This window comes from Dipodomys merriami, unplaced genomic scaffold, assembly GCF_024711535.1.
Source record: "Dipodomys merriami isolate MVZ:Mamm:240054 unplaced genomic scaffold, mDipMer1.0.p SCAF_56, whole genome shotgun sequence".
In the NCBI taxonomy this organism is placed as follows: Eukaryota; Metazoa; Chordata; class Mammalia; order Rodentia; family Heteromyidae; genus Dipodomys; species Dipodomys merriami.
The window spans coordinates 6,812,033-6,922,021 of record NW_027206135.1 but is presented as its reverse complement, the minus strand read 5'-3'; the positions used below and the strand labels follow the sequence as shown (position 1 = coordinate 6,922,021).

At 42.9% G+C, this 109,989-nt stretch overlaps 3 protein-coding genes and 1 non-coding gene across 7 annotated transcripts; 2 read left to right on the top strand and 2 right to left on the bottom strand.

Annotated features, from left to right (window-relative positions):
• Window positions 1-10,247: 10,247 nt before the first annotated feature.
• On the bottom strand, window positions 10,248-20,593 carry Pex19 (peroxisomal biogenesis factor 19). Of its 2 annotated transcripts, XM_070000283.1 has the most exons (8): window positions 20,502-20,593; window positions 18,840-18,949; window positions 18,275-18,440; window positions 17,609-17,694; window positions 17,243-17,404; window positions 15,125-15,301; window positions 14,627-14,671; window positions 10,248-14,457 (listed from the first exon to the last, which is right to left on the bottom strand). In XM_070000283.1, the coding sequence occupies exons 1-8, from the start codon at window positions 20,569-20,571 to the stop codon at window positions 14,374-14,376; spliced, it is 900 nt and encodes a 299-aa protein (XP_069856384.1). In that variant the 5' UTR covers window positions 20,572-20,593; the 3' UTR covers window positions 10,248-14,373. The 2 variants fall into 2 exon arrangements, with proteins under 2 accessions (XP_069856384.1, XP_069856385.1); XM_070000284.1 differs by lacking the exon at window positions 18,840-18,949 and having other exon boundaries at window positions 20,462-20,539.
• An 8,240-nt stretch (window positions 20,594-28,833) lies between these two features.
• Window positions 28,834-83,712, bottom strand: Copa (COPI coat complex subunit alpha). Of its 2 annotated transcripts, none has more exons than XM_070000279.1 (33): window positions 83,558-83,712; window positions 81,130-81,243; window positions 80,855-80,928; window positions 79,119-79,199; window positions 77,219-77,295; window positions 75,816-75,925; window positions 69,540-69,649; window positions 66,410-66,509; window positions 64,918-65,053; window positions 64,199-64,281; window positions 58,980-59,130; window positions 58,005-58,071; window positions 54,759-54,834; window positions 52,699-52,781; window positions 51,169-51,308; window positions 49,211-49,296; window positions 48,957-49,122; window positions 43,058-43,220; window positions 42,808-42,954; window positions 41,253-41,442; window positions 41,034-41,129; window positions 37,471-37,559; window positions 35,683-35,806; window positions 34,471-34,560; window positions 33,947-34,056; window positions 33,251-33,328; window positions 33,029-33,097; window positions 31,855-31,991; window positions 31,201-31,387; window positions 31,011-31,121; window positions 30,583-30,744; window positions 29,612-29,806; window positions 28,834-29,359 (listed from the first exon to the last, which is right to left on the bottom strand). In XM_070000279.1, exons 1-33 carry the CDS (start codon window positions 83,595-83,597, stop codon window positions 29,300-29,302), a joined length of 3,702 nt encoding a protein of 1,233 aa, XP_069856380.1. In that variant the 5' UTR covers window positions 83,598-83,712; the 3' UTR covers window positions 28,834-29,299. The 2 variants fall into 2 exon arrangements, with proteins under 2 accessions (XP_069856380.1, XP_069856381.1); XM_070000280.1 differs by having other exon boundaries at window positions 48,957-49,095.
• LOC138812261 (small nucleolar SNORD12/SNORD106) lies at window positions 51,344-51,434 on the top strand. Its single transcript, XR_011367579.1, has one exon. It is a non-coding gene; the product is annotated as a small nucleolar SNORD12/SNORD106 (small nucleolar RNA).
• Window positions 83,713-83,762: 50 nt separating the features above from the next.
• Ncstn (nicastrin) lies at window positions 83,763-102,313 on the top strand. Of its 2 annotated transcripts, XM_070000281.1 has the most exons (17): window positions 83,763-83,914; window positions 85,696-85,800; window positions 90,042-90,165; window positions 90,572-90,693; window positions 91,323-91,468; window positions 94,135-94,285; window positions 94,587-94,696; window positions 94,994-95,146; window positions 95,931-96,035; window positions 96,411-96,488; window positions 97,225-97,397; window positions 99,395-99,497; window positions 99,612-99,707; window positions 99,999-100,086; window positions 100,345-100,499; window positions 100,791-101,003; window positions 101,573-102,313. In XM_070000281.1, the coding sequence occupies exons 1-17, from the start codon at window positions 83,830-83,832 to the stop codon at window positions 101,693-101,695; spliced, it is 2,130 nt and encodes a 709-aa protein (XP_069856382.1). In that variant the 5' UTR covers window positions 83,763-83,829; the 3' UTR covers window positions 101,696-102,313. The 2 variants fall into 2 exon arrangements, with proteins under 2 accessions (XP_069856382.1, XP_069856383.1); XM_070000282.1 differs by lacking the exons at window positions 83,763-83,914; window positions 90,572-90,693 and having other exon boundaries at window positions 85,712-85,800.
• Window positions 102,314-109,989: the final 7,676 nt, after the last annotated feature.

The window sequence follows — 109,989 nt, the reverse complement described above, 5'->3', positions numbered from 1 at the left end:
CAACCGGACCAAAAAAAAAGAAAAAATATATAACCTCACTGGCTAAAGTGCTGTAGGAAGAGATAAAAGGACTTGTTCCATTTTCTTGGAATGTCCATCTGCTAGACCTTTATTAGACTAGGTCTCTTCATTTAAATCAAGTTCCTATTCAAATAGTAACTCCTAAGAGAAGTAGCTCTTCACTATTCAGAACTGCATACCCATCATTCACCTCTGTCTCTTTATTCATTTTTTTATTTTTTAATATAGTCTCACACAGATTGGCCTCTCACTTCTGACCTCAGGTGATCCTTTCTCATCCTCTCCCTTCTTAGCCTCTCCCATAACTGGGATTATTACAGTGTACTCAACCACATTCAGATTACATCACTTTTTTTTGGTAACATGATTTACCTATAACAACTTATAAGATTATATTAGGGCTAGGAATGTGGCTTAGAGGTAGAGTGCTTGCCTAGCATCCATGGAGCCCTTGGTTCAATTCGTCATCACCACATAAACTGAAAAAGCCAGAAGTGGTGCTGTGGCTCAAGTGGTAGAGTGCTAGCCTTGAGCAAAAGAAGCTCAGAAAGTGCCCAGACCCTGAGTTCAAGCCCCAGGACTGGCAAATAAAAAGAAAAGATATTTAATCTAGCTATACTAAATATAAGATCTTGAGAGCAGAAAATGTCTTGTTCATCTTTGTAACCTTAACACCTAGAAAAAGGCTAGAGATGGGTGTGCCAGTAACTCATTACTATAATCCTAGCTACTCAGAAGGCTGAGATTTGAGGATCATAGTTTGAAGCCAGCCCAAAAAAAAGTCTGCAGTCCTCTTTTTTTGTTTAGTTATATTTTGGTTTTTTTGTTTGTGTGTATGTGTGTGTGTGTGTGTGTGTGTGTGTGTGTGTGTGTGTGTGTGTAGGTTGTTGTTTTGCCAATCCTGGGGCTTAAACTCAGGGCCTTGGTGCTGTCCCTGAGCTTCTTTTGCTCAAGGCAATCACTCTACCATTAAGTCACATTCTCAGCCTCTGCAGTACTGTTTTTTTTTTTTTTTTTTGGGGGGGGGTCCAGTTGTGGGGCCTGAACTCTGGGCCTGGGCGCTGTCCCTCAGCTCTTCAGTTCAAGGCTAGCGCTTACCACTTGAGCTACAGCGCCACTTCCGGCTTTTTTCATTTTTGCTTATGTGGTGCTGAGGAATCGAACCCAAGGCCTCATGCATGCAAGGCAAGCGCTCTACCACTGAGCCACCTTCCCAGCCCGAGCCTCTGCAGTACTCTTAACCAGCAAAAAAGCTTAAACAATGTACTAGCCCAGCAAGTAAGCTCAAATTCCAAGTACTAGAATTTTAAAAAATAGGGCTGGGAAGGTGTCTCAGTGGTAGAGTGTTTGCCTTACATGTATGAGGCCCTGGGTTTGATTCCTCAGCTCCACATAAGCAGAAAAGGCCAGAAGTGGTGCTGTGGCTCAAGTGGTAGAGCACTAGCCTTGAGCTGAAGAGCTCAGGGATGGCACCCAGGCCCAGTATTCAGGTCCCTTGCCTGACAAAAAGGACTAGAGAGCAAAGTAGCTATTTAGTGTCTCACCATCCTAATTTATCACTTTCCAGGAATGTGGCTGAAGTGGTTAAAAAAAAAAAACCACTTGCCTAGCATGTGCAAGGCTCTGGATTCAACCCTCAGTACTTCCAAAATCTTTGAAAGTGATATTACTACAATTTGTTTAGTCAACTACTTACTGAATTCCTACTTCATGGGAACAATCTATCTTGCTCTAGGGACTGGAGCTACAACAGTGAATACAACAAAGACTCTTGTATTATTAATGCATAGGTTGACGTTATGGGGGCAGGAGAGAACAAACAGAAAAAGTTATGGAGAGTAAAAGAAAAACAGTAAAAGTGGATTACCAAAGTGAATGTGTTCTTTTACTCTGAGGTTTGGAGAAGGCCCCTAGCTGGGGTGACAATGAACAAAAACCTAAAGTGGGAGAGTGAACCATAAACACATGGGGAATAAACATTCCAGTCATAGAGAATAGCAAGGTAGACATTAAAGCCTATGTGTTCAAAGAACAGGTAGGAAATTAGTTTGGAGAATGAGAGTCAGATTGCTTACAGATTCATGGATCAGGGAAGACTGGATTTTAATCTAAGAGTATGCTAGGAAGTTGTAGGGTATTCTCAAGTGACATGATCTGATAAAGAGCTTCACTCTGGGTCATGCATTAACTGCCTAAGGGTGGCAAAAAAAAAAAAAAGCTGAAAGACCAGTTAGGAAGTTATTGCAGAAGAGCTGCTGAAGCAAGTTGGATGAGGAAACAGGGAAATTAATATTAAAAAGGACCAATTCAGACATTAAAACCAAAAGTCAGGGCTGGGAAGGTGGCTCAGTGGTAGAGCGCTTGCCTTGCATGCCAGAGGCCCTGGGTTCGATTCCTCAGCACCACATAAGCAAAAAGAAAAAAGCCTGAAGTGGCGCTGTGGCTCAAGTGGTAGAGCACTAGCCTTGAGCTGAAGAGCTGAGGGACAGTGCCCAGGCCCAGAGTTCAGGCCCATGACCAGACCCCCAAAAAAAAAACCCAAAACAAAAGTCAGCTGGGCACCGGTGGCTCATGCCTGCAATCCTATCTACTCACAAAGCTGAGATCTGAGGATCATGGTTCAAAGCCAGTCCAGGCAGGAAAGTCCGTGAGACTCTTATCTCCAATAAACCACCATATAAACCACCATAGCCTTGAACTGAAGAGCTCAGGGACAGCGCCCGTGCCCAGACATAGTTCAAGCCCCACCACCAGCCAAAACAACACACACACACACACACACACACACACACACACACACACACACACACACACACACACACACACACACACACACACACACACACACACACACACACACACACACACACACAAAACTGGAGGAAAATAAAAGCCAGACACCAGATTCATGCCTGTAATTTTAGCTAATTGGGAGTCTTAAGTGTGGAAGAAGGATCAAGGTATGAGGCCAGCCTGAGCAGAAAAGTTTGGCAGTCCCCCTTCTGAACTGGACTTGATGGCATGAGCTTGTTATTTTAGCTAGATGGGAAGCCTAACATAGATCACATCAAGTCCCACCTCCAGGCAGGTAATGAGATCCTCTCTCCAAAAATAACCAACAAAGTCAGGACTGATGAGGTAACTCTGTAGTCAGAGTGCCTTACGCCTGAGCATAAAGCCCCGAGTTCAAACTCTAATACTGCCTCCCCCCGCCACCCCCCAAAAAGAGAGAGAGAGAGAAAGAGAGAGAGAAGCAAAGACCTTCCAACCATATTAACTTTTAGATACCAAGCTACAAGAACTAGAGGCATAATGGGGCCAACACCTGTCTTCTCATTTGAGATGTTAACACTGTAAACTCCTTACAACTGGTAAAAAGACAAATGGAAGACATAGCTGGCAAAGGAGAAGCCTTAAAATCAATTGTCTCTGTTTTAGGCAATCCTATCTCACATCTGTTTTAGAATAATAAATAGCACCCATCTTTACCATCTAAAACCACTGTCTAATGTTTAAGGGTGAATTCTTTCAGCTCAAAAAGTACAGAAATAACATAAGAGCCAATGTTTTGAGTCAAGGGGAGCTGAAAATGTTTCTCCCTTCTTTCTCCATTTCTCCCTACTTTATCCTATTATACTAAAATAAATCCTTGCTAAAACTCCCCTTGTAAGGCTCCCTGAAATGCTTTTCACGTGTGGATCTGAAGTTCCTGTGATTTTGTATAGAAATTGGGAAGGTAAAGGAGCCCCAGTGACACTGCAAGACTCTGAAAATGTCGTAGAGACAGTTGAATACAGGGCTCAAGATGAAGAATCAAGGATGTCTCAGGTTGTCTTGAGTAACTGAATAAATAATAATGCTATTTGCTGAAATAGAACATTTCAAGAATAAGAGCAATTTCTGGGAAAAGTTAGAGAAGGCCTATAAGAGTTCCAAAGTGAAGATACTGAATTATCTATTAGAAATGTAGGGTGGAAAGCTGGGTACTGGTAGCACATACCTATCATTCTAGATACTCAGGAGGCTTAAATCTGAGGATTGTGGTTCAAAGCCAGCCTAGGCAGAAGTCTGTGAGACTCTTACTCCAATTAGCTAACAAAAAGCCAGGAGTGGAGCTGTGGCTTAAGCAACAGAGAGAGGAGAAAGAGGAGTGAGGAAAGAGGTGGGTCGGGGGGTGGATAGGGAGAAAGTAAAAAGAAAGAAAAGAAGGGTTAGAGCTGCTGAACACTCTCCCTTGGGCCATTTGCACAGGTTCTGTTGGACATGTGCCACCACAGCCAGTGGTACCTGTCAAGGTGCCCACCAACTTGGAGCTGCCCATGCTGAACACGAAGTGGCCCTTCCTGAGCTGAGAGTCATTAAGTGGCCAGGCCTCAGGCCGGCCTTTGGTTACCTCCATTGGGTTCAATGTCCTGGCTTCTTTTTTATTTTATTTTTATTGCGAAAATACCATACAGAGGGGTTACAATTACATGGGCAAGATAATGAGTACATTTCTTATCAAGCACTGTTGCCTCCTCCTTTGTTTCCCCTTCCCATCCCTTCCCATCTCCCCCCCCCACTACACCCACCCCCCCAAGTCCTGGCTTCTTTTGATTACTCCCATGTAGATGTCAAAGTACCTGACATCTCAGAGGATCACTGCGTTATACTGCACTATATGTTCCAAAGAAAGCAGCCAGGCAAGAAAATCTTTTTCGTATTTGGTAACTGTAAAACTTTGTATTTTTCAGTTATGAGTTTCCAATATGAATACTTCTGCTAATGTGTTAGCCACATGGAAAAATGAAATGCAGTTATTGGATATTGAAGAGGCAAGAACCTAGCTTTCAAATAGAGAGGCAAACCCCTGCTAATGTGACATAGAACCAAGAAGGAACTAGACTAGAAAGCTGAGAAAGTTCCAGTTGAGGTACCCATAGCATTTAGAATGAGTAAATAAATGTGAATAGGTCATTCTGATAAGGGTCTGCACTGATCTTGGCTGTGTACTCATTTCGCATACAGATTTGGGTGGTTTTACTACCCTTGCCATGGGTCCTACTGGCCAGATTAGGAAGTGGCTTGTGCCTCCTCTTTTCTTTTCTTTCTTTCTTCCATCCTTTCTTTTTTTTCTGGTTGGTCATGGGGCTTGAACTCTGGGCCTGGGTGCTGTCCCTCAGCTCTTCAGCTCAAGGCGAGCACTCTACCTACCGCTTGAGCCATAGCGCCACTTCCTCTCTCTTTTCTTTTTCTTTCTTTCTTTCCTTCCTTTCTTTCTCTTTCTTTCTTTTCTTTCATTCTTTCCTCCCTCTTTCCTTCTTTCTTCCTTTCTTTCTCTTTCCTTTCTTTCTTCCTGTGCCTCTTATTCTTAAAGCTTCCTCATAGAAGTTCATAAGTAATAATGTAATGATTGTTGGTTAGAGAACTGAATATAAACAAGACACAGGACTCTCAGTTTTCATGTTAGCTCAGAAGAGTTAAAAGCAAGCCAGGTATTGGTGGCTCACACGTATAATTCTAGCTACTCAGAAGGTTTGACATCTGAGGATCTCGGTTCAAAGCTAGCCTGGGCAGGAAAGTCCATGAGACTCTTATCTCCAATTAACCACCAGAAAACCTGAAGTGGCATTGTGGCTCAAGTGGTAGAGCACTAGCCTAGAGCTGAAGAGCTCAGAGACAGGGCCTGGGCCCAGAATTCAAGCCCAGCATCCAAAAAAAAGCAAGCCTGGCGTACTTCCAAGTTAATTGACTAAAGACTAAAGATTATTGATGTTTGCAAACATTACTGTGAAAAACTGAATTTACTATTTTTTTTGGTTGGTTATGGGGCTTGAACTCTGGGCCTGGGCACTGTCCCTCAGCTCTTCAGCTCAAGACTAGCACTCTACCACTTGAGCCACAGCACCACTTCCAGCTTTTTCTGTTTATGTGGTGCTGAGGAATCGAACCCAGGGCCTCATGCATGCAAGGCAAGCACTCTACCACTGAGCCACCTTCCCAGCCCCTGAATTTACTATTAAGTACTTTTTGAAGTAGTCACTTTTTAGACACTGTTAAGCTCACAGACTCAATAGGTACAGATGTTTGATAGGTAATGCAAATTAAAAAAAATTACAGAGTATACTGGGTGCAGGTGGCTCAGGCGTATAATCACAAGGTTCGAAGCCTGCCAGGGCAGAAAAGACCCTGTGAGACTCTCAGCCCCAATTAACCACTCAAAAACTGGAAGTGGCTCTGTGGCTCAAAGTGATAGAACGCTAGCCTTGAGCAAAACAGCTCAGGGACAGCCACACGCCCAATACCAAAAAAATGAAAACAATAAAAATTACAGAGTAGCTGGGTGATGATGACTCACACCTGTAATCCTAGCTATTCAGGAGGCTAAGATCTGAGGATTTCGGTTCAAAGCCAGCCCAGACAAGAAAGTCAGTGAGATTCTTGTCTCCAATAAACCACCAGAAGATCGGAAGTGGTACTGTTGCTCGAGTGGTAGGACGCTTGCCTTGAGCTGAAAAGCTGAGGGACAGTGCCCAGGCTCAGAGTTCAAGCTCCACAAAGGACCAAAAAACAAAAGATTGTGTTATTTACACATGGGCCATCTTTTTCTCTCAACCCCAGTGAATCAGACAGAATAAATGTCAGGGAGTTGCCATCATTTCTATCTTAAATGGAATAGATCCTATACGTCTCTGAATCCCAGTTGCATGAGCCCACAAAAGCATGTTCTGTTACACAGCCTCATAAAACATACTTCACTGAGGGAAAAAGCTGGACTTCTTAGCTTCAATTGGATTCAACAGCAGAATTCAGCTTTGATGAATCCAGCTTCTCGTGGTAGGCAGAAAACTATTACAATGGAAAAAAATTTGAAACATCTTTTACGTTTTAATAATTGACTGAGGTCAAATCAAATGATCCCAGCATAAATTTTCCTAGGATTCATTTCTGTTCCTACATGGGTTTTTTCTTTTGGGTCCGGTCGTGGGGCCTGAACTCTGGGCCTGGGCGCTGTCCCTCAGCTTTTCAGCTCAAGGCTAGCGCTCTACCACTTGAGCCATAGCGCCACTTCCGGCTTTTTTCTTTTTGCTTATGTCGTGCTGAGGAATCGAACCCAGGGCCTCATGCATGCAAGGCAAGCGCTCTACCACTGAGCCACCTTCCCAGTCCTCCGACATGTTTTTGTATGAGTATGACTGTACTAGGGCTTGAGCTTAAGCTCGTTTTGGCTTTTACGAGAGAGGAGTTTTATAGACTTTCCTGCCTAGGCTGGTTTCAAACCATTATGCTCAGATCTCCGCTTCCTGAGTAGCTAGGATATATATATTTGTTGTTTTGTTCTGTGGAGCTGAGACCAAAGTGAGGCCCTTGGGTGTGCTAGGCAAGTGCTTTTCCATGAGCTCTACCATATCCTCAGTCAAGCTGTTTTTCTTCTCTCTCTCTTTTTCCGGTCGTGGAGCTTGAACTCTGGGCTTGGGCGCTGTCCCTGTGCTCTTCAGCTCAAGGCAAGCACTCTACCACTTGAGCCACAGCACCACTTCCAGTTCTCTGGTGGTTTATTGGAGATAAGAGTCTTATAGACTTTCATGCCCGGGCTGGCTTTGAACCTCGATCCTCAAATCTCAGCCTCCTGAGTAGCTAGAATTATAGGCGTGAGCCACTGGCACCCAGCTCACGCTGTTTTTCTTTTTTTTCACGCTGTTTTTCATAATACACTTTTTTGTATTGAGGATGATATCCACCAAATTGGGTTTATATTCTGTCAAATTCAAATACTGTAATTTTTTCTTTTTTTGGTGCTGGTCCTTGTGAGAGGCTGAAAAGCTGAGCTGTGAGAACCAAAAGGATTGGGAGTTTGGAAGCCCTTCTTCCAGTATACACTCAGAATGCTGAGTTTCCTGGAAAGGTCAATCAGTTCTACCTTAACAGGAATTCCAGTTTTTTTCCCCCAGTGCTGAGGCTTGAACTCAGGGCCTGGGGGCTGTGCCTAAGCTTTTCTTGTTCAAGGCTAGCACTCTACCACTTGAGCCACAGCACCACTTCAGGCTTCATGTGGTGCTCAAGTATCGTTAGGGCTTTGTGGATATTAGGCAAGCACTTTACAACTAAACCACAATCCCATCCCAGGAATTCAGATTTCTATCCTGGGTGTGGTCTAATTCAAACCTAAACTGCCTAGGAGCCTTAGGGTTTATGCAAATTGTAAACTGTTTACTGTTTAGACTTAGTGGCCAAGAGAAGAAGTCACTTGTATACAAAATATTGACAAGTTGATGTTTTCACTTTACTCTTTGCTCATACTTTGATTAATGGAACCTTGGGATCTGCAGCTGGCAGGTTTCAGGTCCCCTAGTACCCCAAACCTCAATTCCAGTCTGGTCTCCATTACTGCCTTGTCCCAGGTTGCAGTGGTCTGCAGGTATGTGGCAGGTTGTGAGAGGTCCTATGGCTTGCTTTTCAAGGCCAGGGCTCACTTCAGGCTTTTGGGGGGTAGTTTATTGGAGATAAGAGTGTCACAGGGCTGGGACTGTGGCTTAGTGGTAAAGTGTGTGCCTAGCATGCATGAAGCTCTGGATTCAATTCCTTAGCACAATATAATCAGAAAAAGCCAGAGTAGTGCTGTGGCTCTAGAGGTAGAGTGCTAACCTTGAGCAAAAGAAGCTCAAGGACAGTGCCCAGACCCTGAGTTCAAGCTCCAGGACTGGCAAAAAAAAAAAAAAAAAAAGTGTCACACATTTTCCTCTCTGGTCTGGCTTCAAATCATGATTCTCAAATCTCAGCTTCTTGTGTAATTATAATAGGCCTGAGCCACCGAAGCCCTGCTAGTTTTTATCTTAATCAGCACCATTATTCACCAGTTTTAGGTTGGGATTGGGAAAGAGATTTATTTCAGGTGGTTTGTTGAGGGAGTGTTCTCCAGTAAAACCTCTGAGGAAGTGAAGGATAAAGATATGGAAGAGAGAAAGGCAAAGACAGTGATTGGTAAATCTACCCTGGGAACAGTGGAAGATAAATGGTACAAGTGTCCCACCTAGAGGAAAGGTGGGAATTTTGCATGATGTTATTGTTTGATTGCACATAACCACTGATAATGCAACCTCTACCACAATCCAACTGCCTTCCTTATAAAAATGGACACCATACTCCTCTCTCTGGCAGAGTATACCCCCAAGAATGTCCAGACTTCACTGTTATTGGCACAGGATAATTCTCAATAAAGCAGCTATGAGCTATTAGCAGCTTACACACTGGTCTAAGTGGCTTACTTGGTGGGGTGACCTAGACTCTCATCCCTGAGCCCTGGAGGTCACACTCTTAGCAGGCTATAATTGTTATTTACCTACTGCTAAAACTAAGCATGAAAAGCCTAGAGATACACCAGGGATCACATATACCTAACCTGCTTGCCTCTCTGCTTCCATTATGTTATAGTCTTATTATCCCAGACTGTACATTGCCTTTTCTTTGCCTGGTAAATCAGCTGACATTAGAAGCCCAAAGTGATAAGATGGTAACCATTATTAGTTTACTGAGATTCTTAGGTTGGAAACCAGGGCCTCCAGACCTGTAGAACGTCCCAATACAGCCAAGAGGGTTCACACGGAATTGTGAAATATGCTACCCTATACTTGATGGAACTGCTCCTTCAAAAAGTCATTTCACACTGGAGACATGGCTAAAGAAGTACAAGTGGGCTGGGTGCTGGTGGCTCATGCCATAATCCTACCTACTCAGGAGGCTGAGATCTGAGGATCACGGTTCAAAGCCAGCCTGGGAAGGAAAGTCCTTAAGACTCTTATCTCCAGTTAACCACTAGAAAACCCAAAGTGGCTCTGTGGCTAAAGTGGGAGAGCACTTGCTTTGAGCTTAATTGCTGAAGGACAGTGCCCAGGCCCAGAGTTTAAGCCCCATGACCAAAAAAGAAAAAAAAGTGCAATTGGTGAGGACCTGAGTTGAAACCCTAGTAGTGTGTACACCCACACCCACACCCAGCTTTCTCACTTCTACAAGGTCGCAACTTCTCCCTGGGAAGTATTTGGTAGGATTATTAAATCCAACTGATATATACATAGTCATATGTCTACTGCTACACATTGTGTCATTAAGTGGGTCTTTTGTTCCATGGCATAATTATGTAGAATCAGCAATAACCACAACTTCTTGAATAGTAGTATGATCTGAGGTACTGTAGGCAGAGCAGGAAGAGCAGGGTATGTATTAATCCTGGTCAGGATAAACATTTACCATTTCCCAAATAGAAAAATGTTTATTATAATCAACTTTACCAAGTAGCTGGTTGTTCTCCTTGAGTAGTACTGAACCAGGGGCTGTGTATTAAGTTTCTGTTGCTGACAGAATGGACAATGTAAACTATTTATTTATTTATGCTAATACTGAGGTTTGAATTTAGGGCTTCAAGATGGCTAAGCAGGTATTCTGTCACTTGTAGCACTCCAGCTTTTTTTGCATTGGTTCTTTTTTCTTTTTCTTTTTGTTGGTCATGGGGCTTGAACTCAGGGTCTTGGCACTAACCCTGAGCCTTTTAAGGATAGTGCTCTACTACTTTGAGCTACAACTCCACTTTTGGTTTTCTGGTGGTTAATTGGAGATAAGAGTGTCATAGACTTTTCTGTTTGGACTGATTTCAAACAGTTATCCTCAGATCTCAGCCTCCAATAGCTAGGATTACAGGCATGAGCCACCAGCACCTGGCTGTGTTGGTTATCTTCAGGATGAGGTCTTGGGCTGGGAATGTGGCTTAGTGGTAGAGTGCTTGCCTAGCACTTTCATAAAGCCCTGGGTTCAATTCCTTAGTACCACATAAACAGAAAAAGCTAGCAGTGGCACTGTGGCTCAAGTGATAGAGTGCTAGCCTTGAGCAAAAGAAGCTCAAGGACAGTGCCCAGGACCTGAGTCCAAGCTCCAAGACTAGCAAAAAAAAAAAAGAAAAGAAAAGAAAAGATAGGGTCTTGGTGTTATGCTCTAGACTAGCCTAGAAGTTCAAGCCCCACAGTGGCAAATAAGAATAAAGCCAGGTGCCGGTGGCTCACGCTTGTAATACTAGCTACTCAGGAGGCTGAGATCTGAGGATAGTGGTTCAAAGCCAAGCCCGGGCAGGAAAGTCCGTGAAACTCTTTTCTCCAATAAACACTCAGAAAACCAGAAGTGGCGCTGTAGCTCAAGTGGTAGAGTGCTCTCCTTGAGCTGAAGAGCTGAGGCCCAGAGTTCAAGCCCCATAACTGACAAAAAATAAATAAATAAAAATAAAATAAAAATTCAGTGTTGATATACTTTTTAGAATTTGACACTACATTGCTATATATCCAATTACATGACCAGTGGACAAAACCTATTACACATGGAATAGTTTGGGGCAAAAAAGCAAACAAAAAATTGGGACTGGAGGTGTGGCTCCATACCAAGTTCAAGTTCTGGTTTCAGACCAAAAAAAAAAATATTTTGGGCATTCTTGGTTGGCTTATGTTCAATCAAATTAAAAATAACAAGGGGCTGGGAAGTTGGCACAGTGGTAGAGTGCTTGCCTCCCATGCATGAGGCCCTGAGTTAGATTTCTATCACCACATAAACAGAAAAAACCAGAAGTAGTGCTGTGGCTCAAGTGGTAGAGCGCTAGCCTTGAGCTGAAGAGCGCAGGGAGAGTGCCCACGTTGAGTTCAAGCCCCACCACCGACAAAAAACCCCAAAGAAACAATTACAGTTACATAGGAAAAATAATTACAGTTACACAGGAGGCTGAGATCTGAGGACTGCAGTTTGAAGCCAGTCAAGGCAGAGAAGTCTATGAGACTATTATTTTCGGTTAACTACCAAAAAGCCATGGTAGAGTTATGGCTCAAGTGCCAGTCTTGGGCAGAAAAAGCTAAGAGTGCCATGGCCCTGAGTTCAACACACGTACCTTAGGAATAAAGCTAAAATGGACTCAAGTGTCCTTTACATTCCTCAAATATGCCAATATTAGACCACTAAAAATAAGAATCTATAAAAGAAAACTGGTAGGACAGTTCAAAGGGGGAGGCCATTTCTGTTCTATCTTTATTGAGTTTTTGGTTGGTGTTTTAAGGAATCTGATATTTAGGCCCCACAATTATTATCACAAGTATTATGCTTCATCCCTCAAAGAATTGAGGACTCTCTCATTCAGACCTGGTTCTTCCACGCTCTAATAATGTGATACCCGGAGTTGCCCAAATAGCCTAAAGCCCCAAGAACGTTTCAATGCCACTGAAGGTGTGGCATATGTAAAGGTAAAAAGTTGTAATTCAGGGGGAAAGAAAATATCAGGAGCTCAAAGTAACTCAGATAATGAGTATAAATTAGGACAGTGAATCAGGACAGCCATCTGGGCTGACCAAATATGTAACAGCAAGGTCCTTAAAGTCAATGAAAAGAGCAAAGTCAGTTCAAAGACAGCTAATTTAGAAACATATTAACAACATATTTCTAACAGTTACAATGCATAAAATTAACATATAGGGCCAGGTGCCAGTGGCTCTAGCTTGTAATCCTAGCTGCTCAGGAGGCTGAGATTTGAGGATTGTGGTTCAAAGCCAGCCCTGGCAGGACAGTCCATGGAACTCTATTTATTTATTGATTGATTGATTGGTCGTGGGGCCTGAACTCTGGGCCTGCGTGCTGTTCCTCAGCTCGTCAGCTGAAGGCTAATCCTACCACTTGAGCCACAGAGCTACTTCTGGCTTATGTGGTGCTGAGGAATTGAACCCAAGGCCTCATGCATGCAAGACAAGCACTCTACCACTGAGCTATCTTCCCAGCCCCTCCATGGAACTCTTATAACTCCAATTAACCACAAAAAGCCAGAAGTGGAGTTGACATATGAAAGATTAGGTAGAGTGGTAGCCCTGAGCTCAGGGATAGAGCCCAGGCCCCAAGTTCAAGCCCCAGGACTGGCATAAAAAAATAAAATAAGGGCTGGGATGGTGGCTCAGTGGTAGAGCGCTTGCCTTGCATGCATGAGGCCCTGGGTTCGATTCTCAGCACCACATAAGCAAAAAGAAAAAAGCCGGAAGTGGCGCTGTGGCTCATGTGGTAGAGCGCTAGCCTTGAGCTGAAGAGCTGAGGGACAGCGCCCAGGCCCAGAGTTCAGGCCCCACGACCCGACCCAAAAAAAAAATAAATAAAATAAAATAAAATTAACGACTATTCAAGAGCTTCCCAGACTGAAATACTCAGGAAATGAGAACAAACAGCTGTCCAGTCTCCCTTGCCAAGTGAGCTAAAGACTGAACTGGGGGACCAAGGAAGCACAGCATGTACCATATACAGAACTATCTCCTAACATCCACATTCTGCAGCTTACAGAAGTTGGGAAAGTCCGGAAAAAGACCTACATGAAAAATAGGCCACATTCCTCACTCAGAGTATTTATTAGAACTGCCCCAAACTGCACCCCTTTCCTAAGCACTTTCCTAAACCAAGTATTCTAAGGGAATCAGTTGTCTCAAATAAGCCACAATGTATCTGTGTAGAAAGGCCATTCATTTGTCAGACTTAACAGGACAATTATGTCTTTGCCTGAGTAGGAGGGAAGGAACTAGTGAGACTGGTGGTTATATTGGATGAGGGGGAACAGGATGGGTCTTCTTTTGTTACAGCTTGGGCACAGGTTTAGAATAAACAAGAATTTTAAAAGAGATAAGGACAGACACAGGACAAAGGAAGGTCAGAGGCTGGATTCATCCTGCTCACATGGCATTGTAGAAAGAACAAGGGTAGCAACTTGAATTCCTAGGCTGGAATAGGGAGTTGAGGGCTCAGCACCTAGAGAAAGAAAAAGCCTAAGGCTTCTCTTCCAATCCCATTGTGATTACATATTAAAGTTCTTTTCTTTTGGTGAATTAGGAAAGTTCTTTCTGAAGGCAAGAGAATACAGTGACAGAGCCAAAGCCTTAGCTCAGGCCAGTGTTTCCTAACTCCTTGAGGACCTGCCCAAGGGAAGTACATAAATGTACTGCCCCTGCTCCCCAATTCCAAGGAAAGGAGTAGAAACAAGGCACAAAGACCCCAGGAGAAAAGGTGAACATGAGTGTGGCCATATTTAACATTATTTTGGGAAAGGGAAGAAGGTACATGCCCCAAGAAGGATACCTTCTTTAGCTAGGCCTTTTCTAGCAGCAGAAACCACAATAGGGCTCACAAAATGGCCTATGGTACAGATCCCATTTCTAGAAAAACAGAGGGAAAGGCTCAGCTGATATGGCACAGTCTTGAATAGGACGATGGGGCAGTGAGCAGACCATTCCCACAGATGACACTCCTGCCTCAGTTCTCATGGTTCTGCTGACTCCAGATGTTCCCCATGGCTGGAACTCAGGGAAGAAAGCACGCTGTGTTTCACATGATCAGACACTGCTCACCACTGGCACCTGGTGGGCCCGATAGATTGAGGGCATCCAGGTCAAAGTTGAGACCAGGAGGCTGGAGAAAAGACAAAGGGACTCAGATAATTGCTCATACTTCATTCAGGTCAGAGCTTCTGACAACCCATCCCCTGAATCCACAATTACCACCCTAGATAGAAACACTAGAGTTTACAGAATTATGGAAGCTGGGGGCCAAATTAAAATCCAGGAGGATACATACTCACCATTTCCCCAGCCAGCTCTTTTGGAGGATGGCCCAAATCCTGTAGCTGAAAATTAAGAGAATATGAAATCTTAAATCATAAACAGGGGCTCGGAATGTGTTTTAGCAGTAGGGTACTTGCCTAGCATGCATGAAGCCCTGGGTTCCATTCATCAGTACTACATAAACAGAAAAAGCTGGAAGTGGTACTATGGCTCAAGTGGTAGAGTGCTAGCCTTGAGCACAGAGATACTTAAGGATAGTGCCCAGGCCCCAAGTTCAAGCTCCAGGACTAGCAAAAAAAAAAAAAAAAAAAAAAAAAAAAAAAATCACAAATCACAGAAAACAGAAGAGGTCAGAAAATGCATTTGATTAGCTCTCTGACTTCTTCTGACCATGCTATGTGGTTTCTCTTGTGCTCCCTTCTCTACCCAAGTTTGGTATAGCATCATTCCCCAATACCTTCTTCACTTAACACTCAAGTAGACAGTTCCAGGGAAGACAGCAAGAGGAAGCCTACCTGCTGCATAAGATCGAGCACCGTCTCAAAACGTGCCTTCTGTGTTGCCTCACTGTCTGTGGGTGTCTCTGCCTCAAACTGCTCACAGATTTTGCACATGACATTGTGCTGCTCTTTATATTTTTCAAACTGTTCTGGAGGTAGAGATTCCCGATGATCTTGCAACCATTCTGGATACTAAGGAAAAAGAAAATGGATGAGGAAGAATTAAGTGAACAATGGGGATGGGGGGGGGAAGAATAATACATGAATTGTCAAGAAAAAAGGGACATAGGAAAAAGAAAACAAGCAAGTTCAACACGACAAATAGCACTGATTCCAACACATTGCCTGATTGTAAATTATGATCAGTAGAGATTGACAAACTCTTTCTTTCTTTCTTTCTTTCTTTCTTTCTTTCTTTCTTTCTTTCTTTCTTTCTTTCTTTCTTTCTTTCTTTTTTGTCGGTTGTGGGGCTTGAAATTCTGAGCCTGGTGCTGTCCCTTAGCTCTTCAGCTCAAGGCTAGTGCTCTACCACTGAGCCACCTCCCCAGCCCCTTACTATTGTTTTTAAATCCTTAAAAATTGGGCTGGGAAGCCGGGCACTCCTGGCTCATGCCTGTAATCATAGCTACTCAGGAGGCTAAGCTCTGAGGATTGCGGTTCAAAGCCAGCCCAGGCAGGAAAGTCCATGAGACTCTTGACTCCAATAATTACCACTCAGAAAACTGGAAGTGGCACTGTTGCTCAAGTGGCAGAGTGCTAGCCTTGAGCTGAAGAGCTGAGAGCCAGTGTCCAGAGCCAGAGTTCAAGCCCTATGACCAACCAAAAAAAAAAAAAAAAATCAGGCTGGGAATGTGGCTTACAGTGCATGCCTAGCACGAATGAAGTCCTAGGTTTGATACCTCAGCCAGAAGTGGTGCTGTGGCTCAAGTGGGAGAGTGCTAGACTTGTACAAAAGAAGCTCAGGGACAGCACCCAAGCCCTGAGTTCAAGCCCCAGGCAAAACAAAACAAAACAAAAAAACCCAAAAAACAAAAAAACAAAAACCTTTAAAAATGTAAAAACGATGGACTAGGAATATTAACTCAAGTGGTAGAGTACCTGTCTAACAAGTAGAAGAATTTAGACCCCAGTAGGGGGAGGGAGGCGGTGAGGAATGGGGGAGTAATAAAGTATAATCTAATTTAAAAAAAGTGAAAAACACTCTTTGAAAGTTGGCCTTAGGCCCCACATACCTTGGCCTGTTGCCTCTTTGTTTGTACTATTAATTTCACACTTTGCCACATGTTGACTTGTGTCACTGAAAAGCTTCTTCTTTTTTTTCTTGTCAGTCATGGGGTCTGAACTCTGGGCCTGGGCACTGTCCCTCAGCTCTTCAGCTCAAGGCTAGCACTCTATCACTTGAGCCACAGTGCCACTTCCAGCTTTTTCTGCTTATGTGGTGCTGAGGAATCAAACCCAGGGCCTTATGCATGCAAGGCAAGCATTCTACTACTGAGCCACCTTCCCAGCCCTGAAAAGCTTCTATTCTTTTTTTTTTTTTTTTGGGGGGGGGTCCGGTCATGGGGCCTGAACTCTGGGCCTGGGCGCTGTCCCTCAGCTCTTCAGCTCAAGGCTAGCGCTCTACCACTTGAGCCACAGCACCACTTCCGGCTTTTTTCTTTTTGCTTATGTGGTGCTGAGGAATTGAACCCAGAGCCTCAGGCATGCAAAGCAAGTGCTCTACCACTGAGCCACCTTCCCAGCCCAAAGCTTCTATTCTTATATTTTATCTCTCCTGTAAAAGTGCACTGGTGGCAGGAATCAGGTAAACTACTCTTTAATTGACTAACGTACAGGTGGTAAATCCCAGTGAATCCTTATTGGAGAAATGAAATACATGGGGCTGAGAAGACAACCCTAGAGTTTTGACCCAGTTTACAGAAAACTAGAACTGAACCATTTCCCCTTCTACCCCACACTTTCTCAATTGTGGTACCTTTCTTCTTTCCAAGATACAATTGCCCCCACTCCCAACCAATAAAGAAAGGAGGAGACTTGTACACTCAAGGTACTCTGACACTCTGAGCAAAGTAGCTCATTTAGGTTAGTATACTGGAGCGTGAAGAGAAAAGGCAACAGTACAAATTCACAGACCTTCTCTGTGATCTCCTTCAGTGATGGATATAGCACATCCCTGGAGAGTAGGTTTTGCATGATGCTCTGCATGATGGGGAGGATATTCCCATCTCCATCCCCTTCATCCATGCCCAGCCCCTCCATGGCTTTGGTCAGCTCTTCTTCTGACATGCCTGAGTTCTAGATAACACAAGAGATATGTGATCAGGCATAAAAACTTCCTGGGATGCTTGCTACCCTGTGAGATGAGAAAGAAGAACCATCTAAACTTGCCTGTAACAAAATACTGAGGCAGAAACATATGTGAGAAGCATCTGTCTTTTGAAACTGTTGATGAAGTATGTGGGAGTGGGCTGCTTATTGTGCCCTACCCCTACTCCTTACCTGAAGGTCAGTGGCATTTTTGGCTAGTCCACTTAATGTCTCCTTTAGGCAAGAAGTGAATTCTTGTTGGGAGGTTGCATCACTACCTAGAAGAGATCAAAAGAACTAAGATTATGGGCTGGGAAGGTGGCTTAGTGGTAGAGTGCTTTCCTACCATGCATAAGGCCCTGGGTTCAATTTCTCAGTACAGAGAAAGCTGGAAGTAGCTCTGTGGCTCAAGTAGTTAGAATGCTAGCCTTGAGCAAAAGAAGCTCAAGGACAGTGCTCAGGTCCAGTTCAAGCACCAGGACTGGCAAAAAAAAAGAAAGAAAAGAAAAGAAAAAGAACTAGAATTATTTAGGTCTTGAATTGTGTTCGTTTGTCTAAATTAATCTGGTTATAGGCTTGGACATAAAGTGTTCACCGGTAAATTGTGATCACTTCAGATCTTTGAATTATCTAGGGTGATTTCACATCACAGTCATATCATAAATCTACATGGATTGTGTTAGTTCTTATCTTCCCCCTTTCATTAAGCAAAGTTCCCAGACCTTCTCCCATTACCTTGCCCCATCCCATGTTTATGACTACAGGACTGCTACCAACTTTACAGAGAATACTAATTTTCAAGCAACAAACCCTTAAGAAGCCTGTCTAGATATTTCCCTTTATTTGGGATCTCCTCACCCACTCTCCCAGCAGCCTCTGAGAGCTTCTGGAATTGTTCCACCAGGTGGGGCTCTTCCTCAGCCAACTCCTTCATTGCCTTCTCAAACTCTGCAGTGGCTTGGGAAGCCAGCTCACTGTCGAATAATTCCTGGAAAAACTTCTCTTGGGAGGCAAAGAGGGCATCCTGCAGAGAAGGAGTGGCCAAAATGCAACTCTTACAGCATTGTGCTATACTTGGTCTCTATAGAAGCCCAAGCAGTATCTTTGGGAAATGCAGCATCTCCCTCCTACCCTCCCTCCATGGAACATACTATTTACTCATGAGGACAGCAAGAAGAGCATTTGGCCATTGAAGAAAGAATATAAGGTGGCATATTAACCCAACATTTAAGTTTTCTGTTTTCTCAAGGAACTTCCTTGAGATCCCTCCACACAACCTTAAGTCCTTGTTTCATGAGGACTGAAGTCTATAATAGCACTCAGCAATGTGAGGCCAAGGCACCCTCCCTGCCCTCCCTCCGGCCCACAGGGGCCTGGATCACACCCATCCCCTCCCTCACCCTTCAGGGGTTGGGATTTATACTTTGGCAGTGTCTCCTGGCGATCTCTTCTGGGGCCCTGAAGCATCGGGGGCCGTGGTGGTAGGAGGGGGTGCTGGGGAGGGTTTGGCTTTATCGAAATCATCAAGAGCACCTTCAGAGACAAGAGATAATGGTATGTGTGTTGGGGATGGATGAGGATGCAAGGCTGGGTGATTTCTGGAGAAAATATTAGGAAAAATATTTTTTCAAAGTGCAAACTTCCTTCAATTTCCTCCTTTTTTTTGGTGACTCTTCCTCCCAGCCTACTGATCAGTAAGTCTCCTATCTTCCTTAGGATTACAAAATTTATTGTGATCAAATGGTAATAAGTCACTTAAGGTAGAACACATTTTCATCTTAGAGTTGGGAGAAGAGGCAAAAGAAGTTCTGCAGAGGCTGGCCATGGGTGGCTAGTGGCTTATGCCCATAATCTTAGCTACTCAGGAAGCTGTGAGGATCTCAGGAGCTAGCCGAGTGGACAAATCCAAAAAACTCTTACCTCTAATAACCAGCAAAAAGCCAGAAGTGAAGCTGTGGCCAACCTTGAGTGGAAAAAAGGCTAAGGAAGAGTGAGAGACCCTGAGTTCAAGCCCTAGTCTAGGCACATACACATACACCTACTAGTTCCCTACAAATTTTGTACAAACATCCAAAAAGAAGAGTGAACATAGATGTCCTTAACCCCCAGAACTCACTCAGAAGCCTTAACAGGAATAAATCTTGGAAAGAAAACACAAGCTATCCCACCAAGCTGGTGGTACCCACTGGTCGGTACTAGTGGAAACTGAGGCACTCCATAATACATTCCATGGAATTTAACTATCTTATACTAAAATCTCTTTCTCCTTCAGCAAGCTCCTAAAATGCCAACTGGCCTAATCTCTGCAGAAAACTCACTGCTAATTCAGAGTCATTTGGCACTCCTCACAATTTCTGCTTTTTTTTTTTTTTTTGGCCTGCCCACATCTCTGTGACTGTGCAAGAGATTAAAAAACTTTCACCTCTGTCCTGAAAGCCTGTGTTGTCACCACCACATTCTGTCTGCCAAGCCTAGGGAAAGGACATGGGCCCCATTCTGGTCAGGAAAGAGTGGAGGAGTAGGCTAAGAATGAAAAGAACATCCACCATCTTTCAGGAGGATGAACTGTCCTCACTAGGACGGCTCCACCCTTAGTTTCTCAAAATAGTGGGAAAGAAGGCTGTTTAAGCTATTGACATGACAGAACTGTAATGGCCCGGGAGGAAAAAAAAAAAAGAAAGAAAGAAATGTTAAGGAAGACCCGTGTGAAGGAAGATTTGACAAGGCACAGGGCATCCCGTGATGGGGGCTATGTGGGTCGCAGCCATCCGATGTTGCTAAGTAGCCCAAGAAAAGTTAGATTTCAATAATTTACTAATCTAAAGCAAGGGAAGTTTGGGGCAGGATCGTAAGACACCTCGGTACGAGTTACCGTTTCCCTTTCTGCAGGGAGAACAGGGGTCAGGACTGGCCAAAGGTCCAGGTGCACTCTCCAGCTCCCGCTGCGGAGGGCCAGGGTGACCCCGAGCTGTTCCTGGGGTCCTAGCCCTCCCGCCCCGCCCCCAAATATTTCAGGTTCACTTTACCACCTGAATGAGTCCTCACCCTCGTTCTCTTCGGACCTTTTCCCATTACCAGCTCTTACTTTCCAGAAGCTCTTCCAGTTCCCGGTCCGCTTCAACCCCGACACCAAGGCCTTCTTCAGCAGCCGCCATCTTGCCGCCTCCCACTTGCCGTAGGAGGCATGACTACCGGCGACGCCGCGTGCCCGCCCCCCCCGCCCCCGACCCGTGCAGCCAATGGGATCGCTGGTCCTTGCTGAGCCGCCATTTTTAAAGGGACCGGAACCTGTGGGGATTTTTGTGACTGTTGTTTATTTACCACTGAGGCTGGAATCTTCCAATTGGTGAAATATAGCCAGATTAGGCGTGATTCACGCCTGTAATCGCAGTTCTCCCGAGGCTGAGATAGGAGAACTGTTCCAAGTGTTTAACTTGAGATACATAGAGATCTTCTACCTCAGAACACAAATCAAAACATTGAGCTAAAACTGTACGCCACTTGTGGCTCACTACCTGTAATCCTAAACTACTCAGGAGGCTGAGATCTGAGCTTCACAGTTTAAAGCCAACCGCGGGCAGGAAAGTCCATGAGACCCTTATGTCTAATTAACCACCAGAAAACTGGAAATGGAGCAATGGCTCAAAGCGGTAAGAGTGCAAGTCTTGAGCAAAAAGAGATTAGGGACAGTGCCCAGGCCCTGAGTTCAAGCCCTGTGACCTCAAAAAAAAAAAATAAATAAATCAAAACATTGAGCCAGGTGCTAGTGGCTCACACCTGTAATCCTTACTACTCAGGAGGTTGAGATCTGAGGATCGCAGCTCAAAGCCAGCCGGTTCAGGAAAGTCCATGGTACTCTTCAATTAACCAGCAAAAACTGGAAATGGAGCTGTGGCTCAAGTGGTACAACACTAGCTTTGAGCAAAAGAGCTCAGAGACAGTGCCCAGGACCTTCGTTCAAACAACACAGGAAAATTTAAAAACAACAAAAACAGAGAGGTTATTGCTATCTTCTGCCTGGTTTCCTATTGGCCTGAACTCTTTCCACATTACCTAAAGAAGTTCTTCATTATTATGCTGTGTTCCAGTTATGCCAAATTGGGACAGTCTACCAACAAATAACTAGAATCCGGGATTACAAAACACAGAAGGTAATTATGGTCTACATCATTGTTTTTCCTCTTATATGTCATCTTCTCTGAAACGCTTATTTTGGCCTCGCTAAATAAAATAAGAGGGGCTGGGAAGGTGGCTCAGTGGTAGAGTGCTTGCCTTGCATGCATGAGGCCCTCGGTTCGATTCCTCAGCACCACATAAGCAGAAAAACTGGAAGTGGAAGTGGCTCAAGTGGTAGAGTGCGAGCCTTGAGCTGAAGAGCTGAGGGACAGTGCCCAGGCCCAGAGTTCAGGCCCCACGACAGGCAAAAAACAAAAACAAGGGACTGGGAAGGTGTCTCAGTAGTAGAGTGCTTGCCTTGCATGCATGAGGCCCTGGATTCGATTCCTCAGCACCACATAAGCAGAAAAAGATGGAAGTGGGGCTGACACTCAAGTGGTAGAGTGCTAGCCTTCAGCTGAAGAGCTGAGGGACAGCACCCAGGCCCAGAGTTCAGGCCCCACGACCGACCAAAATAAAAAACAAAAACAAATGAAACAGAGGGCTGGGAAGGTGGCTCAGTGGTAGAGCGCTTGTCTTGCATGCATGAGGCCCTGGGTTCGATTCCTCAGCACCACATAAGCAAAAAGAAAAAAGCCGGAAGTGGTGCTGTGGCTCAAGTGGTAGAGCACTAGCCTTGAGCTGAAGAGCTGAGGGACCACGCCCAGGCCCAGAGTTCAGGCCCCTCGACCCGATCCAAAAAAACAAACAAACAAACAAAAACAAATGAAACAGAAATCCTTATCTGTCCCTTCAGTGTTTCTTTTTCTAATATTGAACATTACCTGATACACCGTATCAGGTTTATCTTGTTTATTGTCTGACTTCACCTCCACCCCTGCAAACATTTGGCGTTGTGAAGAATTTGTTGTCTTTATTGTTGTATCTCAACTTTCAAAGTGAGTGCTTAAAACTTAAGAATTTGGCTGGGTGTTTCTGGCTCATGTTTGTAATTGTAACTACTTAGGAGGCTGTCATAGGAGGATCACAGTTCAAAGCAAGCCAGCTCCTGCAAGAAAGTCTTAGAGACTCATCTTGAATTAAGCAAAAACAGTAAGTGGAGCTATGGCTCAAGTGATAGAATGCTAGCTTTCATCAAAATAGCTCAAGAGTTCAAGCCACAGGACCAGTTTTTTTTTTTTAATTTTTTTTTAAAAAAGCATTCATTGGCTACTCCTTTCTCTCCCAGACCCTAATCTGATACATTTCTCTGCAAATATAGTGGAAAACTGCTATTCCTATTTTCCATCAGATCTTCCTGTTAAAGGTTTGGGAACTTAGAATTTAAACAGGAAACATGACTTTGGGACTTTGAACTGAGCAAAGAGCAATTCAAATGCAATCATCTGCCTTCCAGATTTTTTTTTCATTTGTTTTTGTTTGTTTGTTTGTTTTTTGGGTCGGATTGTGGGGCCTGAACTCTGGGCCTGGGCACTGTCCTTCAGCTCTTCAGCTCAAGGCTAGTGCTCTACCACTTGAGCCACAGTGCCACTTCCGGCTTTTTTTCTTTTTGCTTATGTGGTGCTGAGGAATTGAACCCAGGGCCTCAGGCATGCAAGGCTAGCGCTCTACCAGTGAGCCAACTTCCCAGCCCCATGCCTTCCAGATTTTTCTCCACACAGAACCTGAACTCTGATGAAGTTGAGGAAGGCTCAGGTAAACAATTCTTCTCTCCTTTGGAACTGGTCTGTAAGATAATCAGAATGTGGCAACTGTTTCAGATACAAATCTGTTTTAGCACTTAGCACCTACTTATTTAAAATCTTGTACACAGTAGAGCATAGAAATAAATCAGGACTAGACCCTGTAGAGGTGCTAAGAGGTTGACTAGAGGTAGAATATATATACAGTAAGAACATAAAATACTTAAAAGAAGTGAAGATAAAGTTCTATAAAGTTTAAAGGGAACAAATTACATCTACATGGGGAAAAAAATCATGTTTTAAGTCACTTCACTTTTCCCCTCCTCCTAAACACATTTGAGTACTATATCAAGTACCAGATCAGGTTCTTTCCTTCTCATGGCACAGACTTGTAACTTTGTGCAGAATCTACTGTTTTCCATTTTGATAGGGTTTCACTATGTACTAAGAGTGGTCTGAAGCTGGCAATCTTCGTGCCTCAGCCTCCTGAGTGCTGGGATCATAGGTGTGTGGCACCATGGCATCATGCCTGGGCAATCCACTGTTGTTTTTTCCCAAGCACAAGTAGTTTGGGGAGAATGCATTCAGAACTGTGCAAGTTATAAATGTAAGTTTCAGCCCCAAGTCAGTCACCAGATTACTTTCTAAGGCCTTTCTTAATGTTGACCTTCTATAATCTATATCCTTCTTTGACTAACCTCTTTTTTTTTTGGTCTGTGATGGGGCTTGAACTCTGGGCCTGGGCGCTGTCCTTCAGCTCAAGGCAAGCACTCTTAACACTGGAGCCACACAGCCACTTCCGGTTTTCTGAGTGGTTTATTGGAGATAAGAGTCTCACGGCCTTTCCTGCAGAGGCTGACTTTGAACCACAATCCTCAGATCTCAGCATCCTGAGTAGCTAGGATTATAGGCAGGAGCCACCAGCACCCAGCTACCTTTCTAACTCCTGTAGAATAGTTTATTTCAGGCTTAATTGCAAACAACTCCAAACTGCTTACAGGTATATCTCTAATAGGGCTGTGTGTGTGTGTGTGTGTGTGTGTGTGTGTGTGTGTGTGTGTGTGTGTGTGTGTGTGTGTGTGTGTGTGTGTGTGTGTGTGTGTGTGTGTGTGTGTGTGTGTGTGTGTGTGTGTGTGTGTGTGTAAAATTTAAAGATTATATACCAATGGGTACTTTTATTAGTTTTAATGTAGCTAAAGCATATCAGTAGGGAAAATACTAGATGGCAATTAAGATGATTAAGGTGGGTTCAGAAACAACTCTCTGCCTCCCTCCTCTTTCCCTCCCTCCACTACTCTTTCCTTCCTCTACTCTTCCTATCAGGGTTTGAACTCAGGCAATGCCCTGCCACTTGAGCCAAGCCTCCAGATTTACTTTGAAATCTCTTAAAATTGATTAAAAAAAAAAACTGATTCTCCTAACATCACATCATTTTATTCTTTCTGCCCTTCTAATGAAGAATGAACAGTGTTGTGGGAAAAATTTACAGCATTTTCCATATCATTCTTAAGGACTTGTATTTCCAGTTTGTTGAGCAACTTGACTCTTGCCTGGTATTCACAATTAAATCATATATATCTAACTTGTTTTCCAAGTCTCAAGAGGCAGAGCTTGCCATTCTTTTTAATACCCTGAGTTCAGGATGTATGCAAACTTAATTTTGAAAAGTAAACTTATAAGCTTATAATTTTGTTTCTTCAAAACTAACTTGCCTGTGTTTATAGGAAGAACATTTATAACTTGAGAATGTTATCAATGTTGTATGCAAAGTTTTAAGAATGCAGGTTTATCTTGGGGATGGTGTTTAAGAAAGCAGATCCTGATAAAAATATTTCATGTGCATTTTTTAAAAACAATAATGAAGCCCATTAAAACTTGTTCAATAGGGCTGGGAAGGTAGCTCAGTGGTAGAGCACTTGCCTTGCATGCCTGAGGCCCTGGGTTCGATTCCTCAGCACCACATAAGCAAAAAGAAAAAAGCCAGAAGCGGCGCTGTGGCTCAAGTGGTAGAGTGCTAGCCTTGAGCTGAAGAGCTGAGGGACAGCGCCCAGGCCCAGAGTTCAGGCCCCACGACCGGACCCAAAAAAAAAAAAAAAACTTGTTCAATAAAAGAGGAAGGGAATAAGAAACAGAGGGGATGATTTTTATCAGAGCATGTTATATGCAGCATTTAAAGAAGTAACACAATGAATCCAGTGTACAATTACTATACACTAACTTTTAAAAAGGGGGCAAAAAACAACTCTTAAATCTATGTATTCTGTAAAGACCTTTGCTCTTTGAAACAAGCATTGCACTTTTAGTTTATCCACAGACATACTGCTCCAACCTATACAATGTAATGCTCAAGTTATTTATGGAAGCAATGTTAACAATTACAAAAGACTGAAAATACCTATGCATCAGGAGGCAATTTCATAACTCAAAATAAGCCATAAAATATGGAGGTGAAAAGTGAAGCTGCTTAATATACTAAGATGGGCTTGAACTCAGGAAATCTTGCTAGATTTTTGCTCAAGGTTGGCTATCATTTTTTTTTCCCCCTTAGTCTTGGGGCTTGAACTCAGCCTGGACACTGTCCTTGAGCTTCTTTTGCTCAAGGCTAGCACTCTACCACTTGAGCCACAGTGCCACTTCTGGCTTCTTCTGTGTATGTGGTACTAAGGAATCAAACCCAGGGCTTCATGCATGCTAGACTAGCACTCTACCACTAAGCCTAAGCCACATTCCCAGCCCATACTTTTTTTTTTGTCTGTCGTGGGAGCTGAATTCTGGGCCTGGATGCTGTCCCTCAGCTCTTCAGCTCAAGGCTAACACTCTACCACTTGAGCCACAGCGCCACTTCCGGCTTTTTTCTGCTTATGTGGGGCTGAAGAATTGAATCCAGGGCCTCATGCATGTGAGGCAAGCACTCTACCACTGAGCCAACCTCCCAGGTTCCCCCCCACCCCGTCCTTTTTTTTTTTTTTTTTTTTTTTTTTTAAAGAAGACTATATAAGGAAGGGGCTTGGAATGTGGCTTAGTGGTAGAGTGCTTGCCTAGCATGTATGAAGCCCTGGGTTCCATTCCTAAGTACCACATATGCAGAAAAAGGCGGAAGTGGAGCTGTAGCTCAAGTGGTAGAGTGCTAACGCTGAGCAAAAGAAGCTCAGGGACAGTGCTTAGGCCTTAGTTAAAGCTCCATTTGTCTTGCAGCTTGTAAGAAAAAAAAAAAGACGACGACTATAAGGAAGCTACTGTCAGTGGTTTTTGGGGCAGGTGATAGGAAATGGGTGACTCACAAAGGAATGAAGACTTGTCATGGGATAACTTTTATCATTTACTAATTTTTAACTGTATGAATATATTATTAAAACATGAATTTATTTTTTTAAGTAAGTTATTTATTGTTTTTTGTTTTGTTTTGTTTTTTTTGTCGGTCATGGGGCTTGAACTCCGGGCCTGGGCGCTGTCCCTCAGCTCTTCAGCTCAAGGCGAGCGCTCTACCACTTGAGCTACAGCGCCACTTCCAGTTTTCTGGTGGTTTATTGGAGATAGGAGTCTCATGGTCTCTCCTGCCCGGGCTGGCTTTGATCCCCGATCCTCAGATCTCAGCCTCCTGAGTAGCTAGGATTACAGGCGTGAGCCACCAGCGCCCGGCTAGTAAGTTATTTATTGTGAAAATACTGTACAGAGGGGTTACAGTTACATGAGCAAGGTAATGAGTACATTTCTTATCAAGCATTGTTGCCTCCTCCTTTGAAAAACATGAATTTAAGCTGTAAAAATTGAACATATTTTAAATCAGACTCAGTATATCACCCTACCCAGTCTAAGCAAACTATATGCCTTATTGCCAACATGATCAAGTGGATAATGCACTGTATACTAATCTTTTTTTTTTTTTTTAATCAGTTGTGGGGCTTGAACTCAGCCTGGTTGCTATCCTCAGCCTGTCAGCTCAAGGCTAGCGTTCTACCACTTGAAACACAGAGCCACTTCTGGTTTTCTGGTGATTTATTGGAGATAAGAGTCTCACAGACTTTCCTGCCCAGGCTGGCTTTGAACTGTGAGCCTCAGATCTCAGCCTCCTGAGTAGCTAGGATTATAGGCATGAGCCACTGGTGTCCGGCTGTATACTAATCTTATACAAATGTATTAGATGTAAAATATACAGATACATGATAGGTGCTCAATAAATATTGGCTGTAATCAGCAACAGAAGGCAGGCTGCAGTAAAAAATGGAATGGGGAGATGTTTTCTAACATTCTCACAGCAGCTTAGATCTGTCCCTCTCAAGAGCGGGTATTACCTTTAGTCTTTTTGTTTTGTTTTTGTCCTGAGTTTTTGAACTCAGGACCATATGCTTGCTAGGCAGGCATTCTACTGATAAACACAACTCCCTTTTTTGCCCTTGTTTTTGAGAAAGGGCCTCGATTCCTACCCAGGTACTCATCTAGAAGGCAATTTATCTATTTCAGGCTTCCCATTATAGTTGGGAAGACCACTATCTAGGTGGTATAGTATATATCACCAGCCTAACTTCCTCATTCTTGCAATGGAGTCTTTTAGACTTATCTGGCTACGGATGACATTGAGCCAATCTTCCTTAACTCAGCTTCCCACAATACCAGGACAGGCATGTAGTACTGGGACCAGCTATGTGAGTTGAAAAGTTAATGAGAAGGGGTCTCATTAACTTTTCTGCTCTGGCTGGCCTCAAATTATGAGCCTCGGGGGCTCGGAAGGTGGCTCAGTGGTAGAGCGCTTGCCTTGCATGCCTGAGGCCCTGGGTTCGATTCCTCAGCACCACATAAGCAAAAAGAAAAAAGACAGAAGTGGAGCTTGGCTCAAGTGGTAGAGCGCTAGCCTTAAGCTGAAGAGCTGAGGGACAGCGCCCAGGCTCAGAGTTCAGGCCCCACGACCGGATCTAAAAATAATTACAGAAGGAAATACACCTATTTTGGTGGGGTAGCTATATAGGGTGAACATAAACATAAAGGTGTTCAGGAAATAAATGGCAAGCCAAGCAGTTCTTACAGAAATTTATTATGAGCAACAAAATATAAGAACAGTAGTTTTAAATGGCAGGCCAAGCAGCTCTTTTTATTATGAGCAACAAAATATTAAGAACAGTGCTTTTAACGAACGAATTAAGGAAAAGTGGAATGCATTAAAAAAAAAAAAAGGTAAGCCAGGCGCCGGTGGCTCAAGCCTGTAATCCTAGCTACTCAGGAGGTTGAAACTGAGGCTCATGGTTTGAAGCCACCCCAGCAGGAAACTTTTTGAGACTCTTACCTCCAATTAACCACCAGAAAACCGGAAGTGGCGCTGTGGCTCAAGTGGTAGAGCGCTCGCCTTGAACTCAACAGCTCAGGGCCAGTGCCCAGGCCCAGAGTTCAAGCCCCATGATTGACAAAAACAAAAACAAATGATTTCTTCTTAGACTTCAAGAAATGTTTTGGTACATAGAGACAACCTTCAGGGAATTTAAATGCCTAAGGAAAATGGGAGATTGCTAAGAACTTAATGTGGCTGAATAAAAAATGGTATTTATTACATTCTTTTTTCTAGTAGAAAGAAAAAAAGTGGTGAGAAGCAAAGAGGAAGAATAAATATTGGAGAAATTTACTAAACAATTTTCCACAACAAAGTTTTTATTAGTTGAAAGATCCAACAAAGCTAGAAAGGCAAGGCCAACTGTGACCACAATTTTAGTGACTTTGAGAGGATAAGAGAGGTCTTTGGGAGTAAAGACAAGTTTTTTAGACATTTTGATTTGTGAAAAAGGACATTAACTTTGTGTTTTTGTTTTTTTTTTTGGTCCGGTCGTGGGGCCTGAACTCTGGGACTGGGCACTGTCCCTCAGCTCTTCAGCTCAAGGCTAGAGCTCTACCACTTGAGCCACAGCACCACTTCCGGTTTTTTTTCTTTTTTTGCTTATGTGGTGCTGAGGAATCTAACCCAGGGCCTCGTGCATGCAAGGCAAGCACTCTACCACTGAGCCACCTTCCCAGCCCAGGACATTAACTTTAGAGAGAACATAATATCAATCAGAAGGGAAGATCAGGTTAGGAGGATAGAGACATGCACACAAAGGGGTTCTTAGCGAAACTGAAGAGGACTGATTCTCAGACCAATCACATCTTTACCAATCTCTGTCACCTGTAGAAGAGGAAACAAAGGATCAACTTAGAGACTTGTGAGGCTAAGAACCCTAGAAAGCTTATTCCCTATACCCCTCAATAAACACAATAGATGGATGTATGTTACTGAGAAATGGAAAAGGTTCGAGCTCTTTTTAATGTCAATGTTCGAAGAAGCTGGTGCCAATACTAGGGAAGAAAATAACCACCATGCTTCTTTTTCTTTCCCTTTCCTTCAATAACCTAGTTGCGTTTTTCATATAGTACTTACTGTAGTGACCCTGCAGATTTGACCCTTGAACTCAGGGAAATAGCAAGCCCCACTGAGTGGACATTTCTCCACTGGTTTTCCACGGTAGATGGGCCGATAGGATGCAGCACAAATGTCAAAGGGGTTGTGCATGTCATAATTGAGCTGGTAAGCATCTGTAGGGTTCTTCTCACAGGCAGACAGGATTTTTCGGGTCTGAGAGAGAAAAGGAATGTTTTATTTAAGAGGACAGAAAGTGGCATACAACAACTCCTGTGATTCAAGAGCAACTGTACTATGTGAAATAGGCCCCAGCCTCTACACTGGATGTATGCGAAGAATCAAACACTGCCATTCCTATATTATCAAGATTTTATCTTCTCCTGGTAGGCATGGTGGTACAAGTATAACCCCAATACCCAGGAGGGTTGAGGCTAGAGGATTATGAATTTAAGACAGAGTAAAATTATGTCTCAAAACAAAAAACAAAAACAACCTAAATAAATAAAATAAGAAAAAAGAAGCAAAGATTTCCTGCTAATGTGGCTCTATAGAGCTAGACCCTATAATGCTGTACCAAATCTAGAGATTATCAGGCTCAGGTCATAGGATTAAAACAGGTTTCCACTGCCCAAGAAGGATATTTTTGGAAAGCACAAATAATGGACTATTCATATAAAGTAGAATTGGTCAAGATAGGACATCTGGAGTTTAAAAACAAGATTTGGATTATCTTCAGATGCAGTGAAGCTGTTCTAAATTATAGGTCATGCTCACACTAATGACATATCTGAATAAATTATTACTTTGGTACAAAAATAATAGGAGCAAAAAAAGCACCTATATGTAATTAGATAAAGGATGGCATTCTGTTTGACTGAATATTGTTATACATTGTTTTATTTCAGAGGCAACGATCGTGGTCTTCTGATACTTGTACATAAGACCAGATCTGGTTAACCTATGTGGTCACTGAAGGAGTTCTCATCTACCTGTTGAGCCACTTCAGGCTTGGGCCCAAGTTCCAGGAGGCGTCGAGCAAAAGTGGCTGCTGTCTTGAAGTTCTTGAGCTTAAAAAAGAGGTTGAGGGCTGTTCGCAGCACCAGGATCATGTGAACAGGCTGCAGGTTTGAGTGTGTGAAATAGGCTGCCATCTGGTGGATAGAAAGAGAACATAAGCCAGGCTGACAACTGGTTTACATATACAAAACAAAAAGCCAACAGGACTGGCTTTAAAACACAGAGGACTGACAAAATGATGAAGAAAGGGTAGAGAAATGTAGCCTCACTTCACAGACCTGAACCCAAATGTCTCTTCCTCCCCAAAGCTAGATCTGAGTTTGGAACCAAAGAATACAGACCTAATGGAAGGTGAAGGGGAGAATGCCTCTGTAGTGCTCAAGAGCTTGACAGATCTTACCTCACATATGCGCTTCTGCTGTTCTAAAGTCTCTTTGGGCAGCTTCTTCCTTTCTATCTCCATTGACAAACCCACAATATATTCACGGCAAATGGTGATGAGCTGCTGGGCCTGGAGAGGTGGAAGAAGAAAGCCATTGTAAGAATGTAGGGATGACTAGGATTGGGACAAGTGGCTAAACCTCTCCTACCTCTGCAATCTCCTGTTTATTGTCAACAACAAGAAGTGGCACACTGAGTAGGATAGAACGGAACTTTTCTACAGCCTCCTCAAACTTGCCAACTGTGGTGAGCTGATAGCACAGCTGCAACCGTTGGATGAGGTCATTAAGCTTCAGGCCCACAGCTGGCACACTGTTCTTCAGCCCTGCATCCTTCCTGGAAATGAAAAAATAGGAAGAAAACAGGACAGTCAGTAGACAACCAGGACTTACCATTTTTTTTCTGGAAGACATAATCAACAACACCCTATTGTGAAAGTACCTGGGGAATAGAAAGTAGACTGTAGTTCTAAGACAATTCTTTTTTTTTTTGGTCGGTTGTGGGGCTTGAACTCTGGGCTTGGGCGCTGTCCCTGTGCTCTTCAGCTCAAGGCCAGCGCTCTACCACAGCGCCACTTCCGGTTTTTCGAGTGGCTTATGGGAAATAAGAGTCTCACAGACTTTCCTGCCTGCGCTGGCTTTGAACCACGATCTTCAGCTCTCAGCCTCCTGAGTAGCTAGGATTACAGGTGTGAGCCACTGGCGCCTGGCTCTAGGACAATTCTGATTGTGACAATGAGATGTCTATTTGAAATATCTAGCCCAACTTGGAGATAATAGAAGCAAAGGAGCAAGAGAACTTACCAATTTCGATTAGGGTAGTTATACATGGAGGGCAAGCAGGGCAGAGCCTGATAGGTAGTACGGCCTCGAGCATATGTCTGCAGGAACAGTTGCTTGTAGGGGCCAAACTGTACTACTCCTACCTGGTCATGAAGGAGCTGGAACACAGGTAAAAAGAAATATAAGGAACCTAACCCTTCCAATTAAAACTAACTGACCTTGGTAAGGTATTTTTCTCTGTAGTGTTTCATCATTAATAAAATATATTTAATCGTAGGACCTATTTCATTTACCAATATATTTTAGGATAGTGTCTGGCACACAGTGACACTAAATAAAGGTCAGTGATTGTTTTAGTTATTAAAATACATGTCTTGGGGCTGGGAAGGTGGCTCAGTGGTAGAGCCTTTGCCTTGCATGCATTAGGCCCTGGGTTCGATTTCTCAGCACCACATAAGCAGAAAAAAAAAGCCGGAAGTGGCACTGTGGCTCAAGTGGTAGAGTGCTAGCCTTGAGCTGAAGAGCTGAGGGACAGCACCTAGGCCCAGAGTTCAGGCCCCACGACCGGACCCCAAAAAAAAAATTAAAAAAAAAAAACAAAAAAACATGTCTTGGCCTGGGTGTTGGTGGCTCACGCCTGTAATCCTAGCTACTCAGGAGGCTGAGATCTGAGGATCGCAGTTCAAAGCCAGCCCAGGCAGGAAAGTCCGTGTGACTCTTATCTCCAATAAACCACTAGAAATCCAAAGTAGCACTGTGGTTTAAGCAGCAGTGTGCTTGCCTTGAGCTGAAGAGCGCAGGAACAGTGCCCATGCCCAGAGTTCAAGCCCCACGACCAACAACAAAAAACAAACAAACAAACAGACATGTCTTGGTGTTTAAAACATACATCTATACATCTGCTTCAGAAAGAAGTGCTAATTTCACTATTGTGAACCATAAATAAGGCTAGCAATAAGTGGAAATGCCTAAAAGGATCTGTTTTAAAAGATTACTAGGCTAAGAGTACAGGTAAGAGGAAGGCCTTATGAAGCAAGTCCCTTAAACAAGAACAACAGCTTCCATATAAATCATAATCTCCCTTGTGGGTTAGATCATTTCCACTTGGCTAAAAAGATGAGTCAACCATCTCCCTGGAGCCTTGGGGCTAGGCATACTCAAGAAGAAGCACCAAGATTACTTTAAGAAGACTTACCCGCATGGCTGTTTCAAAAGAGCCTGCCAGGATGTGATCAACTGGAAGTTGTGAGTTATTGCACCAGATCTAATGACAAACAGAAAACCCAAGCCAAGTGAACTTTTGTCTTTCTCTTTGCAGATTATCCTCCTTCAGATCTATTAGCAGAAATGTATCCAATACATTTTATACACTAATTAATCAAATATTAGCCAGCTCAGAAACACTGATTCTGCTTACTTGAGTTGGACTTGTCCCTTTGGTTGGGGGCACAAAGAACCCATCTTCAGCCCCACCAGCTGCTCCTGGAGATACATCCTACAGGGAAGAAGACTATTAAGTCATTTTTAAAAGCCATTTAAGGCTAGGTGCTGGTGACTCATGCCTGTTATCCTAGCTACCCAGGAGGCTGAGATCTGAGGATTTCAGTTCAAAGAAGCTTGAGCAACAAAGTCCATGAGACTCTTATCGCCAATTAACAACAACAACAACAAAACAAACAAACCCTAAATAGAGATGTAGCTCAAGTGGCAGAGTGCCAGCCTTAAGTTCAAGCCCCATATTGCACCCTCCCCCCAAAAAAAGGTATTCAATTACAATTACTTTATTCTAACAAATTCTACTTCTACTAGGGATAAAGGTGATGAGAAAAGACTTCCATAAGTGAAGCTGCCCCGCCAGTGACTAAGTAACATACTAAAAGCTCCATTGTCGGTTTTAAAAGCCGCTGCTTTTTCATAAGCTTCTGAGGGTACAATCCTAATTATTTCACTCCTTTCTTCAAGTGGGAGATAAACATCAGATTAGGAAAAGGGTCTAGATCCCTTTCTTTTGGAGACTCATGATAGGTGTGTGTAGGGGGAAATGAAGTTACTGGTTTCTGGTTTCTACAGAAACATTAGAAGACAACAGTCCAAGGGTAGGAATTTCACATACCAGTTCAGGCGGAAGCTCCAGATCTTCTTCTACATCCCAGCCACCTCCTTCTTCCTGCCCCTTGCCAAGAGAATCATCCCCCAAACCTTCTGGAGCCTCCACAAATCCATCTGTAAAGGAAAATCCAGGCTCAAAATAGATTTGTACGGTGGCATACTCTTTATTTTATTTTTTCTTTTTTTGGGTCCGGTCGTAGGGCCTGAACTCTGGGCCTGGGCACTGTCCCTCAGCTCTTCAGCTCAAGGCTAGCGCTCTACTACTTGAGCCACAGTGCCACTTCCGGCTTTTTTCTTCTTTTTGCTTATGTGGTGCTGAGGAATCGAACCCACGGCCTCAGGCATGCAAGGCAAGCGCTCTACCACTGAGCCACCTTCCCAGCCCCGGTGGCATACTCTTAGCTAAGGAAAGCAAAATGTTGGGAACTTAGCTGGTTCCACAGTTTGGAAGTCCACAGACTACTTTATAACTAGTCTCAATCCACAAAGTCCATTTTCCCCACAACAGTTTTAAAACTGTCCTTTTACCTTCATCCAGCTGTAGTTCTGCATCCTCTCCCCAGCCCTCAGTACCAACGGTGTCAATGTCAATGTCGGCAGCCAGTGCTCCTCCCTTTCCTACAGAGGGAAGAACAGGTAGAATTACTTATATTCTGGCAAGTTTGAGATACAGTGTTCTTTGCAAGCAAGCTGAAACCTTTCAAAAACAATTGCCCATGGGCTGGGAAGGTGGCTCATAGGTAGAGCGCTTGCCTTGCATGCATGAGGCCCTGGGTTCGATTCCTCAGCACCACAGAAGCAAAAAGAAAAAAGCCGGAAGTGGTGCTGTGGCTCAAGTGGTAGAGTGCCAGCCCTGAGCTGAAGAGCTGAGGGACAGCACCTAGAGTTCAGGCCCCACGACCGGACCCCCCAAAAAAAAAACAAACAAAAAAAGAACAATTGCCCGGGTTCTGCCCACTTGCTATTTTTATGTGTTCTCTATTGTTGTGGATTATGTTATACTAATTTGCAACATTTTCATAAAAATTCGAATAGGAGAGGATAAACAGTGCTTGTCTGGTCTATCCTTAGCACTCTATACACTTTACAAGGGTGGGGGAACAGCTGGAGAGAGTTAGATAACTGGATTTCCTACTACCAAAAAGAAGCTCTTAAATAATTTTTGACTTACCCCACTTTGGTTTTCCATTCTTGAAATTTTTTCCTGAGATCTTTCCTATGTTACTACCATTACAGTATGTGCATGAGGACAGGGAATAGACAGAAAAGAGAGGAAAGAGCAGTGTTGGACACAAATGCCCAGTCTGTCTAATTTTCTTACTTAGATGGAGTGAACAAAGAGGCATCCCAGAGAAACAGAAGGGCAAGGGTAGCACTGAGAGTGGTAGTACATATGTGTGCACATGTGCACTGCAGAATTAAGACTGTCATGAGTGACAAAATATTGAACAGAGGATATGACCACATATTTGGCAAATCCTACAGAAATACACCAAAATGTTGACAAATGTTTTTAGTGGAAATAGAAGTGTTCCTCTTTTTCCCCATTTTCTAAATTTTCTTTATTGACCTCAAAAAGCCATTGTTTTTTAAGGCTGCACCCTAACTATGACTGGCATTGCAGAGCTATACCTGCTCTGGCATTGCAGAATAGGATAGATGAAACTAATAAATAGAACTTTCTGAAACTGTTCTTCACAAAACAAATAACAAAATGCCATGGGAGAAATGGGCACTTACCCTTGCTGGCAATAGAACCTTCAAAGAATCCTTTGGACACAGTTAATAAGGGCCAATTGGTATCTAATGGCATAATCGGTGCAGGTGGTTGGAGCAGCTTGGCATTAGGGTCAATGTCTGGGATCTAAGAGGTGAAAGAAAAGACAAACGGGCTTTGAAGGTGGCTCAGTGGTAGAGTGCTTGCCTTGCATGTATGAGGCCCTGGGTTCGATTCTTAGCACCAGATAAGCAGAAAAAGCTGGAAGTGGTGCTGTGGCTCAAGTGGTAGAGTACTACTAGCTTTGAGCTGAAGAGCTGAGGGACAGCACCCAGACCCAGAGTTCAGGTCCCATGACTGACAAAAAAATAAAAATAAAAAAAATGCAAGCAACTCTTGGATTCATGTAGGAAAGGTTATGAAACCTCCTTTGAACTCATTTGTGTGTGTGTGCGCCCATCTTGGGGCTTGAACTCAGGTTGCATGGACTTGCCTGAGCTGGCTTCAAACTGTGATCCTCAGATCTCAGCCTCATGAGTAGCTAGTAGTACAGGCATGAGCCACCGGCGCCTGGTTTGTTTTCTTTTGGTGATACTGGAGTCTGAATTCAGAGGCTTGTACTTCAAGTACTCTACTGCCTGGTGTATTTTTGGTTTTTGGTTATTTTAAAAATAGGGTCTTCAGCTGGGAATGTGGCTTAGTGGTAGAGTGCTTGCCTAGCATGCATGAATCCTTGGGTTGGATTCTTCAGTAACACATAAATAGAAAAAGCTGGAAGTGGCGCTGTGGTAGAGTGCTAGCCTTGAGGCTCAGGGACAGTGCCTAGGTCCTGAGTTCAAGCCCCAGGAATGGCAAAAAAATAATAAAATAAAAAAAAAATAGGGTTTTGTGTTTTTGCCTGGGGCAGGCCTGGACCTGGACCTACCAACTTATAGCCTCCTGTATAGCTGGGACCATAGGTGCACACAACCATGCCTGGCATTTTAGTTGAAATGGGGTCATGTTACCTATGTTTGACAACTGTAATTCTCCTGATCTCTACTTCCTGGGTAGTTGTGATTACAGTAGTGAGCCACTGTACCTGAACTGTGCTCATTTATTTCTCAGCCTCATTCTTTTTTTTCTTTTGGTTGTGGGGCTTGAATTCAGGGCTGGGTGCTGTCCTTGAGCTTTTCTGCTTGAGGCTAGCGCTCTACCAATTTGAGCTATAACACCACTTTCAGTTTCCTGGTGGTTAATTGGAGATAAGAGTCTCACAGACTTTCCCAGGCTGGCTTCAAACTGTGATCCTTAGATCTCAGCCTCCTGAGCAGCTAGGACTACAGGCATTGAGCCACCAGCACCCAGCTTCAACCTCACTCTTATAACCAGTGGGAGAGTAAACTCTGTCCTGTTTTTTTGTTTTTTTTGGTCATGGGCTTGAACTCTGGGCTTGGGCGCTGTCCTTGTGCTCTTCAGCTCAAGGCGAGTGCTCTACCGCTTGAGCACAGCACCACTTCTGGTTTTCTAGTGGTTTATTGGAGATAAGAGTCTCACGGACTTTCCTGCCTGGGCTGGCTTTGAACCGCGATTCTCAGATCTCAGCCTCCTGAATAGCTAGGGTTACCGGCGTGAACCACTGGCGCCCGGCTTGTCCTGTTTTTTGTAAAGACTTCTTTATGGGCTACATTTGTTGTACAAGGGATATTCCATTGTGATAATTCTATAAATACAAACTGCTCCATCAACCTTATCTACTCTACCATGTAATTTCTAATTTTACATTGTTCCAAGACCTGTAATAAGAGATACTAATATATATAAATACTCACTGTCTCCTTCTCTGGATCAAATGTCTCCTTCAGGCTTTCAGCTTCTTCATCTAAGCCATGGGTAGCAGCTGTGAGATAGGCCAGGGATTCTGCAGAGAAAAGAGATTTTGGTATAGGAACATATCAAGTGAATGCTGTTGTGAGAGATTCTTCTAGGAGGTAAACATAGCCATCCTGCCTCCTAGTATCCATAGTATCTTCCCTCAAGTGTGAGCTAGACGTGTTAACTAGCTTCTCATAGAACACAGCAAGAATGATGGAGTATCACGTACAAGACTAGCTTACGACTGTGACTTCTATCTTAGGTGCCCTTTAGGCTTTCTCTGAGGGAAACCAGCTGCTGTGTTGTAAACTGCAAAAGGAAGAAATCATTATAGCAAGACAATTCAGTCTCCCAAACAACAGACAGCAAAGTCCTGAGGAATGCTGACACCATAAGAGTGAATATGGAAGCAGATTCTTTTTTTTCCCTCTTTGTTTTGGTTGGTCATGGGGCTTGAACTCAGGGCCTGGGCACTGTTCCCTGAGCAATTTTGTTCAAGACTAGTGCTTTACCACTTTGGCTACAGAGCCACTTCTGGTTTTCTGATGGTTAACTGGAGATAAGAGTTTCACACTTTCCTTCCCAGGCTGTCTTTGAACTGTGATCCTCTGATCTTAGCCTCCTGAGTAGCTAGGATTATAGGCATGAGCCACTAGTGCCTGGCTGGAAGCAGATTCTTGATATGTCAGCAGCCCAGGCCAATACCTCCGTCACCCTTATGACAGACACCAAGCCAGAGCTAAGTAAGCCATATCCCAAATGGGAGGTAATAAATATTGGTTATAAGCCGAGTGCCAGTGTCTCACTCCTGTAATCCTAGCTACTCAGGAGGCTGAGATCTGAGAATCATGGTTCAAAGCTAGCCTGGGCAGAAAAGTCCATGAAACTCATATCTCCAATTATCCACCAGAAAACAGGAAGTGGCACTGTGGCTTAAGTGGTAGAGCACTTACCTTGAGCTGAAGAGCTCTGGTACAGTGCCCAGGCCCATAGTTCAATCCCATGACAGAAAAAAAAAATGTTGGTTATAGTTTTAACTAAAAGTTGAAGAGTCAATCTGAAATGGGACCAGAATTGTTTCAGATTTTGGAGGGTTTTTTGGGGGGAAAGGGGTTGTGAAACATTTACATTGACTTTCCTGGTTGAATATCTCTTATGTGAATTTTTTTTTTTTTTTGGGTCCAGTCGTGGGGCCTGAACTCTGGGCATGGACACTGTCCCTCAGCTCTTCAGCTCAAGGCTAGCACTCTACCACTTGAGCCACAGCGCCACTTCTGGCTTGTTTTCTTTTTGCTTATGTGGCGCTGGGGAATCGAACCTAGGGCCTCATGCATGCAAGGCAAGCGCTCTACCACTGAGCCACCTTCCCAGCCCCTTATCTGAAAAATTTGAAACCCAAAATTAGAAATGTTTCTGACTTTTGAGGTTGACATTCAAGAAGTCTTAGGCCAGGCATTATTGGTTCATGCTTGTGAAAGTGTGGCTCCATTGGTAGAGTGCTAGCCTTGAGTGAAAAAGTTCAGGGACATTGCTTAAGCCTTGAGTTCAGACCCCAGGATGAGAAAAAAAAAAAAAATCAGATTTTGGAGCATTTCAGACTTTTGAACTAGGAATGCTCAAATTGTATTAAGTTCTGGGGTATTTGTTATAAAGCAATTAACTCATAACTAATATAGTTTCCTTAAGATCCTTAGAATCATTTCTGACTCTTTTATGTTTCATCCTGTATCTACCTACCACTTTAGTAAGACATATTGGTTGGTACAAGGTGAGATGGCTAAAGCCTGTAATCCTAGCTATTTGAGAGGCATAGATAAGAGGCTTGAGGAACAAGATCAGTCTGAGCAAGTTCATGAGATTTTTTTTTTTTTTGTTAGTTGTGGGGCCTGAACTTTGGGAATGGGTGCTTGTCCATCAGCTTTTCAGCTCAAGTCTAGCACTCTACCACTTGAGCCAGAGTGCCACTTCTGGCTTTTTCTGCTTATGTGGTGCTGAGGAATTGAACTCAGGGCCTCATGCATGCAAGGCAAGTACTCTACCACTGAGCCACCTTCCCGGGCTAAGAGCCTAAGTTCATGAGATCCTATTTTAACCAATGCCTGGGTACTATAGTGCATGCCTATTAGTAACAAAGTTCCTGGAAGCACAGAAAGGGATACTATAGTCTAGGCTGCTATGATTAAGACCCTATTTCGAACATAACCAATGCAAAAGGGCTGGGAAGGTGGCTTAAGTGGTAGAGCACCTGCTTAGCAAAAGCTTAAGGCTCTGAGTTTAAACCCCATTTAACACCTAAAAAAAAGCCATTTTGGGTCTAACCTTCAAATCAATCTGACCACTGTTCACCCCTCTACTGTTATTTCTTAATGCTTTTTTTTTTTTTGGTGCTAGTCCTGGGATTTGAACTCAGGGCTTAGGTGCTGTCTGTGAGCTTTGTTGCTCAAAGCTAGAGCTCTACCACTTGAGCCACAGCTCCATTTCTGGTTTTTTTGGGTACTTAATTGGGGAGATAAGTCTCATGAACTTTCTTGCCCAAGCTGGCTTCGAATTGTGATCCTCAGATCTCAGCCTCCTAAACAGCTAGGATTATAGATGTGAGCCACTGGCACTTGGCCACTAATGCATCATACATATTTAAAGGATATATATATATATATAATATGTATGTATGTATATACTCATATGTTTGTATGTATGTATCTATCCAGAGAAAGTTCTCAAAACAAACAGTCAAAGTCATCCTTAAGTGAACACATGAATAAATAAAGAATAAAATCTCCAGGGCTGGGAAGGTGGCTCAGTGGTAGAGTGCTTGCCTTGCATGCATGAGGCCCTGGGTTCGATTCCTCAGCACCACATAAGCAAAAGGAAAAAAGCCAGAAGTGGCGCTGTGGCTCAAGTGGTAGAGTGCTAGCCTTGAGCTGAAGAGCTGAGGGACAACGCCCAGGCCCAGAGTTCAGGCCCCACGACCGCACCCAAAAAATAAATAAATAAATAAATAAATGAATAAAATCTCCAAACTGGGGGCTGGGAAGGTGGCTCAGTGGTAGGTAGAGTGCTTGCCTTGCATGCATGAAGCTCTGGGTTGGATTCCTCAGCACCACATAAGCAAAAAAGCCAGAAGTAGCACTGTGGCTCAAGTGGTAGAGTGCTAGCCTTGAGCTGATGGACAGCGCCCAGGCCCAGAGTTCAGGCCCCATGACCAACCAAAAAATAAAAAACAAAAAAATCCAAAAAACTCCAAAGTGGAAGTAAAGGAATAAAACTGTAATACAGCTGACTAATCGCATTACTAGAGTATCTGTTCCAGAACTTTAACTACCCTGCAATTTTCCTAAAGGTGTTGGTTAGACTAAACAGTCTGGCTATGTACACTTCCATTTGGCTTTGATAAAAATCTCAATGTGGTATGAATGTGTCATTTTCCCGGAAAGCATGTATAATTAAGGACAACCCCTTAGCACTATATATGAATAATTCAGCATGAAGAAAAAGTACTTCCTAAGGCCCCAATACTTACTCTGCCCACAGTTCTTCAGGATTCGCACTCGCTCTGACACATCACCCAAGTAGAGTGCATTCTGATAATGGCCACTCATGTCCTTTCGGATCTCAGCTGCACACAAGCCAATGAAATACTAAGTTAGATCTTCTCTGTTAAATTCTGTCACTTCTATTTGCCTTCCTGCTTTCCCATAAAGCCCTCCCTTCCACTTCCAATTAGTTTTATGTAGCTCACCAATCTTCATCATCTTGCGAAGTTTCTCCAGGTTGCCAGTAATAAGGTATAGGAAGGAAAGTTTGTCAAAGTTTTTGGTGCGCTGATAGCACATTTCCACAATCTGATGGTTCCCCTGTAGCAGGGCCACTTCTCCCAGTTTCTCCCAACAGTTCTTGTCATCCAGTGCTTTGGCTGCTTCCAGAGCAATCTAAAGAATTCCCAGGGTCAGAATTAATGAGATACTGTGGGGATAATATGACTCAAAACTAGGGACTGTACAGTCAGTGTTAAAGTGTCTGTCTCCTAAGAAATAAATTTTTCAAAGAACTTCCTATACTACACCAAGCACTCCTAGCTTTTGTTCTATTTCTACATCACATTATTTTCACTCTCAGTTTAGTTGATAATAAAACCACCTAGTAGTTGCTGATTTCACAGTTTTGCCTAGCTACCATTCTTCCTATCTTTCAGATTTGAAGATCCATAGAAGCTTTCTGAAAGTCAGAAGAATAAACAAAGGATTTAAGTCTAGAACTGGAAAAACAATCTTAAGCCTTTTCTTTCCCCAGAAAAAAGCCCAAGTCTCAACATTTGATACATTTTCCTTCATCTAAAAGAGATCAAATGCTGCCAGATACTTATGGCTCACACTTATAATCTAACTATGTAGAAGGATCGAAGTTTGAAGCGGGCCCAGGCAGAAAAGTCCCCATGAGACTCTTATCTCCAATTAATCACTCAAAAACCAGAAGGGTACTGTGGCAAGTGGGAGAGTGCTAGCCTTGAGCACAAAGAGACTCAGGGACAGCACCCAGGCCCTGAGTTCAAGCCCCACAACTAACAAAAAAATAAAATAAAATAAAAATAAGGAGTTGGGAAGGTGGTTCAGTGGTAGAGTGCTTGCCTTGCCTGCATGAGGCCCTGGGTTCGATTCCTCAGCACAACATAAGCAGAGAAAGCCAGAAATGGCGCTGTGGCTCAAGTGGCAGAGTGTTCACCTTGAGGTGAAGAGCTAAGGGACAGCACCCAGGCCCAGAGTTCAGGCCCCAAGACTGACCAAAAAAAAAAAAAAAAAAGCCAAGGAAATAATGAGATTTTTAAAAATTTCTTTTTTTTTTTTTTTTTTTTGGGTCCGGTCGTGGGGACTGATCTCTGGGCCTGGGCACTGTCCCTCAGCTCTTCAGCTCAAGGCTAGCGCTCTACCTCTTGAGCCACAGCGACACTTCCAGCTTTTTTCTTTTTGCTTATGTGGTGCTGAATAATCGAACCCAGGGCCTCAGGCATGGAAGGCAAGCGCTCTACCACTGAGCCACCTTCCCAGCCCTTAAAAAATTTCATACTATGTTTATCCTAAAAGTTACTGACTTCAGTCTGAGAATGTCAATAATGGTGGAAATGGATGTAGAAATAGGCAAATAGGAACACTAATAGATGGTTCAATCTAACAACTGAAAAAGATCCCAAATTCCACTTTTCTAGCTAAAGGATCAAGCCCAGGATAATGGTGCCAATGCCACTCTAACCCTCTCATCGTCTTTAATGGATCTGGGGCTGCTAAGCATAATTCTCTTACCTCAATGTTTCCACACTCCAGGGCCAGACTAAAGCGTGTTTTTTCATCTTTAACAAAATGCAATGCTACTTCAGGATAGCCCTTCTTCTGGAGATAAGCAATGATAGACTGGCCTACTAGTTTGGCATTCCTCACCATGTGCAGTACCTGGACAGTTGAGTTGGGTAGAAAGGGAGTAAACATTACTTACAGGGGAAAAAAAAAAGCACTGCCTCTCTTAATGCTCCTACTATGCTTTCTCACTTCATACCTCATCATATTTTCTGTTGATCAGAGCCAGCTTGAACTTGAACTCAGTAGGATCAATGGTGAGTACCCGAGGACGGCACTCCCTGTCTAGGCAGTACACATTGTTGCCCTTCACTCGTGTGACATAGATGGGTAAATCCAGAGTCCGGATGATCCCATGGTCTCTAAGAGAAGAGGATAGAGACGTAACTTTCAATAAGTAGGGTGGAATTTAGTCTGTGAAAAATGAACACGCCAAGGCCACAGACATTTTTTTTATTTAGTTGTGGGGCTTGAACTCTGGGTGTGGCCATTGTCCCTCAACTCTTCAGCTCAAGGCTAGCACTCTATCACTTGAGTCACAGAACCACTTCAGATTTTCTGGTGTTTAATTGGAGATAAAAGAGTCTCATGGACTTTCCTGCCCAGGCTGGCTTTGAAACATGATCCTTAGATCTCAGCCTCCTGAATAGCTAGGATTACAGGAATGAACCACCAGTGCCCGGCTGGCCAGACTTTTATCTTCTCATAACTCTCTGTAAAATGCCAAACAAACAACAGTGCAGAAGGACATATTCATATTGAGTTTGTTTTTTTATACAATTGGTTAGATGATTTGATCTATCTTTATAAAGCTACTACTCTAGGAACTGAACACCATATGTGACTATAAGAATCAGACATCAAAGATAAATTCTATATTTAGATATACAATTGGTAGATCATTATGGACAGATAACTGCTTCTTTATAAGCTACAAGTAAAAGTAAGAGATAAGTAGATATGAAGAGTTCTGGCACATAAAGAAATGATAAAAAGCAGAAGATATTTTTAACTGAAAGATAATAAGAAGATCACAGAGTAAAACTTGTTGGTATATAATTCATCTAGTAGTTGATAATTTATAGCTGTAAATGGATGAGCTGTATTAGAAGAAATATTGAAAACTATTGTATCTACCTGCATATATTTAAAAAACTATACTTTAAGTTAAATCAAAGAGAGTAAGAAGAAGGAAATAATAAAGCCAATAGATTAAGATACAGAAGAAGAAAAAAATTACAAAGGAGTCAATAGTTGCCAAAAGCTGGATAAAACTGTAGGCCTTTTGGGAAGGTATTAAGAAAAAGAGAGAGGACTGGAGATATAGCTCATGTGGTAGAACATTTAGCCATAAGCATGAAAGCATCTCAAGAGTGGGAAGCCCAAGTTTAAGCCTTGGTACGAGCAAACACACACACCACACACACACACTCTCTCTCTCTCTCTCTCTCTCTCTCTCTCTCTCTCTCATTAAGACTGAAGTGGTAGGTAATAACTGTAAGTGAAAAAGCCAAGTGAGTTTATGCCCCACTACTGGCACCAAGCAGAGAGAGAGACAGAGAGAGGGGGCGGAGAGCGAGAGAGAGGCTAATAATAGTATTTTTAAAAAGGAGATATCACTATGGGTCTTCAGAAGAAACAGGTAACTTTAAAGAATGGTCTAACTTGCACCCAAAAAACCCCAAAGCAAAAAGAAACCCAAAAAACAAAACTTGGACCCAAATAAAATTTGCCAATGTTGATTAAAAAAATTTTTTTTCAGTTGTGGGGTTTGAACTCAGGGCCTAGGCACTGTCCCTGATCCTCTTTGTGCTCAAGGCTAGCACTCTACTACTGGAGCCACAGCACCACTTCTAGTTTTTTGCATGGTTAATTGGAGATAATAGTCTCACAAAAACTTTTCTGCCTAGGCTGGCTGTGAGCCTCAATCCCCAGATCTCAGTGTGAGCTACTGGCACCTGGCTCTTTGGTTCATGCCTATAATCCCAGCTACTCAGGAGGCTGAGGTTTGGAGGATCAAGGCTAGAAGCCAGCTCAGGCAGAAGTCTTTCTCAGGCACAAATCTTTGATACTCCATCTCCAATTAGCCAGCAAAATGGCAAACTGGAGGCCTGGCTCAAGTGAGCCATGAGCCATTAAGCATCTTGAGAACATGAGGTACTCAGTTCAAGCCTGGTGTTCCCCTGCCCTCTGTACCCTCACACAAAAAAAGAAAGTCAGGCTTACATGTAGTGATACAAGCTTGTAATTCCAGGTATCATTCCAGTAAACAAGAAGCATAAATAGGAAGACTGAAATTCAGGTTGGCCTAGTCAAAAGCAAAACCCTATTTCAAAAATGGCAGAGCAAAAAGAACTATTGGCGGGGCTGGGAAGGTGGCTCAGTGGTAGAGCGCTTGCCTTGCATGCCTGAGGCCCTGGGTTCGATTCCTCAGCACCACATAAGCAAAAAGAAAAAAAGCCAGAAGTGGCGCTGTGGCTCAAGTGGTAGAGCGCTAGCTTTGAGCTGAAGAGCTGAGGGACAGCGCCCAGGCCCAGAGTTCAGGCCCCACGACTGGACCAAAAAAAAAAAAAAAAAAAAAGAACTATTGGCATGGCTCAAGTGGTAGAGCACCAGCTAAGTGAGCTCAAAGTTCCTGAGTTCAAATCTCAGTACCACCACCAAAACAAAGAAAGAAAAAAGAATATCTATAAGCTATAGCCAACTTAGATAATGTCAGTATGTTAAGTTTACCCTAGAAAAACATATACATTTACGAGTAAGTAAAAGGTGAAATGAGACTGTCACTGCCCACAGATTATTATTTATATAAAATAGATTAAATTAGATAAAATATTTAAATTACCAGAACAAAAATAGAGCAACGTGTCTAAAAATGGAAACAAAAACCTAATTGTCCTTCTAAAATATCAAGGAAAATTGGAAAATTAGTGGATTTTACCCATTTACAAATAATATTTTAAAAAACTATCAAGGGGCTGGGAAGGTGGCTTAATGGTACAGTGCTTGCCTAGCATGCATGAAGCCCTGGGTTCGATTCCTCAGAAAAAGTCTGAAGTGGTGCTGTGGCTCAAGAAGTAGAGCACTAGCCCTGAGCACAGGCTCAGGGCCAGTGTCCAGGCCCTGAATTCAGGGCTGGCCAAAAACAAAACAACCCACAAAAAACACCGCCATGCTGGGAAGATGGCTCAGTGGTAGAGCGCTTGCCTTGCATGCATGAGGCCCTGGGTTCTATTCCTTAGCATCACATAAGCAAAAAGAAAAAAGCCGGAAGTGGTGCTGTGGTTCAAGTGGTAGAGCGCTAGCCTTGAGCTGAAGAGCTGAGGGACAGCGCCCAGGCCCAGAGTTCAGGCCCCACGAATGGACCCCCCCCCCAAAAAAAAAAAACAAAAAAAACCCCCACCAACAACAAAAAACAACTATCAAGAGCTTAATAAATCTAATCAAAGAAATGCAGCATCTCTATAGAGAAAATTGTAAAACTTCATTGAAAGACACTTCAGAAAACATAAATGAACGAGGAGATAGTAAATCTTTACAAATTAGAATTAAAAATAACTACTCACAAACTGACATAGATTTAATGCAACCCTAACCAAAATTACAGTAAGTTTTATGACTTGTTTTATATTGTATGGCATTTCACAATATTGCTTAAGAAAACATATGAGAAGGCAAGATTTGAAAATAGCCTAAAAACTTCAAGAAGTAAACAAAATGGGAAAGGTTAGAGGATCTATTTTATTAGATGTGAAGATTTATCATGAAGCTACAATAGTAGTTAAGACAGTATAGAATAAAGCTGGTAGTGGTGCAGTGGCTCAAATGGTACAGCGCTAGCCTTGAGCTGAAGAGCTGAGGGACAGTGCCCAGGCCCAGAGTTCAGGCCCCGAGACTGACAAAAAAACAAAACAAAACAAAACACACACATACACATGCATATATAATTAATGCATGACAAAAATACAAACAATGGGGAAAGGTTGGATTTTTGAATAAATGATGCTGGCCAACTGTGTTAATTGTGCAAAATGCCAAATTGATCTTTGATACCTCATATAATACACAAAAATCAACTTCAGATAGAAATTAGTCCTATATAAAAGGCAAAACTATCGTTTTTATAAGAGAAGGTAATAGAATATCTCTGATTTTGGAGGCTAAGAAAAATATTTTAAACAGGACACAGCATCTGATTTGTTTAGTAAGTTTAGCTACATTAAAATTGAGAGCTTCTGTTGCAAAAAGGTTAACCACACAAAAAAAAGAATCAGAAGATATTCTATAAAACAAAAGATTGTATTATTTGAAATCGTTCTGATACAGGATTATTACCTATACATATGTAGGAATCAAATAAATAAACTCAATTAAAAAAAAAGTAAAGATTTAAAACCACCAGATGGACAAAAATAGAAGTGTACCAAAGCCAGGTATTGTTAAGATTACAAGCAAGGAAATGTATACAATACTGGTGGACATGACAGCTAGTGGGACCATTGCGTCACTTTTATTGTTTGCTTTTTTTGTCAGTATTAGTGTTTGAATTAAGGGGTTTGTACTTGTTAGGCAATAGAGCCATGCCCAGCAAAAGAACATTTTGGAATGTAATTTCACATTAACTAGTAAGTGTGAAAACATTTACATTCAAAGGTCTAGCAAGTTACCAAGGGAATATACTCTAGAGAAATGAATGTACACACACACCAGAAAACATTATGAATGACAAATGATATAAAACAGAATACTATCAACAATAGGAATGAATAAGTGGTACAACATGGAAGAATTTTTTTTGGTCGGTCATGGGGCTTGAACTCTAGGCTTGAGCACTGTCCCATAGCTCTTCAGCTCAAGGTGAGCACTCTACCACTTCAGCCACAGTGCCACTTCTGGTTTTCTGAAGGTTTCTTGGAGATAAGAGTCTCACAGATTTTCCTGCCTGGGCTGGCTTTGATCTATGATCCTCCGATCTCAACTCCTGAGTAGCTAGGATTACAGGTATGAGCCACAGGCACCCCACTTTCTTTTCTTTTTAAACAAGGTCTTACTACACAGTCTAGATTGGCCTTAAATTCACTACCTTCCTGTTTCTACCTCCTGAGTGTTGGGACAGCATAGCCAGCCTTGGATGAATCTTTTTTTTCTTTTTTTCTTGTCAGTTGTGGGACTTGAACTTTGGGCCTGGGCCCTGTTCCTGAGCTCTTCAGCTCAAGCTATACCACTTGAGCCACAACACCACTTCCTGTCTTCTGGTGGTTAACTGGAGATAAGAGTCTCATGGACTTTCCTGCCCAGGCTGGCTTTGAACCATGATCCTCAGATCTCAGCCTACTGAGTAGCTAGGATTACAGGTGTGAGTCACCATCACCTGGCTAGGATGAATCTTATGAAGAAAATATTGAGTAAGACATAAAATAATAAATTTGAAATGATTTCACTTATATCAAGTTCAAAATCAGACAAAACTAAGTCATAATAAGACAAAACTGGGTGGCAAAACAATGGAGAAGGGGCTGGGAAATTGGCTCAGTGGTAGAGAGCTTGCCTTGCATGATCGAGGCCCTGGGTTCGATTCCTCAGCACCATATACGCAAAAAGAAAAAAGCCAGAAGTGGTGCTGTGGCTCAAGTGGTAGAGTGCTAGCCTTGAGCTGAAGAGCTGAGGGACAGTGCCCAGGCCCAGAGTTCAGGCCCCACAACCGGACCCCCCAAAAAAAAAAATGGAGAAAACAAGAAAAAAATACTACAAAAAGCAGAATACTGTTAGTTTTAGATGGAAAGAGAGGGTTTGGATCAATGAGGAGCATATGGCAAAGGACTTTTTGGATGTCAGAACTATTCTATTTCTTGACTTGGGTGGAAGTTACACAGAAGTTAGTTACTCCAGAACTTAGCTACTATATATTTATAACTAATGCAATTTTCTACATTTGGATTATATTTCACAATTTTGAGAGTTGAAAGAAAATGTGCTGATGCCTCTAGCACATAATATATGGCAGATAAAGATTTTTTCATGAAGAAAATCGCAAGAGACTTGTTATATCCTTTGAAAAGCCACCTTCTTCCATTTTGTATCCCAGATAATTGACTTACCCAGTGGTGACAGCATATTTGATGTGGTTGCTTGTGGTATAGATAAATACCCCACTCTCATCCCAGGCCCCACTCTTGACACGAATGTTCTCATGAATATTACACAGAGCGTCCAGTTTGCGGTTACAGATCACAATGGCTGTAAGAGGCAAAGGGCATGAGTGTTCTGTTGGATAGGGTGAGTGCAGTAGACTGGCAGGGAGAATAGGGGAGACATTGGGCTCTAAATCAGGGTGGATATAACAAAGACTTACCATGTTTAGCTAGTAGTGCTACATGAGACATGTCTGCTGACCAGATGACATATTTCACCTTAGATATATTCACAGATGCCAGAGTCCTGAGATACAGAGAGAAGGGCAAACATGAATGGACTTGACTCCCTTGTCTCAAGCTATGACCTATGTCCCTTTTCTTCTCTAACTTTGCAACGTTAATACCAAATAAATATTCCTGTGTATTAACTCAGTTACTTAAAATATTTTGGCTCACATTTTTTTTTTTTTTTTTTTTTTTTTTGCTAGTCGTAGGGCTTGAACTCAGGGCCTGGGCACTGTCCCTGAGCTTCTTTTGCTCAAGGCTAGCACTCTACCACTTACGCCACAGTACCACTTCCAGCTTTTTCTATTTATGTAGTACTGAGGAATTGAACCCAGGGCTTCATGCAGGGCTTCATGCATGCTAGGCAAGGCAAGCACTCTACCACTAAGACACACACACACACACACACACACACACACACACACACACACACACACACACACACACACACACACACACACACACACACACACACACACACACACACACACACACACACACACACACACACACACACACACACACACACACACACACACACACACCTACCTTTTGTTTGTTGGTTGGTTACTTAAGCCAAAGTGCCACTTTTGGTTTTCTGGTGGTTTACTGGAGATAAGAGTCTCATGGACTTCTCTGCCTGGGCTGGCTTTGAACCGTGATCCTCAGATCTCAGCCTCCTGAGTTGCTAGGATTACAGGCGTGAGCCACCAGTGCCCAGCTATGTATGTACATTTTTTTTTAAAGCAAAGTCAATTAGGTTTTATTTCAACGAAGAATATAAAATAAATGCAATGTAATTTATCTTAGCTTTTAACAGTCATTTCAAGAAGGACAACTTAAAAACAGAAACACTCTCAAGTGACAGTCTGATCTGCAGCCCCCAAGGTGGGCCCTGCTGAGGTGTATGTAGTTGTCTTCAAGCATACAAATTGTAGCAGAATGTGGAAAGCTAAATATATCTCTAATCATACAAAGAGCAAACCCTCATATTTTTAGGAACTTTCATATATCTGTTTTTACCACCAAATTGTAAGATCATTTAAGTGTAAGAACTGTGCTATTCATCTGTGTACCTCACTGTAAAGTCCTACAGCATTCTTTTTTCATGTAAGTATTACAAAAATATAGTCAGCCACAAGTAGCTCACACCTATAATCCTAGCTACTCAGGAGGCTGAGATCTAAGGACTGTGGTTGAAAGCCATCCTTGGCAGTTAAGAGTCTGTCAGAATCTTATCTCCAAGTAATCAAAAAGCTGGAAGTAGAACTGTGGCTCAAGTAGTTGAGTGCTAGTAGCTTTGAGCACACACACACACACACACACACACACACACACACACACACACACACACACACACACACACACACACACACACACACACACACACACACACACACACACACACACACACACACACACACACACACACACACACACACACACACACACACACACACACACACACACACACACACACACACACGGAGTGGAGAATACTAAAGAGAAAAATATGCATAGAGTCTTAGTGTTTTTTTATTTTTATTTATTTATTTTTTTTGGGTTCAGTCGTGGGGCCTGAACTCTGGGCCTGGGCGCTGTCCCTCAGCTCTTCAGCTCAAGGCAAGCGCTCTACCACTTGAGCTACAGCGCCACTTCCGGCTTTTTTCTTTTTGCATATGTGGTGCTGAGGAATCGAACCCAGGGCCTCATGCATGCAAGGCAAGCGCTCTACCACTGAGCCACCTTCCCAGCCCCGAGTCTTAGTGTTATAGTGTCATAGGTACAAAAGTTATATGGAAAATTCCTGTCGCGGCAAAAAGCTCCTACTAAATAAACATACCCACTCTCCTTCAATATATGCTCCTAATAAAAGCACTTATCACATTACCGTTTCTGTTGTACATCAAAGAGTGTGATTGAATCTGCATCTCGAAGCAGGAGGTTGCCTGTGCCAGCATAGAAGATCTCATCACAGTTGGGCACCTGCACCTTTTTGGTGATCTCATTCTTCAGATTCTTGATCAGAAGCTGAAATGAACACAAAAGATGAGGTTAAGAGAAGCATATATGCAGGTTATGACTTCACTTTTTTCCCCATTGGATCGACCATGGCGATCTCCTAGGATGTTTGTCAGTTTGTGCTGATGCTTGGGGGGGGGGGGGAGGGGGGGAAGGGGACGCGCTTGCTGATGACAACCTGACTTAGAATGAATGGGGCAGCATGGATTGCAGGAGTGGGGAAGTGAAAAGATGGGTGCAGTTCCCCAGATGCCAGTGTTGTATGATCCTTTGCCTTGCTTCAGTGTTCTGTGACAGATAAGGTATTTCTCAGCTAAGACCTTGGAAGAAATCAGCTGTTCTGAGCTAACCGCACACAAGTGTGTACTTCAGTGAGAACTCAAAGGGCTGTGGCAGTTTTATTTATTCAAGAATGCCGTTTCTCTCCTGATTCATGATCTGTATTTTGCTACTGGAGATAAAAATGAAATTGTGCAAAAAAAAAGAGAGAGAAGCATATATATATGATGATAGCCACTGACACTGTCTCTTACCAATTGTTCTTGAGCTTCAATAAGTGAATTTCTTTTTCCTCTATCCAAGTTACTCACACATTAGGTAGATCATTCCAAGATCCCTTTGAGGGTAAGACCTACTTTTTGTTTTTTGTTTTGTTTTTGATTGGTCATGGGGCTTGAACTCTGGGCCTGGGCACTGTCCCTGAGCTCTTCAGCTCCAGGGGAGTGCTCTACCACTTGAGCCACAGTGCCACTTCCAGTTTTCTGGTGGTTTATTGGCGATAAGAGTTTCACAGACTTTCCTGCCTGGGCTGGCTTTGAACCGTGATCCTCAGATCACATCCTCCTGAGTAGCTAGGATCACAGGCGTGAGCCACCAACGCCCAGTATTTTTTTTAAGACAAAAAAAGTTTAAAAAAGCCACAAAAAATACCATCCTATGAAATCCAATTAAGAGTCTGAGGTTCTTAATCAAAGGGAAACCCCCCCCCCACCATTTCCTGACCTTAAATTTTGTTACCTATTTTCTTGTGAGAGCTTTGCTTATCTTTAATATGTTCCACTTATCTCTATTATATTTCATATACCATGGAGGGAGTAGGACAAGGAAGGAGATCCACTGCTTGAAATCTGATGATGTTTTTGGCTCTTATAGTTGAGAGATTTTAGCTTGGATGTTAAGTCCTGGGCTACACTGATTAGCAACCCAATCAAATCAACTGTAAAGTCATTTCTCCAGGGAGACTGGTATAGCTACGGATAGATCAAGAGCTAATACATGAGGACCACGGCTTCCTTGGGGAGAGTAGGTAAAAAAAAACAGTGCTCATTATTCTGTAAACACCGACCACTGCCACCACAATCACTCTTCAGACTGGTTTTCATTTTTAGTTTTAACTCACCGAATGCATCCGATCCAGGACAGCAAATCGATTCCTAGCAACCCAAACGGCTGTCAGGCCTGAGGATCGTTTCCCTTCAGGGGCTGAGGAGAACAAAACCAAAGGGCGGGAGCATGTGGTGAGCCACTGGCAGGTGACAGAGTCAGGTGCCATGGAGCTGCCAGTCTTGTTGGCTGCCATTTTGGCTTTGCCATCAGCTGCTTTCTAACTAATTCAGCTATAACCTGAGGCTATTCAGTGACTTTTCCCCACCAGGCCCCTCCAAACTCCAACCCCCACCCCTGCCAAGTCTCTTTTCTCTAGGCCAAGTGGCTACATTTCAGCCAACACCAAGTACTGGCAGAAGGGCTGCCCATCTTGGGAGACAGCACACTCCATCAAGCTAACGAGCAAGGCCTCCCTGGCCAAGCTGGGGCCCAGCAAGCAGCCTGTCAATGTTGTAGGACCTCCTATCTAAACAAGCTGGAGAGAGACAGAGCCCCCTCTCCAGGACGCAGCTGCTCAGCTGCATTTAACATGCAAATGCAGGCTTCCTAGTAGGGTAGGGTGGGTCAGAGCACTCCCAACTAAATCTTGACAGGCCATTGAGATACTGGGCAGAACTTATCACCAAGCTGTTGCTCTCTAAATGTCAACCTACCATTATTACTCTGAAGGGAAATTATAAACTGTTTCTCAATTCCACAGCTGATTAGAATTTCGGAGAGGAAACTATTCTCTGAGAAGCTTGTAAAGGACTCACTGATAAATTCTTTTATCTATGGTACAAGCCCCAGAACATAATGGCCAGACTTGCCTTGTTAGTTTTTAGGCACCTGCAGTGTCAGGTAACTTACAAACCATACTTCCATTTTCAGATGCCACAGAACCATACTACTCTAGCTTCTGCTTTCTTTTCCTCCTTCTATCATTAGGCTTTAGTTATTATCCCCATCAAAGAAAAGTATATCAGAAAAGACATGAGTTTTAAATAAGGATACAAAGTAGGAAAAAAGAAATAATAAGATTTAGTTAGAAATGGCGTAATTTATAAAGAAGACTTTGATTTATGACTATCACATACATATGGGTTTTCTCTTTCATATGATCACATTCAAAAGAAAGTGACTCAATCTGGGCATGGTGGTAGATGCATTTAAGCAAGCACCTAGGAGGTAGGAGAATCCTGAGTCTCTAACAAGACACTGGTAAGGAGCAGAGAGGAAAAGGAAGGGAAAGAGGAGGGCAGGGAACAAAACAAAAAGGAAGGAGGAAAGAAAAAGAAAAAAAAGAGAAAAGGAATAGCATGAGAAGTATTAACAATAATGAATGGGAGAGAGAGAGAGAGAGAGAGAGAGAGAGAAAGGGAGAGAGCTAACAAAATAATTCCTGGTACTACGTAGAGGGGCTCTAAAATACCAAAATATAGTAAAAGGGGCCTTGTGGGATAAGCCTCTGACTTGGTATGTCTATAGACTACTGCAGGAAGTACATTGAGAGGAGAGGAGCTGAAGCAAGAGTTATAGTGACTCTGAGAATGTGCTGTCAGCAAGTTCTAATAGTAAGAACATCACCAAGCCATGGTGGTGATGGAAGAGGTAGGAGGGGTCTCAGCTGGATCCTGGGATCCCAGGTGGGGTATGGAGCTGTTAGCAGCCTCATCTTTTTGACATGCAAAAGGAAGCAAATCGGATCTGGATATGGATGAGAGAGCATAAATCCCTAGTCCCAGGATGAGACATTGCAAGATTGGAACTACATTTTTAAATAAATGAAACTACCAGGGTGAAAGTCATATCAACTAACAATAAACTAGGGTAACATGCTGTGCTGAAAGATAAAATGGAGAGTTTCTAATAACCAAATTATAAAATATATATATCTAGCTGGGGTAATAAAATGGAGGCAGAACATGAATATTTCACATCATGGTTGCCTCTGATGCAACTGTCAGCAATACCTGCCAAATATGTGAGTGATGTGGCCATGGTTTGGGATGGAATGTGAACTACTTGAAAAGAAGTGACGATAATGGTGAGGAGAGCTGGAAGCAGAGTGAGGCAGACAAAGAGAATACCTACCATCAGGATTCTGGGAGTCGGCATCTTTGGGGATGGTATACAGATCATAGGTACTATTCTCTAAATTGCTAGCTCTCTGTAGAGGAAAATGGGAAATTAAAATGTTAATGAGAGGCACCCAAGATACCAGTTTATTCTGATAAGAGAAAACAGTTCCACTCCACAGACAACATGAGAATATACTTTTGTCATCCTTTACCCATAGGATATTTGAATGTTACATATAAGAGCTAGTTGTAGGGCTCTTAAACAACTCAGCTTTGATGTTATTTTATTTTCTTTATCCTCTGAAGATCCAAAATGAAATCAAGGGGCTGGGAAGATGGCTCAGTGGTAGAGCGCTTGCCTGGCATGCATGAGGCCCTGGGTTCGATTCCTCAGTACCACATAAGCAGAGAAAAAAAGAAAAAAGCCGAAGTGGCGCTGTGGCTCAAGTGGTAGAGTGACAGCCTTGAGCTGAAATGCTGAGGGACAGCGCCCAGGCCCACTGTTCAGGCCCCACGACTGGACCCCCCTCCTCCCAAAAAATGAAATCAAGTATTGTTGTCTAATCCATGAATTAAAAGATTAAGGGGGCTGGGAAGGTGGCTCAGTGGTAGAGCGCTTGCCTTGTATGCATGAGGCCCTGGGTTCGATTCCTCAGCACCACATAAGCAAAACAAAAAAAGCCGGAAGTGGCGCTGTGGCTCAAGTGGTAGAGCGCTAGCCTTGAGCTGAAGAGCTGAGGGACAGCGCCCAGGCCCAGAGTTCAGGCCCCACAACCGGACCCCCCCCCCAAAAAAAAAAAGACTTAAGGAGCTGAGATTCTGGTGTTCCATCTAAGTATACTTGTTATATCAAAAGTCTTTTTGAAAGAAAAAAAATACACCAAAGAAAAGATATTAAAGAAAATTGCCAAGAGAATATGAGACTGTGAGATATTAGAGAAGGACTAAAATTAGATATTAGAAGTTATATGGAAGAGAGTTTTCAATTCAGCAAGGTGGCTTAAGCTCATAATCTTAGATACATGGGAAGCAGAGATAGGGTACTACAGCTTGAGGCCAGTGTAGGAGAAAAGTAAAAATCCTACCTCAAAAATAACAAAAAAGGAAGCTAGGTGACAGGGATTCATACTTGTAATCCTAGCTACTCAGGAGAATGAGATGTGAGGATTGCAGCCAATTTGGGTAGATAAATTTCAGTTCTAATCTCCAATTAACCAGCAAAAAGCCAGAAGAAAAGATGTGGCTCTAGTGGTAGAGTACCAGCCTTGTGTGAAAAGGCCAGAGCTCAGAGCTCAAGCCCCAGTACTGGCACACAAAAAGAGGGAGAGGTGTTGAGGTGTGACTCAACTGGTAGAGTGTCTAGCCTAGCAGTCACAAGGGCCTGAATTCAATTGTACTCATCACATGACTTATGAAATGGTAACTCCTCTGTAAAACAATTAATAATTATAAAACAATTCTTAAAATTAGATTTTTCCTCCAAAATTATGTGATAAGAACTGGGAATGGCTCTGATGACTCTGAAGGCAATTACTCTGAAAAGAATTCCTTTACAAAGCACAGGTCTTGGGCTGGGGACATGGCTCAGGAAGAAGAGCACCTCCTGAGAAAGTTCATAGCTCTAGGCTCAAACCCCAGTAACTGTCAAAAAAACCCTAAAATTTAGTTCTATTTTTTCACAAGGATAGTAACCAGTTTAAACATCTCTTTTGCACAGGAAATAGTTATAAACATTCTTTTCAATCATTTTCAGTGATCTGTGTTATTGATTTTGAGATTTCATTAAGTTTAGATGCTATCAGCCTTAGAAAGGATCTATTTCACAAACTTTTTTTTTTTTTTTTTTGGCCAGTCCTGGTGCTTGAAATCTGGGCCTTGGCACTGTCCCTGAGCTGCTGCTTTTTTTTTTTTTTTTGGTCCAGTCGTGGGGTCTGAACTCTGGGCCTGGGCGCTGTCCCTCAGCTGTTTAGCTCAAGGCTAGCACTCTACTGCTTGAGTCACAGTGCCACTTCCGGCTTTTTATCTTTTTGCTTATATGGTGCTGAGGAATCGAACCCAGGGCCTCATGCATGCAAGGCAAGCACTCTACCACTGAGCCACCTTCCCAGCCCTCCCGGAGCTTCTTTTGCTCAAGGCTGTCACTCTACCACTTGAGCCACAGCACCACTTCTGGCTTTTCCTGTGTATGTGGTACTGAGGAATCGAACCCAGAGCTTCATGTATGCGAGGCAAGCACTCTACCACTAAGCCACATTCCCAGCCTCACAAACTCTTAATATTTATGACTACTGAAGCCTACCTAAGTTTGAGCCAAGAGCATAAGCTCTTGCAAAATATTCAGTAATAGTTCCCAATAAGCTAGCTGCTGGTGGCTCAAGCCTATAATCCTGTCTACTTGGGAGGCTGAGAGTGGGAGAATCAAGGTTTTGGGTCAGTTCAGTTACACAAATCCTCACTCTTATCTCCAATTAACCAGCAAAAATCCAGAATGGCTCAAGTGATAGCAAGCTAGCCATGAGTGGAAAAAGCTAAGTGAGAGCGTAAGGCCTTGAGTTTAAGCCCTAGCAGCAGCATGGGCGCATGTGTGTACATACATACATATACACACATCCCATCAAAAATGGCTGTAGATGCAGCTCAAGCGGTAGAGTACCAGCCTAGCAAGTGGGAGGCCCTGAGTTCAAACCCCAGTATTACCAACAAAAATAAACAACTCTTAGTAAGTCATTAGATATTAGATATGCTCTAAGGGCATAAGAAATGGAAAGGGTTGGGGCTGGGAAGGTGGCTCAGTGGTAGAGCACTTGCCTTGCATGCATGAGGCCCTGGGTTCGATTCCCCAGCACCACATAAGCAAAAATAAAAAAAGCACTGTAGCTCAAGTGGTAGAGCGCTAGCCTTGTGCTGAAGAGCTGAGGGACAGCGCCCAGGCCCAGAGTTCAGGCCCCACGACCAGACCCAAAAATAAAAAATAAAAAATAAAAAGAAATGGAAAGGGTTGGGCTGGGAAGGTGGCTCAGTGGTAGAGCACTTGCCTTGCATGCTCGAGGCCCTGGGTTCAATTCCTCAGCACCACATAAGAAAAAAGCCGGAAGTGGAGCTGTGGCTCAAGTGGTAGAGCGCTAGCCTTGAGCTGAAGAGCAGAGGAACAGCGCCCAGGCCCAGAGTTCAGGCTCCACGACTGGACCCCCCCCCAAAAAAAAAAGAAATGGAAAGGGCATAATGGAAAATGAGAAATTAGATTCCATAAGGTACTTACTGTACACAGTAGGACTGCATTTTCTGCTGGATTGTAAGACATATTAAACACCGGAAACTTGGAACCACTAGATATACATATATTAATAGAGAGAAAAAGGAGAAAATGGTAAATAGGTATTAAGAATAAAAGGAAGGTACAGTATGTTCACAAATAAAATAAAATTAAATTAAAAAAAAAGAAAAAAAAAGAATAAAAGGAAGAAAGGAATTACCCCTTTATCTGCTACATATCCAATCTTTACATAATTGTCATTTTTATATTCAGTAATGAAAATCCATTGCATTTTCTCCCCTCCTTCCTTTAATGCTTTGTAATTTAAAAGTTCAAGAAAGCAAGTCCTAGTGTAAATGAAATTGTTCAACAAAAGGTAGGGGCAGCATTCTCTGTAGTGAGAGAGATTATGTACAATTTCCTACAGATACTTGCAGTGGGTACCACAGAGTAAGAGTTGATGTAATATGTCTCTGGGATTGTTTAAATAAAACTACCTTTTTTTTTGTCGGTCATAGGGCTTGAACTCTGGGCCTGGGCACTGTCCCTGAGCTCTTCAGCTCAAGGTTAGTGCTCTACCTAAACCTATCGTTTTTTTTTTTTTTTTTTTTTATCATTGTGATGCTATAGGGTGGTTATCAAACCTGCATGCCAATGTTTGCCACCATGAATGTTTCAGCACTGATGCAGTTGGCTTTTCCAAAAGGACAATTCCTTTTGCCAAGCATCCCAGAGGTTACCATATCTTCAGAGTTAATTGTTTCCAGGAAAAAAAAAAAATTCTGGCTTAGAGTTGTGTATATTTTGCTGGAAAGCAAGAGTTACAGGAAACTATAACTTTTGTATGATTTATTTTATTTACTTATCATCCGTATAATCAATTTAGATTTACCACCCTACTATCCTTAAGGAGTAAAGTCAAATAAAGGCAAAAAGACCTGTCACTAACAGGTGTTTAAAAGAGAAATAAATCAGATTTACCTCCGCAACTGCATCACAGCTACATCTTTAGAGCTATTGAAATCCAGTTGACGTAAGAATCGGTCCTTGACATAATGCAGCATATTGCCATGAACAGCATAGGCGGGCCGTTCCCGTTCTAGCTTAAACACAATCATGCCACCATCATGCCCTAGAAGATTGAGGAAAATAAGGGAAAGAATCAGCTGTAGGCACAAATGCAAGCTGGAAATAGGAGATACACAAGGATGAGGATGAGAATGATAATGACAATGATCTTATTATTCTGATCTTGGAACTGAACTCAGGACCTTGTATGTTCAGGACCTTGTACACAGGCAAATGCTTTAGCTTTGAAGTATATCACCAACTGTTAAAAGATGAAATTTATTTATGTAAGCTAATTATGTGACAAGATTCTGGTTATGGTTTGGATGTTTGCTCTCAAGGTTCATGAGTTGGAAGCCTTGGTATGATGGTATTAAGTAAATCTTAAAACTATGAGGACTAGTGGAATGTGATTAGGTCATCAGCAGGAATACCCTAGGAAGGGATTAACATAGTTTTCTCAGGACATTGGTTAGTTCCCAGAGATTAAGTTATTATAAATGGAACAAGCTTGACCCATGAATCCTCTGATTTCCTATTTAATCATGTGATCTCTTCCTCTCAAACTTACTACCATCCTGATGACATGTGCCATATTGTGTCCAAGCCAAGGGGGCCTTTCTAAGAGGACAAACTTTTTTTTTTGTCCGGTCGTGGGGCCTGAACTCTGGTCCTGGGCGCTGTCCCTCAGCTCTTCAACTCAAGGCTAGCGCTCTACCACTTGAGCCACAGTGCCACTTCCGGCTTTTTGCTTATGTGGTGCTGAGGAATCGAACCCAGGGCCTCAGGCATGCAAGGCAAGCATTCTACCACTGAGCCACCTTCCCAGCCCCTGAGGACAAACATTTGGGGCTACCCAATCTGGAATTTTCAACCTCCCAGAGAGTGAAACAAATCTCTTTATAAAGTACCCACTGTGAGGAATTTTGCTATAGCACTAGAAAACAGACTAATGTAACACTTAAATACATCCTTTACTTGCCTAAATCCTCACAACCATATTCTGTCACTTTTTCTTTTTCTTATTTTTCTATACTTGTACCAGAACTCAAACTCATGGCCTTGCCTATACTCTGGCTAGTTTTTTCAATGGCAGCTAGTACTCTACCACTTGATCCATGAGTCCAGAACAGCTTAAAAAAATTTTTTTTAGCCAGGTGTCAGTGGCTCACACCTGTAATCCTAGCTACTCAGGAAGCTGAGATCTGAGGACTGCAGTTCAAATCCAGCCCGGGCAGGAAAGTCTATGAGACTTATCTTCAATAAACAACCAGAAAACTGGAAATGGTAGAGCACTAGCCTTGAGCTGAAGAGCTCAGGGATAGCACCTAGGCCCAGAGTTCAAGCCCCATGACAAAAAAAAAAAAAAAATTGTTTTATAAAGGTGATGTGCAAAGGGGTTACATAAGTCTTTTTGGACAATGTCACATCTTCCATCACACTTTCCCAGTTTTTCCCTCCCGTCTCTATGTTGGTAGTATAGTTCATTTTCAACATAGTCTAGGAAGTACCACTGCTGCATTTGTAGAACAGCTTTTTTGAGCATTAATTAGAGATAAAAGCCTCCCCAATTTTTCTTCCCAGGCAGTCTTTGAACTTCAATCCTCAAATTTCATCCTCCTCAGTACTTAAGATTACAAGTGTGAGCCACCAATGCCTGGCTAAAATTTTTTTTTTCCCCACCAGCCTGGGGCTTGAACTCAGGGCCTATCAGCCTCTTTGCTCAAAGCTAGCACTCTACTACTTAAGCCACAGCACCACTTCCAGTGTTTTCTTTTTTCTGTCTTTTTTTTTTTTTTTTTGTGATCTTTTGGGTAAATGCTCAGGAGTGGGATTGCTGGATCATAGGGGAGTTCTATGTTTAGTCTTTTTTTTTTTTTTGGGTCCAGTAGTGAGCCTGAACTATGGGCCTGGGCGCTGTCCCTCAGCTCTTCAGCTCAAGGCTAGTGCTCTACCATTTGAGCCACAGCGCCACTTCTGGCTTTTTTGTCTGCTTATGTGGTACTGAGGAATCAAACCCAGGGCCTCATGCATGCAAGGCAAGTGCTCTACCACTGAGCCACATTCCCAACCCCTATGTTTAGTCTTTTGAGGAACCTCCATACTGCTTTCCAGAATGGTTGAACAAGTTTACACTATCACCAACAGTGTAGTAACATTCCCTTTTGACCACATTCCTGCAAGCATCTGTTATTATTAGTTTTCTTGATAATGGCCATTCTAACTAGGGTGAGGTGGAATCTCAATGTTGTTTGATTTGCATTTCTTTTATGGCCAGAGATGTTGAACATTTCTTCATGCATCTTTTGGTCATTCTTATTTCCTCTTCAGAGAAGTCTCTCTTTAATTCTTTAGCTCACTTATTAATGGGATTATTGTTTCTTTGAGGATTGTTTTTGGGGGATTAACGTTTTTGAGCGCTAAGTGTATTTTAGATATAAGGCCTTTGTCTGTTGTATAGCTAGTAAAGATCTTCTCCCAATATGAACAGGAATCTTGATATTTTGAATAATCAAGTGACAGGTAAGATAGGGAGTTACCAGAGATGAGAAATGATCAGTAGTAACCATGTGTGAATAGGGCTTTCTGTCCCTAGCTTTTGGTTTCTTCCAGTATTTTCTATTTATGTGGTACTAAGGAACTGAACCCAGGGCTTCATGCATGCTAGGGAAGCACTCCACCACCAAACCACATTCTAAGCCCTTAATTTTTTTTGTGAGTGGTACAGTCTTAGGACTTGAACTTAAGGCCAAGGTGCTATCCCTGAGCTTTTTTGCTCAGACTCTCCTGCCCTGGCTGGCTTTGCACTGAAATCCACAGATCCCTTCCTCCCATTCTCCCTTCCCTCTCTTTCTCTTCCCTTCCCTCCTCCCCCCCCCCCTTTTTCTCTCTTTCTGTTTTGGTCAGTTATGGGGCTTGAATTCTGGGCCTGGGTGCTGTCTCTGAGCTCTTCAGCGAGTACTCTACCACTTGAGCCACAGCACCACTTTCAGTTTTCTAGTGTTTAATCGGAGATAAGAGTCTCATGGGCCGGGTGCTGGTGGCTCACGCCTGTAATCCTAGCTACTCAGGAGGCTGAGATCTGAGGATCGGGGTTCAAAGCCAGCCCGGGCAGGGGAGACCGTGAGACTCCTATCTCCAATAAACCACCAGAAAACCGGAAGTGGTGCTGTAGCTCAAGTGGTAGAGCGCTCGCCTTGAGCTGAAGAGCTGAGGGACAGCGCCCATGCCCAGAGTTCAAGCCCCATGACCGACAAAAAAAAAAAAAAAAAGAGTCTCATGGACTTGCCTGCCCCGGCTGGCTCTGAACTGCAATCCTCTGATCTCAGCCTCCTGAGTAGTTAGAATTACAGGCATGAGCCACCAGCACCTGGCTTGCATTTTTTCTTAATACTGTATCATACTACCATGTTTGGATACATCCTTTCTGTATTCTCCTAACACTTCATATAAACTTTCACTGTAGCATTTATTATCTTGTTCTATTAATTATTTAATCTCTTACTTGCACTATATCATGTGTTCTCTAAAGATAGAAATTATAATTTCCATGCTTCCTTAGCAAATAAGAGCATGAAAAAATATTTGCTAGCCAGGCACTGGTGGTTCATGCTTATAATCCTAGCAACTCAGGAAGGTAGGTGAGTCCATTAGACTTTTATCTTCAATTAATCACCAAAAAAGCTCAAAGTGGTGCTGTGGTTCAAGTGATAGAGCATGAGACTTGAGCAACAAAGCTTGGGGACGGTGCCCAAACCCTACATTCAAGACCTAGGACTTGCAACAACAATGAAAAAAGCATTTTGCTAATTTTACAATTCATTTTAAAATGTTTTGCATCATGCATCCTTTAGAGATCCCTTTCATTCTTGTACTCCTACTGCTTGCTTGCAACATGCAAGCCAGTCCACTCCAATGCCCAAAAGTTATTAATGGCTCTCAATTCAATCAGAATAAAATCTAGTTCTAGCTTTGGCCTATAAGACAATGCAAAATCTGGTGTGGTCCGACTTCCTATGTATGACTAGGCTCTTATTTAACTGTTTTGCTACCCTTGAAGGCCTTTCTGATGTTAGAGGGTACCCCTACCATAGAAAGCACTTCTCTTTGTAATCCTATGTGTTCTTTGCATATGATGTTCCTACTTTCTCATTCTCTCAATTTTAGAATAATATAAAGTAGTAGTCTCCACACTTATCCTTTTTTTTGGGGGGGGGGGGCGTCCGGTCATGGCACCTGAACTCTGGGCCTGGGCACTGTCCCTCAGCTCTTCAGCTCAAGGCTAGTGCTCTACCACTTGAGCCACAGCACCACTTCGGCTTTTTTCTTTTTTCTTATGTGGTGCTGAGGAAATGAACCCAGGGCCTCATGCATGCAAGGCAAGCGCTCTACCACTGAGCCACCTTCCCAGCCCTACACTTTTCCTTTTTTATCCCATTACTTTTGCTTAATTTTTCTTCAAAGCATTTTTCCTATTATCTATCTATCTATCTATCTATCTATCTATCTATCTATCTATCTATCTATCTATCTATCTATCTATCTATCTATCTATCTATCTTTTTTTTTCCCCAGGCAGAAAAGTGTTTATTTGGAGGAGAGCAAACTGCCAGACCATATGAGATGGAGATGTGCAGAAAGAGGGGGGAGGCGGGGAAGGGAAAAGAAAAAAGAACTATATTTTCTGTTTATAGTCAATTTCCCCTACTACAACTAAAAGCTCCATAAAAACAGAGACTATGTTTCAATGTATGGCTTTAACACTAACACCCAGAATAAGGTCTGAAACTCAGTATGTATTTGCCAAGTGAATGAATAAAATTTAAGCTTCTAGATTTAGTCTGAGAACTCTGACTTTCTAGTATTAGCCTCTTAGGAGCATCTAGGAATATATAAGTGAATGGACTTTACTGTTAAAACAGATTTTGGTAAATAAAGAGTATTAAAAAATACTATTCTAAGAGGTAAAAGAAAAAAAAGAAGAGCTTCAACTAAGGGGGGTCTGAGGATTCTGCTGCTCTTTGTTATCCCACCATATTCACCAGAGGCAAAGCTAATGGAGAATCACATTAAAAAGCCTTAAAAACTTTGAACTAAAACAAGAAATAAAACAAGAGGAAGTGATTTTTTACCTGCTGCGAAGAGGTTAAGGTTGGGGTGAGCAGCTAGGACCCAGAAACGATCATGGTCCCTACGGAAGGTCTGAACACCAGTCCTAGGAAAGCATAAGGTGTACAGAGAAAATATTAATGTAACAAACCTCCAGTCTACTGTACACAATATTGAATGGTAAGCCTACAAGATAATCTAAAAAAGTAAATCAAGGGCAATAAATATCATCAGTAAAGGTATGTATCATAAATTCTAGCAGGGAACTAAAAGAGAACAACTTTAAACTGACCTTATTATTTTGGTATGTCAATTTCCCTTATTCATCGTAATTTCCTACTGTATTCTTTTCATTTTTTATTTCTTACTTTTGTCCTCAATTATGTCAAGCTATGGATTGAGGTATGAGTGTGCAGGGTAAGGGGGAGGGGAGGGAGGAGCACTCCTTGCTTTTAGGCTGGTCTTAAATAATGATCCTCCTTATTCCTAACCGTATACCTAACCCTGAGTAGCTGAGATTCTAAGGTATGACCCATGATGTCCACTTGAAAAGAATATTTCTAAATTTAGAAGAAAAAAACATTACAAGTATATGATTCCTAACAAAAAATTAACAAATGTTGGCTGTCTCTAGGTCTCTTTAAGTTTTCATAATATGTGGCTTAAAATGCTAAAGATGATGAGAAAAAAGAGAAAAAACTTTTCCCTGGGTGTGGACACACAAAATGGATAACTTCCTTACCGCTTAGACATATCCCAGACTCGAATGCTTTTGTCCTCAGAATTGCTAAGGATCAATTCTTGGCGAGGATGGAAGACAGCACAAGACACATTGTTGTAATGACCTCGACAGGTGTCAACCTCCCATGCCTTTGATTCTGAAAGACAAAAAAAGATCAGGTTATTATAATTTCCTAACATTGATTTAGACATATAGCACCTTTGTTTTGAGGGGGGAGAGGTGGCAGTAGTAGGACCTTTTACCTGCTAGGCTTGAGCAAAGCTAGTGCCATAGGCCTTGCTAGCTGAATGCTACCACAAAGCAACATTCCAGCTATTTTTCACTGGATAGTGAAAATATGGCTTTTAAGAAAGGGGCTTGCTTCTTGTGTAGGCATGTGCTTGGGTCTTAAACTTCCACTGTCACTGGGATCACAAATGTGCATCTTTACATCCAGCTTCCTTCCAAGGAGATCATTTTGAGGACTTTTCTGCCTGAGCTGGCCTGACACTGAAATCCTCCCAATCTAGGCCTTCAACATAGCTTGGGAGGACAGGTGCATGACAATATCCCCAGCTAAGGGTTGAGAAAAGGTTTTGAAAACTTTTCTGCCTAGACCGGTCTAAAACTGAGATTTTCCTGTTCTCGGCCTCAAATTTGCAAATATTATAGGCTCTAATATTTAAGCCTCAGCTCCAGTGATTAATTAGAGGTCAGTCTCAGACTTTCCTGCCCAGGCTGGCTTTGAATTGTGATCCTCAGGTCTCAGCTTCCTGAGTAACTAGAGAGCTGTAAGGATTACCTTGCACATGACTTCCTGGCTCCAAGTCTCTTAATTTTTCCACATCTGTTCTTTCATTCTGACTCTCCTATTGAATCTAACACCTCTATCATTCTTTATGTTTTTACCATTATATTTATTGTAATAGCATTTGTCACTAAGCAGTCATTTTAGAGCAAATGCAAACTTCCTAAGAAAGGAGATTTATTCATTTTAGTCACTATTATATATACAGCACTCTGGGCAAAGTCTAATACAGAGTAGGTTCTCAATCATTTATCAAATAAATGGATAACTTCTTACTTTTTTTAATTTTTTTTTTTTTAGGTCCAGTCATGGGGCCCGAACTCTGGGCCTGGGCGCTGTCCCTCAGCCCTTCAGCTCAAGGCAAGTGCTCTACCACTTCAGCCACAGCGCCACTTCTGGCTTTTTTTCTGCTTATGTGGTGCTGAGGAATTGAACCCAGGACCTCACGCATGCAAGGCAAGCGCTCTACCACTGAGCCACTTTCCCAGCCCCCCCAGTCCAACTTCTTACTTTTAACTACATTCATGTTCCTCAAAAATCAGGATACTACCACAGGAAAAAGGCAAAATCTGTGCTCCTAGGATTGGCTTAAAAAGAAATCACCCAAAATAAGAAAATATATCAAAGCCCAAAAGACCTGGCCACTGTACCTTGTTGACCAATAGTCAATATCTTAGAAATGATATATGCCACGGGTTAACTCACCATTCATGCGCCAGATCTTCACTTGTCGGTCATCTGCTCCAGATACAATAAGAGGCATAGTAGGGTGGAAAGCAGCCCAATTTACCCCACGATCATGACCCTATTTTTAAAAATAAAGAAGTTCTTATAAAACAGCTTTATAAACACTACTCAAAGTAAATCAATAAATCATACTAGTGGTTATAAAGATGTCTATAATTTGCTATTCATGTGAAAAGAGTCAAGTGTCTATGAACCAGTAAGGTTTTGCATTTTTTGCGGGGGGGAGGCCCAGGAAGTACTAGTGAGATACTACCACTGCGTAGACCTTAAACTTGAAATCATTCTACTTCAGCTTCTTCAGCACTAGGATTACAGATATATGCCATCAATATCAGGTTTTGAACATTTGAGTTAGCATGTCAATCTACCAAATTCTCATAAAAATTTCAAAATGTTTCTACACTAAAAGTTAGCTTCATTTACTTCTAGAATATTCTGTATATCAGATATATTTACATCTTATTTCTCCAAATACTTACTAACATCTCAGTATAAGGATCTACTTTGTGCCAGGTGTCAGTGGTTCACACTTGTAATCCTAACTACTAAGGAGGCTGAGATCTGAAGATCGCAGTTTGAAGCTAGCCTGGGCAGGAAAGTTTGTGAGACTCTTATTCCAATTAACCACCAGAAAATCAGAAGTGGCACTGTGGCTTGAAGTGGTGGAGTGCTAGCTCTGAGTGAAAAAGTTCAGGGACAGTGCCCAGGTCCTGAGGTCAAGCCCCACAGGAAAAAAAAAAAAAAAAAGAAACACAGGAAAAAAAAAAACAAAAAAAACCTACTTTGTAAATTAATGTAAAAACTGTCTGAGAATGCTCTAATATCCTCCAAAGGATATTAGAGCATTCTCAGACAGTTAGGATCCTTTGGAGGATCCTAAGGTCCTTTCAGGAAATCTTTAAATCAAAACCATTTTCAGCTGGTGGCTCACACCTATAATCCTATCTATTTAGGAGGTTGAGTTCTGAGGACTGCGATTCAAAGCCAGCCTGGGCAGAAAAGTCCCTATGAGACTCTTATCTCCCATTAACCACACAAAAACCAGAATTGAGGCTGTGGCTCAAAGTGGTAGAGCGCTAGCCTTGAGCAAATGAGCTCAGGGACAGTGCCCAGGCCCTGAGTTCAAGAACCACAACTGCCAAAAAAAAAAACCCCACCATTTTCATAATCAGACCGAAACTATGTTTGTCTTTTCATTATTACTGTCTCAAAAGTACAGTGGACTGCATAGCTATTACACAATGACATCTGATAGCTAAAAGCATGTGTGGCAAGTTTCTGGGTTCAATTCTCAGGAGTTGCCTAGCCCCCAAAAAGTTTGAATTATGAATATGGTTAAAATTAATAGATATAAACCATATAAACAAAAACTCTTTGGAGTCCTCAGTACAATTTAAGTGTATGAAGAAATCTTCAGAACAAAAAGTTTAAGAACTGCTGGTTTTTTCCCTTTGGGTTACTTTTATTTACTTACTTATATTTTTTATTTTTTGCCAGCCCTGGGCTTAAACTCAGGGCCTGAGTACTATCTCTGTGCTTCTTTTGCTCAAGGCTAGCACTCTACTACTTGGGCCACAGAGCCACTTCTGGCTTTTTCTGTTTAAGTGGTACTGAGGAATCAAACTCAGGGCTTCATTCATGCTGGCAAGCATTCTACCATTAAGCAACCTTCCCAGCCCAAGAACTGCTGATTTTAAGATATCCTATACCTTACTACATAGTTGTACCTCATATTATAAAAATATTGGGGATAACATAGTTTTGATTTAGGCATATTTCTGACAGATAACATGGCATACTAATAATAACTACCTGAACTTTGGAGTTAAACAGACCCAATTTTTAAAAAAATTATGATTAAGTAGTTGTACAAAGGGATTACAATTTCATAAGTCAGGTTATAAATACAATGCTTCTTGGTCAATGTTATGCTCTTCCTTCATTTTCCCCATTTTCCTCTCCTGTTCCTACCCTCAAGTTACATAGTTTACTTTTACAAAATGTACACTGAATATAATATCTGCATTTTCTCATCCTTCCTTCATTTAAACAGATTCAATTTAAAATCTTAGTCTGTCAACTTACTAGATACATATGGATATTGGTAAACTGCTTAATTTCACTAAATCTCAATTTTTTTTGGTCAGTCGTGGGGCTTGAACTCTGGGCCTGGGCGCTGTCCCTCAGCTCTTCAGTTCAAGGTGAGCACTCTACCACTTGAGCCATAGCGCTACAGTTCTCTAGTGGTTTATTGCCTGGGCTGGCTTTGAACCGTGATCCTCAGATCTTAAGCTCCTGCATAGCTAGGATTACAGGTGTGAGCCACTGGCATCCCGCTTTCTTTTCTTTTTAAACAAGGTCTTGCTACATAGTCTAGACTGGGCTTACATTCACTATCTTCCTGCTTCTACCTCTTGAGTGTTGGGACAGCATAGCCAGCCTTGGATGAATCTTTTTTTTTTGTCAGTGTGGGACTTGAACTTTGAGCCTGGGCCCTGTTCCTGAGCTCTTCAGCTCAAGGTGAGTGCTATACCACTTGAGCCACAACACTACTTCCTGTCTTCTGGTGGTTAATTGGAGATAAGAGTCTCATAGACATTCTTGCCCAGGCTGGCTTTGAATCGTGATCCTCAGCTCTCAGCCTACTGAGTAGCAAGGATTACAGGTGTGAGCCACCAGTGCCTGGCTCAAATATGTTTTGAGCTTAATAAAAGCTTCAGCAAAGAATAGTAAGAATTATATTTTCAATTTGTAAAAAAATTGTTTCTTTCCCCTATGCATTTCTATTTTCATACTATGAACAAGTTTTTTATACAAGGTTCCTTTTCAGTAATTTTGGTTACTCCCTTACAGGAGGTTTGGGTTCTGCTTTGGGATAGGCATAGTGATAAAGCCTATGCCCAGCTTTCTTTCTTTCTTCCTACTGGATTTATAAGGTCAGATGACTCTCCAAGATGATATGTAATTTTCATTTCTCTGACTACAACTCTATCCCTCATGCTTCAAACACGATTTTTAATAAACATTTATTGAAGGAATGAAATAATGAACAGTATATCACCCAGCCACCAACTATAGTGATAAGTACCTCTAGTACATGTTTCACCACCGCATCTGTAGTTCCAAACAGATCAACCCCGGTTATTCCTCTTACATCTGACTCCACTGCACCAGGAGACAAGTTTTTTTTTCTCAGACCTTTGAAGGAATAAGGAATGGGATAAAAGATGCAAGCATAACGTTATTAAAAAAAAAAGTGTACAGTACCAGAGGTACAGAAAGATAAGGTGATGAACCATAATCAGATGAAAAAGAAGGGAAAAAGAAATTTACAGAGATTGAAACCAAAGCAAAAACTAAAGAACTACCAACCCTGTCTTTGCCTTCAAAACTCAACAGATGCACTATGGGGAATTCCTGATACAACTAACTTATACACTGAGTTGTCTAATTCACACAAATGTCCACTTTTTATCCTTAAGTGTTCTTGAAATGTGGCCGCTGATGTTATATTCAATTTTTGCTTTCATTAATGAAATCTACTAGCATGTTTTTCCAACATATCAAAAGATTCTAAAGAAAAGCCAGCTGAGCGCTAGTGACTCACACCTGTAATCCTAGCTACTCAGGAAGCTGAGATCTAAGAACTGAAGTTCAAACCAGTCTGGACAGGAAAAGTCCATGAAACTCTTATCTCCAATTAAACACCAGAAAACTGGAAGTGGCGCTGTGGTTCAATTGGTAGAGTGCTCGCCTTTTTTTTTTTTTGGTGGGCCATGGGGCTTGAACGCTGGGCTTGGGTACTATCTCTCAGCTCTTCAACTCAAGGCAAGTGGTCTGCCACTTGAGCCACAGCTCCACTTCCGGTTTTCTAGTGGTTTATTGGAGATTAGAGTCTCACAGACTTTCCTGCCTGGGCTGGCTTTGAACCGTGATCCTCAGATCTCAGTCTTCTGAGTAGCTAGAATTACAGGCGCGAGCCAGCTGAATGCTTGCTTGAGCTGAAGAGTTCAGGAACAATGCCCAGGCCCAGAGTTCAAGCCCCATGACCGACAAAAAATAAAAAATAATAAAAAAATTATGAAAAAAGTGTTATGCAAAAAGTGAACCCATATCTTGATTTTTGGACCATACAAAGGATAATTAAAACTACCACATCTTTTAAAGTTCTTGCTTACAAGGTCAGTTATAGATATGACCATAGGTATTATACCAACAAAACCTTGGAAGTTGGATTCAATGGGAAACCAGGATAAGGGCCTTACAAGAGGCTCTCACATCCATGGCTTTTCTAGAGTCATCTTTTTAAAAGCTACCTGTTTGTATTATAGCCAGACCAAAATTATAGTACCAAAACTACTATCTAATGTTCTGGGATAGGGAACAGGTATACTAGTGGGGGGGGGGGCTATATTAACAGAGGGAGTGAGTCAATGAAGATGAATATGGTAGAAGTAGCATGCTTGCAAGTATGAAAAGAAAACAATGAAACATGTTGAGGAGAGGGATAGAGGGAGTAAGGATGATTGTGATACACTGCATACATGTACAGAAATGAGACAATGAAATACCCCTTTGTAAAACTAATGTATTCTAATCAAAATGTAAAAAAAAAAGAAAAATCAAAACCTTCTCTCTCTCTCTCTCTCTCTCTCTCTATATATATATATACGAAAATAGAATTGGGACTAAAAATCCTGTGTGTGTGTGTGTGTGTGTGTGTGTGTGTGTGTGTGTGTGTGTGTGTGTGTGGTGTGGTGTGTGTGGTGTGTGTGCTGGTCTGGGGTTTAAACTCAGGGCCTTGTACTCTTGCTTGGCTTTTTGCTCATGGCTAGTTTTCCATCACTTCAACCATGTCTCCACCTCCTAAAATCCCATCTTTTGAATTATCTGGGGGAGTGAGTGAAAGAGGAAATTTCCTAGTATTTGTAAAAAATTTTTAAAAGATAGCCGGGCGCTGGTGGCTCACGCCTGTAATCCTAGCTACTCAGGAGGCTGAGATCTGAGGATCGCGGTTCAAAGCCAGCCCGGGCAGGAGAGACTGTGAGACTCCTATCTCCAATAAACCACCAGAAAACCGGAAGTGGCGCTGTAGCTCAAGTGGTAGAGCGCTCGCCTTGAGCTGAAGAGCTGAGGGACAACGCCCAGGCCCAGAGTTCAAGCCCCACGACCGACAAAAAAAAAAAAAAAAAAAAAAAAAAAAAAAAAAATTTTTAAAAGATAGATTATTTGTGTATGATTTATATATTTCACTTATAGCCTATAATTGAAAATAAAAGATAATAACTTCAAGCTTAAAAAAGTTGGTCTTTGGAGGAAAATAAAAAAACTCAAGTTTAATGATTGTATTTATCCTAGGTTTTTTTTTTTTTTTGTCAGTCATGGGGCTTGAATTTAGGGCCTGGGTACTGTCCCTCAGCTCTTCAGCTCAAGGCTAGCTCTCTACCACATGAGCCACAGCGCCACTTCCAGCCTTTTCTGTTTATGTGGTGCTGAGGAATCAAACCCAGGGCCTCATTTATGCAAGGCAAGCACTCTACCACTGAGCCACCTTCCCAGCCCACACTCTACCACTTTAAGCACAGTTCCATTTCTGATTTTCTGGTAGTTAACTGGAGAGTTCCATTTCTGATTTTCTTGTAGTTAACTGGAGATAAGAGCCTCATGGACTTTCCTGCCCAGGCTGGCTTCCAATCACAATCTTCAGATCTCAGTGTCTTGAGTAGCTAGGATTACAGGTATGAGCCACCAGCACCTGACTTACACTTACTGTTTTAAAAATTACAATATAGCTCTTCTGTAAAACTTAGCACCCAGATATCAGCAACATTTAAAATAGCCACAACAGTTTTAATTATCTTGTCCTCTATTCAAGATGAGCATTAGGCCTTTAGGTATAAAGACATAAAGTTGATGCCTTAAAAAAAAATACACTATTCACAAAGCTGCCTCCTTTCACTTATTTCTCTTGTCCTTTTAATATGATCTGTCAATTTTTTCTGATGAGTCTGATATATGAAACAAACTCAAAGAAAGATACAAAGACAGACAGCTGTGAAGAATTTCACCTCCAATAAGCTTCAACAAACACATTAGAAAGAAAGCTGTGTGACAGAGTGGAAGCCTTTGTTTGCATTTGCCTGTAATGATCCAGGAATAAGGAAAGGGTAAACACACAGATGAATAGTGACAGGCAGTGAAAAGATACTTAAGAGGAGAAATATTTGAGCCTTCCACAAACCACTCAGTAGGACTGAACGACAGATGGAAAATTTCTACAGCAGCTACCCAAATCCAGAGGGAGAAGAGAACACTCTCAGAACGGACCAGTTTATGCACAACTCCCAAAGGGAACCAGGGTAAGCAGTGAAGAAAAGAGGGATGAAGACAGGATTTGGCAGCGTATTAATAATTTTTTAGTGGTCAAAACAGTAAGCCTGAATTACATGGGCTTGACATGCAAAGGCATAAGCATGTTAAAAGAATTTAATTGGCAGTTTACTTGGAAGCTCAAGCTAAAACAAGTAACTTCTTGTCTATTGCTAGTTATAAATATATTCCCTTTTAGATAAGGAGGTTTTTACCAGGCTAGAAAAAAAGATTTAAAACATGGTAAGCTCCAAGGGGCTTGATCTTCATGGGAAAAAGTATCCAGGGATAGCTTTTTCAATAAGAATTTCTGCATTTTCTTGGTGCTTACCTGTGAGCTTAGAATATCTCTTTTCAAAAGAGATAGCCAAAATAATCAGAATTTTCACAAATTCTCTAAACAAAGTCACTCATTCAAGTTAACTTTTCTCTCTCAGAAATATTAGCACTGGTCCCCAACCGATCTGTAAATTAATTCTTCTTCCTGTGCTGAGACTTACTTGAACCAAAGCAAAAAAGAATCCTGCTGAACAGTATACTGCTTTCTAGAACAAAGTTAACTCAAAAGCTCCTTCCACCTGGTTAAAACCCAAAAATTAAAAAAAAAAAAAAAAAAAAAAAGACCCAAGCATCTTCCATCCACTCTGGTTAAGGGTTACTTGAAGTCAAGAGTTGTAACTAGAGAAAAACACTTAAAATGGTAAACAGCATTAATACAGAAGTTAGCATAAATTCTATTACATCTGTAAAGTGTAACAATTATAATCTTATTACATAGTAGTAATCCATGCAACTCACACATTCAAGAGCAATTATAAACCCACTGGAGTTACACCTCTCCTTCTCTTCTGATTTAGGGCCTTTAATTTTTATGCAAAATTTCCTTCCTTCTTTTCCAGTACAGGGACCTCACACTTGCTAGGTAGGTGGTGCAATATCACTTGAGCACCGCCCCTGGCTCATTGGACATTTCATGATCAAAAACAAGAATCCAAACACTTGCTTGCTCCTAATTTTTTAGAATTAGCTAAGTTTCAAATTTCCCAAGTTGCTCTAGTTAGATTGCAAGGAACATACTGTCTCAAATCCAGTTTTGTGGGAAAGAATTAAACCTTAATACCTAAAAGTGTCTGTCTATTTAGATATTAAACAAAATAAAATAACACTTTTAGGGTGGAAATGGCTGTATTCATTCCTGGAAGAAATGATTAGATAAACAATCACTCAAGGAACTTTTTGTGTCACTCAATTTTCTTACAGAATTTGGAATGAGACTGTTTTAAACATCAGCTGAGCAATATACAAGTTGGGATCTACTGCGTCAGGCTCCTATATCCTGAGACAAGGAGGGTACTTTGAATGTGTGCACAGTGAAAACCCATGGAAGCCACAGCTAGGTTACTGCAAGAGTGAATATTAAGCCCCCTGGGATTGCAGTGAGGATGACACAGGCTCATAGAGTCTGTACCTAGCTCCTCCTGTTGGCATGGCTGGTCACATCTGGGTGCACTTCCAAAATCTAGTCAGTCTGACGAAAAACTGCAATGGCAAAGCCCTATCACAACTTAGTTGATCAATGCAAAAGAGTAACTCCTTTATTACACAAAGAACAAGGCAAAGACCTATAAGGGAACTTCCTTCTATAGAATGAAACACAATTTTGGAATTAAGTCATTGAATTTTCAGAGAACTCAATATCCAATAACTTCTAAGGCAACATGAGACAACACAGTAAATGACTAGTAAATGTAACTGGGCAGAGAACCACATCAGTTAGTTTCTTTCTCTATTCTGACACAAAGCTCTCCCATCTCATAAGCAGTCCTTTCTCTGACTCTAAGTTCTCTGATTAGCAACTTAGATCTCTTCTATACAGTTCTTAATATTTAAATCTTTATCTCAAAATCATAGGTATAGTGCACTATAAAAGGAAGAATTAGTCCAATTATTTACAATCTATAAACTATCTGTGGTCTTAGATGTCTGCCTATTAAATAGTATTTGAGACTCAAAAATCACCCTATATACTTTGTACTCCAGAAGAAATCTAATAGAAAGAACCTCCATATTTCTAAACAATATTTAAAGTCCTGGTTCAGCTGGGTGCAAGAGGCTCATGCTTATCCTAGCTACTGAGGAGGGTGAGCTCCAAGGAACACGGTTAAAAGTCAGCCTGGGTAGGAAAGTCCGTGAGACTCTCATCTCCAATTAATCACCAGAAAATCGGAAGTGGCGTTGTAGCTCAAGTGGTAGAGCACTCACCTTGAGCTGAATAGCTCAGAGACAGTGCCCAGGCCCAGAGTTCAAGCCCCACAATCGACAAAAAATAAATAAATAAATAAAAAATAAGCCCTGGTTCTCTGCATTAAACTATTCTCAAAATTTCTTTTTCTAAAGATATAGTTTTTATTTGAATATATGGAAACTTTGATTAAGAATCAGAAATAAGCCGGGCGCTGGTGGCTCACGCCTGTAATCCTAGCTACTCAGGAGGCTGAGATCTGAGGATCGCGGTTCAAAGCCAGCCCGGGCAGGAAAGACCTTGAGACTCCTATCTCCAATAAACCACCAGGAAAGCGGAAGTGGCGCTGTAGCTCAAGTGGTAAAGCGCTTGCCTTGAGCTGAAGAGCTGAGGGACAGTGCCCAGGCCCAGAGTTCAAGCCCCACGACCGACAAAAAAAAAAAAAAAAAAAAAAAAGAATCAGAAATAAAAAAAAAGAATCAGAAATATATCAATTTTAACTAAAAACAGAGATTAACTAAAAAGTTAAAATATACTCAAATCTTAATTTTCTAGAGTAACCACTTTCCATAGAAAATACTTCTAACATTGACATCTACCATAGCAGATTCAACACCCTCAGAAGCAAAGATGCTATTTTATGGAAACTAAATATTCTACACTTTTCCTGTTTTAAGCCAACTACCTCACTATTTTAAGCAATTGCAGTTTCATGCCAGACATGACTAGATTCTCTGAATTTGGGCAGCTCACCAGAAATATCCCAAACGCGTACAGTCTGGTCCAGGCTAGCTGATACAACCAAGTCTTCGGAGGGGTGGAACTGAGCACACATTACATAATGATTGTGGCCTGTTAACACACTGTAGGGGAAAAAAAAAGAAGAAACTATTAAATTATATACAGAAATCAACTGACAACTAGGGTTTCAACTCAATCCTTTTTTGCTAGACTCCTGAGTCATACGCCTAGCTCTTTTTTGCTTTAGTTATTTATTTAAGCTTTAGTTATTTAAGTTTTTTTGGGGGGGGTAAGGAATGGCCTGGGGCTGGCCTCTCATGGAGCTAGATAGGCATGTGCTACCACATCCAGCTTATTTGTTGAGATGAGTTTACCTTACCTTAAAAAAAAAAGTGTGTGTGTATATATATATATATATATATATATGATAATTATTATATACAAAGGGGTTTCAATTCAACAAATTAGATTGTCATTAATTTTTTTCTTTCTAGGCTAGCCTTGAACTGTGATCTTCCCAATCTCTACTTCCCAAGTAGGTGGGGTTACAGGTCTGAGTCACTGCCACCCATCTTTACCTTTCTTTATATTCATTAGATACTTACCCAATTATGGTTTTTTTTTTTTTGCCAGTCCTGGGGCTTGAACTCAGGGCCTGGGCACTGTCCCTGAGCTTCTTTTGCTCAAGGCTAGCACTCTACCACTTGAGCCACATCACCATTCCTGGCTTTTTCTGTTTATGTGGTACTAAGGCATTGAACCCAGGGATTCATGCATGCTAGTCAAGCACTGTACCACTAAACCACATTCCCAGCCCCACTATGGAAGCAAATGTAAGTCATCCTAACAGTTCTGAATTAATAAGCTACTTGGTTTAGAAATAAAGTGCTCTTCTCTTCTTGACTCTATTTTAGTATTTAAATATTAATTTCAGGAGAACTGGGATTATTTAGCTCTCCTTTGAGATTAAAGACATTAAAATAAGAAAATAAATAGAATCTTTGTAATTTATACTGGAAATCATCTGATAAGATTTTAGAAGGGTGTCCTAAAAGGACACATTTAAAAATCTTTTAAGGTGTTCATAGAAAATTCTAGTAGAGTTCCAGTCCCAGAACAAAACTCGTCATTCAGGTTTAATGGGAACAGAACTGAAAAGCAATTAAAAGTTCATGTTCTAAAAGCCTTGCTATATAACCTCATCTCTGATAAATTATCAGGAAATCTAGATGTCTACATTATTTAATGAGACTATCTCTCCATTTATTATTTGATATTTAAAAGCACTCCACAAATATAGTCAGCAATTAATCAATAAGTACAGCCCATTTGGGAAGTGAGATGTTTGTTCTAGTTTGTTATACAAAACTAGGAAGAATCAAAAAAGTCTTTGAGGCTTCTGCCTCCTGCTTTACCAGACACAGGTTCTAGATTGCCAGTTCCACACTCGAATGGTCTGATCATCTGAGGCACTCAGAATCCAAGGATACTCCTGAAAGATATTTCAGATAAAGTCTGTCAATATTAAACTAATTTCAGCTGGGTTTTAGTGGCTCATGCCTATAATACTGACTACTCAAGGGACTGAGATCACAGAGAGAATTAGTTCAAAGCCAGCCTGGACAGAAAAGTCTTTAACATTCCATCCATAATTAACCAGCAGAAACACAGAGTTGGAGGAGTGGCTTCAATGGGAGAACCAGCAGCTTTGAGAAAGCAAGCTGAGTGAACACAATACCTGAGTTCAAGTCCCAGAATAAAAGCCCAAACAAACATTAAACAATTATATTCTTTTTTTTTTTTGGTCCGGTAGTGGGGCTTGAACTCTGGGCCTGAGCGCTGTCCCTCAGCTCTTCAGCTCAAGGCTAGCGCTCTACCACTTGAGCCATAGCGCCACTTCTGGCTTTTTTCTTTTTTGCTTATGTGGTGCTGAGGAATCGAACTCAGGGCTTCAGGCATGCAAGGCAAGCACTCTACCACTGAGCCACCTTCCCAGACCCTAAACAATTATATTCTGTCAGGCTCACCTATTTTTCTGTTTTGTCTACTTCAGCTATATTAGCAAAGGAGCTGTTGCTTCTGATAACAAGCCAGCTGTTGTCTAAGCCTACTACCTACCCTACCAGCTTTACTCCACTTGGGCTTTTTCCTCTATGAGAATTAAGAATAGAAGCCAGAGACTGGCATAGTAAACTCACAGGTAGTATACTACACATTTAGGTTTACATATTTGTAAACTTACATTTTAACTAATCTCATGAATTAAGCCCCTTTTCCTTTAAATCTAAGATGGGAATATCGTATTTATTTTTTACAGTATTGGGATTTGAACTTTTCAACTCAGGCCCTACCCTTACTAGTAGGTACACTACCACTTGACAGGAACTACATATACATACAGAGAGAGAGAGAGAGAGAGAGAGAGAGAGAGAGAGAGAGAGAGAGAGAGAGAGAGAGAGAGAGAGTGTGTGTGTGTTGGAGTCTGAACTCAGAGCCTCAGGGAATACTGTGTGTGTGTGTGTGTGTGTGTGTGTGTGTGTGTGTGTGTGTTGGAGTCTGAACTCAGAGCCTCAGGGAATATTGTTTTATAGTCTAACTTCTCCTTATAAATTATCTAGTTCAAAAATTTTCAAGTGCTAGTAACCAAAGTAGCAAATAATATATAACAATTTAGCCTTTTTTTAGAGTCTATAAGGTTACTGACAAAACTCTTTTTTTTTTTTTTTTTTAAGACAAGTCTCAATATATCTCCTGGCCTAGCCAGCTATCAAAATGGTATCTTGGGGCTGGGAAGGTGGCTCAGTGGTAGAGCGCTTGCCTTGCATGCATGAGGCCCTGGGTTCGATTCCTCAGCACCACATACGCAAAAAGAAAAAAGCTGGAAGTGGCGCTGGGGCTCAAGTGGTAGAGCGCTAGCCTTGAGCTGAAGAGCTGAGGGACAGCGCGCAGGCCCAGAGTTCAGGCCCCACGACCGGACCCAAAAAAAAAAAAAAAATTAAAATGGTATCTTAGTTTGACCTTTCAGGCATACTTAATACTTACTAATAATGACCCACATAGAATATGTCCATAAACTTGTTTGGTAGCTCAGAAAATCTGAAATAAAAATTATTTCTTTTCCCTACAGAGAAACAATGATTTCCTATATAGCCCACTGAACCCAATTAAGCGAAATTCAGTGTAGTCCTGAGTGCTTCCTTCAACCGAAGGAAACAATGCAGAAAAGTAAACATCCCACAGATCCCAAGAGAATCATACCAAAAATATAACTTATTACCAAAGCACAGGTAACTAGGAGACATCCTGGCTACTTACATGATGAAAAAATGTGGTACGAATATAATCCAAGTGTCCAAGCAATGTGAAGAGACAGCGTCGAAGCTTGTAATTCCAAACCTGCAAAGACAGAAATCCACCTAAGAAACAGGATAAAAGGATCTTAGGCTTTGGGCTGGGAAGGTGGCTCAGTGGTAGAGCACTTGCCTTGCATACATGAGGCCCTGGGTTCGATTCCTCAGCACCACATAAGCAAAAAGAAAAAAGCTGGAAGGGGCGCTGTGGCTCAAGTGGTAGAGCGCTAGCCTTGAGCTGAAGAGCTGAGGGACAGTGCCCAGGCCCAGAGTTCAGGCCCCACGACCAGACCCCCCCCCCCAAAAAAAAAAAAGGATCTTAGGCTTTATAAAGGCTCAGATTTTTCAATGAGAACTTGAGTTTATATACTGGCAATCTAAATGTTACTTTTCATTATTATCCTGACCTCTTTCTTTTCCCCAAATTCTCTTCTTCCTTGGCATCCTAGAGGTTGCTGCTTCTCTTTTGTTTACTTCCAGCCTCTCAAATCACTCCTTCCTACAGTAATTCTAGTTAAACTTTAGACAGTCTGTATTCTTTATTCAACCTACTTTCTGAATGACATCTACTACTAAAGTTGCCACTTTCCTGTTGACCTTGCTTCCACTAGATTGTGTCTCGTTTACTTCAAATTCATCAGAGCCAAGATAAAATTTACTACTCATACTACCTCCTCTTGATTTTCCTTTTCTAATTAATGAAATCCCTATTACAGCAATTTCCTAGAATGAGAGGCCTTGAGTTCAATCCTCAGCATTAAGAAAAAAAACTACTCTTCTACCCCATGAACTCAAGCAAAAATATGAAAATCATCTTATTTAGGACTGGGGATGTACTCATTGACAGAATGCTTGCTTAGTAAGGACCTAGGTGGGAGATGTGGGGGAAAGAAGATATGGAAGTTATTTCATAATAAAAGGACTGGAGTAGCTCCAGTCCCTTTATTCTTATATATACTTAAACCCTTCTAAGAATTCCATATTTGAATGAAAGCCTGAGAAGAATTCCTGAGTACTGCAAGCAGATATTGATGATCTGTCCCCTCCTAACTTCTGCTTTTTCTCTAACTTTTCTCCAAGTGTTATCTCCATGAAATGATTGGAGTTTTTTAATTGTATGCCCATTTCTGAACCTGGACTAACCTTTCTTGTTTCACCAGGAATACCTAATATAATACCAAGTTGTATATGCCATCATCATCATTATTATTATTTGTCCGTCATGGGGCTTGAACTCTGGGCTGGGCACTGTCCTTGAGCTCTTCAGCTCAAGGCAAGCATTCTACCACTTAAGCCATAGCACTACTTCCATTTTTCTGGTGGTTAACTGTAGATAAGTCTCACAGACTTTCCTGCCCAGGCTGGCTTTGAACAGTGATCCTCAGAACTCAGTCTCCTGAGTAGCTATGATTACAGGTGTGAGCCACTGGCGCCCAGAGTACATGCTATTATTGTTTGATATGTATTGACATTCTGTTTTAGAAGAAGAGCTCCTTGAGAAATCACTTATCTTTTGAATTTCCAGAAATGAAAAGAGTCTATGCATACTTACACAGCAGTATTCAACACATTTGTTGGATGTTGTTAAAAAGCCTAAACGCTGAATGAATGAGCTGTCTTGTCTTTCAATCCCTTCCATAATTCCTAAATTTAACACACCCTTGTGTTCTGATATTTCCAATCATGACAGACCCTCTATACCTTAATCTTATAGTCATCTCCTCCAGAGACAAACAGTGGCTGCTGTTTATGGAAGTCAATGCCTCGCACTGGACCTGGAAGAAAAAGCAGGCAACACATGTTACAAGGAGTTATTCTTTCTAATCTTTTAAGATGATTCAGTCAGGATTTTTCAGTTTTACCTCTTTCACATTCTTTAATCTTAAAGGAATTCTGTTAAACAGACAAGAAGATAGTCTGTCCTAGGAGACAGTAAACACCCCATCTCATTTACACCCTTCTAGAAACTATCTTACCATCATGTTCATCAAACTTGTCAATGAGGGTGCACATTCGATAGTCCCATAACTGTATTACTCCATTATGTAAGCTGGTCAAGATCCAGGGTCTTTTGGGGTGAAAACTGAGCCCTGGGAGTGAAACAAAAGAAAACCAGAAGGTGATACAATGAACTAAAACTAAGTAAGGCCCACAATGTCACTATCAATTACAATTTTAAAAAAACAAACAGATTTTCACATTTTCATTCAATACGCTTAATGACTTTTCATTTGATGCCAGATGTAAAATTTATAGTTAGGTATTAGGCTTGAATTCCTTTAAATGTGTGGCCTTTTTTCTAGAATGCAGTTAAGTTACTTACTCTACTGATCAGTGTGAAGCTTGTTTTAAGTTTTGTTATAGTGGGTTGACAATAGCCTTTATTCTAGATCTAATTTAGAACCACTATTACTGTTATACTTATCTGAGGTGTTTATAGGATGCTCTGTCACAGCCACTTTTTTAGAAACAAGCACTCGCAAACTCAGCACTATCTCAGTACCCAGTGCTTCCACTGGACTTTATTGCCTGCTTGGGAATAAAATATTTGAAGCTTGAAGCCCCATTGAAGTCTCAAATTGATAGTTGCCAGGTCAGATACTGGATGCTCTGTATTAGATTTGAACTTCAGATAACAAAAAAAACTTCTTAGTAACATTTAGAGGGCAAGTGACTAAGATAATGTCAAAATAAGAAAAGTATAGGCAGTCTACTGAAGTCTGGGGGAAAAGTACATCTGAGTAATGAAGTGATTTAGAATTTATTCTTCGGAGCCAAGTGGCTTGCTTTGGAATGCTATCAACTATCTTAGGCAACATCTCTAAATGTCTACTTTCTGTTCTTTAAAATGATAATTAACATTCTCTTATAGAGAGAATTAAGGTGAGAAATTTTATATAAAGTGTTATTTAATTTATTTGTGCTGTACTGAAGCTTGAATTCACAGCCTTGAGCTCTTGCTTGGATTTTTTTCACTCAAGGCTGTTGCTCTACCACTCCAGTAATACATCTACTTCTGACTTTTGCTGGTTAATTGGAGATAAGAGTCTAATAGACTTCTCTGCCAGGGCTGGCTTTGAACTGAAATCCTCAGATCTTAGTCTCCTGAGTAGCTAGGATTACAGATATGAACCACTACCACCCAGCTGGCAATGTTTTTATTATTTATTTATTTATTATTTATTTATTTTTGGGTCCGGTTGTGGGGCCTGAACTCTGGGCCTGGGCGCTGTCCCTCCGCTCTTCAGCTCAAGGCTAGCACTCTACCACTTGAGCCACAGTGCCACTTCCAGCTTTTTTCTTTTTGCTTATGTGGTGCTGAGGAATCGAACCCAGGGCCTCAGGCATGTAAGGCAAGTGCTCTACCACTGAGCCACCTTCCCAGCCCCGCAAGTGTTTTTATACTACAGTGTCTGACTAGATTCTTAGTCAAAACCTGGAAAATATTATTACTATGAGATTATATTTTGATGTTCCCAAATCTCATGAGAATCTTACTTATAAAAAATACAATTAAGGATTTCTGGGACCTGGATGTGGAAAGGAGTCTTTGTTTTCCTTGAGTTCTTGTCTAATTTAGAAAGGAGGAAAAAAGATGTCAGAATACTTGAGGGTTCATATAAAAGAGTGTTATCATAGAGCCAAAAAGGCAAATAAATGCAAAATAAAGGTGAGCTCTTAGATTCATAAAGCAAAACAATTGATTATGTTCTGTGTTAGTTTGCCTGAACAAAGTGTATAAAAAACTTGGTGAGACTGTATATTGACAGTGTTTTTACATTTAGGTATCTATCAGAGGGGTAAGTGTATGTATTGTATTTTTGATCCATCCCATTTCAGGTCTGAAGTCTAACTGCCTAGATTTGTGTGTAGAAGTATCTTCATTAGTTTTTTCTGAAGGCCAAAAACTGGAGGGAAGAAAAAAACACCTGAAACGCTCTGTTTTGTTTTTTGTCTGTCTGTTTGTTTTTTGAGGCAGGGTCTCACTATGAGATATGCCTCCTGCCTGTGTTAATCTCTGTGACACAGGTTGACACTCAACTGCTCAGGGCCGTACATTATAGACACCCAATAGGTCACCGGACAGTGGGAATAGGAAAAAAAAAAAAAGTCGTGTGCTCCCAAGAGAGGAGAGAGGAAGGAAAAGAATAGGAAGCGGGCCTACGGATCCGCGGCAGTGAAGCTATCACTACACCGGTAAATCAAAGCCCCCAAGCACACACAGGAGAGGACCGCAGCGACGACCACTACCCCTAACTTCCCTCCCTCCCTCCCTCCCTCGCGTCTTCCCTCGGCTGGTCCTCCGGGCCCAGTTCTGCCCGTTAAATCCATCCATTCTCTCTCCCGGTGACAGGGCCGCCCCTGACAGACAACCTCCAAGTTTCCCTTTTTCAGCTGCACTACCTTTGACCCGCGCGCTCTTGGTCTCGAATTTGGTGAGCATCGTTCAGTCGTCCGGGCTCCGGCGCTCGAAGACCACCAGCTACACCCCACTCCCCGCAGGCCTGCGAGGCACCTCCACGTCAGCGACCGAGAGCCTCGGCACCCGGAAGCGACTCGGACAAAGACTTCCGGTCTTTACAGCTAGAAGCCACAGAGACGGCGCTGGTGGAATCCTAGAGAGGCCGCTGCTGGACTTGGGGAGAATTGAGACTTCCGCCCAGCGGAGCGTCAAGATGGCCACGGCTGGGGGCGGCTCAGGGGCTCACCCAGGAAGTCGGGGTCTTCTTCGCCTTCTGTCTTTCTCCGTGGTACTGGCAGGTGAGGCTTCCCCACCGGTGGGCTCCGGTCTGTAAGGGGTACCTCCGGCTCTGCCCGCCCGCGAGCGAAGGCGGCGTTTCCCTTCTGGTCCCCGCTGCCCCTCTGTCCCCCCAACCTGTAAATGCTCTTTCTCTTTCGTTCCCACGACAGAAGTTCCCCCCTGTTAGCCTGGACCTTCTTCGTCCCTTCCACCCGGCAGCAGGTTGGAACGCTTCACTCCCACTTTCAGACCTCTTACTGGATTTCCAGCCTGATTTCTCAACCGCTTCACCCGAAGCCTGCTTTTCCCCAGAGCCCTAGCTACCCCACCCATAATCGAAAGGGACAGGTGTGAAAGTTGAACTTCCTTCCCCGTATTTAGGCTTTTTGAGACTGAAACAAGCTTGTTTGTGGGTGGTGTGAGAGCCTGAAAATGTAGAGTTATCATTTCGTCTTCTGTTGATCCCATCATAAACTCATGTCAGATCTCAGTTTCTTTCCTCGGTCAAAGTGAAACTGAGGTAGGCTAAAACTGTAGTGACTCAAGGAACTTTAGCTTTTTTTTTCCTTTTCTTTTTGTGATTGAGCACTAAAATGTAACAAGCCTGCATTTACTTATGATTTAATTATGACTATTTCTTTACCAAAATTCACATTAAAAAGAAAAAAAAAACACCACCCAGGGAGAAACTAGAGGTCTCACATTGTAGGTATACACCAATGACCTACTGGAGATGTGTAACTGAACAGGTGTGTGGTGGCATAAGGTTTCTCCCCATTTTGTTCATATCCCCTGCAAAAGTTTTAGGTATATTTTTGTTTGCTTTGGTAAGTTATATTTTTGGGCCAGCACTTTTCTTTTTTTTAATGGTTGAATGTGGAGTTACAACTTGGGGCCTGGGTACTGTCCTTGACCTTTTTTACTCAAGGCAAGCACTCTTTCACTTTGAGCCACAGTTCCACTTATAGTTTTCTGAGATAAGAGTCTCACAGACGGGCTGGGAAGGTGGCTCAGTGGTAGAGTGCTTGCCTTGCATGCCTGAGGCCCTGGGTTCGATTCCTCAGCACCACATAAGCAAAAAGAAAAAAGCCGGAAGTGGAGCTGTGGCTCAAGTGGTAAAGTGCTAGCCTTGAGCTGAAGAGCTGAGGGACAGCACCCAGGCCCAGAGTTCAGGCCCCACGACTGGACCCCCCCCCAAAAAAAAAAAAAAAGTACCAGCTTTGGGCAGAAACACTAAGCAAGAGCCAAAAGTGTACATGCAATATAAAGCACATATAAGGACAAACACTTTTCTTTGGACAAATCATGTTTCATCTCTTTTAACTGTAGTTTCTCCTTGTGGAATTTAAACCTTCTGAGATACATAGGTGGATACTCTTAAGCATTTATCTTTCAAAAAACTGTCCAAAAAATTAAAAGAATGGACATTTTACAAGGCACAGGACCCCGTGGCATATGTTTGTAGTCCTAGTTACTCTAGTGGCTGAAATCAGGGGCTGCGGGGGGGGGGGGGTGGTTGGAGGGGTTGGAGGGAGTGTCATATTTGAAGCCAGCTGGGCAGAAGAGTCTTTGAGACTCCATCTCCAAAATAACCAGCAAAAAGCTAGGTAGCAAGGCTTAAGTAGTAGAATGCTAGCCAGTCAAGCAAGCTCATGGCCCTAAGTTCAAACTCCAAATATCAGCCCTCCACCCCCTACCCCCAAAAAAAAGTATGGTATTGAATGATGTGCTATGAATCAAGTTAATGTCATGATAGATGCTAGCGTCTTGTTCAGTAATTTCTTCTAACATTTCTTACCAGGTTTGTGTGGAGGAAACTCAGTGGAGAGAAAAATCTACATTCCCTTAAATAAAACAGCTCCCTGTGTCCGTCTGCTTAATGCCACTCATCAAATTGGCTGCCAGTGTAAGTTGAGTTTGGGATTTGTGTTTGTGGGCATTAATATTTCAGTCTGAATGGTGATACTAAAAAAGATCCTTGTTCTGCTTGTAAGTCTTGGCCCTCAGATTATGTGAGTAGGAGATTATAGAGAACCATCTGCCAAACCAAGAATGATAAACAAGAGCTAATATTTAGTAAATGGTGTATACTAAGTTGTTTGACGTCTGTCTTCTCATTTAACCCCCACAACATTTCCTTTAATATTGTATATCATGAGGCTTAGAGAAATTGAATAATTTTCCCAAGATCATACTATCTATGGATCGTTATTACCTGCACTTTGAGTGATATGTCTAGAAGTAAAATGTAAAATGGGGCTTTTTTCTATCGTCAGTTGTGGGGCTTGAACTCTGGGCTTGGGTGCTGTCCTTGCACTCTTAGCTCAAGGGGAGTGCTCTACCACTTGAGTCACAGTGCCACTTCCAGTTTTCTAGTGGTTTATTGGAGATAAGAGTCTCACGGACTTTTCTGCCCAGCCTGGCTTTGAACTGTGATCCTCAGATCTCAGTCTCCTGAGTAGCTAAGATTACAGAAGTGAGTCACAGGCACCCAGCCTGGCTTTTTTTTTTTTTTTGGTCGGACATGGGGCTTGAACTCTGGGCTTGGGTGCTGTCTCTGCACTCTTCAGCTCAAGGCAAGCGCTCTACCGCTTGAACCACAGTGCCACTTACGGTTTTCTAGTGCTTTATTGGAGACAAGAGTCTCAGGGACTTTCCTGCCTGGGCTGGCTTTGAACCGTGATCCTCAGATCTCAGCCTCCTGAGTAGTTAGGATTACAGGTGTGAGCCACCTTTTGAAGGGTTTTGCTATATGTTTTGCATTCCAGGCTGGTCTCAAATCTAATAGGCTCCTGTTGTAGCTTCCTGAATGCTAGAATTATAGGCCTCGGACACCATACCTGGATTTTTCTATTTTTTTTATTTTTTGTAGTGCTTGCATTTGAACCCAGAGTTTAAGCTTCATTTAGTAGGTGCAATTCATAGAAAGCATTGAAAACTCTGTATAGTTAGTTGCAAGAGCATAGCATTTGTGCACTTTTCTTTCTTTCTTTCTTTTTTTTTTTTTTTTGTCCGTCACTGGGCTTGAACTCTGGGCTTGGGCGCTGTCCCTGCACTCTTCAGTTCAAGGCAAGCGCTCTACTGCTTGAGCCACAGCACCACTTCCAGTTTTCTAGTGCTTTATTGGAGACAAGAGTCTCAGGGACTTTCCTGCCTGGGCTGGCTTTGAACCGAGATCCTCAGCTCTCAGCCTCCTGAGTAGCTAGGATTACAGGTGTGAGCTGAGTCACAGTGCCACTTCTGGTTTTCTGGTGGTTACTTGGAGATAAGAGTTTCACAGACTTTCTTGCCTAGACTGTCTTTGAACCATGATCCCTAGATCTCAGCCTCCTGAGTAGCTAGGCTTACAGTATGAGTCACCAGTGGCCAGATTGGATGCATTTTTGGGCTTTGTAAAAGTGTTCCAAAACAGTGTTCCATGATATCTTGGGGTAAAAACTATGAAGCTTATAGAGGAGGGGAAAAAGTTGTGAAGGCTGAATCCTAGTTTGCTTTCTATTTAGGCTACTGTGTTGAGATTTTCATTTTCCATAGACAGTAGTTCTTTCAAAGTATGATTTTGCAAGTAAACTGGAAACTTAGAATCTGATCTTGGCTTTTTCATCATCAAATTGGTCACCTTTGAATTTCAGATTATTCCTGTAATAAATAGTGTTTGGAATAGTCTTGCCAAAACAGTCTTGACTTTTTGTTTATTTACTTGTTTTGGTTTTTTCAAGACCGAGTCTTACAATATAGCAGCCTAGGTTGGTCACAAACCTGTTATCCTCCTGCTTCAAATTCCTAAGTGCTGAATTATAGAATCAGCTACCACATCCAGCATTAAAATGTCTTTTAATATGGTCATTGATGATAACGAATATATAGCATGGCCTCAGCAGTACTATGTGATTACCTGAATCCGTTCAACTTGTTAAGAAGAAATAGTTATTGGAAGTAAGGGAATTGCTCAGAAAGGCTATAGTTTATCTGTCATTTTAGCTATACTATATGTTGATTGCTCCATGACCCTGCTACAAGAAACACTAGGTGTAGGTTGAATGGTTCTAAACAGTCTCAAAGTTTTTTGAAGATTTAGTTTTTAAATTGAATTTGTAGATGAAAGAGAACCAGATCCACAATGGGCTGAGATCAGATTGGTAGATTTGTTAAAACCTCATTGTAAGTGCAAGAAGCCAGGATCTCATCCTCCTGGAGCTGAAAAATTCCCTTTGGTAATGAGTGTTCCTACTAGATAGTCTTCCAGAAGCCCTGTGGGAAGCAAAGCAGTAGTCTCTAGATATAAAGCCTAGTGCTAATACAGAGAAACAAGAAGGGAGGAGCTGGACTCTGGCTACTTCCTCATTAAGATCTTGTTCCTTTTCAACCTACTTACTTCTAAGTCCTACTTCCTCATATCAATCCATTCTTAGCAGACTATGCCCTTTTTAATTAATGTGGCTGGCCTTAAGGGAAAAAAATGAGATCCAGATTTTGTTTTCTGGTTATAATGCCCTACTTCTGTTGGATCCTTAAAATGCTCAAAGACAGTTATATGTCTTTTCTTGTTCTGTGAACTGTTCCTTGCTGAAGTTTCCTGTTTTCTGTGGTTTATTGGAGATAAGAGTCTCAAGGACTTTCCTGCCTGGGATGGCTTTGATCCTCAGATCTCAGCCTCCTGAGTATCTAGGATTACAGGCATGAGCCTCCAGTGCCCAGCCCAAGCATCTATTTTTTAAGACTCCGGGGATTAAGGGTATTGTATGTTTAGCATATATGATATCTTGCATTCACTCCCCACTACAATGAAGAAAAAAAAGAGAAAAAGGGGAAAAAAAATCTACAAGATGCAGTCAGGGCTGAGAACTACTGTTCTAAAATAATTGATGAACAACAGATTCATCTTCAATGGAGAATAGACTGGCAAAAAGATCCTAGTTCTCTATAGATCCCTTGGGAAGCTGAGGAATATTACCAGCTGCCTCCAATTGTGTACAATTGTAGACATTCTTAACTATCTGTCCCATAAATTAATGTTTCCCAATCTTTGTCACATTATAAGATACATAGAAATGGTCTTTGTGGGCTGGGAAGGTAGCTCAGTGGTAGAGTACTTGCCTCGTATGCATGAGGCCCTGGGTTCGATTCCTCAGCACCACATAAGCAGAAAAAGCTGAAAGTGGCACTGTGGTTCAAATGGTCGAGTGCTTGCCTTGAGCTGAAGAGCTGAGGGACAGCGCCCAGGCCCAGAGTTCAAGCCTCACGACCGATCAAAAAAAAAAAAAAAAAGAAATGGTCTTTTGTGGCACCCTGGCACATATTGAAATGGATGCAATTTGTAAGGCATCCTGAGATAAAGAGTCTATTTCTGGCAGCAAATGACCATACAAAGAAAGGAGAGCAATTATCAATACATCTCTAATCCATTGAAGATGTGTCAGATGGGAAGCTTTGTTCTAGAAACCTTAAAGTTCTTAATTTCACCTGAAATTAGCCAGGAACAAGTAAAGTTGTTCCTAACTAAAGCAAAGGAATGATTATACTGAGGCCAGGAGATCTATACACTTTAAAAAGGAAGATGTCTGCTGGGTGCCAGTGGCACATGCCTGTAATCCTAGCTACTCAGGAGACTGAGATCTGAGGATCGTGGTTCAAAGCCAGCCTGGGAAGGAAAGTAAGTCCGAGAGACTCTTATCTCCAATAAACCACCAGAAAACCAGAAGAAGCACTGTGGCTCAAGTGGTAGAGCACCTGCCTTGAGCTGAAGAGCTGAGGGACAGCACCCAGGCCCAGAGTTCAAACCCCATGACTGACAAAAAAAAGGGGGAGGGGGAAGAAGTCTAAGCTAGAGCTCTAGAGTTTGATATTTCCTGGAGAAGATACAGGTTTGGAAATTTGAATGTCTACTGTTCTAGAGTCTTGTGTATATTGTTAAATGAAGTGGTTGAAATGGAAGGGAATGAAAAGACCAAAGAACCTTTCTGGCATCAAGACCTCTTGGGTTCTCTTGGGATCTTTTGTCCTCCTGTTCTTCTTTTCAGTGGAGCTAGGGACAATTCAGTCCTCCAAGTTCAGGCAATTTAAGGGCAAAAGATCTGTAGAAGCAGGGAGACAAAGTCAGAATTGTCACCTGTGGGAGCTTTAATTTGATCCATTCTATCTTGGCAGCTTCAATTAATGGGGACACAGGAGTTATCCATGTAGTGGAGAAAGAAGAGGACCTGCAATGGGTGTTGACAGATGGCCCCAATCCCCCTTACATGGTTCTGCTGGACGGCAAGCTCTTTAACAGGTAAGAACTGGATGTGCCTGCTGGGAAGATATATCCAGAGAAAGAAAGAGTAATTCATTGAACAGTTCTCATATTTGGAAGTATAGCAGCCTTAGTCTGGTCAGGGGGCATGGTGGCAGGGTTGGCGTTCATAAGGGAAGAAGTACCATCAAAGGGAATCCTCTTAGAAACCTTAATAGTAGAGTAAGGATCTCAGGGAGGGATGCCAAAGGTCTTGGTTTTACTCAAGAACAAAGTAGATGAGATTAAACCCTGAACTCATCCAGACTCAGAAGTTAGAGACCAGAAAGGGAAAGAGTGAGTGGATAGTTCCAGTCCCTAATTGTCTATTCATTTGCATGGGGAGGAGACCAGGGCATTTGGCTGATACCTTCTGTCTTCTCTCATGGCATTCCTTCTATTTCAGGGATATAATGGAAAAGCTGAAAGGGAGAACCAGCCGAATTGCTGGTCTCGCAGTGACTTTTTCCAAGCCCAATTCTACCATAGGCTTCTCTCCTAGCGTGCAGTGCCCAAATGATGGGTTTGGTAAGAGCCCCAAAGGATCAGAAGAGCCTACTGTTGTGCAGGGTTTATTGTTGCTTCAGTCTTAAAAGTGTATTTGTGTGTGTGAGTGTGTGTTTGTTTGTAGGGAGGGAGGGAGGGAAGGAAGGTGGATCATCTGTATCTGTGGGTGTCATGTGTTGTAAACAGCTAACTCCCAAACAGAAAACAGAGTTTCTTTTCCTTTGTTCCTTCCTTTTATTCCTTCCTTCCATTTATTTTGTTTTGTTGTTTTGTTTTATCTTTCTTTTTTGGCAGTACTGGGTTTGAACTCAGGGCATTGCACTTGGTTTGTAGGTACTCTACCATTTGATCCATGCCTTCAGCTGTATAGGGTTTCTTATGACCTTGCTGCTCATTTCCTTTCCCCTCTCCCTCCTTTTTCCCCTTCTTTTGTGTTATTCCTTCATGTCACCTGCCCAGATGCCTAATCTGCCAGCCTAGGTTTCTCCCAATAACCAGTATCTTTATTTTAATGTGACTGATGATAGATTCATGTTTACATTTTTGAACTTAGTCCCAATCCTCTAATATTTAATCTTTCTCCTTCACCTGTTACTTAAGTGCTTGATGTCCTCTAACCTATCTCCCTCACTTCCTTTTCCACATTTCAGGTGTTTACTCCAACTCTTATGGGCCAGAGTTTGCTCACTGTAAAGAAACACTATGGAACTCTTTGGGTAATGGCTTGGCTTATGAAGACTTTAGTTTCCCCATTTTTCTTCTTGAGGATGAAAATGAAACCAAGATCATCAAACAGGTACTGACTCTGCCAGCTCCTAGTAATTATGATGAGAAAGAAAATTATTTGGAAGGAATTCCTTTCACAATTACATACTTTGAAAAAGTTTCTCAAAAAAAAAAAAACCCAAGAGGTTTATTTTCTTCACATCTAATTTCTTTCCTGTCTGATAATCACAGCATTAAAGCTGTCAGTCTATCTGTCTATCTTTTTATCTCTAGTACTAGGGCTTGAACTCAGGGCTTTGCGCTCTTGCTCTTCTTGCACTCACAGCTGGCACTGGACTACTTGAGCCATGCCTGTACTCTCTGGCTTTCATTTGGTTATAGGAAAATGAATCTCAGATTTGTTTGCCTAGACTCAGTTGGAACCATGATTCTCAAATCTCCGCCTTCTAAGTAGTTAGGATTATAGACATGATACAGCAACAGCACTCAGCAAAGCATTTTAGACTGGAAGAAAATGTTAAAAATAATTGAAGCTGGGTGCTCATGGCTCATCTATAATTACACTTCTCAGGAGGCTGATATCTGAGGATCACAGTTTGAAGTGCAAGACACCAGTTAACCACCAAAAAACCTGGAAGTGGACATGTGATTCAAATGATAGAGTGCTAGCCTTGAGCAAAAGAGCCCAGGGAGGGTGCCCAGGCTCTGAGTTCGAGCCCCATGTCTTGCAAAAAAAACAAACAAAAAGCCACTTTGGAGTAGTCATTGAAAGATTCAGTTAAGGGCCAGATGCTGGTGACATGTGTCTATAATTCTAGCTATTCAAAGGCTGAGATCTGAGGATCACAGTTCAAAGCCAGCCCAGGCAGATAAATCCAGGTAATTCTTATAACCAATTAGCAAAAAGTTCAAGTTGGAGGTGTAGTTCAGGTAGTATAGTGCCAGCTGTGAGCAAAAAAAGCCAAGCAAGATCTCAAACCCTATAACAGGACATAAAGAATTGTAGCCTAATTCTAGTCTAGTATATTCATTCATTTTAACATTGAGTAGTTAGAGGGTTGGGAAGGTGGCTCAGTGGTAGAGCGCTTGCCTTGCATAAATGAAGCCCTGGGTTCGATTCCTCAGCACCACATAAGCAAAAAGAAAAAAGCCGGAAGTGGTGCTGTGGCTCAAGTGGTAGAGTGCTAGCCTTGAGCTGAAGAGCTGAGGGACAGCATCCAGGCCCAGACAGAGTTCAGGCCCCATGACCAGATCCCCTGTCCCCCCCCCCCAAAAAAAAAAAAGAGTAGTTAGAAGATTTATCCACAGTTAGTTAACAAAGTGACTTGATTTCTAAGATTTCTAAGATGAATTGATTATTAACATTTGATTTTTAGCCAGCGCTTCTTAATTGGCTCAGATCACACCAGAACAGGTATGTAGGCAATACCTGAAGTCTCAATAGAAGGATTATGAGTCTGAGGCTATCATAGACTACATAGCAATTCCCAGTCTCAACAAAAAACAAAACCAAACCAAAACAAAACAAAAAACACTCACATCTGTAACCCTAGCTACTCAGGAGGCTGAGATCTGAGGATCACGATTCAAAGCCAGCCTGGGCAGAAAAGTCTGTGAGACTTATCTCCAATTAACTACCAGAAAACCAGAAGTGGCACTGTGGCTCAAGTGGTAGAGCGATTTCCTTGAGCTGAAGAGTGCAGGGACAGTGCTCAGGCCCAGAATTCAAAGCCCTATGACCAACCAAAAAAAAAAAAAAAAAAATAGTGGTTCAAATGGGCCATTCTGGAACAAGTTAAATTTATCTACTCTAACCAAACTATTGGGCAAACTATTGAGTCCATTTCTCTTGTCACCTATTGAGGAGTTTTTATCTTTGATCTTATAGACTCTATTTATACCAGGACACCTGTAGCTCCTGGATAAATGTTTCCCAAAGGGAGTAGCTTAAGAATGGAGATGGAGGGCTGGGAAGGTGGCTCAGTGGTAGAGCGCTTGCCTTGCATGCCTGAGGCCCTGGGTTTGATTCCTCAGCACCACATAAGCAAAAAGAAAAAAAAGCTGGAAGTGGCGCTGTGGCTCAAGTGGTAGAGTTCTAGCCTTGAGCTGAAGAGCTGAGGGACAGTGCTCAGGCCCAGAGTTCAGGCCCCATAACCGGACCCAAAAAAAAAAAGAAAGAATGGAGATGGAAACCAGGCACCAGTGGCTCCTGCCTAGAATCCCATGTACTCTGGAGGCTGAGGTCTGAGCATAGAGGTTTGAAGCCAGCCCAGGCAGGAAAGTCCTTGAGATTCTTATCTCCAGTTAGACACTAAAATGTGGATCTGGGGGGCTGGGAAGGTGGCTCAGTGGTAGAGCACTTGCCTTGCATGCTCGAGGCCCTGGGTTCGATTCCTCAGCACCACATAAGAACAAAGCCGGAAGTGGCACTGTGGCTCAAGTGGTAGAGTGCTAGCCTTGAGTTGAAGAGCTGAGGGACAGCGCCCAGGCCGAGTTCAGGCCCCACGACTGGACCCAAAAAATAAATAAATAAAATAAAATGTGGATCTGGGTTTAAATGGTAGAGCACTAACCTTGAGCAAAAAAGCTCAGAGGTACTGTCCAAACCCCGAGTTCAAGCCCTGGAACTGGCACAAAAAATTAAAAATTAAAAAAAAAATGGAGATGGGATTTCCTTTTTCTGGGAAGAAAAGAATTCCACACTAGCCTTCTCAGTGGGGTCTATCTCCCTTCCAGTGCTATCAAGATCACAACCTGAGTGAGAATGGCTCAGCACCCAACTTCCCATTGTGTGCCATGCAGCTCTTCTCACACATGCACGCAGTTATCAGCACTGCCACCTGCATGCGACGAAGCTTCATCCAGAGCACCTTTAGTATCAACCCAGGTAAGGGGTCCAAGCTGTGTTGGGTGCACTATGGTAAGAGCAGGGATACTGGGCCAGGGAGGTTGGTGCAGACTTGGGCAGTGGAAACACTGAGTGGGAATAGCCGCTACAGTTTTGAACAGTTTAGACAGCTTGTACTGAAGTGGATGTCACCAGAGAACATAGTCTGGGACAGTTGGAGTTAGAAATGATGACCCTCAGAGTCCATGAGGCACTGAGTTTGAGAGGTCTCACAGGCCTTCTTTATAGCTACCTCTCCCTTAGTCCTATCACTATTTGATCTTATTTGTGTACTGCTCAGAAATCGTCTGTGACCCCCTGTCAGACTACAACGTATGGAGCATGCTTAAGCCTATAAATACTTCTGGGACATTGGAGCCTGATGACAGGGTTGTGGTTGCAGCAACCCGGGTGAGTGTTGCCCCTGGTCAGTACCAGCAGAGCTGGCATTAAAAAAAGCTGACAGTACCAGCAGAGCTGGCACAGAAAGAGCTGGCAGGCCTCTCTTGGGTATATCTGATTTCAGAGTTAATGTACTCAAGGACCTTAAATGGAGAGGGATCTGGTTGTTGTAGTACTGGTTCTATCCATTGTTCCAGCAAATATATATGCTCTTAGCTGGAGCAGGAGAGGGGACATGGGGCTTTGTCCTAATTTCCAGTTTTAAAGTATACCTCTCCTGTCTTTCATTTTTGTTGTTGTACCTAGTTGGACAGCCGTTCTTTTTTCTGGAATGTAGCCCCAGGGGCTGAAAGTGCTGTTGCCTCCTTCGTTACCCAGTTGGCTGCAGCTGAAGCTTTGCAGAAGGCACCTGATGCGATCACCCTGCCCCGCAATGTCATGTTTGTCTTCTTCCAAGGGGTGAGGGTTCTTCACTTTGAGTGGGCTGGCCAGGAAGGAGGGGGATGGTAAAGGGGAAGACCTCAGCACTTAACCTAAGTTGTTAGGTGGCAGAGTTTTTGGATGTGTCTATATTTGTTTCCCTTTTGGAGTCCTCTGTTTTAGGAAGCTGTTCACTGAATTGATAGGCTTTCAGCATCTACCCTCTCCTACCTCCACCTTCTTTTTGAGGCCTCCTTTTTTTTTTTTTTGCCAGTCCTGGCGCTTGAGCTCAGGGTCTGGGCAGTGCCCCTGAGCTACTTTTGTTCAGTGCTAATACCACAGTGCCACTTCCAGCTTTTTCTGTTTATGTGGAATTGAACCAGGGCTTCTTGCATGCTAGGCAAGCACTCTATCACTAAGTCACATTCCTAGCACTCATATTTTTTGTCTTGAGTTCTTTTACTGCCTCCTGAGAGATCCTGCTTATTCCTGCTGGCCTAAGATAAGCGAATGGCACCCATAGCTGAGCTAATAGAGGTAGGGGAGAGTCAAGAAATACACATAACAGCTGATGTTTGCTTGGGGTCTTTACTAAGTCTGACTTCCCTATTTCTGGGCTCAAGGTGTCCTATGATACCTGTGAGGGATCTTCATTACTGGGAGGTGTAGGAAGGACGAGGGAGTCATGTGGCTGTAAGCTGACAAGCAGTTCAGATGACCCAAGACAGTAGCCTTCTTGCCTATAGCTTTGATGATCTTTTTCTTGAGGCTGTCCTAATTCTTTAAGTTTCTGTTCCTTTTCCTACTTATCTCCACACCTCAGGAAACGTTTGATTACATTGGCAGCTCTCGAATGGTGTATGATATGGAGAAGGGCAAATTTCCCATGCGGTTAGAAAACATTGACTATTTTGTGGAGCTGGGACAGGTATGTAGTGTGTGTCTTTCTCTCCTTCCTTTGTTTTTTTCTTTTGGGCCAGTCCTGGGGCTTGAACTTAGGGCCTGGGCACTGTCTCTGAGCTGCTTTTGCTCAAAGCTAGCACTCTACCACTTGAGCCACAGCACCACTTCCAGCCTTTTCTGTTTGTGATACTGAGGAATCGAACCCAAGGCTTCATGCATGCTAGGCAAGCACTCTACCACTAAGCCACAGTCCTAGCCTCTCTTCTTCCTTTGAACTAAAGTTTTTCCCTAGTGTTCTGTTGTTCTTATTGCCAGCACTACCTACCTCTTCTTTGACTCCTTTTCAACAGGCCACAGCCGGAGCTTGACTATGTAAATATTTCCTCTTCATCCTTTACAGGTAGCCCTAAGATCTTCATTAGATCTCTGGATGCACACAGATCCAATGTCTCAGAAAAACGAGTCTGTGCAGAGCCAGGTAACCTAACAGATAAGAGAAAGGATCAGGTTGGGTATTGGCTAAAGGATGAAATACTACAGTTGTTACTGCTTGCTGGGGAGAATCATGAGCTCAATGACACCCCAGTGTTCTTTCAAATGGATAGTTCTCTGATCATTTGATGCCTGGCATAGTAACACTGCTTATTAAGGATGGGTAAGTCCTTGCCTCTCTGATGAAATCTTCCCATCTTGTCAGGTCCCCTACCCCCCAAATTGACCTCCACTTCCTTACTGCTTATTTAAGACTCTCCCTTATCAAATGCTTATTTAAGACCCTCCCTTTTTTTCAGGTGTAGTTCTTTATGGCTGCTCTTCATGTAATGCTCTTCTGCCACTTCACCTTTGCTATCATCCCTACTCCTATAGCACTAGAGAATTGGTTACCCATCTAGTATTCAGCGTTGGAGTTTTCATTATTATTTTCCCTCACCAATTCTGTACAACAGATAATAAGTGAAAGGGCCACTGAGGATAAGGCAACAGAGTTAAAAAAAAAAAAAAACTAGGCAAAACTACGGGCTGCTTCTTTATATACTAATTTCCTAACTATAGAAATAATGATGGGAGCAATAGGTAATCCAAAGCCCTGGTCCCAAAAGTTTTGAAGAAAATAGATCTAGAAGAGCATAGGGCAAGAAGTACAGAGCACGTAAAGGCTGGGAGAACCCTCCTGCTTCCTATTTCCCAGTTGTCAGTCTCCTTCACTCCCTCAGGTTGAAGATCTCCTGGCCACTCTGGAGAGGAGTAGTGCTGGTGTCCCTGATGTCATCCTCAGGAAACTGAATCAGTCCCAGGCCCTTCCACCATCTTCTCTACAGCGATTTCTTCGAGCTCGAAACATCTCTGGTGTTGTTCTGGCTGACCATGCTAGGTCCTTCCATAACCGGTAAGTCACTGTTCTGAAGTCTGAGGGGAAAGTTGCTCTTTTATTCCACCCCTGCTTCTTGCTCCCCAACCCCCCAAAAACCCCTCTAGGCTGTTTGGGTTCTTTGCTCAGTGACCTGTCACTGTCACTCTCAATGTGTGAGAGTGGTTCTCTCGTTGACTTGCTCTTTATATTAGCAAAACCATCCTCAACTGTAGCACTTCCAGTCCCCCTCTCTTGTGATTCCTCTTCCTCCCATTTCCCTGGGGCCTGAGTTCCCTAGGGCTGCCAGCAGAGGGCATCCTTTTGAGAGTTTAGGAAAGATGGGGTATTCTTTAGATGGAGGATGACAGTGGTCTCTCAGGTCTAGTCAAGGGTACTCATACTCTGTGAACTGTAACATTGTAAAGGTTCTTATCCTGTGGTGGACACACATGGTTCAGTGTACTGAGAGGGCTCCAAAGAAAAAATGAAGTGCTATTAGTTATCTCTTTTCTTGGTTGAACTGTTTCTAAATTATGGCCTAAGAGAATAGGACTTTTCACTCAGGCTAGATTGCTACTTTTTTTGGGGGGGGGGGTGGGGGGGTCCGGTCGTGGGGCCTGAACTCTGGGCCTGGGCACTGTCCCTCAGCTCTTCAGCTCAAGGCTAGCACTCTACCACTTGAGCCACAACGTCACTTCCGGCTTTTTTTCCCCCTGCTTATGTGGTACTGAGGAATCGAACCTAGGGCCTCAAGCATGCAAGGCAAGTGCTCTGCCACTGAGCCACCTTCCCAGCCCCTAGATTGCTACTTTTTGAGCCAAATAAGTTTCTGAGTAAAAATACTGAAGCTCTAGTTGTCCAGAGCCTAAGCCCCCTTCTCATTCTACTTAGGGGAGTGACAGTTCTAGCCTCAGGTTTGCTCTCTTCAAATCTTTTCTGTGTTACTTTAGGGTGAGGCATGATTCATCATTTGAACATGATTTGGATTTGATTGTGTGGATTTCAATGTGTGGGATGAGGATTTAGTCATTGTAAATGCTGAGCACTCTTTTAGCTTGGAGTTCCCAAGGACTATCACAATGACTTGACCCAATGTTCCTGAGCAAACCAGGTGCTGGTGGCTCACACCTGTAATACTAACTACTTCGGAGGCTGAGATCTGAGGATCACGGTTCAAAGCCAGCCCAAACAGGAAAGTCTGTGAGACTCTTATCTCCAATTAACCACCAGAAAACCAGAAGTGATACTGTGGCTGAAGTGGTTGAGTGCTCGCTTTGAGCTGAAGAGCTCAGAGACCACACCCAGGCCCAGAATTCAAACCCCACGACCAACCAAAAAAAACACAAAAAAAAACCCACAAAAAAAACCCACAAAAAAATCTATATTTATCTCTGAGCATACATAATCCTAATACCTGCTAATTTTCCCTCTACTCTGAGGTCCCATCACTGTAAATGTTAGTTGGAACATACAGTTACTCTGATTCTGAGAAGGCTTTTAGCCACCCTCTTGTGTCTCTAGCCCACATGACCACATGATTAGAAAAGTCTCCTGTGCTTACTTAACCTTTTTTTTTTTTTCTTTTTTTCTTTTTTTTTTTGGGTCCGGTTGTGGGGCCTAAACTCTGGGCCTGGGCGCTGTCCTCAGCTCTTCAGCTCAAGGCTAGTGCTCTACCACTTGAGCCACAGTGCCACTTCTGGCTTTTTTCTTTTTGCTTATGTGGTGCTAAGGAATCGAACCCAGGGCCTAAGGCATGCAAGGCAAGCGCTCTACCACTGAGCCATCTTCCTAGCCCTTACTTAACCTTTTCTACCTTGTTCTTCAGGAAAGTCTTTGTATTTCTCTAGCCACCTATCCCTTCCTATCTCCTCTTTATCGATGCCTTATTTGCTAACAGAGCCTAATTTTCTCTTTTTTCTTTCCTCTGGGTTATGAAAAATAATGTACCAAGTTCCTATTAATGGAGCCTTTAAGAAGTAAAGGGCAAGGCCCTGGCTGGACATAGCCAGGACTCATGCTAACTTTTTTGGCAGCTATTATGAGAGCATTTATGACACAGCTGAGAACATTAATGTGACCTATCCTGAGATGCACAGCCCTGAAGAGGACCTGAACTTTGTGACAGACACTGCTAAGGTAACAGTGACACAGGTTGGATGGGAGCATGGGGAACACAGTAAAAATGGTTAGAATTAAGTCACTGAGGATGGACAAGATGAGCCATTTAGCTCCTCTCCTTACCTACCACAGGCCCTGGCGAATGTGGCTACAGTGCTGGGACGTGCACTCTATGAGCTTGCAGGAGGAACTAACTACAGCCACACAATTCAGGCTGATCCCAAGACTGTAAGAACAGATGGGCCTTTGGTCCTTCCTCTCTTGTTTTACACAGCATGCTGTCCCCAACCTCTTATGTCCTTTACCTCACTTCCCAAACTTTCAAACTCAGCATGCCTCTTCACACTAACAAGGATGATGCCTCAGAGAGCTCTTAGGTGGGCCACATCTACATCCTTACAGGTGGTCCCTATCTTCCATTCCTACTTTGGTTCCTGCTCCATAACTTGTGCCCACTAATTGTTTCCCTGGCCTTGCTGAAAATCACAGCATTTTGTCAACTTGCTATTCCAACCCTAGGTTACTCGCCTCCTTTATGGGTTCCTGGTTAGAGCCAACAACTCATGGTTCCAGTCTATCCTCAGACAGGACCTAAGGTCCTACCTGGGTAAGCATATGGTATGAAAAGGGTGATCCTTAGCTGAGCAAATGTATAGAATAATAGGCATCATTTTGGTTTAATTCTTTGCTCTTTTTTTTTTTTTCTTCTATTTTCTTTCTCCTGTGTTCCTTTCTCCTGATATTGGATCCTTTTCTCTTAACCTTCTTTCTCTGGCTCCTATCAATCTTGGGCTCTTCCTATTTCTGCCTGCCTCACCCCACCTTCCACCCACCCAATCCTCACTCCCCTCTGGCCTATGATCAGGTGATGGGCCTCTTCAACATTACATTGCCGTCTCCAGCCCCACCAACACCACTTATGTTGTGCAGTATGCCTTGGCAAATTTGACTGGCAAGGTGACCAACCTCACCCGAGAGCAGTGCCAGGATCCAAGTAAAGTCCCAAATGAAAACAAGGATGTGAGTGGTGGTGGGTGTTGGAGGTCCTCTGGGGCCTCTTTCCCTTGGGAGAACTGGAGGATCTTCTAGGTCCATGTGGACTCAGGGGATTGGGATGGAGATTGGTGGAGGGGAACAGACCAGTTAATTCAAGTGTTGAAGAAGCAATAGCTGGGTGAAATTGGACCACCTACACAAAATAATGGGATAGCAGCCAGTTAATAGTTGGTTCAAATGTGGTGCTGATTGGGTAAAAGGAACAAGTAAGAAGAGAATTACCTCAGCCTGTGTGTGGCTCATCTTCCTGTGCAGCTGTATGAGTACTCATGGGTGCAGGGCCCTTTGAATTCCAATGAGACAGAGCGACTCCCACGGTGTGTGCGTTCCACGGCACGACTTGCCAGGGCCTTGTCCCCCGCCTTCGAACTGAGTCAGTGGAGCTCCACTGAATACTCTACATGGACTGAAAGCCGCTGGAAAGATATCCGTGCTCGGATATTCCTAATTGCCAGCAAAGAGCTTGAGGTGAGTGAGATGGGGCCAGAAGGGAAGTAGCAGAGTCTTTCCAATGATTTTGAATTATTTCTTAGTTCATACCCTGGTCCATATCCCATTTGCCCCAGATTTGCAGCAGAACCTACTGCAAACCTATCCTAGCCCACCAGCATATCCCATTAGGAGGCCTCTCTACTGGTAGTTTGAGTATAATTCATTTTTTAAAACCTTTGGAATTCCAGAAGCTCTTCCATGCTGTCATCCCACCTGGCATTCCCCATCTGGCACAGCTGGAATGAATCAGTCTAAGATTTATTGAGCCCCATCATAAGTAATAAAAGCCCCATGAGAGAATCAGAGCCACAGGTCCTACCTTTGAGATACTTAAAATCTAAGTAATTCAAGAACAAACTTCCCTTCTCAAATGAAGAGAATTAAATATGCAAATTTTGGGGAAGCTGTTGCCCATGATTGTTCCATACTTGGTGCTTGAAGCCAGCACCAGAATTCCACTGTCCTGTCTTCTGACGCCATTGTCCAAAACTGCACTGAGTTCTGAGAGCCTTTCTCCTTCCTTGACCACACCTTCTCCCTTGCAGTTTATCACCCTGATGGTGGGTTTCGGCATCCTCATCTTCTCTCTCATCGTCACCTACTGCATCAATGCCAAAGCTGAAGTCCTTTTCATTGTTCCCCGAGAGCCAGGAGCTGTGTCTTACTAAGGACTCCAGCTCTCCCTGCCAGCTCTGCACTTCACTGGGAACACATCACTAGGTTATCACTGGAATCTCTCTGGGCCTGTCTCAGACAGAGCTTAGCATAAAGAAGTGGAACTGTCCAGAGAGACAGGGAGAGGTAAACAAGTTACCTCTTCTCTTCAGCCTCCCCCACCCTAACCCCTGCAATATCCTGGGATTATGATAGAAGCTTCCTGCTCCTGTTTAACTCCCAAGTTGCCCCCCCTCGCTTGCCCTTCCACAGGATGTGGATATCTTTCTTTCTACCCTGCTCTTGGACCTGTGCTCCCACTGTTGTCCCTATTCTTACCCCCTCTTACCCAACCACCTACTGGACCAGGAAGAAGAACATGCGAATTTAGCATAAGGCTCGTACTACATGGAACCTCTGAGGAGGAGCCTTGTGTCTCCTTTGTACTGTCCTTTCACCGGGTTGTCAGATGGCACATTATGGTGGGCATGCTGCCTGGTGGGTATCCCACCATGCTCAGTTGTACTTTTTTTTAAGGTGTAATATCTATTTTCGTTGGGTTTTTTTTTTCTTGTTCTTTTTTTTTTTGTAAAAACATAAATACGAAGTCTCATTAAAATTATCCCATATGACTTGTACTGTTATTCTTCCATACCTTTCATGCTATCTTCTTGGTCTCCCAAAGACCCCAGAAGTAAGGCCCTTTCAAACAGCCCTAAAATAACGGCTTTCTGCCAAACCCTAGAGCCCTTCTTGTGAGAGTAATGTTAATACAGCTTCTTCTCACCTTGTAATGACAGATATTTCTTTATTCATTGCAAGACATTGGCTGGGGTACAGAGATGAAGCAAGTACAACCCTGAGTAGTTCATAGTTGGAATGAAGGAAAAAAAACATTTTATCATTAGGTGTAAATCCAGAATAACAAGTGGAATTTGCAGAATATCCAGAGTGCTCCAGTAGTATGTGATAACGTTCAAGGCAGTGTAGGTGACATTGAGATAAAATTTAAGGAGTTTACCAGATGTAGTACAGTTTAATAAAGGCACAAGTCCTGTTTTGGAAGTAGGAATTTACTCAGTGTAGCTGGGTCAGGAGGAGGTGAGGTGAGTCACACCAGAAGGTTCTTGGGTGACATGCTGAAGAGTTTTAGACCCTCTGTTATGTTGGACATTTTGTAGACCAAGAGTTGCTTAGGTCTGCCTGCCTCAGAGGAACCACGGCTCTTCAGAAACCTGAATTTCCTAAATCTTCATGGAGGCAAAATTGTGGATGAAACACAACTAACTGCTAAATGGCTGTGGGTAACAGCTGAGTCAGCTGATGGGGAAAGAGAAGCAGCAGGAGTGGAAGACCAAACCCAGCCTCTCCTCACTGTTGGCCAAGAAGGTGCTTCTGACACATGCCTGAAGACTAGCAGTGATAGAAAACTGGCCATTTTCACAGGTCCCAAACACATCTCTTAGGTCACTGTGCTGAGAGGAGATGGTTTTTCTCCACGTTTCTGTCCAGGCTCCCTTGAGGTAGCAGGTTTGGGGCTCTGAGATAGGAAATATGCCCTGAAGCTCCCTCTGGCCCCCTGTTGGAGCTGGAGGAGCTGTATGCTGCGCTGGCGGGAGTTGAACACAGCTGCCACCATAGTCTGGGCCAGCTCCATGCCTCCCTCGGCCAACAGGTCTCCCAGCGGACAGAGCAGTAAACTCCCTCATCCTGCTGGCAGCTTTGAGAAGCGGGGATGTGGCTGGGTACCAGGGAGAGGGCTGAACAGGGAAGCAGAGGCTTGGACTGAATCAGGATTGGGGTGGGTAAGAAAGAGGGGGTTAAGATGTAGATCCTTTAATACTCCCAATTTCTGTGCCTAGGTAAGAACCAGAACACAGTTCATCATGTTCCTTCTGTGCTCCCTTGACCTACAGCATCTCCCCACCCCCCCACCCCCAAAAAAGCCCAGCCCTTTCCATGGCACTTAGAGAGGCCAGGTCTATGGGAGAGCACAAAGCCACCCAGATAACCCACTTCGTCTCCCCAACACTCCCTCTCCATGGGACTAGCTCTTCACCAGATTGCTGAAGACTGTGTAATGGGCTAGAAGCATTTTAGGGGCTACATGCTTATCAATTAACTTCCTGCTCCCCACTAGTGTAGCTCCTGTTCACCCTGTGCCTTCTAAAATCATTTCCCAGCCCCTTTTCCTTCCCTAAGAGTTCCCCTTCCCACTACTCCCTTTGCTACTTCACAGCACTCCTTCATTTTAATTCATGCAGGACCCAGTCTGTCTACCTGTTGTGACACCTGGCTTCTTAACTCACAGGCTAGTATCTATCCTCAGCCTATTTGAATTAAAGGGGCTTACTGTTTTTCTAACATCTGGGCCACTGCTCCCAAAGGCACAGCCTAGGAGGAGATTTTTTTTTTCAATCTAGAGATTGGTATTTATTCAGAACAGCTTTGTTTCTTTAAAGGAATGCAATACAATCTCAGAAGTTATGTATGTGAGCTGGACATCAGTAGCTCACACCTGTAGTCCTAGCTACTCAGGAGGCTGAGATATGAGGATAGTGGCTCAAAGCCAGCCCAGGCAGGAAAATCCATGAGACTTTTATCTCCAATAAACTGCCGGAAAACCAGAAATGGTGCTGTGGCTCAAGTGGTAGAGCACTAGCCTTGAGCTGAAGAGCTGAGGGACAGTACCCAGGCCCAGAGTTCAAGCCCCACCACTGACAAAAAAAAAAAAAAGTTATGTATATGGGCTATTTTTGTTCCTCTTTTTGAAACAGGGATCTCAAAATTCATGATCCTACTTCAGCCTCCGAAGTACTAGTTTATAGGCATGAGTCATCATGTCCCACATTTTAATTCATTTGGATAGATGGGGAAAATCAGCCCAGAGGAGTGATATGACTTGTTCTGTGTCACACAGCAAATTAGAGACAGAGCTAAGACTAGAACATGCTTTATATCTACAGACAGCCACGATAGTAATAAACATTTATTGAACATGGCTACAGGCAAAGCATTCTGTACTGGCATAATAAAAAGCTAAGAGAGTTGGCTCAGTGGTAGAGTGCTTGCCTTGCATGCATGAGGCCCTGGGTTCAATTCCTCAGTACCACATAAGCAGAAAAAAACTGGAAGTGGCACTCTGGCTCAAGTGGTAGGGTGCTAGCCTTGAGCTGAAGAGCCGAGGGACAGGGCCAGGCCCAGAATTCATCCTCCACAACCAAAAAACAAACAAAAAACAAAACAACAACAACAACAAAAAGAACAGGCTAAGAGATATGGTACTTTTCCTTTGAGACTCCAGATCCAGAGTCTAGATGGCAGGAAGTTATATAGTTCTGGAAGACAAATAGGCAAGGCTAGAATGCTCTGTGCAAGATCAGTGCCCTAAACAGGTTCTCTGAGCTCAGAGACTAGAGGATTTGATTTGCTTCAGGCAATGGGCCAGTAAGGAGAAGCCTCAAGTTTGTGGGAAAAGTTCAGGACCAGATTTTCTGGTCGGCCTCACATGCTGTGTAACCTTGGGAAGGGTATTTCCCATTGCTGGGTCCTATAAAATGTGGGTGTAAATAAAGAGCTGCTCTATGCTGTCTACCTGGCTCTGTCAATTTGGTTCTGGGAAGGACAGCTGGTGATGTATCCAACTCTTGCTTTTCCCCTAAACTCCTCAGGGCAAGAGCCATTTGAAAGGCTAATCAATTAATGAATTCTCAAAGGTAGTGCTAGGGTCAACTCTGGGGAAAGACCCATGAGGGATGCCATTGTTTCCCAGTCCAGGGATAGTATGGATTTTGGAAACTGTGGCCTAACAGGATTTAAAGGAGAGCGTGTCACTCAATATCTCATTCTCCAAAATAGAAGATTGGCAGGGTGGCTGGAGTTGAGCTGCGGAAGCAGAAGGCCCTTAGAAGGTCAGGGTCCCAATGGGTCTCAGGATAGATATGTATTCCTTCCTGAATTCCAAGTCAGAAGGTATAGGAGCTCTACACTCCAGTAGTGTAGAAGGACAGCAGTAGCTCCTGAGCCCAAACAGGGAAACTAGGAGCAGGAGCAAAGGGTCATCTCAGGGGGCCTAAGGAAAAGCCATGGACCCGAGATGATGCAACTGTGAGCAAACATTGCCAGCCTCCACTGGCTTGGTGGTTGCTCAGGGGCTGGGGGTTAGGACCCTGGAGTCCCCACTCTCCCTCAACTCACAACTGAGATGGGGTTGGAGAAATTAGAGGGACAGAAGAAAAAAACTGAGGTAAGAGAGTATCCAGACAAAGCAAACTTGTGAAAAGAAGCAGAGGATATAAGATTCCTAGTAGGGCTAAAAGAGGAGAGAGGCAAAAGGGAACTGAGCAGGAGGGGAGAAAGGCCAGGCGGGTGTGGCCAGGAGGGGAGTAGGCCCAGTGCTGGTGGTGACAGATGGGTGGACACAAAGAGGAGAGCTTCGGGGAAGACAGATGGATGGGGGAGGGAAGAGAAGAGGCTGGGGGTGGGGGTGGTACAGTGGTTGGAGGCTGAGGCTGTAATGAGATTGGAGATGGGCTCTGAGCTGAGGAGAGGTGAGTGGAGAGGAAGAAGAAAGGAAAGGCAGCCTTAGGAGACAAAGGCAATAAGGCCTAGGGGGCCAGGGGCAGAGGGCTCAGGGGCTGGGCACTGGGAAGGGGGGCTTCCAGCCAGGCTGGCAGCAAAGAGAGTGACAGATTGTGTAGTTAGCTAGAGTGGAGACCCGCTGTCACCTTCTAGAGGCACGAAAGTGGAGACAGAGAAAGACAGACTGACAGAGACCATGTGAAAACACAAGGAGAGAAACTCCTTGATGAAGATTTGCCGAGATGTTACTGCCACTTCTCAAAAACACAACAGCTCTCTTTCTTACCTTGGTCCCATGACCCCAAACCTTGCCAGGGTTTTGGAAAATATCACCCTGGCCACCAGTACTCCCTGGAAGGGTCAGACAGTGTGGCACAGCAAGGGTTAACATTGTCTGCTCTCTCTGCCAGCCGCATGCCTGGTTGGGTCCCCAGGGCTCCCCACATATGTCACCCCCTCTCCTGCCAAACCCACTACTTCCCAGCTCCTCCAGGCCCTCCCCCACCTTCAAGGACCAGGCCCTCACCCCTATGTCTTCCCTACTCTCCCACCTCCCTGCAATCTACACCACAGGCTTCCTGTGGCTAGAAAGAGATTTGGGAATCCTAATCTGAAAACGTGAATCCTATGAAATGCAAAATAGTAACAATAAACCATGAAGACATAATCATCCTCCCCTTCTCCAGCCCTGCTCTTCTTCCCCCATCCCCCAGCTTCTAGGGCTCTCCTTGCTCCTCGGGGGCTGGGACTATGGACAGCCTGTTCTAAATTCAGAGCTGGCCCTAGCTTCCTCAATCATGCTCCAGATACTTGTGCATATGAAACTTCTTGCCTCCTTTCAATCACCACTCGAACACAGCAGGGATCAGGATGAGCACTTTGTAGTTTATCCAGGATGTTCCCACACCTTATTTCAATTGGATGGCACAGAAGCCCTACGTGGAAGGTAACTATCCCATTTCACAGACGCTAAAAAGACTCAGTCAAGGTGAAGTGACTTGTCCAAGGTCACCAGGACTTGGGCCCATTTCTAACTGAGCCCAGGTTTGGTAGAGTTCCTCCCCTCCATGCTTTTAGCGCCTCTTTATCACATGAGTAGTTTTTTGTTTGTTTTGTTTATAGTTACTGTCCTAAGGGGCAAAAACCGAATCCCTCAGTAAGACCTCCATGAGTGGTCCCAGAGTCCAAGATCCTTGGATAAGAGATGCAGGATAAGAGATCCTTGGATAAGAGGTGGAGGAAGTGGTCCCCAGAGCACCTTGTTGCTCTCCCCTTGCACTGGGGACAGCTTATGCTGGGTGCTTCAGCACTGAAGGTTGCAAGACTGAAGTATCTGAACTAAACAGCTTGTGAGGAGGGAGGCTGGCATCAAGGGTTTAGCTCTTTCCTCTCTCTCCCTGCTACCCCTCACTGTCTCTTTCTGCTTAAAGGTCTCCCTAAATTCTGCTTCTTTTTTTCCCAACATCTTACCCTTCAAGATCTGAGCTTTCATTTTGGCAACAATAGTCCTTCATCTCCTTCCTTCTATTTATCCCATCTCTCCATCTTGTCTCTCATCATTTTTTCCGAGTCTCACAACTTCTCTCTGCTCCCCCTCTCCTTCTATCTGTATGGTTCCCTTTTGCTATGGGACCTCCCTCAGGCTCTGTGTCCCAGTATCAGCATCTCTCCATCCCTGAATAGATGTTTCCTCTACATCTGGTTCTCCCCAACAGTCTCCTCCTCTTTTCTACGCTCTCTCTGAATGTCTTCTCTACCTCCCCCCCCCCCATCTTAGGTCTCTGAGCCTTCTGCAAAGACATGGCCACCTACCAGTTCTGCCTCACCATACCTTTTCATTTATTTATGTACCTATTTTTGACTGCTTCCCCTCGGTCTCTGTTTCCCTGACTGCATCTTCTCATTTTCCCATGTCTCTCCCATGTCTGCTACCCAGTGACTGCTTTCTCATGTTTTCCCCCCATTCCCTGGGTCTCAATGTCACGCCCTTCCCTGTATCTCCCTCATTGTTGCCCTCTGTTTCCACATCTCTTCATCTCCCATTCTTTCTGTATCTCTGTCTCCCCCATGGTACTCTCTCCTGAGTCTCTCCATCTCCCAATTTCTTGGATGGGTTGAAGGGCAGGAAGGTGGGGGAGGTAGAATTGTTGTTGCTGGGGGCTCATTAGGTGGAGATTGGTTTTTAATCAGCACCATGGCAATGATGATGCAAGAACTGAGATGCCACCTGATCCCCTGCCCCCCCTACATCCCCCCTCCTCAAGCCTCCTTTCCCCTCCAGCTCAGCCCATCTGCTGGCGCCTGGGCACCTGTCTGGGCCTGCCCAGGTGGGAGTTGGCACCTCCCAGGCCTGGGGGCAGGGAGAGAAAGGGAGCTTGGGGAAGAATTATGGGACTCCCCTTAGGGAATTCCTCACCCTGGAGAAAATCCAGAAAAGGTTGGTCAGACTTGGGGAAGTAGCAAATCCTTCCCACAGCATGAAGATGGCTGTGTTCCTACTGAGGTCTAGTCTCACTACACTATGTCTCCATGGCAACCTAAGAAACCACTATAATTATCCCCACTTTACAGAATAAGACATTGAGGCTCAAGAGATTGTTACTTGTCCAAGATCGCGCAGCTGACAGAGCCTTTTCCACTGAGCTGCACAGCTTCTAAGGTAAGGGTTCATTATGAATATCCACAGAACTTCAATGAAGACATTCAACAGCTGAGTTGGGAGAGAAACATCCATGCTGAAACCCAGCCCACTGCCTCTCTGGGCTTCCCTTGGCCCTGTGCCCCCCTCCCTGCTCCTGCCATTCGGAACCTTGCCCCCCCCCCCCCCGCCCATGCTGGAGATGGCTGAGCTATTGATGTGAACTTAATCAGTGCTCATTTGCACATCATTTTGTATCTACTTTTCTTGTTGCTCATTTGATGCCTCACACACTAGAAGCCTGCCTGAGTTACCCTGTTCTCCCCTCCCTGCATCCATCCACTCCTCCCTCCCCTGAGTCCTCCTTACCTCTATTTCCTCCTAAGAGCCCCTAGTTTCCACTAGGTCAGGTTGGACTGCCCAAACTAGAAAAACTCCTTATGGGTCTGTGTGGAGGATCAGACCCTGCTCCTGGCCTGGTTAGAATAGCTAGGAGGATGGTGGCTAGATAAGAGGGTGGAGGAGTGATTAAATCCTAGAATGATGATTTGGGGGCAGGGGTATGGTGAATAGTACCCAGAGGTAGCCTGGCAAGTAGTGAATACCAGCTTTATGCAGGATGAGAGCTTAGTGAGGATGATGGCTCTGTCCCTCTTCTCACTTTCATGCTGGTCACTTGCTCTTTTGCTGTTTCCCTGTTAGTAGTCTGGAAAGCCTTCTTAAGAAGAAGAAGACACGAGGAAAAAGCACCATCAAAATTGTGCTAGGGCTCAGAATGGGTCTATGACACTTGTATGCAGTTTGTTGGGAGCCTCTGCTGCCTTCTGGTGTGGGAGGCTGAGGGGGTTCATCTGTGGTCCTGCCCTGGCTCTCGCCCCAGCCCCACCCCTTCCCCAGCTCTCCATTTCTTGCTTATGAAATATGCATGGAGAACAGATGTCCCTGCTCCCCCACTCCCTGCCCCCCCAGGGCCAGCCCCCACTCCCAGTTCTCCCGGGGGGGTTCCCAGATCCCTCTGCCAATGGCTGCCTGGCCTGGTTGTTTAATATTGATGAGGGGGGTGCCTGGGCCAACCAATGGAGAGCTGGG

What these genes read in the sequence shown, in the direction of transcription:
- Pex19 (XM_070000283.1), bottom strand. Translation starts at nt 20,571, where the DNA reads ATGGCGGCTGCTGAAGAAGGCCTTGGTGTCGGGGTTGAAGCGGACCGG. An exon ending in TGAAGGAGATCACAGAGAAG is followed by an intron (nt 15,302 to 17,242) that starts GTCTGTGAATTT and finishes CTTTTTCCTTAG; the next exon opens with TATCCAGAATGGTTGCAAGA. An exon ending in TGCTCGATCTTATGCAGCAG is followed by an intron (nt 14,672 to 15,124) that starts GTAGGCTTCCTC and finishes CTTAATTTTCAG; the next exon opens with CTACAGGATTTGGGCCATCC.
- Copa (XM_070000279.1), bottom strand. Translation starts at nt 83,597, where the DNA reads ATGCTCACCAAATTCGAGACCAAGAGCGCGCGGGTCAAAG. An exon ending in AAATATGCTGTCACCACTGG is followed by an intron (nt 43,221 to 48,956) that starts GTAAGTCAATTA and finishes CTCTTCTCTTAG; the next exon opens with AGACCATGGGATCATCCGGA. An exon ending in AGCCTGAAGTGGCTCAACAG is followed by an intron (nt 29,807 to 30,582) that starts GTAGATGAGAAC and finishes TTTCTCTCTCAG; the next exon opens with ACCCGAAAAATCCTGTCTGC.
- Ncstn (XM_070000281.1), top strand. Translation starts at nt 83,830, where the DNA reads ATGGCCACGGCTGGGGGCGGCTCAGGGGCTCACCCAGGAAGTCGGGGT. An exon ending in GTGCCCAAATGATGGGTTTG is followed by an intron (nt 90,694 to 91,322) that starts GTAAGAGCCCCA and finishes TCCACATTTCAG; the next exon opens with GTGTTTACTCCAACTCTTAT. An exon ending in GGACCTAAGGTCCTACCTGG is followed by an intron (nt 100,087 to 100,344) that starts GTAAGCATATGG and finishes GCCTATGATCAG; the next exon opens with GTGATGGGCCTCTTCAACAT.